This window comes from Paramacrobiotus metropolitanus, unplaced genomic scaffold (assembly GCF_019649055.1).
Source record: "Paramacrobiotus metropolitanus isolate TYO unplaced genomic scaffold, Prichtersi_v1.0 Parri_scaffold0000119, whole genome shotgun sequence".
NCBI classification, from domain to species: domain Eukaryota; kingdom Metazoa; phylum Tardigrada; class Eutardigrada; order Parachela; family Macrobiotidae; genus Paramacrobiotus; species Paramacrobiotus metropolitanus.
The window spans coordinates 250,636-354,891 of NW_026570339.1; the positions used below are offsets into that span (position 1 = coordinate 250,636).

General features: G+C 46.5%; 15 protein-coding genes and 1 long non-coding RNA gene across 27 annotated transcripts; 7 read left to right on the plus strand and 9 right to left on the minus strand.

The window, feature by feature from the left end:
• Nucleotides 1-1,032: 1,032 nt before the first annotated feature.
• LOC129598332 (uncharacterized) lies at nucleotides 1,033-2,887 on the minus strand. Its single transcript, XM_055496187.1, has 4 exons — nucleotides 2,872-2,887; nucleotides 2,111-2,169; nucleotides 1,724-1,952; nucleotides 1,033-1,538 (listed from the first exon to the last, which is right to left on the minus strand). Exons 1-4 carry the CDS (start codon nucleotides 2,883-2,885, stop codon nucleotides 1,187-1,189), a joined length of 654 nt encoding a protein of 217 aa, XP_055352162.1. The 5' UTR covers nucleotides 2,886-2,887; the 3' UTR covers nucleotides 1,033-1,186.
• A 17,083-nt stretch (nucleotides 2,888-19,970) lies between these two features.
• LOC129598290 (elongation factor-like GTPase 1) lies at nucleotides 19,971-24,651 on the plus strand. Of its 2 annotated transcripts, XM_055496115.1 has the most exons (9): nucleotides 19,971-20,090; nucleotides 20,234-20,378; nucleotides 20,444-20,665; nucleotides 20,957-21,268; nucleotides 21,324-21,794; nucleotides 21,853-22,443; nucleotides 22,939-23,070; nucleotides 23,172-23,999; nucleotides 24,120-24,651. In XM_055496115.1, exons 2-9 carry the CDS (start codon nucleotides 20,285-20,287, stop codon nucleotides 24,512-24,514), a joined length of 3,045 nt encoding a protein of 1,014 aa, XP_055352090.1. In that variant the 5' UTR covers nucleotides 19,971-20,090; nucleotides 20,234-20,284; the 3' UTR covers nucleotides 24,515-24,651. The 2 variants fall into 2 exon arrangements, with proteins under 2 accessions (XP_055352090.1, XP_055352088.1); XM_055496113.1 differs by having other exon boundaries at nucleotides 19,977-20,378.
• Nucleotides 24,652-24,715: 64 nt separating this feature from the next.
• Nucleotides 24,716-28,175, plus strand: LOC129598291 (uncharacterized). Its single transcript, XM_055496116.1, has 4 exons — nucleotides 24,716-25,622; nucleotides 25,957-27,119; nucleotides 27,173-27,425; nucleotides 27,537-28,175. Exons 1-4 carry the CDS (start codon nucleotides 25,571-25,573, stop codon nucleotides 27,881-27,883), a joined length of 1,815 nt encoding a protein of 604 aa, XP_055352091.1. The 5' UTR covers nucleotides 24,716-25,570; the 3' UTR covers nucleotides 27,884-28,175.
• LOC129598292 (protein spaetzle 4-like) lies at nucleotides 28,161-31,089 on the minus strand. The gene is made up of 6 exons (XM_055496117.1): nucleotides 30,952-31,089; nucleotides 30,045-30,580; nucleotides 29,709-29,924; nucleotides 29,509-29,534; nucleotides 28,809-29,080; nucleotides 28,161-28,618 (listed from the first exon to the last, which is right to left on the minus strand). Exons 1-6 carry the CDS (start codon nucleotides 30,991-30,993, stop codon nucleotides 28,538-28,540), a joined length of 1,173 nt encoding a protein of 390 aa, XP_055352092.1. The 5' UTR covers nucleotides 30,994-31,089; the 3' UTR covers nucleotides 28,161-28,537.
• Nucleotides 31,090-38,512: 7,423 nt separating this feature from the next.
• Nucleotides 38,513-45,382, plus strand: LOC129598295 (pituitary homeobox homolog Ptx1-like). Of its 2 annotated transcripts, XM_055496120.1 has the most exons (6): nucleotides 38,513-38,868; nucleotides 39,284-39,612; nucleotides 42,642-42,911; nucleotides 42,980-43,074; nucleotides 44,264-44,739; nucleotides 44,804-45,382. In XM_055496120.1, the coding sequence occupies exons 2-6, from the start codon at nucleotides 39,321-39,323 to the stop codon at nucleotides 44,994-44,996; spliced, it is 1,326 nt and encodes a 441-aa protein (XP_055352095.1). In that variant the 5' UTR covers nucleotides 38,513-38,868; nucleotides 39,284-39,320; the 3' UTR covers nucleotides 44,997-45,382. The 2 variants fall into 2 exon arrangements, with proteins under 2 accessions (XP_055352095.1, XP_055352096.1); XM_055496121.1 differs by lacking the exons at nucleotides 38,513-38,868; nucleotides 39,284-39,612 and adding an exon at nucleotides 42,160-42,247.
• Nucleotides 45,383-47,381: 1,999 nt separating this feature from the next.
• LOC129598313 (uncharacterized) lies at nucleotides 47,382-48,587 on the minus strand. The gene is made up of 2 exons (XM_055496153.1): nucleotides 48,365-48,587; nucleotides 47,382-48,144 (listed from the first exon to the last, which is right to left on the minus strand). Exons 1-2 carry the CDS (start codon nucleotides 48,390-48,392, stop codon nucleotides 47,873-47,875), a joined length of 300 nt encoding a protein of 99 aa, XP_055352128.1. The 5' UTR covers nucleotides 48,393-48,587; the 3' UTR covers nucleotides 47,382-47,872.
• A 493-nt stretch (nucleotides 48,588-49,080) lies between these two features.
• On the minus strand, nucleotides 49,081-52,910 carry LOC129598308 (homeobox protein MIXL1-like). The gene is made up of 5 exons (XM_055496146.1): nucleotides 52,629-52,910; nucleotides 51,218-52,417; nucleotides 49,834-50,121; nucleotides 49,609-49,775; nucleotides 49,081-49,548 (listed from the first exon to the last, which is right to left on the minus strand). Exons 3-5 carry the CDS (start codon nucleotides 50,054-50,056, stop codon nucleotides 49,081-49,083), a joined length of 858 nt encoding a protein of 285 aa, XP_055352121.1. The 5' UTR covers nucleotides 50,057-50,121; nucleotides 51,218-52,417; nucleotides 52,629-52,910.
• A 2,150-nt stretch (nucleotides 52,911-55,060) lies between these two features.
• Nucleotides 55,061-60,586, minus strand: LOC129598298 (ena/VASP-like protein). Its single transcript, XM_055496127.1, has 9 exons — nucleotides 60,171-60,586; nucleotides 59,192-59,371; nucleotides 58,280-58,457; nucleotides 58,010-58,214; nucleotides 57,583-57,832; nucleotides 56,986-57,465; nucleotides 56,657-56,920; nucleotides 56,439-56,590; nucleotides 55,061-55,545 (listed from the first exon to the last, which is right to left on the minus strand). Exons 2-9 carry the CDS (start codon nucleotides 59,194-59,196, stop codon nucleotides 55,469-55,471), a joined length of 1,611 nt encoding a protein of 536 aa, XP_055352102.1. The 5' UTR covers nucleotides 59,197-59,371; nucleotides 60,171-60,586; the 3' UTR covers nucleotides 55,061-55,468.
• A 108-nt stretch (nucleotides 60,587-60,694) lies between these two features.
• LOC129598299 (uncharacterized) lies at nucleotides 60,695-62,389 on the minus strand. The gene has a single exon (XM_055496128.1). The coding sequence runs from the start codon at nucleotides 62,105-62,107 to the stop codon at nucleotides 61,301-61,303; it is 807 nt and encodes a 268-aa protein (XP_055352103.1). The 5' UTR covers nucleotides 62,108-62,389; the 3' UTR covers nucleotides 60,695-61,300.
• Nucleotides 62,390-65,107: 2,718 nt separating this feature from the next.
• Nucleotides 65,108-66,758, plus strand: LOC129598321 (uncharacterized). The gene is made up of 2 exons (XM_055496162.1): nucleotides 65,108-65,536; nucleotides 65,640-66,758. Exons 1-2 carry the CDS (start codon nucleotides 65,425-65,427, stop codon nucleotides 66,593-66,595), a joined length of 1,068 nt encoding a protein of 355 aa, XP_055352137.1. The 5' UTR covers nucleotides 65,108-65,424; the 3' UTR covers nucleotides 66,596-66,758.
• Nucleotides 66,759-72,504: 5,746 nt separating this feature from the next.
• Nucleotides 72,505-74,411, plus strand: LOC129598330 (uncharacterized). The gene is made up of 3 exons (XR_008691684.1): nucleotides 72,505-73,023; nucleotides 74,217-74,272; nucleotides 74,401-74,411. It is a non-coding gene; the product is annotated as an uncharacterized LOC129598330 (long non-coding RNA).
• Nucleotide 74,412: 1 nt separating this feature from the next.
• LOC129598309 (four and a half LIM domains protein 2-like) lies at nucleotides 74,413-74,977 on the minus strand (the record flags this gene model as incomplete). The annotated part of the gene is made up of 3 exons (XM_055496147.1): nucleotides 74,960-74,977; nucleotides 74,682-74,756; nucleotides 74,413-74,613 (listed from the first exon to the last, which is right to left on the minus strand). Coding segments are annotated over exons 1-3 (294 nt in total), but the record flags the coding sequence as incomplete, so codon positions are not given.
• Nucleotides 74,978-76,868: 1,891 nt separating this feature from the next.
• Nucleotides 76,869-79,611, minus strand: LOC129598328 (uncharacterized). Of its 8 annotated transcripts, none has more exons than XM_055496184.1 (3): nucleotides 79,491-79,611; nucleotides 78,290-78,470; nucleotides 76,877-77,794 (listed from the first exon to the last, which is right to left on the minus strand). In XM_055496184.1, exons 2-3 carry the CDS (start codon nucleotides 78,444-78,446, stop codon nucleotides 77,016-77,018), a joined length of 936 nt encoding a protein of 311 aa, XP_055352159.1. In that variant the 5' UTR covers nucleotides 78,447-78,470; nucleotides 79,491-79,611; the 3' UTR covers nucleotides 76,877-77,015. The 8 variants fall into 8 exon arrangements, with proteins under 8 accessions (XP_055352153.1, XP_055352156.1, XP_055352157.1 ...); XM_055496177.1 differs by lacking the exon at nucleotides 79,491-79,611 and adding an exon at nucleotides 78,786-79,043 and having other exon boundaries at nucleotides 76,878-77,794; XM_055496178.1 differs by lacking the exons at nucleotides 78,290-78,470; nucleotides 79,491-79,611 and adding an exon at nucleotides 77,879-78,011 and having other exon boundaries at nucleotides 76,869-77,794.
• Nucleotides 79,612-79,667: 56 nt separating this feature from the next.
• On the minus strand, nucleotides 79,668-88,060 carry LOC129598324 (four and a half LIM domains protein 2-like). Of its 3 annotated transcripts, none has more exons than XM_055496166.1 (8): nucleotides 87,688-88,060; nucleotides 82,474-82,688; nucleotides 82,055-82,287; nucleotides 81,693-81,990; nucleotides 81,433-81,527; nucleotides 81,021-81,365; nucleotides 80,775-80,946; nucleotides 79,668-80,549 (listed from the first exon to the last, which is right to left on the minus strand). In XM_055496166.1, exons 2-8 carry the CDS (start codon nucleotides 82,610-82,612, stop codon nucleotides 80,200-80,202), a joined length of 1,632 nt encoding a protein of 543 aa, XP_055352141.1. In that variant the 5' UTR covers nucleotides 82,613-82,688; nucleotides 87,688-88,060; the 3' UTR covers nucleotides 79,668-80,199. The 3 variants fall into 3 exon arrangements, with proteins under 3 accessions (XP_055352141.1, XP_055352143.1, XP_055352142.1); XM_055496168.1 differs by lacking the exon at nucleotides 87,688-88,060 and adding an exon at nucleotides 83,074-83,258; XM_055496167.1 differs by lacking the exon at nucleotides 87,688-88,060 and adding an exon at nucleotides 83,038-83,258.
• Nucleotides 88,061-91,683: 3,623 nt separating this feature from the next.
• On the plus strand, nucleotides 91,684-94,086 carry LOC129598329 (mitochondrial basic amino acids transporter-like). The gene is made up of 3 exons (XM_055496185.1): nucleotides 91,684-92,660; nucleotides 92,914-93,235; nucleotides 93,301-94,086. The coding sequence occupies exons 1-3, from the start codon at nucleotides 92,592-92,594 to the stop codon at nucleotides 93,843-93,845; spliced, it is 936 nt and encodes a 311-aa protein (XP_055352160.1). The 5' UTR covers nucleotides 91,684-92,591; the 3' UTR covers nucleotides 93,846-94,086.
• A 469-nt stretch (nucleotides 94,087-94,555) lies between these two features.
• On the plus strand, nucleotides 94,556-102,462 carry LOC129598310 (uncharacterized). The gene is made up of 8 exons (XM_055496148.1): nucleotides 94,556-94,738; nucleotides 94,936-94,979; nucleotides 95,189-95,529; nucleotides 97,689-97,818; nucleotides 98,028-98,913; nucleotides 100,757-100,868; nucleotides 101,427-102,200; nucleotides 102,339-102,462. The coding sequence occupies exons 2-8, from the start codon at nucleotides 94,944-94,946 to the stop codon at nucleotides 102,460-102,462; spliced, it is 2,403 nt and encodes an 800-aa protein (XP_055352123.1). The 5' UTR covers nucleotides 94,556-94,738; nucleotides 94,936-94,943.
• The last annotated feature ends 1,794 nt before the right edge of the window (nucleotides 102,463-104,256 follow it).

Below are 104,256 nucleotides of genomic sequence, written 5' to 3' on the forward strand. Positions count from 1 at the left end.
ACGGCGGCGATTCACGGCTACGCGCAGGATGACCATTTACGCTACGCGTTATGGCGATCTGGCCACGCGCGGCGGCGATGCCCGCGCGGCGGCGATGCCATTTACGCGCGGCGGCGGATACCCATTGCCACGCGGCGGCGATCGGCTACTACGCGCGGCGGCGATACCCACGGCCACGGCGGCGGATTCACGCTACGCTGGCGATGATGCCACGCACGCGGCGGCGATGCCCATTGCCTACGCATATGCACCACGGCTTACGCGCATAAGTGATCTACTACGCGGCGATCATTGCCATGCTGGCGGCGATCATTGCCACGCTGATGAAGTGATTCACGGCCACGCGCGGCGGCGATTCACGGCTGGGCGCGGCGGCGGATACCCACGGCACGCCATGAGTGATGCATGGCTTACGCGCGGCGGCGGATGCCCATTACTACGCGTTATGCCAACCCATATTTACGCCATTATGGCGATTCACGGCCACGCGGCGATTCCACGGCTACGCGCGGCGGCGACGCCCACGTTGCGGCGTGATCGTCCACTACGCGGCGGATCACGGCTACGCGGCGGCGGATCACGGCCACGCGCTGGCGGCGGATAGCCCATTACTACGGCGGCGATTCCATGGCCATGGCGGCGGATACCCAATACGCGGCGACGGCTGGCCACGCATATGATATCGGCGGCTACGCGCGGCGACATCTACGCGCGGCGGCGGAAGACGTCCATTTACGCAGCGGCGATCACGGGCTACGCGCGGCGGCGGACGCTACGCGGCGGGTGATGTCGGCTTACGCGGCGGCGATGCGGCTGGCTGGGCGCGCAGGTGATACCATGGCGCGGCGGAGGCGCATGCGCATGCGCGCGGTGGCGGACGGCTACGGCGGTGGCGGATGCCCATTACGGCGCGCGGCGGCGGATGTCGCATGGCACGCAGGTGACGCCGGCGGCGCATGCGGCGGTGGTGGAGCGCCGGCGGCGGCGTGCGGTGGTGGAGCGCCGGCGGCGGCGTGCGGTGGTGGAGCGCCGGCGGCGGCGTGCGGTGGTGGAGCGCCGGCGGGTTGAGGATGAACACCGACAACCGGCGCGCCGACATCTTCCGCGTTCTGGGCGAGGACTGGGAATGCAACGCGAGGCCCCGGAAGCGGAGCGCGGAGGGCGAACACACCGCCGGGCTGTGGGCCTAGGATGGGACGGGGCAGTTGTGCCCGTGGCAGCGGAACACCGGGTAGTCGCCCTCTAAGCAACTGGAACGGGGCAGCACAGCACGTGGCTGAAGGGCTTGTGACTGCGATCCTTCCTGAATCCCATTGGCAAGCAGTCGAACCGCCGCTGGTGCTGCTGCTTGTAAACCGACAACAATCAGCGGGACCGCATGGGATTGGCCAGCGGCCTGGATACCGGCCCCTATTAAGTGGGCTGCGTGCGGCCCCACCGCCATTAAAGCGGCTGCCAATAACTGCCACTGTCTTTGCACTATGCGCCCATCGTTACGGAGACCGGATCTAGTGATTCCCGGGCGATTCCACTCGCCACTACAACGAAAACGCTTTATGCGTACGCAAATAAAGTGCAGTGACCCTTCGCGTGCAATCGACCCTGCCCCTACGGCTCCGGCAGGCGCAGTATTTTCCCCATCCGCTCGCATCCGAAACCCAGAAAACCCTGACGCCCCTGCCGGTCCTGATGGGTCGTGACAAAACTGCCGCCGGCTACTTACTTCTCCCGGAGCACATGGTTGATGGCGTCTCTTCCGGTTTCCCTAAATGGGACTTCGACACTGGCTCCAGTATCGGTGCGGTATATAGCGCAACGAAGTCCCGGAAGAACTAAATGTTCTTGTAAATGGGGTATCCCCAGACCCGTCAACGCGTCTACACTGGTTATGCCGGTTTGTTGGATGGCGTTGGTTAAAACTCCCGGAAAACGGACTTCGAGGTGTTCGGCATCTGCGCAAAACCGCAGTAACATGTATTATATTTATATACATTATGGAAATCAACACGATCATGACAGAACGGATTGACATTTTAATAATTATCATATAAGAGTGTTTTCACAGTTTTGCTTAATTACGTATCATTTTTGCTTAATACATAGTACAAACCTATGTTGAATTTTTCCAGGTAGGACATTTCGGGAATGTTTCTTGATACCGGCCGGTAACTGCAAATCAGTCCGGATTATTCAATAATAACTTTACACACTTTGCATGTACACAGACTACAGATACACACGCACACCATTCTCTTAATCTGTGCTGTGGTACACTGGTACGGGAAATCATTGCCTCGCTTACATTAATGGCACGTTTGCATTAACATAATTTTTTGTGCAGAATATAAACATGGCGGCCTTTTCATCAGTTTTATTCGTTCATTGTGATACAATTGTTGAAAATCAATAAAAAATAACAGAAAATGTCAGCGCCGCCATGTTAATATTCTGTATATAAAAATTATGTTAACGCAAAATGATATTTGTATTTCACTTAACATAAAATGAAATATTTTCAAAATATTCGACTAATTTTTGCGCTGCAATTTTCAAACAGTTTTCGCCCGGAGGGGGTTGCGCGCACCGAACCCTGCTTCTCTGAAAGAAACCTCAAAAACATCAATGAAAACATTCTGGAAATCTTAAATTAACTTTTTTAATTGAACAATATAAAGATGACATAAGCAATCAAGAAAAAAGCGAAGAATATACGTACATTTAAAACAAAATTGAGAAATGAAACACAGAAGCGAAGTACTTGTATTTGACAGTGAACACACCGAGCACACCACCACCACCGAGGCGTCATTCGTCAACGGGAGAAAACTTCCAAGCTCATCTTATGAAAATTATAAGTAAAATTTTATAAACCTTGAATTTAACATCAACCAGCACACACAATCAACACATGATAAACTGCGCCAGGAAAAAAAAAGCACAAATCGCAAAATAACCAAAAACTTAACAACAATATTTTTAACTAATTTATTCAAAACGAAACTACGCCAAAAATCAAGCGCTGCACTAGTTTTATATAAAATCTAGAACGCCGCAGAATATCATGCCTTAACTGCACACAAAAAATGAAAAGTTTTTGTAGGGTTTTATTGTAAAATCTTAGCTGGGAACCCAATCGTACTTACGTATGCTGTGTATGATTCGAAGGGAAAGTTCCCAATAGTGGTCGATGATTAAAATCGGCGCTGATAAATGGGTCAAATCAAACGGTATTCAGAAACTGATGTATCCAAAGAAGAAAAAGCAGATTCCGCAGCAAAGGAGAAATAACGGAAGCGAGATGGAGCGAAGAAGCACAACAAATGCTGCAAAAAAGCTTTAAAATACATTTCATGGAGGAAAGCAAAATCAGCTAAGCCAATCTATCCCAATTCCAACTGTACATGTGGACACTGGGCAACCGGACAGCAAACACAATTAAGTACATGCTCTGGCAAACTCCAATACCATCGCAAAGTGGAATGGAATGAATTTTCTTCGACGACGTCGAAGAGCAGTGCTTAAACGTCTATAATACTTAAAAATGTACAATTAACGCGGCACAGCTAATTTTGCGGGGACAAAGAAACGCATTAACCTAGATAATTAAAAAAAATTTTTCATAAACGATTATTGCCAGAGTATGTACTATCAGCGCGAAACATCTAATTCACGTAAATAAATGAAAAAGGCTTCACCAGTGTACAATTTGCATGATATATCTAATTTTGGATAAAAAATAGGACTTATGAACGGAATTCCAACAAGTGCGATGTGTTTAATTTATCACATATTGTTATTGTGGGAGCATGTATAACCAGCGCAAAAAATCTTATTTTACGGAAAAAAAATCCTTGATTAAGGTAAAATTGGCGCCATATATTTAAATATGCATAAATAATCAGAATTTTTGCTAAAGGAACAATAAGAGCGATTTGTATTATTTCCTGCAAATTGTTAACCCCACAGCACGTACATTTAGCGAGAAACAACTTAATTTACATAAACAAAAAACACTTCAACCGAATACAATTTGCGCGATATATCTAATTTTGAATAAAAAAAGGGCTTATGAACGGAGTTCCAACAAGTTCGATATGTTTAATTTTTCACATATTGTTATTGTCTGAGCATATATAATCAGTGCAAAAAATCTTATTTTACGAAAAAAAATCCTTCATTAAGGTAAAGTTAGCGCGATATCTTAATTTGCATAGATAATAAGAATTTTTGCCCTATGCACAACAAAGCGATTTGTGTTATTTCTCCCAAATCGGTAAGCCCAAAGCACGTAAAATTAGCAAGGGACAGCTAAATTTACGTAATCAAGAAAACACTTCAACCGAGTACAATTTGCGCGATATATCTAATTTTGAATAAAAAAAGGGCTTCTGAACGGAGTTCCAACAAGTGCGATATGTTTAAGTTTTCACATATTGTTATTGTCTGAGCATGTATAATCAGCGCAAAAATCTTATTTTATGAAAGACAATCCTTCATTAAGGTAATGTTAGCGCGATATCTAAATTTGCATAGATAATAAGAATTTTTGTCCTATGCACAACAAATGCGATTTGTGTTATTTCTCACAAATCGGTAAGCCCACAGCCCGTAAACTTAGCAAAAGACAGCTAAATTTACGTAATCAAGAAAACACTTCAACCGTGTACAATCTACGCGATATATATGATTTTGAATAAAAAATAAAACTTATGAGCGGAGTTTTAACAAGTGCAATATGTTTAATTTTCACATATTTTTATTCTAGGAGCATGTACAATGAGCGCAAAGAATCTTCTTTTACGAAAAAAATTCTTAATCAAAATAACATTAGCGCCATATGATTAAATTTGCATAGATAATCAGAATTTATGCTCTAAGAACAATAAAGGCGATTTGTGTTTTTTCTCACTATATGTTGACCCCATAGCAAGTAAAAGTATTGAAAAACAGCTAAATTTACGTAATCAAAAGCATTTCAACCGTGTGCAATCTGCGCGATATATCTAATTTCGAATAAAAAATACGACTTATGAACGGCGTTCCAACAAGTGCGATATTTTTAATTTTTCACATATTGTTATTGTGGGAGCATGTATAATCAGCGCAAAAAATCTTATTTACGAAAAAAAATCCTTGATTAAGGTAAAATTAGCGCCGTTTATTTAAATTTGCATAGATAATTAAAAATTTTGCCCTTAGAACAATAATCGCGATATATCTAATAAAAAAAATACAGCCTTTATTGCGATTCAGTCCCTACCCAGGCTCGCAGGTCCTGGAATTACTGCCAGAACACTATTATACTTATAGTTGCGTGAAAGAACAGGACAATAATAATTACTTATGTTCATTTATTTCGTTCTTATATGCTTTTTTTTCGCCTTACTGTCGCTTAGTCTCCCGGCATTAAAACCCAAAACCTCCAGCAGCATTAAATTTAATTTTAATTTCGTGAAATTTTCAACAAAATTTTCAAAACAAAATGGAGTACAAGGGAAAGCATGGAGAGACTAAACTGAAAATCTGGCCTGTTCTTTCTTACAACTGTCTTATTTTATTACAATCGCAATAAGGTAAAGTGTAACGGAACAGATTGCCACAACAACAATAATCGGAAAACATGAGATCGGACACTAATCTGAAACAGCATCATTGTAGACCGTGCTGAGGACGACCTGCGAGGAAGAACGACTAGCGTGCATGAACATTGAACAAATTACTTGGGCCTGGTACTGTCCAGTCCTTGTTAGATTTATTTAAAAAGATAACATATGAGCAAGACACAGCAATAGTCATTAAGTTTTTAAACAGCGACTTCGACTGCGGTAAGGCGGTAACCGGCCGGATGGTGCTGGCTATTTTGTCCATACTGATCATGGCGTCACGTGCGACCATTCCCCTTGAACCTATTGCGAGGTGGTAGTAGTCCGCCTGCCAGCCGGCGCCGGTTAGTTGTTGTACCAGCGGGGTGTAACGCGTGTGTTTCCGTGCCTCGGCATTGGCGAATCCATGTACGGTCTCAAAGGGAATGGTCAGCTCCGCTAAAATAAGACGCTTCTCCCGGCGGTTAGTACAACACAAGTCTGGAGAAAGGGAAGTAGGGAAGACATCAACAACTAATTTTGAATAAAAAATAGAACTTATGAATGGAGTTCCAACAAGTGCAACATTTTTAATTTTTCACATATTGTTATTGCCTGAGCATGTATAATCGGCGCAAAAAATCTTATTTTACACAAGAAAATCCTTTATCAAGGTGAAGTTAGCGCCATATCTAAATTTGCATAGACAATAAAAATTTTTGTCGTAAGCGCAATAAGGGCGATTTGTGTTATTTCTCACTAATCGTTAACCCCACAGCAATTAAACTAGCGAGAAACAGCTAAATTTACGTAATCAAGAAAACAATTAAACCGTGTACGATCTGCGCGATGTATCTAATTTTGAATAAAAAATAGAGCTTATGCACGGAGTTTCAACAACTGAGATATGTTTAATTTTTACACATTGTTATTAGGGGAGCATGTATAATCAGCGCAAAAAATCTTCTTTTACGAAAAAAATCCTTGATTAAGGTAAAATTAGCGCCATATATTTAAATCTGCATAGAAAATTAGAATTTTTGCCCTATAGACAATAAGGGCGATTTGTATTATTTCTCACTAATCGTTAACCCCACAGCAAGTAAACTAGCGAGAAACAGCTAAATTTACGTAATCAAGAAAACAATTCAACCGTGTACGATCTGCGCGATGTATCTAATTTTGAATAAAAAATAGAGCCTATGAACGGAGTTCTATCAAGTGCGATGTTTTTATTTTTTCACATATTGTTATTTTTTTGAGCAAGTATAATCAGCACAAAAAATCTTATTTTACGAAGAAAAGATCCTTCATTAAAGTATAATTAGCGCGATATCTAAATTTGCTAGATAATAGGAATTTTTGCCCTAAGCATAATTAAAACGTTTTGTGTTATTTCTTACAAATTGTTAACCGCAAAGCACGTACATTTAGCGAGAAACAGCTTAATTTACGTAAACAAAAAACATTTCAACCGTGTACAATTTGCGCAGTTTATCTAATTTTAGATAAAAAATGGGACTTATGAACGGAGTTCCAACAAGTGCGATATGTTTAAGTTTTCACATATTGTTATTGTCTGAGCATGTATAATCAGTGCAAAAAATCTTATTTTACGAAGAAAAGATCCTTCATTAAAGTATAATTAGCGCGATATCTAAATTTGCTAGATAATAGGAATTTTTGCCCTAAGCATAATTAAAACGTTTTGTGTTATTTCTTACAAATTGTTAACCGCAAAGCACGTACATTTAGCGAGAAACAGCTTAATTTACGTAAACAAAAAACATTTCAACCGTGTACAATTTGCGCAGTTTATCTAATTTTAGATAAAAAATGGGACTTATGAACGGAGTTCCAACAAGTTCGATATGTTTAATTTTTCACATATTGTTATTGTGGGAGCATGTATAATCAGCGCAAAAAAAGTCCTATTTTACGAAAACAAATCCTTGATTAAGGTAAAATTAGCGCTATTTAGTTGAACTTGCATAGATAATCAGAATTTTTGCATTAAGAACAATAATCGCGCTATATCTAATTTTGAATAAAAAATACAAATTATGAACGGAGTTCCAACAAGTGCGATATTTTTAATTTTTCACATATTGTTTTTGTGGGAGCATGTATAATCAGCGCAAAAAATCTTATTTTACAAATAAACATCCTTGATTAAGGTAAAATTAGCGCCATTTATTTAAATTTGCTTAGATAATCAGAATTTGTTCTCTAAGAACAATAATCGCAATATATCTAAGTTTTAATAAAAAACAGAATTTATAAACGGAGATCCAACAAGTGCAAAAGATTAATTTTTCACATATTTTTATTGTAGGAGCATGTACAATCAGCGCAAAAATATCTTATTATACGAAAAAAAATCCTCGATTAATGTAAAATTAGCGCCATATATTTAAATTTGCATAGATTATCAGAATTTTCGCCCTAAGAACAATAAGATCGTTTGTAATATTTGTCACTAATTGTTAACCCCACAGCAAGTAAAATTAGCGAGAAACAGCTAAATTTACGTAATCAGGAAAACATTTCAACCGCGTACAATCTGCGCGACATATCTAATTTTGAATAAAAAATAGAACCTGTGAACGGATTTTCAAAGTGCGATGTGTTTAATTTTTCACATTTTGTTATTGTCTGAGCATGTATAATCAGCGCAAAAAATCTTATTTCGAAAAAAAAATCCTTCGTTAAAGTAAGATTAGCGCGATATCTAAATTTGCTAGATAATAGGAATTTTTGCCTTAAGCACAATAAGAGCGATTTGTGTTATTTCTTACAAATTGTTAACCGCAGAGCCCGTACATCTAGCGAGAAACACTTAAGGCCGGATTCAGGCTTACTTCTATCTATCCATTTTCTATTGAAGCGCCGCCCAAAACGGCCAGTTTTTTAGCAGTTTGCGTGAACGCGGCGCGCTTTGCTAAACAGATACCTAAATAAGGAGCAGAAATGCGTTCACACAGGCACCTTTGGATAGGTGCAATAAAAGTTGTTGTTTAGGCGACTGCGATAGCCAGTCGGGTTTGCGTAAACGCCAGCCACCTATCTGTATTTATGCGAGTATAAAGTCATTCAATACTTAAACATAACGCGGAACTAAAACCGAGCAGAATCACAGAATGGTAATTATTTTCACACTCTTACTGTTTAAAAGGTCGATAATTAAGTGACTGCGTCACTGTAGGATAAATATGTGTAATAACATTAACGGTAACAGTTCCGTGTGCTTCACCATATATTATTTAATCGCAATTGCAGAGAATTAAAAACTGATTTCACGCTTGCGCTACCTCAGTATTTCAGTTCTTAGGGTGCCATTTATTTGTTGCAATAAATACAATAAATTACTGAATGCATTTTAAAGTCAGTGCTTCAAAAGCGGGCAAAGGTCGAAATCAATTTTCCAGGTTCAAAAAATAGAACGTCTCACAAAACACCAGATAATACAGTGTTCATAATTTCGTATTTACCCGACGTATTTACCCGACAGTTGGTTCGTTAATTATTCGGCTTGCCATAAGCCTAATATCGGCTCACCATAATGCACCGCTCAACCGCCTCGGGCCGCTGTTTGCTACCGTCACAGCGGGCGGATGCGTATAGCGCTGCATACAGTAACCGTGGGCGGTTGCCAGTTGCCGAAACAGTGGGCGGTTGCCTACTGTCTAGTGCCGAGGTGAAAAGTTTACTAACCGCAAAGTGCAACCACAGCTCTAATACAATTATTTGTAACAGTTTATCGAGAACAAATTATAAAAAAGCACGGACTGAGTGCACGTATGAGGATCGCTGTATAGAGCAGTGAAAGTCTATCACGTCAGAAGGCAATAAATAAATATGAAAGAGCTCTGTTCCTTTAAAGTATAAACGAACTATTTCCACGGTGTTAGCACAGTTGAAATTTCCATCTTCATCAAGCGGCTGGTTACATTAAGCTATATATTTATTAACTGCAGGTGCAGACTTACCAGTACCGATGGTCTTTCTCAAATCAAATTTAGCACCCAGTGAAAAGTTTATATTGTTTTTGATAGCGGTAGATCTCCAATTTCACAACACACATATAGAACAATATATTATCGCGCGCGTTTTAATTATACAAAGGGAACTATTTATTGATTGCAGATTTGCTTATCCAACAAACGCACGATACCATTTAAAATGGGCTAGCATTTATGATTTAGTAGATTGTAAACGTTAAAGTACGGCATTTGTCTATTACTCGTAAAAGACAGATTAGTCGTATCTACGGAACAAACGAAAAGGTACCCTTTAATAGGAAAGCACTGTTCAGGCTGCGCATTGCTATCTACCAATTAAGACCTAGGTAATTACCGTTAGCATAAGTGTGCTGCGTGAACGCAATTTTAGGACCTAATGCAATTAGGTGATTGTCCCCGTTGAACTCAAATAACAATAAGCAATTAAAATAGATAGGTGTATGCCTGAACGGGCCCAAATTTACGTAAACAAAAAAACATTTCAACCGTGTACAATTTGCGCAGTTTATCTAATTTTGAATAAAAAACACAACTTATGAACGGAGTTCCAACAAGTGCGAAAGATAAATTTTTTACATATTGTTATTGTAGGAGCATGTATAATCAGCCCAAAAAATCTTATTTTACGAAAAAAAATCCATGATTAAAGTAACATTAGTGCCATATATTTAAATTTGCATAGATAATCAGAATTTTTATCCTATGCACAACAAAGGCGATTTCTGTTATTTCTCACAAATCGGTAAGCCCACAGCCCTTACATTTAGGTAGAAACAACTTAATTTACGAAACAAAAAACACTTCAACCGTGTACAATCTGCGCGATAAATTTAATTTTAAATAAAAAATAAGACCTATGAACGGAATTCCAACAAGTCCGATGTGTTTAATTTTTCACATTTTGTTATTGTCGGAGCATGTATAATCAGCCCAAAAAATCTCATTTTACGAACAAAATCCTTGATTAAGGTAAGATTAGTGCCATATATTTAAATTTGCATAGATAATCAGAATTTTTGCCATTAGAACAATAATTGCGATATATCAAATTTTAAATAAAGAATACAACTTATGAACGGAGTTCCAACAAGTGCAATGTTTTTAATTTCTCACATATTGTTGTTGCCTGAGCATGTATAATCAGCGCAAAAAATCTTATTTTACGAAAAAAAATCCATGATTAAAGTAACATTAGTGCCATATATTTAAATTTGCATAGATAATCAGAATTTTTATCCTATGCACAACAAAGGCGATTTCTGTTATTTCTCACAAATCGGTAAGCCCACAGCCCTTACATTTAGGTAGAAACAACTTAATTTACGAAACAAAAAACACTTCAACCGTGTACAATCTGCACGATAAATTTTATTATAAATAAAAAATAGAACCTATGAACGGAATTCTAACAAGTCCGACGTGTTTAATTTAAGTTAAATTTTTTACATATTGTTATTGTCGGAGCATGTATAATCAGCCCAAAAAATCTTATTTTACGAACAAAATCCTTGATTAATGTAAGATTAGTGCCATATATTTAAATTTGCATAGATAATCAGAGTTTTTGCCATTAGAACAATAATTGCGATATATCAAATTTTAAATAAAGAATACAATTTATGAACGGAGTTCCAACAAGTGCAATGTTTTTAATTTCTCACATATTGTTGTTGCCTGAGCATGTATAATCAGCGCAAAAAATCTTATTTTACGAAACAAAATCCTTCATTAATGTAAAGTTAGCGCAATATCTAAATTTGGAAAGATAATAAGAATTTTTATCCTATGCACAACAAAGGCGATTTCTGTTTTTTCTGACAAATCGGTAAGCCCACAGCCCGTAAACTTATCAAGAGACAGCTAAATTTACGTAATCAAGCAAACACTTCAACCGTGTGCAATCTGCGCGATATATCTTATTTTGAATAAAAATTAGAACTTTTGAACGTTACAACAAGTGCGATATTTTTTATTTTTCACATATTGTTATTGTCTGAGCATGTATAATCAGCCCAAAAAATCTTATTTTACGAAACAAAATCCTTGATTAAGGTAACATTAGCGCCATATATTTAAATTTGGATAGATAATCAGAATTTTTGCCCTTAGAACAATGATTGCGGTATATCAAATTTTAAATAAAAAATACAGCTTATGAACCGAGTTCCAACAAGTGCAATGTTTTTAATTTTTCACATATTGTTATTGTGAGAGCATGTATAATCAGCGCAAGAAATCTTAGTTTACGAAAAACAAATCCTTGATTAAGGTAAAATTGGCGCCATATATATTTAAATACGCGTAGATAATCAGAATGTTTGCTAAAAGAACAATAAAGGCGATTTATATTATTTCCTGCAAATTGTTTACCCCACAGCATGTACATTTAGGTAGAAACAACTTAATTTACGAAACTAAAAACACTTCAACCGTGTACAATCTGCGCGATAAATTTAATTTTAACTAAAAAATAGAACCTATGAACGGAATTCCAACAAGTCCGATGTGTTTAATTTTTCACATATTGTTATTGTCGGAGCATGTATAATCAGCCCAAAAAAATCCTATTTTACGAAAAAAAATCCTTGATTAAGGTGACATTAGCGCCATATATTTAAATTTGCATAGTAAATCAAAATTTTTGCCCTTAGAACAATAAGGGCGATTTGTGATATTTCTCACTTATTGTTAACCCCACAGCAAGTAAAATTAGCGAGAAACAGCTAAATTTAAGTAATCAAGAAAACAATTCAAACGTGTACAATCTGCGCGATATATCTAATTTCGAATAAAAATAGAGCCTATGAACGGAGTTCTAACAAGTGCAATGTTTTTATTTTTTCACATACTGTAAAAATCCTTATTAAGGTAAAATTAGCGCCGTATATTAAAATTTGCATAGATCGTCAGAATTTTTGCCCTAAGAAAAATAATTGCGATATATCAAATTTTAAATAAAAAATACAGCTTATGAACGGAGTTCCAACAAGTGCAATGTTTTTAATTTTCACATAATGTTATTGCCCGAGCATGTATAATCAGCGCAAAAAATCTTTTTTACGAAACAAAATCCTTGATTGAGGTAAAATTAGCGCCATATATTTAAATTCGCATAGAAAATCAGAATTTTTGCCAATACAACAATAATTGCGATATATCTAATTTTGAATAAAAAATACAACTTATGAACGGGGTTCCAACAAGTGCAATGTTTTAAATCTTTCACATATTGTTATTGCCCGAGCATGTATAATCAGCGCAAAAAATCATTTTTCACGAAACAAAATCCTTCATTAAGGTAAAGTTAGCGCGATAAATTTGCATAAATAATAAAAATTTTTATCCTATGCACAACAAAGGCGATTTGTGTTATTTCCCACAAATTGGTAACCGCACAGCAAGAAAAATTGGCGAGAAACAGCTAAATTTACGTAATCAAGAAAAGACTTCAACTGTGTACAATCTGCGCAATATATCTAATTTTGGATAAGAAATAGAGCTCATAAACGGAGTTCCAACAAGTGCGATATCTTTAATTTTTCACATATTGTTCTTGTCTTGCATGTATAATCAGCGCAGAAAATTAAATTTTACGAAAAAAATCCTTCATCAAAGAAAAATTAGCGCAATATATTTAAATTTGCATAGATAATCAGAATTGTTGTTCTCAGCTCAATAAGGGCGATTTGTGTTATTTCCCACAAATTGGTAACCCCACAGCACGCAAAATTAGCAAAAGACAGCTAAATTTACGTAATCAAGAAAACACTTCAACCGTGTACAATCTGCGCGACATAGTTGATTTTGAATAAAAAATAAAACTTATTAGCGGAGTTCCAACAAGTGCTGTATTCTTAATTTTTCACATATTGTTATTGTCTGAGCATGTATAATCAGCGCAAAAAATCTTATTTTACGGAAAAAAAATCCTTGATTAAGGTAAAATTGGCGCCATATATTTAAATATGCATAGATAATCAGAATGTTTGCTAAAAGAACAATAAGGGCGATTTATATTGTTTCCTGCAAATTGTTAACCCCACAGCACGTACATTTAGGGAGAAAAAACTTAATTTACGAAACAAAAAACATTTCAACCGTGTACAATTTGCGCAGATTATCTAATTTTGAATAAAAAATATGACCTATGAACGGAGTTCCAACAAGTGCGAGGGATCAATTTCTCACATATTTTTATTCTAGGAGCATGTACAATCAGCGCAAAAAATCCTATTTTCTGAAAAAAAATCATTCATTAAGGTAAAGCTAGCGCGACATCTAAATTTGCATAGATATTAAAAAGTTTTTTATTCTAAGCACAATAAGGGCGATTTGTGTTATTTCTCACAAATTGTAAACTCACAGCACGTAAAGTTAACCAGAAACCGTACACAGGTTTTATTTTTTATTCAAAATTAGATATATCGTGCAGATTGTACACGGTTGAAGCGTTTTCTAGATTTTTTAAATTTAGCTGTTTATGTTTAGCTAAATTTACGTAATAGAGAAAACACTTCAACCGTGTACAATTTGCGCGATGTATCTAATTTCGGTTAAAAAACAGGACTTATGATCGGAGTTCCAACAAGTGCGATATTTTTAATTTTTCACATATTGTTATTGTCTGAGCATGTATAATCAGCGCACAAAATTTTATTTTACGAAAAAATCCTTCATTAAAGAAAAATTAGCGCAATATATTAGAATTTGCATAGATAATCAGAATTGTTGTCCTCAGCACAATAAGGCCGATTTGTGTTATTTCTCACAAATTGGTAACCCCACAGCACGCAAAACTAGCAAGAGACAGCTAAATTTACGTAATCAAGAAAACACTTCAACCGTGTACAATCTGCGCGACATATCTAATTTTGAATAAAAAATAAAACTTATTAGCGGAGTTCCAACAAGTGCTGTATTCTTAATTTTTCACATATTGTTCTTGTCTGAGCATGTATTATCAGCGCAAAAAATCTTATTTTACGAAAAAAAGTTCTTCATTAAGGTAAAGTTAGCGCGATATCTAAATTTGCATTGATAATAAGAATTTTTGTCCTAAGCACAATAAGAGCGATCTGCGTTATTTCTCACAAATCGGTAACCCCACAGCACGTAAAATTAGCGGGAGACAGCTAAATTTACGTTATCAAGAAAACGCTTCAGCCGTGTACACGCGCGATATATCTTATTTTGAATAAAAAACGGAACTTATGAACGGAGTTCCAACAAGTGCGATATTTTTAATTTTTCACATAATGTTTTCTTCTGAGCATGTATAATCAGCACAAAAAATCTTATTTTACGAAAAAAAGTTCTTCATTCAGGTAAAGTTAGCGCGATATCTAAATTTGCATTGATAATAAGATTTTTGTCCTAAGCACAATAAGGGCGATTTGTGTTTTTCTCACAAATTGGTAACCCCACAGCACGCAAAATTAGCGGGAGACTGCTAAATTTACGTTATCAAGAAAACACTTTAGCCGTGTACACAATCTGCGCGATATATCTTACTTTGAATAAAAAACGGAACTTATGAACGGGATTCCAAAAAGTGTGATATGTTTAATTTTTTAGAGCCTTTTAATGCCAATAAATGTTCATTTGGCGCGAAACAGTCAATGTTATATAAACGAAACGTCTTTAACAGCATGCAATAAACGCGATATACCTTATTTCGCATAAACCGTATGACTTGTGGCCTTAAATACAATAAGTGCGATACGTCATACTTTTCTGTTGGCTGCACACAGATGCAGACTTAACACTATGAAAAGAAGAAGACTAGTCTTCGCATAGGAATAGTGTTAACGGCTTGTTTTTGGTTCGTCTATGGAGATTCGTAACCAAAATGTTACACCCCTTTGATTCGCCCAATTTAGGGGAGTGGTTTAGTATTTTCCGGAGGGCAAAACCCTGCAGAGTGCAGTGAGTTATGCATACATAAAGATACTGGATACGTTATAATACAAAGACTGTAAGTATATACGGCTTGCTTTTCAACGGTTAAAACCTTATAAGAGGACAGTTTAGCATTGCAGGCAGTGTAACTGTGCAACCATCCACAGTTGTTGGTTTTTTTTACTTAAGTAAGCCGTTGACCACTTGTTGTGTTCCAGACTATATCAACTTGAACGCTAGCTTTGAGCGCCATCGACTCATTCAATTTTGTTGAATCTCCCAAGCATGGACTTTGTAAGGATATTAGCAATTACATTAAACGCAAAAGCCTTATATGCATGCACAAAGATACAGGATCAGAAATTCATCAAATTTTCTAGAAAAGGCCTTTTTATTTGAAACCTGCCAAGGCCAAATTCTAATTACCGGTTCCCGAGCACCAGAGAGACTTCAGGCGCCGGCTATGGAGCAAAACGTACAAATGTTGCATTCTTATCACTTACTCAAAGTGAACTTATAATGTTTCATAAGCGTGTTTCCGCATGTATTGATATTTCTTGACAGCGACAAAAGTTGTCACAGAAAACAGCTTGCTCTCGTAAATTTTTGAAGTTGGTTTGATTTAATCAATAACTGATCGAGAAGCAAGAGTTGGAGTTATCTGCAAGTCCAAAGAAAACAACCAGCCGTCAGAAACTGCATTAAACCGTCGCCTGTTTGCTTCTTTGCGGTTGTATCAGTTACAGTGCGGCTGTTAAAGGTTTTTTTTCAAAATATCAAATTTTTCAATTTGGTTCAATCCACGCACAATTAAGAGGATAATTTTAGGGAGGAAATGAGTTCTAGAATGAGCACATTCTCATTCCAGCAGCACGCTGCTGGAATGAAAATCTTCACAAATTCGTAACTTTGTTATTTCCGTGCTAAATTTTTTTGTATGCGCTTAAAAAATTAAAATAATGCATACTATTAGGCAGAATAGCTGATTTTCTGGTTTCGTTTCAAGGTTTGGCACTGAGAGCATACGTGCTTAGCATAGCCGCCTATTTGAAATCTCGAATGAGTCTTCCCTAGACAGGTATGTTAACATCAAAGGCTCATAGTGAATAACCCGAAAATAAAAACGAAAGATCAGTTGTTTTGCCTAAGGGTATGCGTTATTTTGTATTTTTTAAGCTTATACAAAAGAATTTAACACGAAAATTAACAAAGTTACGAATGTTTGAAGATTTTGATTCCAGCAGCGTGCTGCATGGGCCACCGCACGCGTACTTCAGTTACGTTACTGCTAGACAGTTGGCAAACTTCGCTAGCGGTATGGCAATCAAAATCGACAATCAGTTCAAGAAAAAATAATGGACGGCTCTGTAAATAATATGCTCTCGTCGTACATTGTATAGTATTTAACCATCATCCAAACTTATTGCAATCAGGTGCGTGCCGCAATTTAGTTAAAGACTCCCGTACACCGTTCAGGAACAAGCCGTATACAGACTATAGAAAGTCTCATGTATCCCGATATATACCACAGCCGACGGAACAATTTCCGCACGAAGTGTTTTTACATACATTTAGAGTTCCATACTTTTTACATACTTTTTACTTACATACTTTTTACATACATGTCAGAGCATTTTCAATCAGCGCAAAAAAGGTTATTTTATGAAAACAAAAAAAAAACGTTTGAACAGTGTTCAATAAGCGCAATATACGTGATTTTGCATAAACAATTAAATTTATGAACGCGGTTCCAACAAGTGCGATATGTTTAATTTTCCACAGCCTTTCAATGTAAGAGCATGTACATTTAGCGCGAAACAGTCAATTTTATGAAAACAAAAGTTCTCTCAACCGCATACAATTAGCGCGATATATCTAATTTTGCATTAACAGTAAGATTTGCGGTTCTAAAGACGATAAGAGCGATATGTATTATTTCTCACAAATTTTTAAAGTATGTACAATCAACGCGAAACAGCTAATTTCACGAAAACAAAAACCTGCTTCAACAGTGTACAATTAGAGGAATATTTGTAATTTTGCATAAAAAATAAAAGTTATGAACGCGGTTCCAACAAATGCGATATGTTTAATTTTTCACAACCGTTAAATGTCAGGGCATGTACATTTGGCACGACACAGTCAATTTTATGAAACCAAAGGACTCAACAGTGTACAATCAGCGCTGTATATTGTATCTAATTTTGCATAAACAATAAGAATTGTGGCCCTAAGTACAGTAAGGACGATATGTATTACTTTGCACAGATTTTTAATGTTAGAGCATGTAGAATTAGCGGAAGCCAGCTAAATTTACTTTTGAAAAAGGCCTCCAAAGAGTAAAATTTGCGCGATATATCTGGTTTTGTATAAACAATATGACTTATGGACGGAGTTACACCAAGTGCGCTATGTTTGATTTTTCACAACCTTTCAATGTCAGTGCATCTACAATCAGCGCAAAAAAACCTATTTTCTATTTTACGAAAGCAAAAAAATGCCTCAACACTCAACAGGGTAAAATTAGCGCGATATATATGATTTTGCATAAGCAATAAGAATTGTGACCCTAAGTACAACAAGGGCGATATGTATTATTTATCACATATTTTAATTGTCAGAGCATGTACAATTAGCGCAAAAAAGCTTATTTCACAAAAACAAAAAAATGCTTCAACAGTGTACATTTAGCGCGATATATCTAATTTTACATAAGCAACAAGACTTATGAACCTAAGCTTTACAAGGGCAAAATGTTTAACTATTACCAAACTTTCATTTTCAGAGCCTGTACATGCAACGCAAAACAGCTAATTTTTTGTGAAGAAAAAACACCTGTTTGTGGTTTATTAAGCATGTTTCAGTTTAAACTAAATGAAAAACTTAAGATACAGGTTAAAAGGAAAGGAAATATAGTCCTTTTTCGTCTCACTTGCTGCTCCTTGACAGGTATACACATAAAAATAAAATAATATAAGGAAACACATGTTTTTAAGGAAATGGCTATTCTCACCACCCTGCGACCTCCTTTGAATATTCTCACGACCTTTCACCGCCTTTTGGCTATTCGCATCACCTTTTTTAAAATATTTTTCACACCACCTTTTGACTATTGCCACCACCTTTTTGCACTTTGCGGCTTGGGTTTGCCTAAAGCCGAAGAAATCGCTACGCCGGCCCATCTCTCCTCGCTCTATTCTACCGACAAGCTAGTACGCACTATTGTGCCCGAAGATTGCCCCGACGATCGGTCTGACGTTGAGTCGTGCTGGGAAGAACGTACAGGAAAGACTGCACCTGCGATTGGAAGACCGGAGCAACCAACGCTTGTGGTCGGATATGCTGACTGCCGGGAAACTGGAAGCCTTAAAAGAGAGCGCCGACGTTATTGCCTCTGCTTGTCTGTTGGCTGTCTCTGCCAAGGATGCCAGTGCCTAGTTGCTTGCATTGCCGGTCGCCAGCCTTGGCACACTGCTGGACGATGCCGGTCTGCGGATCGCTGTTGCTTTGCGGATGGGGGCGCCTATTTGTAAGAAGAATAATTGTCGGTGTGGTGAAATGGTGGATACATGCGGCTTACATGGATTGTCGTGCGTCAAAAGCCAAGGAAGGTTCAGGAGGCATGCGAGTTTGAATAGCGTGATTCAGCGTAGCCTCGGATCAGCAAAGGTGCCGACAATCTTGGAGCCTTCCGGACTGAGCACACTGAACGGGAAGCGTCCAGACGGCTTATCACTCTTCCCATGGAGAAAGACCTCCCTCTGATATGGGATGTGACAGTTTGTGACACATTCGCTACTTCGTATATAGCTGGCTGTTCAGAAGCAGCGGGATCGGCTGCTGAAGACGCGGAAGTGAAACCTTTATTCCGAACTCATTGATCGGCATTTTTTCCAGCCAGTGGCTCTCGAAACTATGGGAAGTTGTGGCGAAAGTACTCGCCAGTTCATCAATGAAGTCGGCCGGCGCATCAAAGAACAAACAGGAGAAGCGCGCGCTGTTCAGTATTTATGGCAACGTATAAGTGTGGAAATTCAGCGCGGAAACGCGGCTTCTGTCCTGGGGACGGTCGGGTGTTCTCGAGAGTTAGAAGAGTTATTTTACTTGTTCTAATTATTGGGGTTTTTAAAGTTTGAATGTAAATGGCATTGGCTTGTACAAGTTGACAATAAATGAGGCATGTGTAACCTTTTTTTGACTTGCAGTGACTTGCACCTGAGATTATTAATGAAATAAAACACAGTTGTATCGAATATCTATATTCTATCAGATTCTGTAAAATGAAGTACGTGGGTACATTAGGCGGTTTGTCTTCCGCCGGAAGTTGAACCGCGTACGCCTAACGCTTAGAAACTAGTGTCGCAATGGGAATCGCGGCAATGGCCCAGAAAGAGGCAGTTACGTACAGGCTGACTACGGCTACACAATGTTCACATTTCTTCTCTCAGTCTCATTCTTCTCTAGGACAGTTGTGGCATAAGTATGTAGTTGTGCAAATTCTGCAGTTTGCGCGCTGTGCGAGTTTTTCGTTGTCATTTAGCTTTTCTTCATAAAAGTTCTCCATAGACATGAAAAGAATAATGTGCGGGTAATTGTAGAAATCACAGCTGAGCAGCAAATCGGTCGTGGGTTTTTTGAGAAGGCGAAGACCAAGTCGAAGCATCGTAAAGTCTAAGTGGAGTTGTGAGTGTGTTTAATTTGTAAAGAATCAGAAGAGCAACCTGTTAACAGGTGACAGACCGTGTATCCCATCGCCCTGGAAATTTATTTGGGCCGTCGAGCATGGCGTCCACGAAGAACCAGGAGGGTCTGGCGGCGCTGCAGCGCGATCCGCAGCGGATCCGCAATATCTGCATTCTGGCGCACGTGGACCACGGTGAGAGGCAGAAAGACAGCTGTCTGTGCTTTGACTCGTGACAGTGGACAGTGTGTGCTGTGCAGGGAAGACCTCGCTGGCCGACTCGCTGCTGGCCAGCAACGGGCTCATCTCGCAGCGCCTGGCCGGCCGTCTGCGCTACCTGGACGACCGGCCGGACGAGCAGCAGCGCGGCATCACCATGAAGGCCAGCGCCATCACGCTCAAGCACACACTCAGCGACGGAGGAAGCGAAGGAACGCCTGCACACTCAGGCACCTTCCTCGTCAACCTCATCGACTCCCCAGGTATTCTCCCTCACCCAAGATTTCTGGCTTTCTGTTTTCGTTCTTCCTATTCAGGTTTTCTAACAGGCTGTACAAGTATTCTACGTTTTCTTATTAAATTTGTAGTCAGCGACATTATTCTTATCTTTTTTAATGCATTTTATGCTTTATTATATTTATCTATTTTTTCATTTTCTTTTTTCTAGATGTAGCTATTAATTTAGGCATTTTATTCTGTATGTTGTGGCTGTCGGATTGGCGTAATTGTATTTAGTTTATTTGAGTGTTTGAATGGTTGTGGTGGTTGTGCAGGCCACGTGGATTTCTGCGGGGAGGTGTCGACGGCGGTGCGCGTGTGCGATGGCGCCCTGGTCGTGGTGGACGCGGTGGAGGGCTGCGCGGCGCAGACGGTGCAGGTGCTGCGCCAGGCCTGGCTGGAGAACATCCGTCCCTTGCTGGTCATCAACAAGGTCGATAGATTGATCAGCGAGCAGCAACTGTCGCCCGCCGAGGCCTACCAGCGCCTCCTCCACATCCTCGAGCAGATCAACGCCCTCATGGGCGCCCTCTTCGCCTCCCACACCCTGCGCCAGACCGAGCTCAAGCGCGAACGACAACGCGCAGGTACCGCGGACATGGTGGTGTTGTCTGGTGTGGTGATGAGCGTCTTGCGTTGCAGAGGAGGACGACGCCAAGGAGAACACGGCGGAGACGCTGTACGACGACTGGGACGCCGGGCTGGAGGCCGCCGACGACTCGGCGCTCTACTTCCAGCCGGAGAAGGGCAACGTCGTCTTCGCCAGCGCCCTGGACGGCTGGGGCTTCTCCATCGACCGCTTCGCCGAGTTGTACGCCAAGAAACTGGGCCTGAGTCGGCGCGTGCTCAACCTGACGTTGTGGGGCGACTTCTGGCTGGACGGGAAGGAGAAGCGCATCAAGAAGAACGCGCGCGCCCGCGGCAAGAAGCCGCTCTTCGTGCAGCTGGTGCTGGACAATCTCTGGCAGATGTACGACGCTGTCGGGGTGAAAAAGGACAAGGCGCTCGTGGAGAAGATGGCCGCCGCGCTCGGCTTGAAGATTCATCCGCGCGATCTCCGTCTCGACCCCAAAGGGCTCATCTTCGCCCTCTGCTCGCAGTGGCTGCCGCTCGGTATGTGCAGCCACTATTTTACCCTTCGTTATTGAATTTTTTGCTGCCATCGCATTAGGCAAGGCCGTCCTGGACGCGGTGTGTCGGCAGCTGCCCAGCCCGGTGGAAATCAGCGAGGAGCGCGTGGAATCCTTATTAGCCAGCCAGCAGCCCTTCGCCGCCCTCCCCGGCCCCACCCAGGCCCTGAAACCGGCCTTCCTGGCCTGCTCCGCCGCCCCCTCGGCCCCCCTCATCGCCTTCGTCTCCAAGATCTTCGCCGTCAGTTCCAAGCATTTATCGAACCACAGCAGCGCTGCACCGACCCGGGGACAGGCGCTGTCGCTAGAGGAGATTGCGGCGAGACGGGAAGCGGTCCGGCAGCGGCGGGAGATGGCCGAGGGCGATGGGGTCACGGTGGAGGAGCCGGTGGCGGTGAGCGGTGAGGAGAAGGGCGAGGAGTTGGTCTTCCTGGCCTTTGCGCGCGTCTTCAGTGGGACGCTGAAGGAGGGTGACGAGGTGTTCGCGTTGGGACCGAAGTATCAGGTGGACGCGGCGGAGGCGGAGGGCGGACTTCCGGCGCATGCCAGTCGCGTGGTGGTGGGCGCGGTGTACTGCATGATGGGGCGGGAGATGCAGCGGATGCCGGTGGCCTACGCCGGCAATGTGGTCGGTAAGCGCTGCAGAATTCACCATCGTTGGTTTAGAATTTAAATCGTTTAGTCTCCACTGTCCGGCTTGACTGCATAAACTGCAGACAATCGTAGTGTGTTGGCATTGATGACTGAACAGAAAATCAACATTCAGATTACTGCATTCCATAAACATACCGTACATCAGCTGGTATTATGCGTTTGAATTGAAAAACTTCAATTTTTTAATTGAAAAAAATGGCTGGAAATAGTACATGCTAACTGAGAAAGCACGAATTTTACTGGAAATTTTATCGAAAGGCAGTTGACCGAAACAGTAAAGCAATGTAAAATTGTACAATAAACACCTGTTTTTGACCAAACATTTTCCTTTGCATTGATTTACGACGACAATTTATTACAATTTAAATTGACTATTTAACCCAAGTATAATTAATTTAATTAATTGTAAGTTTCAGCTTCAGTTGGAATCATTTGTGCTTTGAACCCTTAGCGAGAGTATGTGTCGTTTGCAGGCATTGCCGGGTTGGAGGGCGTGTTGACCCGGTCGGGGACGCTGTCCAGCACGCTGGCCTGTCCGGCCTTCACCGACCTGTACACGACGTCCCTGCCCATCGTGCGGGTGGCCGTAGAACCGAAAAAAACTAGTAAGTTTCCGCTGCGTTAGTTCCCTTTTGTTTGTACATAGTTGGCAGTTCTAGTCAGTAAAATTTGCGATAAATATTGACGATTTTTTATCTTGTTGTAGCGGATTTGCCGCGTCTGGTGGAGGGTCTGAAGCTGTTGTACCAGGCGGATCCCTGCGTGGAGGTGCTGCTGCAGGAGAGCGGCGAGCACGTGCTGATCACGGCCGGCGAGGTGCACCTGCAGCGCTGCATCCGTGACCTCCAGGAGACCTACGCCAAAGTGGACATCAACGTCTCCCCACCCATCGTGCCTTTCCGGGAGACCGTCCTCACCACCGGCAACGGTGGCGACGCCAGCGTGGAGATGGAGACCCCCGACCGGATGTACCGACTGAAGATGCGCGCCGTCTCCCTCCCGGAAGCCACCACCCGCCTCCTGGAGGACAACGCGGGGGTGCTGAAGACCCTGCACGAGCGACGCAAGGGCAAGCGCCGCCCGGAAGTCGCCGCCGTCGACGAGAAGCTGGAGAAGTTGAAGGGGGAGCTGCGCGCCACGCTGGAAGGGAGCGGGATCACGCTGGAGAGTATATGCGCCTTCGGACCGCGGCACTGCGGACCGAACGTCCTGGTGAACGCCAGCGCGACGCCACTGCCCAGTGTGTGGACGGCCGCGGAACAGGGCAGCGGTTTGATGGAGAACGTGGCGGCCGGGTTCAACCTGGCGACGCTGGCCGGGCCGCTGTGTGAGGAGCCCATGATGGGTGTGGCCTTCGTCGTCGAGGACCTGCAGATGGCGCCGCGGGAGGACGAGGAAGCGGCGGGGTCGGTGGGGGGTGGCCAGGTCATCTCCAGCGTCAAGGAGGCCTGTCGCCGCGCTTTCCAGGCACAACCGCAGCGGCTGATGCTGGCCATGTACTACTGCGTCATCCAGGCCAGCAGCGACGTTCTCGGTGAGTCTTTTCAGTGGATTTATGGCGATTTGTATTTATTTCTAATTAATATCATTTTCTGGGATTTTATTACCGTATCTTGTGATTGTTTTGGTGTTGATTTGGGGGCGGTGGTTGCAGGGAAAGTGTACAGCGTGGTGAGTCGGCGGCACGGGCGCGTCGTGAAGGACGAGATGGTGGAAGGCTCGGAGGTGTTCAGCATCGCGACGCTACTGCCCGTGTGCGAGAGCTTCGGACTGGGCGAGGAGATGCGGAAGCGCAGCAGCGGACTGGCCTTGCCGCAGCTGACCTTCAGCCACTGGGAGGTGCTGGAGGTGGACCCCTTCTGGACGCCCGGGGCGGGGGGAAGGACGGCCAGCGAGGAGGACTACGAGCTGTACGGCGACAAGGCCGACGCCGAGAACCACGCGCTCAAGTACGTCGGCCAGGTCAGGAGGCGCAAGGGCCTCTTCAACGCCGGCGAACAGGTCGTCGTCTCCGCCGAGAAGCAGCGCACCGTCAAGCGCAACAAGTGATTACTTGTCAGCCACCGCCCCCACCCGGTGGGCGTGGTCGGTGTCCGTGGGGAAACGGTCAACTGATCGCAACGTGATTGCCGCACATTGTCAGAGTCTGTTTTTGCTCCGATGGCCTACTGCGCCGCTTTCCGCCGTTTCCGGTGTATCGGTGAGCGAGATTGCACTGAGTCAAGGTTTGGTTAGTTAATGGAAGTAAGGCGTTTCTGCCGCTACTTTTCCTGACAGAAAAACATGCCTGTTTAGTGTTTATCTATAGCAAGCGCTTTTTTTGTACACGTAAGCGAGTGATGGACTTTTTCGGCATTAAATGAAAATAAGAATCCTAAATACGGGATCTCTCTGTACTGAGACGCACGCGGCCGATCGTATTCACACGTCTTCTCGCATGCCGTTAAAAAGTCAACTTTCCACTGCCGTTCTTCCAGGCACTGTAGGACACATTTAGGAGGTATCAATACGGTGATCGGGCATGAATCTGAATTAGTATATTATTAAGCAATAATAATTCAATATGATGTAGAATTAATCTCGTCAACGTTAACGGCGTTATGCTGCGAAGTGAAAAGCCGGTCGGCACTGGTGCAAAGGTCGCTAGTTTTTGCCGCGCGCAAACAATACTGCGCAGCCCGCTCCAGTTCCACTAACATGCTTACACTGACCTCGTTACGTGCTGCATCAGTTTCAAGGCCGGCATGCGCGGCGGAAACTGGATTTTGTTGACAATTAGATAATACACGGGGCAATCTGCTGGGCCATCTTCCTTCATGCACGGCGTTGAATTCTACAAGATTGCCGGTAGTAATTACGGCTAGCTTCCCTGACTGTCCAGCATTATGCGCCGGGTTGCGCCAGCGTTAAGTTGATTATTTCTGTTAATTACTTTCGCGTGTTCCTTCGAATAATTATCTGCTTGGCTGGATTCAAGTACTGCTACTAGTTTTAGCGGAATATTTTTAAGGAGTATTTATCGCTGGCCATTTTCTTATCAGCATATTCTGGATACACCTGCATTTAGTTTCGCACAATTTTGCTTTTTATTGATCGTTTGCAAAAATGCCGCGCTACGGAATGCACTTGATATGGATTGTCCTCATATATTGGCAAGGTACATACTTTAATACTGGATCAATCTTTTGGGTCGTGTTATTTTAAGGGAATGTTAAGTAGAAAACAGCAGGACATCAGTACTTTCTTAAAACCACATTTTATTCTATTAGTGATTTTATACTGTTTGTTAATAGTTTCTTTGCCTAATCATATTAGTTACTTTGCTAATATATTTGTTATTATTTTAATATTTTATTTATTAATTTGTTAATCAGTCAGTTATTTTGTACATGATCGTGACCTAATAATTATGTCATCACATAATCCGTAAATGCATACTTAAGTTATTTTGCTAATAATAGCTTTGTACAGCATGTGTTTGTCGTGCGTAGTTGTGAACAGTTTGAGCGAGGATGACCACAGCGCGTACATGGAGCAGCCGTACCTGCCGGTGCAGGCGCCGGGTCCGGGCCCGGGCAAATCGGCCAACGTCAGCCTGTACAACAACAGCAGCAGCAGCGCCGTGGCCGACCAGCACTACGGCGACGCCGCCGCCGGCTACCAGCCGTCGTACCGCGCCGCCGCCCAGGGCCACATCCGCATCGACCCCGCCGTCAAGGACGCCGGCTACCTCTCCGCCTCCGCCAGCTACCCCGCCGCCGGCAACTACAGCAGCCCCGCCGTCAAAGAGCAACACTACGGCCAACCCGTGGCCCCCGCCAACTACCGACCCTACCGCAACGACGCCCACAACTACGCCCGCACCGTCAACGCCACCACCAAGCAGGCGCCCTACCTCGGCGCCGGATACGGGGGATACGCCGCCAACACCTCCGTCACCGACCAACACTACGGGCAACCCTACGCGGGCGACTACTCGCGTCCGTACCGCGCCGGTAACTACGTTCCCACGGTGGACACCGCTGTGAAGAACTCCACGTACGGACAGCAGTACGCCAGCGCCGCCCCGGCGGTGGCTGACCAGGACTACGGGCAACCTTACGCCGGTGAATACCGGCCTTACCGCGCGCAGAACTACCGGCCCAACTACGACCCGGCCGTCAAGGACGCCGCCTACGGGCTTCAGTACGGCGGCGCCACCCCGGCCCAACCCTACCCGGCCGCCGCCCCGGTGAAACAACAGTATTACGGGCAGACTTACGCCGGCGACTACCGTTCCTACCGCAGCGACGCGGCGAACTACGCGCGCACGGTGCAGCCGGTGAAGGACGCCGGCTACCTGCAGCCACAAGCGGCGTACACCCCGGCCAACGGCACGGTGCGGGAGCAGTTCTACGGGCAGCCGCACGCCGGCGGCGGTTACCGGCACTACCGCACCGACGGCCGCAACTACGCGCCCAAGATGCAGGGCGTCCAGGATGCGCCGTACCTGAGTCCGGCGGGAGACGGCGGGGAGTACCACGAGGAGCACTACGAGGACGAAGATTACGCGGCCGACGGGTTATGCGCGCCGGCGCAGACGCGCGTGGACCGCACGCTGTACTGCGGCATCCCCAACGTGCTGCGCGGCACCCAGGTCGTCCATCCCGAAAAGGTGGGTGCCGCTTTATGACGAAGTTGACCGGTGTTATAACGTGACCTTTGCAGTTGGGCGGGGAGTGGTTCCAGTACCGGCGCTCGCCCATCGGCCCGCTGCAGATCAACCCCGTGCTGCGCGTGCGGCCGCTGGGCCGCGCCGAAATCCCTTCGACGCACTATCCGGCGATGGCGGCCTGGTACGCGTCCTCCTGGTACCAGAGCTCGCAGGACTACTCCTGCAGCGACATCTTCTACGCCGGCTTCCTGGGGCTGCGCGGGACGCAGGTCATGGACACCTACTTCCCGGAGCGGGCGCCCATCGGTATGTCAGTCTCCTCTGCTATACCACGTTGAGAAAAAGCTTGAAAACTAAATAGGAACGCAAAATCATATATATAAGATAATCAAAATGACTGCGGATGACCTTTGGCAGAGTATACCATCTTCTACACGTTGCTGCTGGACGAGCGGCTCGGTCTGTGGATCAACTACGAGTGCCAGAAGTACAGCGCGGCGAGCGGCGTCTGCGCCCGGCCGCACATCTGCGTCAACGTGCGCGAGCGCCCGGACCTGCTGTCGCGCGACGAACAGGCGCGGCTGGACGCCGCCATCAACCAGGCCGTGGCCCCCTTCTGCCTGTCCATCACGCAGCTGCCCAAGCAGATCTACACCAACAGCAAGAGCCCCTGCCCCGAGCCCAAGGTGCCCGACTGGCTCAACATGAAGATCCAGGGCCTCGCGCGCTACCAGCGCAAACTCGATCTCTCCACCCACAATTAAAGTAGACTAACGACTTTACTCACTGTACCTGATCCTGCCGAATTCGGCATTTGCAGTGTTGGATTATTATTGTTTCTTGCATTACGGTTATGCATTCTTCTTGTTAATTATGTAGCGTACTTGTAGCGAACGTCTTAACTCTTACGAAAGTGATGTGGCCGGTGTTATTCTTGGACTGAGTGTGCTAGTGTATCAGCTTCGTATTCGCAGTCACGATCAATTGTTACAGTACTTGAGCGTTGTATGCATCCGCATGGGGCATCAGGTTTAATTTGGTTTATCGCTTAACGTCTCTAGATAAGCACAAGGAATCACTCCTTATCAACATCTACAGACAGTTATAAATATACCGAAACGAGGTAAAAGAGTAACACGAATCTACAGCCTATATCTATCTATATACACAGTATATACCGGACACTGACAGTACGTACAATATATTGCAACAATTATACTTATACTACATAGTAAACTGTTATCGTTAGATGTACAAGTACCGTATATCCGTACTAACACGAATTATAAGCAAATCTTGCTCGCCGGTGAAACGAATAGCAAAGGTCATCCATCCGTCTGGTCAGTATGGGAAAGGGCTGCTCCTTGTGTGGTTAAATGGCGCGCGGAGATACTCTGTGGATGATCGTACGTTCAGTTCTATCCGCTTGATGCGGGGTCGGCCAGCATGCACTTGCAGGCGCAGTGCGAGGGGAATTTGAACCAGTCCATGAAGATACCCTGGCCACATGTACAAATACACTGTCATATTTTTAGTCCTATTTAATACAATTAGAAGCCTTCGGCAGTCGTTAATATCTGTCCACTGTCTAGCATTATATGGCGAAGGGTGGTGCTTCGGCGGGATATACAGTATGTACTTTTATAATAGTACTTTTGTAGGTCTGCGGCACTGACGTAAGTGACGTACCTTGCAGTTGTCGTGGGGGTCGTAGGCGAGGAGGCGGAACCAGCTGTACTCCTGGCTGCACCAGCAGGGCCGGCTGGGGTGGCAGCGATTGTGCATTGTGCCGGCACTGCCGCCGGCGGTGCCCTGCTGCGCCGGCGTCAGCGGGAGGCCGCTGCTCGTCATGGAGCGGGCGCACTTGACGGTGTGGACGGCCTGCTCGAAGGGCGGACTGTTGACGATGGCCAGCTTCACGCCCGTCCCGTTCACCGCCCAGAACGGCGTCACCAGCTCCTCTGCAATGCAGTATACAGTCTGTACAGTGTGCACACGTCCGACACTAGTCGTATCCACCTTTACGCCGCCACTATGTATGCGTCTTCGCATCACTACATCGCTACATATCTACGAGGTATATACTAGTACATCCATGAATTCATATATACATATATCCATGAAAATTTGTACAAGTATGCAGAATAGTCTAATAAGTATAAATTAAAGTTATATATGTAACAAAGGCATGAGCGGATAAGCAACTAGTATAGTATATACTGTAAAAAGTTTTGACAATGAATGAGAAACGAGTAGAACGTGTCTATATAAGTTATAGTATCTATATATTGTATCGTTACAGGGTAAGTGCCTTAGTGTCTATATAATATTGCTTTGTATTAATTTTATGGATAAAGCGTACTGTACATCGCTAGCTGTACTAACTAACCTTCAACAGGGCAGAGATAGCTGGTGCTGTAACAAGAAACCGGCATTGAGCGTATATAGTGACTGCATCTGCGTGTAAGTGAGCGGTCAGCACAAGGACGCTGTAAGAACGTGCAGCAGCAGCCGGAAATGAAAGCAATACTATCAAGCCCAAATGAGAAATAGAAAACCAATATTATTATACAGTATCTGTCCGCTTACAGCGCCGGTTGCGGCCCGCCGGCACCGGTCCCGGCCCCCGCGGCGGCGCCGTTCTTGACCATGCGTTTGCGGCGCAGGTCGCTGTTGTCCAGCTGGCCGTTGGGTCCGTTGGGCTGGTCCTCCTCTTCCTTGCGGATGAGACTGCGTGACGACACTGAGCCAAACATGCGCCGCATCAGCGCCTTGTTCTCGTCAATAAACATAGAAATGTCGCTCCTACATGAACCGTTTAAATTGGTCAAATTATTATAATCAACCGAGCTGTATATACAGCATGCATATACATAAATAAAGGTCACTCAGTACGTGAACAGGCGAAGAAAGTATCGTGCACACCTTGGATAGAAGATGCCGGGCTTGGAGCAGTAGTCCTGGAAGACGCCGTCGCACGACAGCCGGTCGCTGAAGGGCACCTTGTGAAAGGCGCCGCCCATGCCGATGCCGACGCCGGGGAATAGGTCGGCGATGGGGGCGTTGGCGCTGACGCTGGCGGCGGCGTGATGGCTGTGACTGTGGCTGTGGCCGGAATCCGCCAGGGTCTGCGCTGAGGAGAAGAGCTGCGCCCCGGCCGCCGGGGCGCTGCCGGCACTGCTCGGGGCGGCGGCGGCGGCGGCCGCGACGGGTACGGCCGTCGGTGTCCCGTTACTTCCGGGCGACTGCTGACTCTGCGCCGCCGCAGCACTCAGACAACATATGATACAGGCGGAAACTACAGCGGGTAAAGCCGATATAGATAACGACCCGGCGACATATGTCCCCAATATCCCCATTGCCGCTCCGAACTTCCATCCAACCGCACAATTCCCGTACGCACCGCCGCCAAGATCGGAGAAGGCAGTGGAGGGATTATACCGGCAAATACAATCACCAACCTACACCGGAAACCATTACTCGTCCACTTGTCCACCACCTTGAATCGATGCTATTCGGCGAAAATGTAATTATGAGCGCTAACCAGCAGTCATTGTAATTGCCGCGGAAATTGGGAAGATTGCTGGCAAGTCGCATGCGCAGTTGATAATTATTAATCATGCAAATCGCGTCCGCTCACGTGCAGTGCAACGTGCAACGAATAGTTGTACAGAGCAGTGAGAATATAATTAACGTGTACAGGAGGAAGTGATGGTTGAAGTATATGTACAACGAAGAGATATTTAACTGATGACGGTCAGTATGAAGTGGATCGAGCAGGCAACTCAAGTACAAGTATTGTAATACTATGCGTGGACTTGTGACGGATTACCTTTGCACTGGTAACCCGATAATACAGATATACAGGTAACATCCGGGCAGCGGCAGATGCCGCTGATCATTTTCGCTCAAACGACACCTCCCCATTGCGCCTCCTGTCTTTTCTATGCGCTGAAGATAGGTATTTTCAATCATCGCTGCCTGCTCGTATTTTATATTATAGCGATACACAACTACATCTACAATGTATACCGATAATATAGATATGTCACTTCTATCATTGCCGTTGCTCTAGGAGTATAACGAGAGGAATGAATGAACATTCCATTCATTCATTCCTCTGTTACTCCTATAGCAGAGCAACGGCAGTGCCCCTAACTGTATAACTATTAACTACAGCTGCTTACATTAAATTTTGAAACGGGAGTAGGAAACTGCATCAAGTATCATACGAACGCAGTACCGTAGCCAGATCCACGATCAGTGGATCTGGATAGTGGAGCGTAAAAGCTGCACAAATATACACATTTTTACGCTCGCAGTGTTGTTGTAACTGCGTACGTACGATACTTATTAATTTCAGCAAAGTCTGTACTTGCTGCCGCCATCCGGCTGGTGTTTTATGTACGTTGTGGTCGAACACAATATTATTGTATGCACCGCGCAGTATTTCAATTTGCATGCTAAACTCACATCAGGTAAAGTACTGGTACACAGGTAATGTTTAGATACGTACTTGTACCTGTGTTCGGCACGCAAATTTAAATACTGCGCGGTATATATATACTGTAAGTACATAATTAATTGTAGTACAATATCTCTGTAGCTATGTGCATGGCTTTCCCGCTAAATCGTGGCATTCAGCTCGCCGCTGTGACAAATAAAAACATGACTATATCACTTGTCAGAAAATCTTCCGGCAGCATCAGATAATGAAATTTTGTTGTATTATACAGAGTACATGTACAGTACATAGCTAATAAACACTCTTTGCACAAAGTGTACTAAAATTAGGTTGTACACGTTTTTAAAACTAAATAAACAAGTATGGAAAACCAGTTTCCGTTCAGATTTGAGGTACAGCTGCATGCAGCTGCCCACAATTGCAAATGACCTGCATAACGACAGACGAATTAAAAACGTGTTTCCTGGGGGCAACAACTAGAGTAAGAAGTCCGGTCTTACTGCTGAGCTAGGTCACTGTCCGGTTGCTGCTGAGGTCAGCGCAGCCGGGTCCCGTGTAGCCTTCACGGCGATCCCAGAAGAAGAAAATGGCCGTCAGGATCAGCATGACAATCTGCATAATGCGTCCGACCACGTTGCCACATTAGTAAAACACAGATAGTGCGCAGAATTAATAATATAATCATTCTGTAGGGTTAATCGCTGAATTCGAGCATTTACCGGGAAAATCGTGGCGCGTAGAACGGTGACCATGCGGAAGGCCTTAAACTCTCCACGACAAAAGCGCTTGCCAGCCGCCAGCAGCGTCCGGATGATGGTGACCTTGCGCTTGCGCGACTTGCCGCTCGTCGAAGCAACGGCGCTGGCCGTACGTACTGTCATACTGACCTGCACATACGAGAGTACGTAACATACTGTAATTTATGCAATTTAGCTACAAGCCCGCCCAACAATTCTTTGACCGCTGTAAGCGGGAATTTAAAGAAACGTGGGCTTGAGCCATTTAATGTGCTTCGACACGTCACGCCACATGAGTCTGCGTATTCAACGTAAATAAGCAACAAATCTGCCAGAATCTTTACAAATTTATTCCAGTGCGACATGAGAAGGTCTTCCACGCAGGTGGCGCTCGAATTGAGTACTGATATTTCGTTCTTGAAATTGTCCGTATCCAGCATGACTTGGCCAATAGTGTGCACCAAGGAGAAATACGTAGCGGCGATGACACATAAGACCGGCACGCCCACGCTGCTCTCCATCTTGGCGTGCAGGTTGCACAGTTTATCCAAGTCATCAGCGTAACGGCGCGCCAACGGATAGAGCTCTTTTTCGGACATCCGGACGGGAGACGCTGTGACAGGTCGCTCAACTCGCTGCGCAGCCGCTGGACGGTTTCGTTGTACTGATGAAGCACGAGAGATACCATGGCGAAGCTGGCGTAGACGATCAGGCAGCTAAAGGTCAGCAACACGACCATCCAGGATTCGGCCAGCAATGTCGAGATGGTGAATGTCGCGTACTGCTCCGTGGCGGTGTTGCCGGTGTTGTCCAGAATGCGCTTGAGGGAGATTCCGCAGGTGGCGGTGAGGAAGACGGCGCTGGGGCCGAGGGCCACCGCCAGACCCCGTCCGATATATTTACGCGGCGCTGCTGGCTGTTAGGGGCGCAAGTGGATCCACCACCAGACTGGTTGTCGCGATCACAGCCGTATCCGGATCGCAGTTTGCGGCAAATCTGTCGCTGGCGCCGGTGAAAGTACACGGCCGCCAGCAGATTGAGCAGGGCCAAGGCCGAACTGACCTGCGAGAAGCCGGTGGCCACGAAGAACAGAACGGGATTGTACTTGTAGCGCGCACAGGCTTTACGGTAGTCCAGCGTGCCGTTCACCGAAAGGTCAACAAAGTCCACGACAACGATAAGGATGTATAGACTGACCAGCATGAAGCTCAGGATGAAACGGCGCACCACGGACGACGTTAACCCCAGGGAAGCCATGATTACCATGCACGAACGAAAGCAGTCTGAGAAATTTCGGCAGGTGTATTATTGTGTTACCGAGGCGGTTATGGGCGACAGGCAGTTGACGCAGAAGAAGAGGATCAGTCAATTGCATACTGCCGTTAACTGTATAATTCTTATATACATATTCTACGAGTACAGTACAGGTAGGTGTTTCGAGCACGTATAACAACATATACATGCACTGAGGGCATCAGCTCAGTCAGAAATTATGCGGTCGCCGCGCCGGACTCCTCGGTCGGCATCCGGAGGGAGGACCTTAGAATTCTGGGTGCGGGCTAGCTGTTTACTGCTGCCAACGTTACAGCCGGCTTTTTCCAGCAACATACCATAAATCCCGCTGTTAGCTCGCAGGGCTGTGTTGCCAGTGGACTGCACTATATACAGTGCGTACGTGCTTGCGATTTCAACAAGGAAAACCGAACCCGTGTGCAGGTATCTGATGGCTGCCAGACACCTCAAACTGGGACGGCATTCGGCGATTTATGAGGTCTTTGACGGGAACAGGTACAGTATACGGGGTACTAATAAACCCTGGGAATGGGATTTGGGAACTGGTATTGGGAATTGGTATTGGTAATGGTATCGGTAATGGGAATCAGGGTAATTGCTGGGAATGGTATTTTGTAATAGGAATGGGAATGGGAAATGATTGATAGAACAGAATACGCAGTTGTTTGAAACATAACGGCCACCTTCGAAAAATACTGTTTGAAAAATAAAAAATGTTCAAAAAATTCGTTAATTACGATATTACAGTATGACTTTGCTCGTGGTCATTATGTTTACCTGTTATATTCGAAGTAATGGTAGTATTTTATTTGTTATTAGGAAATGAAGCTATGGTCTAAGGCCAATCCTATCCACCCCGGTTTTTATAGTCAGTGAGTCACCCTTTTACGCATCCCGTTAATTACAGACACCCTTATTTTTTATTACTTAAGTAAACACACCCTGATGCCGGTTTTTATGGGCACCCGTTTTGATTTGTATTTTCACAAATGTTGAACCATTTCTCTGCACTTAAAATTTCCATGCCAGTAGGTTTCTCCCCACTTTTTAATAACGGTATGTAGCGCATCCCTGTTTTCGGTTCTTTCAGATGGCTCTTCGCGCAACTACAAAGTAATAGACCGATGGTTCAATAGCTGCCAGACTGGCAGTAGTTTCCGGCATTTACTTTTTGAGTGTTGGGCTTTCTCCCAGAAAGGTTTATGACCGGCTCTGAATGAAGTTTTGTAGCATTTCTGGCATAATCAGAAAGATCTTCGTGATTTTTCCAACAATCGTAATATCAACAAATAACTTAACCCACCAAAATCAAGTAAGTACTAGAACGAGTGCGCATATCGTTTTGAAAATTGGTGATTCTTAGGTACTGTTATACTGCTCTATTAATTTGTAGTCATTAACCTTTCAACATTTCCAGAATAATAGTTAGTTGAAGCCCAGATTTCTTATTAAGCAGCACGATTTCGGCGAGGAAAATAGAAATTAAATTGTGACTCCTGCTCCCTGTGCCTTAGCTTTTTGCGTAGAAACATGATTATAAGAGATGCCATACGCCAAAACTTTCACGCAGAAATTAGGAAAAATCTGGACTTTAGTGGCAGAAGTTGAGGAATTTTTTTGATGTTCCAACTTGGCTTGGCAGGGCTGTATGTACTGATATACAAAGAACATCTTCGGCTTCGCATGCGCAATTTTATCAATCATTTCCCATTCCCATTCCCGTCACGAAATACCATTCCCAGCAATTACCCTGCCCATTACCAATACCATTCCCAATACCAATTCCCAATACCAATTCCCAAATCTCATTCCCAGGGTTTATTAGTACCCCATTATACGCGGGTAGAGGTGGATGTGTATGGAATTTTTCAACGAGACTGTACCGAGCAGATGCGATGATATCATCCGGCAGTAGTGAGATTTTGGGGATTTGTAGTCGGCAATAAATTGTTAACTGTACGTTTTCCCCTAATGGCATGCGGCATAAATTTACACAGTGTTTTATTTGAGTTGACACTGTCCTTCGCAGTATTGTAGCGCTTGTACTGTACTATATTATAGCAAGAGTGTTATGAATTCGAATAATTATGTTTTATTTGATTGGTCAGCGATAAAGCCGATGATGTAATCGGTAGCCTGTGGGCGGTCTGTGTTCCGAATTTCTAGCTTCTGTGGAGATGAGAATGAGTTTACGGAAATCAGTCGGGCACGGTGCTGCTTCGCAGCCACCCGCATTTCTTCAATTGCTAATAAACTTCGATGTGAAAGCTTTCTTTCTTTCGTTCGTTCGATCGTTCGTTCGGAATGACCTTTCGTCTTCCTGATTCCTGTAATTCCCTAACTGTGTAACGTCTGCATCTTTGACCACCACTTTCGGTTATTGTGCGTCGTGGCGCGGCGTGTAGCCAACCCACTAGTAACGGAGGCCCATCATCAGCCTTCCGTTATAATATGTACAAAACGAGTGCAGCACTGTGTGAAGCAGTTTTTACGCTAATAAAACGCAGTCTAACGTCATTAGCGCTGACATCAGTGTACGCTATACGCTGCCCGACTGACACAAAAATAAAAACATTAAACATAGTAAATAACTTTAACACAAACTATATAATACGTAATACTGTACTCTCGGCTCAAGATGTCCCGGTTTTGTAAAGTATAGCCAGTCATGCACTGTACGCGGTTCAAAAAATTCGCTGAATCAGGTGAACATAAATCCACCAATGAGCGTGATTGGCTGTAATACTCGTCAAAGGAACGGCTAACGATCGGTTTTCGAGCGCGTTGAACAGTAACGGTTCAGTTTTTTTCCGTCAGATTCACAGCTTAAACTTTCAGTTTCTTAAATCCTTTCCACGACGACAATAATGAATCTTATTTCGCAATGTCGAACCGAGTTCAGAAAACTAATTTAAAATTTAAATCAAAACAAAAATCAAATTTGGGACTTTAAGTAAAAGAATAAGTCTGGCTTTCCAAAGAACCGTCTGATTTCAATTACTAGAGTACCCAAAGAAGGGTTCGAGTTGTTCAGACGGTTCATTAGGCCTAAAAGACCGTACTCATTGAATTACGTGACGCCAGTATAGTGTTGCATGGAAAGACCATACAAAACGGAGACATCGTGAGTCGAGAGTACAGTAACATATTGACTATGGACAACTGTTCCGTTGATTGATAGCGTTCGATCACTTACAAAGCATTTTCAATATGGAAAAAACAGGGGTCATGTTAGTTGCCAACTTGCTACTAAAGAAGGTGTACCAGTACTGTGTACACTACTGTACACTGTACAACCATGGCAAAATAAATCTGAGATAGCACTGCAGCGCTCTCTCTGCCCTCTTTAAACAACACTCACATGTACGCTCCAATCCTTAATGAAGTAGGTAAACATTGCTGCCGCACAGCCAAATTGCTGTGTGCAATATGGACGGCGGATGCGCGCTGGCCGCTGGGACGGCATCGCTCAAGGTGCCGCCCAGTGCGGGTGCCACTACAGCAGTGCTGGGCAGCGGACAGTCGCGCAGACGCGCAGAGTGCTCGTATCCGACCGCGCAGATGTGCAGTTCGGCTGGGCGACAGCTTTGTTTGCTTTCCTTATTAAAGCGTGCGGTCATCATTTGCGAGCGGTTGATTATACTGCGCTGCTATACGCTAGTAATGTTATGCCGTGGTACAAACAACTACGTACGCGTAAAAACAATACAAATGCACAACACAACTGCTGCTAGTCAGCTGCTGCTGTTTAAGTACATAAAAAATTGAAGCACATCAGTCTAGTGATGCCTGTAGTTCGCAGTTAAGGGAAGTGGCCAGGTACTCTGTACATGGCTACAGATTCGTGTGCATGCACTCCCAAACAATGCTTTTTTGTCTTGTTGAAAAAGTTACGTACATGTAAAGATTGCTTTAACACGGAACCAGCTTTCTACCATGTCTTTCAAATTTATAAAAGAACTTGAAACATTGTAAAACTGTAAAAATTCAAGAAGCTGCCAGAATTCTGATTCCGTGGCAATACGATCTGTATACAAATGTGCCAATATGTCAGCAAAATTTGAAAAAGTTCGGTTGTGTACCTTGTGGTACAACCGTACAACCGAATGCGTTTGAACTGTTGGGAATTTTATTTTACCCTCCTCAACCGGAAGCTGGGCACACAAACAGTTTTCCCGCCAATGCACACAAATCATTTGAGGTTGGACCACGAGCACTTGTAGCGGTTGGAGTATCTTCTACCAAATGCGTCATTGCGGGCTTTTGTTGTGCGCGGCCCGACTGCTTGCTTTTTCTGTGTCTGTATATTGGACTGTATTTGTAAACCCCCTGAATTTCATCCATGGTCCCGTCGCATTTTGATTGGAAATGGGAAATTAGGGGAATGGAGTCGTGTGCGGGATACGTGCGAGCCGGCCAGTGCAGCCGCTGCTGTCGGCTCGCAGCCAGAGAGAGCGAGAGAAAGAGGCACATGCATGGCAATTTCCTAAGAGCTCAAGATGCCGGCTCGGCCACTTACGCTTCATCCCTGCATCCAGCTGCAGTGCCTCTACCGCATTACGACGCAGTATCCCACCGGCTTAGTGTTAAGACCGCCAAGCAGTGAGCAGCTGGCCCACTACCGTCCAATCCAACTTCAATGGCCGGCCTCCGCCAATCGCCGTCTTAGCGCCAATTGGTCCAACTCCTTCCCGTGGCAGCTGCCTGTTGGATGACACGAGCCAGAGCCAGAGCCAGAGCCAGAGCCGGGCTTCCTGCATCGCAAACCAAGCTGGCCTTAACGCCTGTCGCCGTTAAACCTAATGCTATTTTTAAGCTGCAAACTGCCGTTTGGCCACGCGCCATATATATACCCCGTATTTACACTGTATTACACTGCATTACGCTGTATTATGCGGCATATCCGTGTTATTCTGCCGGCAGATTACTGCTGAGAAGGGCCAACGCCAATTGTCATTTATTAGAATCAACTTAACGGCTCTCCTCAAGACGCCCAAGGATCACGGCTAATTCCGCGGCTGAGTCTCTGCTCACTGTGTTTTATACACCGCCAACGTTCAACGTTGGCTTGTTTGTGTTGCTGCGCAGAAATGTGTGTACGTGTTGACGAATTTACGGGGACGTCGAGGGAGATTAAAGCGGCTTAACAGCAGTCCCGGCTAATTCGCCACGTTGACAGCCACTCATAATTATCCCATTACCGCTGCCATTGCCGACCATATCATATCTACGCAACACACCCGCCACTATTAAGGTACATTGAGTATTTTTTTACCTTGTCAAAGCTGCTGCGCGATGAAAGTGGGCGGAATCCGCGTCCGCTGCGGCGGATGTTGGAGTGACCTTTAGGCAAAACTTGTAAATAATACTATTAGCATCGATCTAATGAAAATATATGGAGGCGCAGAGGTAAGCGGTTGTTGGCACTGTGAATTGGTGTGTATAAATGCTAAGTATTTGGGGGATCAGCGCTGGCCCCTCCCCCACTGCGCGGACCAAAGCCCGCTTTATCCACTACACGCGCCATCGCTGGTTATACGATACACTCAGTACTGCCACGAAGGCCAGTGATTAATTCCATTCGGGGCATTCGCATGCGCGACGCCAGCGAGCCCGGCTTCCTTAGAGCGACGGAGAATGCTTTCTTAATGCTGCTGTCTTATTGTTAGGCGGGAGAATTAGCGGCGGTGCCGGGCGTAATCCGCGATGGATTCCTTGCTGGATCCCCTGCACACCCACACCCACTATAACAGCGCCTCGCCGACCGCCGACTTTGCCGCGTCGGCGTCGGCGCGTTCCACCGCGCAGTCGCAACGGCAGTTCACGGCCTTCGCTAGTTTTTCCGCGCCCGCCGCGGCCGCTGCCGCCTGCCAGCCGCTCACGGCCCCCACCAGCGCCGCGGGCGCCAAACAACACGCCAAATCCTACGGATACGACACGCATGCGCCGGACAGCCAGCCGCGCAGCCGGACCGCCTATTCCCAACACAAACATTCCGGTAAGGTCACCCGAAAATGCATACCTATATGGCTATGCAGCAATAAGAATGAGCTTGTAGAAAAAGCTTTATCTATTTTTGCGTATTAAAAAATGTATAGACATGGAAAGGTCACGGCCCATATATACACTTTATGATTGGCCAAGTTTTTTTCTGTTTACTACCGTCAGTTTTAGCAGCATTTTAAGAAAAATAACAGGAATAGAGATAGTGTCATTGGTGATTGTTTGGGGAAGTTTATGAGAAAGGCACTTGCTTTTCTCGTTGTATCAGAAGGAAATTATTGTGAGTGCGACTTGTGCGTGTAAACGTAATTAAGGAGATGTATTGTCATTTAAATGGCGCCGCGGCGACAGCATTGTCAGGCAGTGTTGTAAGTGCGCTAAAAGGAAGAAGGATGATTTCCCTGGACGTCAGCCGCGGCCGCCGCACCGACCAGCGTCGGCTGAATGCGTTAAGCGGATCGGAAGGAAAGGGCAATTTATTGGATGGGAATCGGAAAATGGATGCTTGTATATGTAAGAAGGGAGCACAGTGCACAATCTCATCCCGTGTAACAGGCTCGTATATGCGTATGTGCATTGCCGCGCATCCACTCTTCCCGTTCTGACTGCCACAGGAGTACAGGCACGCTTCATTAACGCCGGCGACGCGCCCACCCATCGAGTAACTGACACTTTGCGCCCCGAATTATCGCTCCCCAACGCAGTGCTGTGTGTATTACTATTAATGGCGCATTCCACCACAACCGTTTAATACTCGCCACGGGCGTTTTAATTGCACGGTCAGCCAACAAGCCATTCCCCCGCTTATTTACCGCAGTATCGCATTAAAAAACTGGAATTAAGCTTTCCATAGCGATAGAAGCAGCAGCAATCCATCCAAACAGTCTGCACTCGTGACCTTTGCGGCGTATGTGGCGCGCATTGTCACAAAATGCGATCTTCGCTGAGACATTCGTTATCCATGTTATCTCTGAATAGCAAAATTAAATATTTACGCAATAAATACTGGTTATGAAATGTCGCAGAATTTTCATACTAATCATCAGATTATATCATCCTAAAGCATCCGTACGAGGCCTTTCTGGGGAAGGGAAATTAATTTTGTTAGCGAAAAACAGATGACAATTACGGATAAGAAGACTTAGTGTGTGCGAACTGGAGTTGTGGTGTTATTAGTGAGTCATACGCGTATTTCAGCAACTGCGCCCATTCGTCAGACAGTGTCGCCTACCTTGCAATTGCGCGCAGCAGTCGAGAAACGGAGAGACAGAGGCGAGAGCGGAAAGCGGAAAGCGGATCCTGATAAAGCGGCGCACGTGGCTTTTTAATTTGTCACTAACTGCCAGACTCATGCTCAGCGCCGGCCGAAATTTGTAATCATCTTGCAGGCCATTTTAAAATGCAGGCTAATTTTATCTCGCGTATGTATCGCGTGGCAACTTGCAGTTGCAAACAGCGCGATTAGCTGGCCATCATTTGAAATTCAGAGAGGGTATCAGTTGTACAAACGAAATTGCTTGTTGCTATTTTGGAACAACAGTGACACTCGCTGCTGATTAGCAGGAATTATATGAAGCATCATCAGCAGATGCATGCGTGTATAGCATGTACTGTACTGTATATGCAGCCAGTTAATTACAGAGTGTTGTCTTTAATTCTGGCCGCTGGCTAATTGTTTGTGCGCACTGGGGCGCATCTGCCCCGACTGTGCGCATTTATCGCCGGGGTTAATTTCACAAGTGTGCTGCAGGAGTATCGTATAATTTGATTGAAAACTGCATTGTGCATAATACCATCAGAATGAGAAATGATAACGAAGTGGATGTTGACGTTTAGAGAACAACTGCCGCGCGATACGCGTATCATGTCCATAAATTGATATTGATAGCTGCGGAGAATCTGGCTGATTAAAAGCTGTAAGATGGTCACTTACGGTGACCTTTAATACGTCCACGTAGCGTGCGTCGTATCGGCCTAATTTACGCTGCAATAACTGTTATATGCGTTAAACTGTTAAAGAGCGGCACTCCGTTGTTTTATAAAGAAAACATTTGCGCTGACTTGATGTGATTGGAAAAGGACTGCATTGGTTAGTTTGGCAGTGCAGTGCAATTACTGCTTGATCAAGTGTGATGGTGTCAGTGTGGATGCTGATGGGAAGGAGGCGGTTGGGCCAATGGACATTGGCATTTGCATGGAGGAAATGATTGAGTCGGGGATGAAAAGAATTAATGGATTAATGAATGCCAAATGCGACAGATAGAAGTATCGGCCTGAGCCTGTCTGCACTTAGCAGCAGGCAGCAGCGGTAGAAAGAGCAGTCCCACTAACGTTAACGCCGATTTGATCCGCTTTGACCCATTCGCATTCAGCCCACTCCCGTCCGTCTTCCCTGATTCCATCCAACCGCACATTCCGCAATAATAATACAACATGCGTAACACAACTGCCAACACACACGTTCAATGAATAATCAACAACTCGTTTGCATATATACGGCAGACACGTTCTTTACTGGGGATGGCATTCGCACACGGGCAACACGCTCCATACTGTTGCCGCACACTGGATTTTCTCATACCAGGGACTGGTCGTCGAGGCGAAAACGGAATGTACATGTACTCGTACAGGTACTTGTATCTGTATATGGGCAGACGCGTGACCTTTAATTAAACTTAGGGCTCTGCAACGGCATCGCTCGCAATTCAGATTTTCTGGCCGATTCTCTCTGTACAGAAAGTCTTCAAAAAGTCGGCCGGAAGTTATTGGTAAAGTTCCAATACTGTTTTAATAATGCGTCAGGAAAGGAAGGTTACAACTTACAAGCATAATAATCAGGTTAGTTAGTTAATATGTGCAATAGTCTCGTCTCGTCCGACCAATTAGAAGGATGGATACGAACATACTGTAAATTAGCGGAAGTTGGATGAGATGTCGCATAAGCAGCGACAAGAAGAGCCTGTTAATGATAGGTGTCGCTGCATGTCAGATAATTGTTGACAGTGTACGTGCGTTGTGCTGCAGAGAGCGGCGACGCTGCCGGCGGCGGCAGTCGCAACGGCTCAGGTGCCGCATCCGCATCACCTGCCCACGCACATGCACATACACACTCCGCCAAGGACGACACACCGGCCGCCCGTGGCGCCAGCCACGTTAACGACAGCGCGGCCGCTGCTGCCGACAAGACGGCCACCGACACGCAGGCCAACGACAGCGACTCGGAAGACGACGCCAAGCGGAAACTCAAACGCCAGCGGCGTCAGCGCACCCACTTCACCAGTCAACAACTACAGGGTAATTACTGTAATTGCCTATTCACCTGCAACTAATAAAACTGTTTGCTAGTCCCGATTTGTTGGCAGACTTGGAAGCAGTATTCTCACGTAACCGCTACCCCGACATGCAGACCCGCGAGGAGATCGCCATGTGGACCACGCTGACCGAGCCCCGCGTGCGGGTAAACCGTCATTGAACGTATAATATTTGTGTGCATGCGCGGATATTTCTTTATACAACGAAAACGTCTTCTCCGTCGTGGAACATAAATGGATAGCAATGCAATTCGGGTGATAGGATCGCGAGTGACAGTTGTGAGTGATTGCGGGATGCGCGGTCGTGATGGATGGGAGAGCGTGATCGCTGCAGCGCTGACGGAGACAGGGATGCGTTCAGCGCGTTGTGACACTGCCATGTGCGTCCGCTTCGTCAGGCTGCTTTTTCGCGACGCGATAGACGCGTCTTCCCATCGCAATCCGCCAGCGCTAATTCGTACCGACAGCCCGCCAAATTGCACCAACAACACACAATATATAGATCGATTCAATACATATATGAGCAAGTGCGCAGCACGCCAACTTCGCATAATCGACAGCGGCGCAGAATTAATATCGTTATTGTTATGGCTGCATGTGCGGTTAAGTTAGATTGTTGCTGGTAAGCGGCCCAATCAGCGGGTAGAGCTCATTAGCCAGCTAGTGCCGAGCTCAGCCGGGATTTGGCCGGGATTACCGGCAATCCCGCCGCAAAGCTCTCAACTAAAGAGTGCAGCCGCATTCCGCACATAAACACCATCGGCATTCGGCATGCAGTATTCTCGTGCTAAACGCCGGCGCAATTAAGCCGGCAACGTGCGAAGCCGATAACCAACGCACGAGCGCCGATGACCTTTGCATACTTGGCCGCTTCCCTGTACATGCAGCGGTTTTGTCGTTTGTGTTGCGGGGAGATTAATCACAGCATCCTGCTGATAAATGGCCGACGTGGATGGACTGTCAAGACTGCAGCGGAGATACTCTGTACGCAGTGCACAGTCAGCGGGACTATTTATTCACAAGACATCATTAATTTTTCACTCTTTGACCCCAAATTACTCTGCCGCATGAGCTGTATCAGCATTCCGCGTTCAGCGTTCGGCGCAGTGAAGGTTAAACGGAGCGCGGCAAATCATGCAGAAGTGCGCGATAAATTACACTCCGCTTCAGCTGTCAACTCGCTCAATGCGGACGACACTGCTCCAGCCTAATCTCACGTCCATAACAATCCGCATTTACATTGCACGCCGCTGTTACTGTAAACACACTACTCGTATAAATATTTTGCCGATTACATATAAGCACCATTTTATGCAGTGTTTAATGGTTATACAGGTGTGGTTCAAGAACCGGCGCGCCAAGTGGCGCAAGCGCGAGCGCAACCTGGGCGAGGCGTACAAGGCGGGCGTGGGCGTGGGCGTGGCGGGGGGCGGGGCCTTCAACAGCGCGGGGCACGCCGTGGCGGCGGCGGCGCAGTTCAACTCCTTCATGCCCTCCTTCCCGGTGGCCAGCCAGTTCCCGGTGGCCGACGCCGTGGACCCCTTCTACTCCGTGGGTGCGGCCAACTACTCCAACGTCTACTGCGGTCCTAACTGGGCCTCCAAGATCCCCTGCCCCTCCAAGCCGGCCGCCGCCTTCGCCTGGAACTGCCATTCCGCGCCCGTCAACATGAACATGCCGGTGCAGACCTCCTTCGGCGCCTCCACGGGGGCCGGCACGCCCACCGACGGCTACACGCCCGGGGGCGGGGCCTACGTGTCCCAGGCGTACGGATCGGCGGCAGCGCATTCCTCCTACATGCAGCATTACCGGTAAGTTCGCTTTTACACTGAGTTTGGTAAGGGTGACCTTTCCACGGGTGGTTGGTGGCGACAGGAACGCGGCTGTGTTGGGCAGCGACGCGGGACGCCTGTCCAAGAGCAAGCACGGCGGCGGCGGCGGGATGGGCGGGGCCAATGGCGGCGGCATGTTCAGCGCCTACCCGGCGGCGGTGGGCGGTCACGTGGACCTAACGGACATGGTGCTGGCCGGCGTCAACGTCAACACGGCGGCGCTGCAGAACATATGACGCGCCAACAGTTGCGGTTGGGCCGGAGCAAGCAATTCGGTGACACTGGGGGAAAACAGGACTTACGTATTTCGAATTTAATCCGTTGCTGAATGATCTGTATAAATGAACGGTGTATCTCTGGTTAATTATGGGTGAAAGCAGACTTGTGCTGTTTATGAACAAGTATTGTTTCTTTTCCTTTTCTATCGCTCCTTAATTAAATAATATTTTATCGTATGTTGTTGTTGTACAAGCATTCATATCAATGTTAACACTAAAAAGATGTATACCAAATGCGTATTCGTAGTATATCTGTACAGTACTACTACTCTCATGTAAAAATATTTAATTATCAATCTGGCTTTGCATATTGCATATACCTACGGATCGGTTTATGTACGTGTACTCATCCATATTATGTTTTGGTGTATAAATTTTGGTACCGGTATATCTGACCACGGTGAGTAGTATGAAGATCCACGTTATTGGGCAGTTGCGCAACATTTTGACAAGTGCAGGCGAGTGCGAAGTGTACAAAAGGTTAATACTCGTACATTGCTAACGTAAGTCTTATGACCGGAAACCTACCCGATTTATCCTGGGCACATTGGCATGATACGTAATTGTGTACGTTCTCGTACTGTCCTCGCAGAGTTGCCGTTACAAAAGTAGTAGAGATACATCGTTATGTACTCTAGCGTTGCGGAACGGCGACACACGAGCTAGTTATTATTTTATTATTATTTCTTCGTGGAGCAGGTAGCCCATTTCCGGCTAGGGTGACATACTAGCATGGGATTTTAAACCTGGCCAAACAGTAACTGCACAGAGAAATTCCCAGCACGCTTAAACAAAATTTACACTGCGCAACGCATGCTTAAACGCACTAACAGATCGAACACTAAAAATATCAGAAAAATTAGAATCCACGAAAAATTTCCACATTTTATTAAGCTTCCAAGCCAAGGTTGTTTCGCCAACTTTTTTCTTTGCTTTCGCCTTGATTATGGTCCGGTTCCCTTTTCGAAGATTGTACGGTTTCACTTCCTCTTTAAATTCCACCATCTCGCTGATGTACTGCGGCACATGAAATTTTTCCGGATGCATGATTTTGTACAACCACGTCGCTTCGTTTTGTCTCCATCTTGTGAACAGAGAAAGGATCCCGTGCTTGGTCATAAACGATTCCGTGGATATTCCAGAGTAGTTTGCAGCCGCTCGCAGGCCGCTACGATGCATGGCGGCCAATTTGTCCCGCAAGCGCACAGATGCCCCGCTCCACACTGTAGAGCAGTAGTCCAGATGAGACTGGACAAAGGCATAGAAAAGCGCAATGCGTTGGGATGTTGGCAGGCCAACTTTCACACGATTTAACAGTGATATGCCGTACCGTATAAATACATAAGCGTATACGGCAGCCGCAAAATTAGCAATGTTAATTTTGCGGCTGCCGTACACAACAAATGTACATAACAACATAAGTGCCGTACATAACAAATATTTATTACTGTATTTGTGCCGGTAAAAAAGCTACTGTAGCCTGTAGGTACTGCACCGTACAGATACATTTACCGGATGGCGTCACCGGAAGTAGGGGTAGACCGGCAAATTAAATTACAGCGCAAAATGCCGCACATGTACTCGTAAGTCGTATCTACACGAATATACACACCCGTACGTATTATAATGTAATGATATTTTTATAATATTAAATTTTCTTTCATCAGATCACAGTGATAATCCGCAAATACTGGGAATTTGTCGCAAACTGACCCAGCCGCACTCGTGACTTTTGCGCGGCATATACATTAACGTAGCGGCTAGTTATTTTTAATTGTAATTATTGAAGATAATAATTATCCCGCGTACGTTCTGTGTACAAGCTTGTCCCGTAATTTCCATCGCATCAGAACAGCGAACATTACAAATTTACGTGTTGCGCGTAAATCCGTACTACGGCGCGCCACGCCACACTGTTTAAACACGTAACGTGCATTTGGCTGGCTGGTGCCTTGGTACACGCCATACAATTCAATGAGAATAACAGTAACTGCCTGGCGTAAGTGGCTAAGAAACGGTCGGTGTGGTAATGGACAAATCTAACTACGGAGCGGATTTAGGCAATCAGATAAGCGTAGTGACGTGGCCATCGTTTCAAGCGCAAATTTCACGCTAGCTGTACTTTTACGATGGAAATTACGGGACAAGCTTGTACGGTTGACATCCACGTTATGCATGCAGATGGTCCCGAGTGTGATTGTTTAGTATTTCGCCAACCGCCGGGCACGTACACGGGACTAGCATTGTTGACTCGGCGGCTCCCCGCCTGAGTCAGTGTCCGACTGGCAGGCCGGGGAACCAGCGGAAGTTAAGCCGGCAATGTTAACCATGCAGTGGGTCCAGGTATGCACGCGCTTGCGTAATTTAAATGTTACGAATCGTAGTGTACAATACACATACGTATACGTATAATACATACGTATAATTAAAAATGTCCGACGTGCGGCCATGCAATCGGGTAAATACTTTGGTAGCACGGGCTGCATTTTGCTGCAGATTCCTTTAAAACTCTGACAGCTGCCAACCCCAACATGTGCAGGCAACAGGAATCCAACTGTTAATAGCACTGCTGTCTGCTACCGCACAAGACAAGGAATTCAACTGCATACAAGTCGCTAATGTACTGTATAAACAACAAAGCCCGGAAAACAAAATTAAGTAGTGCGTCGACCCAGTCAAGGACATACAAATGCAACGGCAGCATGCTAGTTGCGGACCGCTGTGTAGGTATAAAGCATCCGCCTCGCTGCCAGGCCAAGGAATAAGGGATGGTTTTCCTTCGTATTCGTACGGTAGGGATCGTCGTAGAAATCGTTATATGAATTAATGGTTGGCTATCCGTTGACGTAGACGACGCGGTAGCCGCCGTTGCTGTATGCGTTAACGTTATTGTAGCCGTTGTTGTAGCGGTAGCGGCCGTAGCCGTTGTTGCCGTTGTTGATCCAGCGGTTGTAGGGCCAGTAGCTGTTGTAGCCGCTCCAGCCGTTGTTGCGGTAGCCGCGACCGTAGTTGAGCGTGCCGGTGGTGGGCGTGCCCACCACCACCGTGTAGTACTGCGCCGAGCACCTCTGAACCATGCAGCTAAAGGTCACCACCGCCACCAACACTGCAATGACACAACATGGCTTATTTACTCCCATCGTCCATTCCTAACGGACGGAAATTAAAACGGACACGGCGAACCGGCTCCTGGCACGGGAGCGACTGGGCCACGACGTGATTTCCATACCGGGCGCAACAAGTCAAGAGTTACGCAGTCGACGGGATTTTAAGCTAACTTCGCGGTGCCCCGTCGATTATTATAAGGAGCAAACTACTTTACTTACCGATCAAAACACACATGTTGCGCTCCATCGTGGTCTTGAGAAACAAATACGTTATAATTATGTGAGTTGCACCGGAATCGGAACTTTAAGGCAGATTTTCGATACAGTGATAAGCAAGTCTAGAATAAAACTAAGTGGCTTTGATTCGTGTTTATGGAAGATCCATGTGCGACAATGGACATTCGCTGGTAACCAGAACATTATATGGCTTAAGTAGGCAGCATATTTTACTATTCTCCAAAGAAGGCCAAGCCAGCCTTTTTGTCGGCATGAGAAAACACGCGGTACCCGGAACCGGCGCCTGGAAGGACAGGCACACCGCCTCGAACATTTATCAGCGCCATTGTTGGTGGGCAGCAAGGACGTTCCGCCTCAGCGCGCGGTCCTGTGAATCCCCGAAGAACAACACGACTCAGCACATCCCAACCGGTCCTCGCCGGGCAATTTCTCCGCGCTGCCGCAGTGCCGGTTGAACTGCGTTTTGTACTATGTACCGCTTTGTATATACGGTAATGTTGTTGCTACACATTGACACAATACGCCACATGATGCGGCAAATACACCCTTCAACACAGAGCAGTGTTTGGCTGCACACAGCGCTTGTTTATTTAAAGGAACGTGTGTATCAAATTCAATACTACTGTACTACACAGCGAAACTTTGGTATGAGAGAGAACAACGCTAGTGTCGACGGCATCACAGTTGCAGTCATGCAATTAACGGCCGCCGCAGGCGCTCTGCAGTTGCAGGGCCGCCTCGTGCTGGCGCGCCCGACTGCGCAGGTGCTGAATACTGTCCGGTAAGGTCACCGCCGCCTGGACAGCCGCGCCGGTCCACTCTTGCGCCGCCGGTGTCCGCTCGGCCTTCATTCCGCTGGGCAGGTCCGCGGAGGTGTAGTAGCCACCGCCGGTCAACCAGAAAGGGGCCGGGTAACCGCCCTGCGGGGCGGGGGCGCTTGCAGGCAGCGGCGCCGGCGGCAGGGCCGTCGCGTCGAGCCGCGGGGGCTTCAGGAGGGTGTTGGTGCTCTTAATGACCGAGACGCGGGCGTTCAGGGCAACCGGCACCGGGGAGGGGAGGCGGTGGGGTGGCCGCGGGGCTTCCAGGTCCGAGCCGTCGTCGTCCGGGGAGCAGGGGCGGTTCTTCAGGCGCTTCCGGTGTTTGGCGCGCCGGTTCTTAAACCACACCTGTAAACGGAAGGAACTGCGTATAGGCCGAAGTGGATTTGCCCCGGAAGTGGTGTGTACCTGGATGCGGGACTCGGGGAGGTTGGTGCAGAGGGCCAGCTGCTCACGCAGGCCGACGTCCGGGTAGTGGGTGCTGGCGAAGGTCTTTTCGAGGGTGCCCAGCTGGTGGTTGGTGAAGGCCGTGCGACTGCGGCGCTGCTTGCGGGCCACGGCGCTGGAGGTGCTGTCTGCAAGAGGGACAGTGTAATGAGTGACCTTTTTGACGGGGATGACAATCTGACCGACCTGCGCGGTAGGTGTGGCTGGGCAGGGGGGCGGGGTAGGGCGGGAAGAGGAGGCTGATGTTGGGGGCGGTGCCGCATCCGAGGGGCTGCAGGGCGGCCAGGTTGTAGACGGTGTCGCAGAGGCCCGGGAGTGGACCGTGGTTCAAGGGGCCGTGGGCGTGCAGGTGGGCCACCGGGACGTAGCTTAGCGCCGAGCCCACCGGGGCGCCGTAGTACGGCTGCATGCTGCCCGTGCTGCTGACGCGGTCGAAGGTAGGCTGTACTTCCGGCGGCTTGTTTCCTGCACTACCTGCAGCAGTTAACACAGCGGTTATAAGAAGCACAGACAACTGGCGTTCAACTGTAACTGTACGGACCAGGCCGGCCTAGCAAAAAGCGCTATATGGAACTTGGCCTTTATAACAGCAAGAAAGTCGATGTTGTCAGAAAATGTCGCTTGCATACTATTGGAACGAAGGGCCTGCTCGGCCCTGCTGACTGGCCGTTCAACGCCGGTACACTACACGTGCTCAGCTTGGGCTTCCCGTGAGCCGATTAACTGGTCGGTAATCCCGATTCTGCATTACATCTATGTCGTATTCTGCAGCCTGTCTGCCGCATGACCAACCGCCCCTCACCGTGAACATCTCTTGGATTTTGTATTTCCATATAAACACGTACTCACGATGATTAACGCTTAATTTAACAGGATAGGGGATGTAATGTCCGTAATTTTTCCGAATTTCAAAAGCAACACGTGGATCGTTAAAGTGGTAAACGAGTAGTTGATGTACGTATGTACTCGTATAATGCAATGTCATACTAATGGCGTGCGACTAGTGTACGTACATCATTATTATTTTTATGTGCTCGTGCTTGAGCAACTGCACAAACTTATACAAATGGCATGGCTGCACGCATGCAGCGGTATTCGGCATGGTGGACTAAAACAAAGGGTCAGCATATATTAGCTCCCTTTGTAGCGGAAGGGGTCTATCTGGCGACTGGCAAGGGCCAGCGGGATTGAGACAAGTGTTCGGCCGTTCGGTGCAGCAGCAGTGCGCCGCGGTCACCAACAGGCATTACGTTCTAATTTATAATTTATACATACACGAGGTACTATCGCAGTAATTAATAATTATGCATCTATGATGTCTTGCAACAATCATTGTTGGGGCGCTACGTTGCCAGTACGAGACTGCGTTGGCGATTGAGTAGCCCAAGCACTGGAGTGTACCCGTGTAAGTACAATAATCAATTCACATACATAATATATATTATAATACGGTATTATTGTTTATCATGTATGGGTAATAAAATAAAAGTACAGACTGCAATTAACGGTGGGCCGGTGGGCAATAAAAATTAGTGCGAATGTAATTTGGCGTATAAAGAGAGCCGTTTACCTAACTGAATAATGTGATGGCCGGCCAAGAAGCAGCAGTTAAATTCCGTATAAATCGTGCTGACGACGTAGGTTTCAGTTAGTCACTCATCCAGAAAACCGGACGTCCAGTAGACGTCACTGGCAGCACGCGGCCATGGCGATCCAGTAGCCTAACAATTCGCCGTGTCTCCTTCGGAGGGCAATGGTCGCAGTTGTGTCGGGATGTGAACAGCCCCACAACAGCACTGACTAGCAGCAGCGCACAAAGCGAAGTCAACGGCGTCGCCTTCTGAACTGCATACACAGGGTACATGTGCTGCACAGGTGAGTGGATGCGGATGCGTGTGACCAAGGAATGCCGGTGCCGGTGCGGATCCTTTCCTATCCGGCAGCGCTAACGCCGGGCCAGCGGGACGGGAGAAAGAGGACCGACCTATCTACCTATGCCGACCAAGTGGCCCTTAATCCGATTAGCCGATAGCCAGAATTGCAAGGATTCCCCAATTCCAAGACGACCAACGTCGTGTTTCCGCTGCACGACAGTGCACAGTACCCGGCCAATATGGAATTATACTGCTGCCGGCATTAACGGCGAATTGGCGATCAGAGATTCACGAGGCGGATAATGGCCCACTAATGCTGATGCTGATGCTAATGCCGCATCGGCCTACATCTTTTCATCCGATTCTCGTAAGCAGCAAGAGCAAGTAGTCGACTGTCCCGAGCTCTGCCCGCAGCGGCTGTCGTGGAAATCCCAGTCCCGAATCCCGGCGCTTCAGTTCGGGTAAAATAGCGGAATGAGCGGATGAGATGGAGATGGGCTCGGCTGGCTACAGCGTCTATCTGTACGCGTAGGTATTGGGTTGCTAACAATCCCGGCCTAAGTCCACACTAATCGCTAATGAATTCCCTTCTCTCCGCGATCTGCGATTAGAATCGCTTAGCCGATTAGCCGCATCCCGTCCGCGATTCCCTCCAATCCGGCCCAATCCAGCCCAATTCAATCCCGCAGCCAGCGGAACAGCGGATAATCCCGGCAACGAGAAGAAGCGGGACACGCTCAAGACAAGACAACAACCAGGGCTTCCCTTAATTCACCCAACATGTACAGTACAGCGATGCACTGCCGCACAATGCGCTTACTCGACAATGAGCCGCAAAGCCAGGAATCCGCTTTAGCTGGCTTAGAAGCCGGCCAATCCGCTTAGGCCACTTTGCGCTGTATAACAGACCGTAGCATAGTACAGCGGCACAACGGCTGCCGGTCGTAGCCAATGGGCGCCGCCGCCCGCCCCGCCCCTCGCTCGCCATTGGCCAGTCCGCCGGCCCGGCTAACTGACGCACAGAGCGGGCAGTCATTACATTACGCAGATTGGCTAGTGTAATCTGACTCGCTGGCGAATTAGCCGCGTGCAAACAGTTCAGCTTACCAATCTCCGTCCACTGATGCCCGTCGGCAGCGGAATCAATTGCGGCCTTGTGTACACAGCCACACAATACGCTACCAGCAATCAATTGCCAATTCACCAATTTACTAACTCACAGCGGCTCAAACAACAAATCCATACTGATTAGCCAGCCACTTTGTTGCCGCATTCTTCGCATGTTAGTCACTTTGAGAAGAATTGCGCAGAATCGTAAATGCCAACGTGTAGGACGAAGGGTGACCTTTCGGGGATAATCGCGCAGGCTTATTTCGCACCGCAAATGACGGTGCTGACTGATTCCGCCAAAGATGTAGAAGCTTGCCGGTTAGATTAATCAAATGTATAATCTGTAATCTAACTGGAAAAGATGGCAAAATTAAAGCCGGGAAGGTAGAAATGCCGATGTGCTGTTGGCGGGCTTTTCCGCTGCGTGAGCATGACACAGCGCACCTGTACAGCGCCGGGAACATTCGGCGCAGTGTATTCGTGTTGCAGGATTAGCGAGTGCATTAGGCTGATCCGATTCCGCGCGTAATCAGCTAATCCGACGGACCGGAAGATTGTCGGCCTAAGACTAATGCTAAGACTAATACTAATGCGCTTCCCGCTAATCTGGACATGTACACCTGCACACCGCGCTGCTGCCATTTCACGTACAGGTGAACTGTTCAGTGCCAACTGTAAAGGATGCTGTGCTCTCCTTTCTTGGCATTCGGGAGCGAACAAAGGCCGGCCGGGCTGAAAGGCGTCAAAGGGAATTACGGGCCAGTGTTGTCAACAAGTGCGTGTAGCGCGTATTTAGCATATATTCTCGGGCTGTATATGTAACTAAGCCGGCGCTGAGGCTAATAAGTATCGAGCGCCAACTTAACCCGAGCTCAAGTAGCCGGCCACAATGCCGGCCATTGTGGCCCTAATCCGCAACAGATCCCAGGCCGCGCCGGTACATACTGTAAGTGTACACTGGTTAGGCTTCTGTGCTGCCTGATTGTTGTTTGTCTGGCCGCACAAACGCGCCTCTGATCCCCGCTAATACTATTCATGCCCCAGCCACATTCCCCCACATGTACAGCCTCTATTCATCCCGCTGCCAACGACACAACAATGCCCGGTTTGTACTGGGAATTGAATTCTATGCCCGCTGCTCTGCTCTGCCAACAAATCTATCCGCTAAGGCGCTAACCAACCGTCCACCTAACAAAGACTTCGTTAACGTTAACTTAACTAAGGCCATCTACAATGTGTACACTATTATAATTTTATTTATATGTAAAATGTGGTACAGGTACACACATACGTATCTGTATGTTTCTTGATATTCTACATGCAGAATTTTTACATACGGATAAACAGAATATATTTTTTTGCTTGCGTACAGAGATTTTTCCTTTAACTAGTAGTATTGCCGTAAGTATGTATGCCAATCGTTTGTAATTCCGCAGGTAGAAAACGTGAAGAAAGGCAAAGGCCGGCCAAAGACTACCTCCAACTTACCGGCATGTTCATCTGGCTGATGCACATATAATAAATTATTTTTTAATTTGTACACGAGGTGCACATTTCCATTTGAACATAACATCAAGGATGATATGCCAGAACTTAATCATTATGCCAGCGCTTGGGAAAATATGTATATTCTCGTATATCTTGTAGCGCATCAATTAAGAGCTGCAGTAGGTGGAAAGTCAACAAACGTGTATTTGTAGGTACGAGCGGATTACACGGCATTAAGGAGGAAATCCACGCCGTTCCTGATTAATTGACACCGTTGTGATTGCTGCAGCGTGTAAAATGCCTTGTCGGCTGAGCCGTAAGCAGGCCGGCTTTATCCCTCTGCGTACCTGTACTGTTACTGTATAGTCAGCAGCTAGTATATGATATTTGTGTACAGCATTTCTGTGGCGGATAATGGCGCTACAATGACTGGTCAAGTGCGTATTTGCCGGTGTGTTTACCCAGGTGCTGGCAAGTGAGCAGCCACAATGGGCGCTTACCCTCGCTAATCCCGCGCAACAACTGCCTGCGCCTCTTCTCAACTCCTGCGCGAGTGCGGGCCCTCCAGCGGGAACAATTAGCAGCGGCTGCAATTAGCGAGCGCTTAACAAGGCCACTTTACTGTCAACACGTTCATGCTTATGACTGTGAACAGCGGCAAGCAGCGCGCTCTCTTCCCGGCCGCCTCCGTCTGTCCCTCTTCGCTTGTTAAGGCCAATGCCGGAGATTAAGGGACATGTGATCCCCACTTTTACCTCGAACGAGTGTAGGCTGCTGCATGATTACAAACTACACGATTTTGCAGGAATTCTCAGCGCTGTCGCAACAGCGACCGCCCCGTCAGCTGCAACTGTGTTTCTTGTTAAAAATCCCTCCAAAGCTAGGTAAATACACAAGCGGCGATAATAATAATAAATAAGCGCTTACGCGAAGATCCACAGCATGCACATAAAGCTTTCGTTAAAACCAAAAGTACCAAAAAAAGAAGGAGCAAGCTGCTTCCTGACTAAACTTACATTCTGCTGACCGCCACGCGGCGGCGGTCGCGCAGAGCAGGTATTGCAAGGCTGGCACGCATGCATGATGCAGTGAAACGCGGTCCAACTGGTCCCGGCAACTGTGGAAAAGGAAAGGCCGCCCGTAAAAAACAACTTAACCAACGCCCAACCAAGGAAACCAACGCAAATGTCCAGTAGAAAACACGGAACGCACGAGAATGAAAGAAAGCAAGTAACCAGACAAGCAGCCAAACGTTTACACACTGAGATCCTCCCACCGATCCGATCCGACGGCAGACTCCCTTCTTCCCGGTCAAGTGTCCCCGGAAGGGAAAGGGAGCACTGCGGGCTTCAGCGCCGCCCCATCAGCATCGCCGACGACGGCTGCTGCTGCTGCTGCTGCTGCGGGCCCATTTCTTGTCGGATAGCTGCAAGACAAACAGCACCATTAAGACGACAATCAAGGCACTAAAAACAAAATAGCCTTCCAGGTAGTTTTCTTACGACCGCAAATAACACTGCTTTGAAATTATTGTGAACCTTAATAGTAATTACAATTTTTTTAGCAAGATTAAAAAATCAGAGTAAGTACAGAAATTAACACTAAATAACAACTAAAACTAATCCACGATTTTCAATTGTAAATCTGTTTGACTGAACTCTCACGTAATCAGTGAACTCCGCCATTCCATAACTTCCATTTCAATTACATTTATGTTACATTTTAATTCCATTTCAAGCGCTTTTAAATGCACAAAGCTCAGTTTGACTTTGGGATAATTTGGTTAACTGAAATAGTGAAAAGTGGAACGTCTAACACTCGCACTACTTCAACAAGGAATTACATCGCAATTATATGCGTCGTGAAGGCGTGTCGATTGGTTGTGAATCAGTCTCCTCAGCAAACTACGCAATTACAACTTAGAAGAGTTTCTGGTAATCATTTATTTTTTAATGAAAGTAGCTGAGAGAAAACCATTTCTGTTACGCGCATCGAAAAGGCAAAAAATGGGATCGTCGAAAATTTTCAAGATTAAAAGGCATGACGCTGCCACACCGAGAGGTGGCTGTTGCGTCAAGCACCGGAAGTCCCTGCATTTCCCTCCTCTGAGATTTCTGGCTTATAGGTTTCCAAAAAAATTAATGCTGTTAGACGTAAAAGCGATTTTAACAGGAAACCAGGCTACTCGGAAGGAAATGCCCCAAGTGCGTTAGGAGCTAGGACCTTTATTATTGTCTCGCAGACAGTCAAAAATAGTGTTGTTAAAAACCATACTGTATGACCAGAGTGCGCCTCGAGCCTTTGACCCTCCCAACTGACCTTTAATGAGATCCACCTTGAACTCGTTCAGCTCGCGTCGCACCTCCGCGAGGAGGTCCTGCTTGAAGCGCTCCAGCTCGCTGGCCAGACTGCGGGCGTCCAGACGGTCCAGCTGGCCGCTGGAGCGGTACGCCTCCTCCTGCATCGACTCCCTGCGCACACACAGACACCGCGCTGATCATAACCACAATCAGGCAACGCCCGCAACAGCCACCTACTTGCGGGGGAACTTGGGCGACTCCAGCCCGTTGACCAGCCCGTTGTTGTGGGCCGCCGCGGTGGTGACCGCCGGCGGGACCGTCGCGGCGTTCTTGGCGGCCTGCCCGCTCGGCCCCGACAGCGACATGGACCGCTGCCCGACCCCGTCCGGCCGCTCCCACGTCTTCTTGTCCGTTATCGACGCGGCCTTCAGCGCCGCACCGCCGCCGCTGGCGCCATCGCCCGTCCCGTTCTCCTCCGCGCTGCGGTCCTGTTTGGCTCTTCTGTACACCACAAAATGGGCATTCCTCATTATCGGTTGACTGTCTAGCCTGAATCTATCCTTTACCTTCGAGCCAGCGTCGCCTGCATCTCGCTGATTAGCCCCGACCCGGTTTTGACCGGCGCGGCCGCTGCCGGAGCCGCCGCGGTGCTGCCGGCCGCCCGTTTCAACGTGGCGTTCTGCAGGGCCGCGGCGAGGCCTCCCGCTGCCGCCGGCGCCCCGCTGGTCATGGGCGGCGGTGGGGGCGGCGCCGGGGGAGCCGAGGAAGCGGTAACGACGGCCGGTGGAGGTGGCGGACGCGGTGGCTGCTGCTGCGTCTCCGTCGTCGGTTGGTGCAGAACGGGCGCCGAGGAGACGGTGTGCACCGTGGACTGGTTGGCTGACGACGCACTGCTCACGTTCTGGATGGAGGTGGCGTGGCCGGGAGGGACGCCCCGCGGCTGCGGCTGCGACAGCGTGATGTTGGCGCTGGAGGTGGTGTGGTACATCGCCGGCTGCGAGGTCCATTCGGGCCGACTGCCGTAGTGGTCCTCGCGCTGCTGGCCACTGCGATCATCAAGTCCCAATTAATAATAAAACTTATTTTTTAGTTTAATTTTGTTTTTAACAGTTCACTGAAGCTAAGATAAATAGCGTCATTTAATTAACAGAGCGTAGGCTTACTAGTTGGACTGGCTGTAGATGTCGTGGTCGTCGTTGCCGTTGGTGTTGCCGTTGGTCAGCAGCTGCTGCGCGCGGCCTTGGCCTCCGCCCGACCCGGCACTGACGCTCTGGCCGTACAGCGAGCCTCCGTTTCCGTAGGGATTGGATTGCGACTGCTGCTGCTGTTGCGGCTCGTACAGGCCGCCCATCTGCTGCTGCTGCTGAATGAAGGCGGCACTCAGCGAGGCCGAAGTGCTTCCGTACCGGTTACCTGTCAACACCACCAGTCACTAACCATCACAAACCAGTTATTACGCAAGCGCCCCTGTGTGAGCACGCTGGGAAGCAGTGGGATCGGAAAGCGGGCACACTGCTGTTTATTGTGCTCTATTAGAAAGCGCAGCCCAAACCAAATGTACGCAGATATACAGTGAGCAGCGTCACATACCCGGGGGATTACTGTTGAGGCTCGGAGCCTGGTTGGTGGCGTTGAGGGCCTCGACGGCCTGGCCCATGGCCGCCGCGAAGCCCTCGGCGTCCTCCTTGCTGGCGAAGTTGAGCCCGTACACCTGGCGACTGTCGCGCCACTGGTGGAAGGTGGGCGTGGCCTGGTTGTACTTGAGGCCCTTGAGGATGGCGCAGTTGATCACCACCTGCGCAAACACATCCCCCACTGAAGCACCCTGACAGAGACGAGGGAAACAGTGATCTCCCGTACCTCGTGGTCCTGCATGCGCCGGCCGACGACGCGGAATGTGTTGTTGAGGGTGTGCTGGTAGATCTGCACCTTGGAGGTGCCGTTGACGCCGGAACTGCCCGCCGGCAGCCAGCGCTTGTTCACGTCATCGTACACCATAACGGATGCGTGCGCCGTCGTCACGGCCTGCTCCATTCCGCTGCAATTAATTAACATTCTCCCATTAGCACACAAACTGCCACGCTATACAGCACGGTGCGTAAGCAAATTAAAATATCGCTCCCAAGCCCATATCTAAATTTAAAGACAGAATACAGTCGGCTTCCTAGATGATACTCTCCACAAAAACAAACGATACTGCCAGTCGGTCCAGTCACAGGTTTATCGCGGCAACGCGAGACGAGAAGGCGACGACACGCTGTAATCTGTCTATATCTATCTGCATGAGTGATCAGAACAAACCCAGAACGAAGGCTCAGTGGCGGCCAGTTCGGCTGTGACTATTCATGCCCACACCCATGTTTATGCTGTTCAGCTGTCGGCAAGTGCACAACACTACAACAGCACCAAGTTGTACATAATGCAATATTAACAACAACACGTCTACTGCGCTCCTGCATGCCACTGCCAGCCAATTTGGCACTTGCCACCGTCCCAACAGAATGAATAATAATCATTCGGCGGTGTCGACACACCGACTACACGAAGACGCCAGCGCTTCCTTTCCTCCCCGCATCGCTGTCAGTGTCGCCACAGAGCACCCCGAACCGAATGCCGGCCTTATGTAATGCATTATAGAAAAGGCCCGTTTCGTCCCAGTTGAGGAGCGCAGCTCGCAGTGCAGCTGTCTTGTGAGGAATGCCCAGTCCCAACCCCAGCGAGACAATCTGCGGAGACAGATCCCACGGAGTCCCAGCCCTTACCGTTACGTACCTCATGTCTGCCTTGACGCGACGTCCGACTGCGATGCCACTGCGCGCGCCTGTCGCCAGCTGCCACCATCAGCAATTCAGCATCCGCTGCCGCTCTGCAGTGTCTGCACTGCGAGACCGACGACTTCCCTTCCGTCGCGTGACGCGTCGATCCTTAATCGAAATCCCACTAGCGTCTAACCTACGAAATGCGCATCCAATAAGTCACCATTTATTAACACCAAAACATCCAACCTACAGAGAAAAATAATCTGCCAAGCATAAAATAATTATTTTGATTGGGACGTTTGCACTTTGCATCCCAATTAAGCCAACTGATCAACAGCGTGTTTCACAAACGCCTAATTAACGCACTCGTCCGAATTTGCCATTCCCTGCAGATGGATCTACTGGCCAGGGTAGTAAGTACAGAGTAGCAATAAAACTGCGAAGCTGACAATTACGCAAACACAGAGAAACACACGGACACCATAATACTAATCAAATAGTGAATTAATATCGTTATGGCGGTTATCCGATCGGCGACGCTGCCTGCGCAGCGCAAGCACGTGCCCAGCCTGAGTTCTGCTGTACTTTGTGTTACACCATCGAAGAATTTCATTCTGCAGCACTCCGCTCCGCAGTGCCAGCATTGTTTTGCCCTGTCTTGCCAGGTGTCTGGCACTGCGCCGTCAGCATTTCAATCACAATCAGCCGCTTCGCAACGCCAACGCCAGTTCAGGTCTACTTCTACCCGTATCATCCACATCAATGCAACACTTTCGCAGCACGTCCACAACGGAGCACAATCGCTAAGCAGCGCGCTCCCTGCACAGTATTAGACGCCTTCCCATGCAACCATTAACTCACCGTAATCGGGAACTAAATAACCATTTTTAACCAGAGACAACACTGGGTATAGCAACCCACTACAGCGCTGGCCAAATCTTATTCTTGGGCTGCCACTGACACTGCACACGCCATCCTCGCACGCCTCTTACCTTTTTCACCAGCACAGCGGCCTTCAAGGGCTGCCTGTTGACGCCATAACAAGATAGCAAAACACAATTAATGATCAGCACTGCACTTGGATCTTGGCCAATGTGGATCGCTCTTCAATCATGCAGAAGGGACCTCGTTGGCCAGCCCCGCGTCACAATCACGTTGCATCCCCCAAAACACGTCCAAGGTCCACGAAACGACAAATAAAGTCAGAAAAGTGAGTGGCGAGAATAAAACCATCCATCAGCAGCCATAAACAAGAGATTTTACAGTAATAAACAGGAGTGAATGCCATTCACTGAATGGCATGTAACGAAGCAGCGTGGCATCATAATAATAAACTGAGCAGATTCTAAAAATTCGAATGCCACACTGACACAGCTTATCTCCGCTGGCACTGCCAGAATTCAAATCACAGAAATGTTGCCAATCAGCGTATGAAATATGAATGATAACGCTGCGATTACAGCCAAACGCAATGGACGCTAAATGCGATGAACAAGCGCGACGGCGGCATGATTCACCTGCACGTGGCACGCCGACAGGAGCGCAAGCCGCCACGGCAAGCGCCGCCACCCGGTGGGCGGCGGCGCTTACGACTGGCCTACGGCTGCTGCTTCCACTTCCGGTTCCGCCGTGCAACTGCAACATCATGCTCACGAATTTTGTCTTTTGGATCTGTTCCTGTTCTTGCAGCTGCTTGTATACACTGCACAGACGTACAATATTTGTTATACTTAACTACATCATATTCTCAACACGGAATGAGGTTCTTTAATCAGCCAAATGATCACATCACACGAAAACGGAAAATATTGAAGAAGTGCAGAGACATTAAAGAGATCAATCATATTCGTTGCTAATTTGCACCGAGCGCGAAGCGCGAGGTGCTGCAATAAGTCTTCGTCAAGAGCATAAAATTTGTCTGACGCCACGAAGAGCGTACGTCACGCTTTTCCAATTCCACAACCCCAATACCATTTCCCAGTGGTATTGGCGCTCGCGCTTGTGCAATAATGTGGTTCACGACCACCGCTAGTAAGTACACTTCTTTAAAAGCTGGCAAATGCCAGCTTCACAACAACGGCAGTACAGCACAGGGTAACGAGGCCAGAAACTAGATTGCGGTTTATGCAAGTCGGGAATCTACGTCTTCTTCCGCTCCAGCTCCAGTAGGATTCCCACTGGACAGAGATTCCACACAGCGCAGCAGATCCAACAATTCGGATGAGGAGGACAACGTTGCAGGGACAGCTGCGAACCTGCGCACAGACGCTGCGCTGCTGCTGCTGTTCACAATGACACTCACTTCCAACGCTTCGGAAATTCGGATCTGGCGGTCGATAAATAAATACCCCGGAGTGCGCGACACTTTGTACAAGATTACGCAGGCATCAGTACAATCCTGTTTCCATCCACGCGTTGATAAGATGCGCGATACGTGGTCAGACGCCAGCACTCGTTGCAGATCGTGCAAGTTCTCCACACGAGACTCGTCGCTTTCCATCTCCGCTTCTGTAAATTCTCGCTCCTGTGCGCCGTGGCAGTGATTCGCCGTGGCAGTGGCAGGGGGTGCCTTCGTGGTTTTCCTCCGCAAATGTTTCTGGACGGAGACAGGGTTGCCAGTTTCGCTGAGCACTGCAGCGTTTCGAGGGAATATGGTGGGTATGGCGTCCTTCGTCAGTTTGGGCCGCTCGCGTTTGTACTCCAGAGTCGTTCCGTCCGGTTTCCTCAGGATGTCCGTACGAATGATATAGCGCGCCTCGAAATGCTGCTCGCATAAACACGACGCATAAGAAGGAGAGAAATTCCGTCGGGATACAGCACGTGTCCACGCAGCTCTTCGCTCAGCGTCTTTGGGGAACAGAAATCGCGAAAGGCTTTTCGAGCATCCAGCCCGCCCCGAATCACACCCAGGCGCTACACAGTCGGGCATCTTCTTAACAAAATAATTCAGCACATAAAAATAAGATTTAGATGGTTTTGAGCGATGTAATAAGCCAATAATTATAACATAAAGGAAAACAAGGGCGAAACAGAAACTGGTGCTGTTGCGTGAAGTCTGATAAATGCAAATGCTGACTGGCAGTGACTGCTGACAAGTGAGTATGGACGGATCTTCTCAACTGATCGTAATAGGTACCTGTGTACTTAATTACGAGTATCAATAACGAATAATTATTATTATTCTTATTACTTTTGATTTCGTTTGTATTTAATTTTGTATTGTGTACAGTATTTCAGCTAATGTTAAGCTAAAAAATGTACGAGTAAATGTTTTAATTCCGCTGTTGATCATGTAATTTATTACTGTATCTACTCTGATGTACTGACTACTGACACTCTGTCTGACAGTATTGTACATGAACAACGCGTACAATTACCAGAAACTGGTAATACATATACTATAATATTATGTTGTTTTTTACCTACAGCTTGATTAGCTTCTTCGTCCAAAATTCCAAATCCTTTGAAGAGTTTTTGCGCAAATTTTCTGGTCGCATTATGACGAGGTAAGTACAAAGTACTTTGCTACTTAAGGAGCATCATTTTATTGCGTATTTTGTAGTCCTAATTACTCGCTATGTGTCGGATTCATTTGCAGACTTCCGGTGCATCGTGCGGTGTCAACGTCATTGTTAAGCTGCTGGTTGCCTGTATCAAGAAGGTGTACGACTGACGATAGAATTAACGACGGGGCACAATTAACGAACGTTTAAACGGCAGCATCCGTCGTTATTGACGAAACGAAGGGGGTATCGTTCCGTTAATAGCGAGTAGTAACGAGGACATTTTGTTAATATTTCGTAAGTAACTTCAAAATAAATCCGAAATAATTTCGCTCGCAATAACGGTCAACGCGGATGGCGGAATCAACTACCCGTAGAGTGTACATGATTTATATGACGCGGCAGCGCGGCCAGTGTACTGCCGAGCGTCTGCACCGTCGCATGATCGCAGGAGTTGGGTTAGAGATCTAAGTAAGGATATCGCTCGATCCTTCCGGCGGAGCGCACAATGGGACTGGCCTAGAACTCGGCCTTGGTGCAGTCGGGGCAGATGATGTTCTCCTTGTCGGTGATAAAGCCCTTGCCCACCAGCGACTGCTGACCGGCACAGCGAGTGCGTGGCGGAGAGCTGGGCGTAGCAGGTGGTGTACTAAGCTATTAAAGGGTTGTCCTCCTTCACCGGAACTGCTGGTCGGCAGCGTGGTGGTGTTGGTTAATGGATGTTTAGCGGTTTCTTATGCGAGAAACAGAGCCATCGTGCAGAATACACTCAGTGCAGTGTGCCTTGCAGAGAGCGTACGATCCAAGAGCATGTACGTACTCGTATTTATAGAATGTGAATTGTCAAGAATTTGAAACGCGTTTAATAAGCAGTTATTGCTGGCATCCTGCAGCAGGATATTTAGCACACCAAAACATGCTGTTCAGTGTAGTAGCTGGCCGCTGGGTTCACGTTGTGGTGGTTCTAGTTACCACAACTTAAAAAAACACGAGTATTAATTTTGGCCAGGCAACGTTTTCTCTGATCTCAGTCTTTCAGTCTGAGGTTTCTCCGTTTTTTATCTCGCTTTCTCCACTTCGCTTCCCTTCACTTTACTTCAGTTCACTTGCTCAGAATTCTGCGCAGAATTCTGAGGAAGTGAACTGAAGTAACGTGAAGGTCAAGGTCAAGGTCTTGCATGCAAGATCCGAAAATGCGAAAAGCAACAATTTCTTGACCTTTATTAGAACGGTTTTTGTTGATCTGGTATATGCTCGCGATCGCTCACGACGTGAACAGGGCGAGCATAGTATAAATACCAAATTAGCGCCTCCCGATCTCGAGATCGCGAATAACGCCATGGATTCCGCAGTTGGTACTTGGTAGCTTCGTGGGATTCCTTCATCCTCGATCCGCGCACTGCTAACCGTGCAACAAAAGCAGCAGCACGATAGCGAAGTCGCTACAACTTCACTGTCGATATGTTGTTTTTGCTGCCCATCTATGAGCATCAAGCATCACCGCCCTGATTCTGGGATATGTGTGGAGAGTCCTCGTTTTTTGACGATTTGCGGATACATTAACAAGTGCAGTGGGCAGTACTGTAGTTATTATGGCATATGACGCCACATGCTTCTTTAAAACATAATTACTGATTGTTATTTTTCTTAATTCTTCTTACTTATTTTATTTATTTAACTGTCGGCTGTCATGGATATTATTAAGGATGACCATTTCCTCAGCGGTATGCATGTCCCACGGGACCCGCACCTTGCGGCTTGCATGGCTTGGATGGACGGACATGGCAGATGAAGCTGAACCTGGGACGAGTTAACAGTGTGTATAGACAGTATATATCGTAAGATTTCACTGAACATACAAGTATGTGCAGCATCAATTAAGGAACACTCAGGGAACAAGATCTTAGATCCTGTTCCTTGATTGTACAGATCCTGACTGACCGCTCGTGACTGCGCTATAGCTAGTAAGAACCGGTCTTTCTGCAAACGACGCTAGATTGCTAGGCAACTAGCTTCCGTAAACTGCATAAACACGGAAAGTTAATATTCAGGTTAGTAAGTAACTTAGTACATAATATCATACACCGGAAACAACGCGAATTCCTTATCGTTGTTCGGCTGGTAACCATCCATCCATTACTGCAGTACGGATATTCCTGAAACACTTGGCTTTATGGGCCTTATCATCCTTAACAGAAAATGGGTGTTGCCGCTGCGTTCTAAAAGTTTTGGAGTTTTTCAGTAGAATTCAGTGATGTTTTTAATAAGCGTCTAATCGGTACTGTCAATGCTTGTTGCCTTGACGATTCAAATTTGACAGCATTAATAAAATACATTCATTACATTGTATATTTATGCAACAACAACAACATATAAACATGCAACTAACGTCAATATTTTTATTGCATATTGAACAAATATTTTTATTGCATATTGAACAATAATTTTTTTATTGCATTTATTTTGTTTATTGATGATTACAAAGTGTTCGATACTTCGATCAAATTGCTAAACTTACAGTAACTTGCTTCAGCACGATATGAATACCCCATAGTACTTGTATCATTATTATCGTTAATAAGGTGGAGAAGCGTTCTTGATTAAATTGTGCAGTTGGATTTCGTCTTAACCGTGTCCGTGCAGTAGTTGTCCGTGCGCACGGATATTTCAGCAAGCGGCATTTTATATGTACTAACAGGAATCTGTCGGAAAACGGATTAAATGTCGACTGCGTTGGGCGTCGATGGCACTATCCTGTCTCCTTGTCCTGTGGGTATATATTTTGCCGCCTTCTTCCGTCGGGATCGCGATGGCTTGCTCGATCCCGACGCACATGGCACGCAACCATGCCAGATGTAAGTGCATGAGCGAATGCGTCGTCATTGTTGGGTTAATGCAATTGCAGCACGAGCACGAGTATTATCTGCTGCATATTGAGGTTATTGTTTCAACATGCAGTGCGCGACAATTTCGACTACGCCGTGCGCCACCGCCACGGCGACGTGATCAACTTGGTATCGGTGGAAGCAGCGTTCTCCGCCCAACGGCCCCAACGGCCCCAACCCAACCAGCCCGTCGTCACCCGCGTGCGGCCAGTTTTCGGCAGCTCCTTCACCTTGGCCTGCCCGGTGGCGCACCCCGACTGGATCGACCCGGACGACCCGGCGACCTTTCCCCTGTGGCAGCACCAGACCCTGGGCGCGCTCCAACACAACCGCCCGACCTTCAACCCCTGCCCCGAGCCCTGCTTCGTCTGCCGCTGCGGCCACGACACTTCCACGCCGCCGGTGTCCAGCTTCCACCAGCAGATCGTCAGCGTGGCCGGCCGCTCGTCCATGTATTACGAGCTGCGAATAAGCAACACGTTGTCGCGCTTTGCCGGCCGCTACACCTGCACGGAGCGGCCGCCGCGAGGCAGCGATCACATAAATGACACGGCCGCAACGGTGGAGCACTTCCTGGTCAGTCCCCTTTACCGCGCCAGCGACATCTTCGTCCCGGCCATGCGCGACGCCAGTGCTCCGCCCGGCGGAAGCGCCGAGTTCTACTGCAACACGCGCCTGGAGGAGCTGCAGGAGTCGCCGGAGGGCTACAAGCGGCGCTTCATCTGGTACCACGAACGCGGCGTGCTGCGGGCGCCGGACAATCACCCGGCCAAAGCCTATGAGATCGGCGCCGGCGCCGACGGTCTGGGCAGTGCTTTCCGCATCCACACCCAGCGAATAAATAATTATAATTACACCGACGGCGTCGGCTGCTGCCCCTCGCGGCTGCAGATCGTGACGGTCAGCGCGGCGACGCTGGCCGCTACGAGTGCTGGTTCAAGGCCGATCCCGACCTCCACGAATGGCTGGTGCAGGCCGCCTATCTGTCATTCACCAATTGATCACGTCCCCATTACCAGGCTGTGTTAGCCCGTCCGTCCGTCCGTTAGTCATACAAATGTACTTCCATTCAGTAACAAAATTAAGCGCACAATTAAGGCGGCGCTCCGGCAGTTCTTAACTTATTTTGATTTGTGCACCGGATGCCAGATGACTTCCGGTTGCAACATTACAGTAATCTTCATGAAATTAAAAATTGTTGTCCACTTGCTGCGTGACCGGTCAGATTCTTCAACCTATCCGCGTTTTGGTTACTGTATCTTGTTACGGCGTCGTGGATCTTGTGCATAGGGATGCTGGAGGTAGAAAACTCGTTGAAGACCGATCCGTATTCAGTGCGCGCTAATTGTGGATCTGCGTCTCCTTCTTCTCCATCTTCTTCCCGCCGAAAATCAGTCAGATCATAAAGTACGGATCTGTACGGCATCAACACGCATCATGTGTAACAATAGCCAATATGCCGGCATGGGCTTACAACACAAAACGGCTACCGGCACAGGCTTTCCACATGTACGTTGCGATATTACGGTACTGCACGGTTACGGAGACCTCGGTGATTACATACTTATCTTGAATTACAGTATGTGCTTGTACTTTCTTAAGCGGCATATACGGTATTATCGCTTTTCCTGCAATAGATAGTCTTCGTCGCTCGTCGAACCCAACAAATTATTCGAAGAGTCTGTTAGGCTTTAACAGCGATTTCTCTGACTTACAGTATTCGCCATACAGCAGTAACATAAACTTTAACCATCAAATTAGTATCGTTCATTGTAATAACGCATAAATGCACGCTGATTACTGGATGCAGATTCATGATCAGCCTACAGAATACATAATGTGCCTTCGCAAATAAGTAGGTAGATATGTAGTAGAAAGCTTCTGTAATACGTAGAAAGCAGTACATAAGGCAGAGAAAACAGTGAATTCAGATAAGCTAAACAAGTACTGTACACCGGATCCAAAATAGAGGTAGAGATGCAAAATAGAGGTTAATACACAAGTTATTCAAATATGTATTTGTGGCACAATGAAGTTTGAAGAGGTTCGGTATAAATATTGTATATGTATCCAGGGCCGTCGTTAGACCCCTATCCAATTTTCAAAACACTACTCCTCCTACGGTTTCCATCCGATAATTTTTCTGAATACACCATTGAACTCAGCGTAAAATTCTGAACAAGATGATTGAGGCCGATTTTGAAATTCAATTTCCCTGGATCGACTACCACGGGCGGTTGCCCTGTGCGACAGACATGTTTTTGGGGCTTTCCCCTGGCCCCCTAAACATATTTTGGCACTAAAAACACGTCTTTAGCTTGTTTTTACTCGTTTTCATCAAATTTAAATGGTTTTGAGCGATTTTATTTTTGCTGTGCCAAACAGGGCCAACTTTCTAACCAGTTTCACCAAGTATGCAATCGCTCCGGGCTACCAAAACGAAGCTCTACTTGTTTTTTGTGCCGTCTTTTTGCTTGATCACCAGCTCGTGTAGCCGTTTCTCTTTGTAGAATAATATTTTACAAAGCGCCAATGTTAGGTAAAGAAATGAAGGTGTTGAAATATTTTGTTTTTCTAGCAAGCGTCAGCTCAGTATGCGCACCTCGACATAAAAAAAAACATGAAAGTCGTTACAACTTTAAAAAGTTAAGAACGTCGACCGAAGACAAATTCTGTTTTACCGACTTTATTCGTGATGATCTTTCGCGGTCTTTTAACGACATGTCGATCTGCTCGGAGAAGGAAGGGGGTATTTTACCAAAAATAAATGTTTACGATCACATTAAAACGGACTGGAAATTGCACAATATTACGGTATTGTAAATCTTTTAACGATGTGCCGGAAAACGATCGATTGGAGCAAGAATCGGATAACGACTGGCCTTTTAATACTTTCCTTCCAGCGAATGATGATGATATTTACGATGTAGAATCATGAAAAAATTTAAATCACTCAATATTAGTTAAAGTTCATGAAAAACGAGTTAAAACAAGCTAAAAACGTGTTTTTTAGTGTCAAAATATGTTTAGGGGGGCCAGGGGGGAAAGCCCCAAAAACATGTCTGTCGCACAGGGCAACCGCCCGTTGTAGTCGATCCAGGGGAAATTCGAATTTCAAAAATCGGCCTCAATCATCTTGTTCAGAATTTTACGCTGAGTTCAATGGTGTATTCAGAAAAATTATCGGATGGAAACTGTAGGAGGAGTAGCGTTTTGAAAATTGGATAGGGGTCTAACGACGGCCCTGTATGTATCCATCGAGTGCATAATTATTTATATCCAGCGGGGGCAGGCGAATGCGCCACAAGATGACGCGTTAAAGGCCTTTAGTTACGGCCATCGGAATTCGGATGACGGGACGCCGGGACCAGAGTGTGAGTAATGCTGCAGCGGCGGCCAGTGTTCTGTCGGTAGTATATATATGGCGTTTGCACGGCAGCAGGAGCTGAATTAAAGATATAATAATGACATCCGTGCGTCGCTATCACCTCTGCAGTTATTCAACAATTACGGAAATACAAGCACTGTTAATATGATTCTGTAAATATACGTCCCGGTCGATGGTGACCATTGACCACGATTATGTATATCATATATGTGCCGGCGGTGATCTTTGGCCAAGCACGGAGTTGTTGAATAACTGAGCATTAATCGTATCTGTACAGCCACCGATAACTTTCCCAGCGGAGGGCAAGTGGTAAACTGTCTGACTCGGAGACAGGATTGGGAGCAGGCGGATCCGGTGTACTGGGTGTGAAAATAGCACCCGCTGTTTCTAGAAACAGCGAAACTGTCAATCGATAGCTGAGCGACAGAACATGGCTCATCCAGCAGAACATTTTTTAGATTAAGTCAGATCGAACCGCCGCAATCCCCATGGAATCTGTTGCTATAATTGTCCCTTCTGAACGAATGAACCAATTCCGCTAAACGGAAAAGAACGCATTTCTTGTTGCACGATCTATAAATATACATATATACATGTGAACAAAATGTCTAAAGATCATGATAACCGGAAGCCAGATTTAAGCGTAACCAATCAACTAGTGACAGACTTCCCAGTGCTAATCTGAAACCCGAACAGGGGTTGTTTGGGCCTGTCAAACTACCCTGTTCGGGACCAGAAACCAAGTCCGAGGTGCCATTGTGCGGGCCAGAGAGCTCAGGCCTACCGGCATACGGGCGGAAGGCCTATTTGTAGACCCACTCTGAGCAAGTTCTGGTTCCGCCTGGGCCTATCTAAACACGATATGTAACAGCATTCAGGCCCAGTCCATACATTAACTGACTTTGGTTTGCAGTAGCTTTTTTATTTTATATTTACTTAAACCAACGCCTTAACACGACTTAGCTTTATTATTCAGTGATATACAATTAGTATGCTTTATTAACATTTATATAACATAATGATCATGTAGCGCATCACATGCACTGATCACAGGGCTGCGTTAAGCACGTCATAAACATGTAAAAAACAAGATGCACAGCGTATATATGTGTACAATCATTTCTCAGTATTTCGGCTCAATAATTTCGTAATTAACATTCGCATCAGCTCTCTTCGAAGGCGCCTCCGACCCGATGGCATACAGTTTTTCTCGCAACTTCTTGTTGGAAATATTCGGCAGCTTCAATGGGTTCATGCGCGTGCTGGCTGTGGGCAGGCGTTCTTGAATAATGTTCATCGGGAAATGGGGAATTTCTGAGAAAAATCCTGCAATTATTATACTTATTAATCCACTCATTAGTCAATAAAATAATCATTTTAACACTTAAAATCAATAATTTATTGCAGTTTGAAAATAACAAAAATGGACTACAAACAAATAGGACTTTTTCCACAAATTGCAATTCTCACACACGCGAAAAAAATTATCCACAATAAGCTGCGACAATAATTAATTAAAAAATAAAACAACAGCAGTACGTAGTTAAGTACGCGTTGTAGTTACGTGTCCCATCAGTATAAATTTAGTATAAATAGTTCCCATCAGTATTTAGTATAAATAGTTTCCCAGTGCAAATAAACTATGCGCGTATTTCTGCTGTTTGCATATACTGATAATATTACCGTATTCACTATTCAAAGTACTTTTAACGCTACGCACGCACCTGCACGGGATCATCCTGTTCTAATTTGTATTAATTTCCACATCTTTCGGAACATTTCTGCTTGATCCTAAGCCGTAGAAGGTTTCGACAAGGCGGTTTCTCAGTGGAAAAGAGGTTTTTGACGATCAGAGAACCGACGCAAGTCGAGAGCTGGCAAACTACACGAACCGTTGGAACAGTAAAGGCTGAACTGCACGAAATTACAGCGTCAAGACAGCGCTCTTAACAAATTCCCAGAAGCAGTCGTTACAAGTTTGAAATGCACAAAAATGCCTTCGTGATTACAACAATTAAGTAGAACATGAACAAAATAAAATCAAAGTAGAAGAAGAGCTGTTTATTGTTTAAAAGTTTGCAATAGCCAGAAGCCAACAATGTCAGTACTTATAAGTCTTTGACAGTGATGTACTTACTTTTATTTTTCCTCACCAAAGCATTTACAGTAACTTAGAAGGCAATCACTCTTATTAAGCATCAATCGAGAGGGGCGGCCTAATTACAGAGAAAATTTGATCTAAATTTGCTCCCAATGGCGCTGTCCCCATGATCGATGCCGCATTTCCTCGTTGAATTTCAATGCTGATCCGTTGGCGAAGGTATTCCGTGGCACGTTTTTCGCCAGTTTCTTGTTGTATGAGCTGTCCAAATTCCGTTATCGTGCGGGCAGCTTCCGGTCCGGGCGGCCCGAGCGTTTCAAAACCCAGAGGACGGAACCAGTACTCTTGGCCGATATCGCGATATTTCTCGATCTTGCCCTGTTCGGCCTGTGCTGCTGCTGCTCCCGCTCGTGCGGATGTCGCAATAATATGCGATATGGCCATTGTGTTGACGCAAGTAGCATCCCATGCCAGCATTCGTCCTCTATCCCATGGTGTCAAGGTAACTCCGTCTGGTCGCTTACTGTCTGTTGGAAAGATACCTTGCGGTTCCAGCACAGTGATGTGCAATAAGTACAGTATGGTGCATCTAGAGCAACGGCAGTACCGCCTCCAAGCGCGGGAAAAGCGAACTACCCCGGCTGGCAGTTTCCAAATGGTCCAGCAAATTGTTTCAGTAAATTGTATTACAATTTACAATAATATTTCTTTAATTACCTGCATGATTAATTTTGTTGATGTAGTAGTAGTTTTCAACTTTGGATTTATAGAACAATGCTCATAAATTCCTTTCAAATAATATAATATAGATATTATTATATGCAGTGACTGCAGCGCGTTGTGTCAGTTTAAAGCAGTTATGAATTATTATTATATTTTATTATAATGTAATAATAATTCATAATAGAGCTCCGCAATAATAAGTAATAATATTATTATTACTTATTATTACTAGGCTCTATTCGGACCGGATATACGACATTTTACGTACGTAATACAATATGTACATTGCATACATGTACATACTGCCGGTCAGTTATCATGGCTTCTGAATCAACAGGAATTTTGTAGCTGACATCGCTAGATTTTGTTCGCTACCTGAATTAAAAATATCCAGATAAAGAAAACTTTATTTGTGGGCCAGAACTATGATTTTTTTGGGCCAGAATATTTCAGCACCACTCTGGGCAAGTTCTTCCCACGAAACTGAACCAGATCTGGCCCACAATAGGTTGGCCCGGAAATGCCATTGTCCTGGAACAGAAAATGTTCCGGATAGGCCAGCATGTTTCGTGCCCCGAACGGGCTTGATTTCGTTTCTAGAAATTGCACTGGGAATTGATACGGATTGTGGTGGTTTCGAGCAACCACAAGCTAAAAAAACTTGCTGGATGAGCGATGTTAATTCTGTCGCTCAGTTGTCGCTTCGCAGTTATAATAGCTTGGAACTGTGAAGTTTCACTGTTCATGCAGTGGAACTTCCTTCTTACAGTTAGTCACCGCGCGCAAAAATGCAATTTTTTCTGTTTTTCTTCCGTCTCTTTGTAAATCTTTTCACCGGAGCGCATGCTCGACCTATGAGCACGGCCGCTAACGCGACCGACCCAGTTCATCTTGGCGCTTATTATTCTTCTGCATGCAGTCTCCTGATTATGGACATGCTTGCCGGTGTGACAAGAACCAGGAACCAGGAATTCCTGGTTCTTTGTCAAATTGGCAAGCATGTCCATCACATTGGCTGTCATGTTCGAACATGACAACCACTTACTCCTCACTCTGACCCGTAAGCAGGAAAAGGACGGCGAAGTGGACCGGGGACTTATAACAGTAAATCCAAAGTCGACCTCACTGTACTTTTCCTGCTTACACCGCCGCTGTTTCAATTAGCCTTATTGCGGGTGTTTTGAGCACCGTGGCTCTATCGAAATGTGTTCAACGATGGAGAAATCGTGACTGATGCTTGATCAGGTACAGCAATAAATTCTCATACGTTAAGATTAAGTGATATAATAGCCAGGTGTATGCATGGAAAACACGGGTACGAGCGACCTTTCGTGGTCCGAACAGCATCACAGGCTTTCAGGGACTTGCATACGGTCATAAGCGAAAGCGGATCTTTCTTTTAATACGGTATATACTGTATTTGTACGCACTTTGCATGTTACAATTTGTATGCCCACAGAGTAAAATGCAACGTTTGAATATACAACGGTTAAATTGTTGTCACACGTCCTGACAAAAACGCTCCCACCAATCACGAACATACGCATCATCCGGTTTGCCATCCTTTTGCGCAGGTTAACAGCGAGAACAGTTTCTGACAAAACCGTTAAAATCATCCAAAGACGTAAGTAAAATTCGGTTCACGCTCAGCGATACCAGTTTATAGCAGTTTACCATTTAATCATCCAGTTTATTCGCTGAATGTTTTATTTATTATTGAAATGTGTTTCCAGTAACGCGATAACAGTATTATATTAAGGGTCAGTTACTTTTAAACAAAACAATATTTTCCACGGTACCAACAGAAGCGGCATTTCCTCTTCGTTGAACTGTAAAATAATTTAACGGTGATCAAAAGCAGTTATTTCTCGAACAGGCCGGTAATGCTGAATAATACTGTTCGCCGGCAGTCATTACGTAGAATATAAGGTCACGGAAAGGGACATTTTCGACTTTGCTACACTATATACATATCTGATATTATTGGTATATTTTACCGCTTTCTTTTTGCCTTCGTTAATGTGAGCTCATACGGAACGATCTACCGCGCGCGGCTTGTAAAGTGCTGACGAATACGCATATAAAATTTACATATATAATAATTATGATAACTGCAGATGTCAGTCACGTACACGTGACGTATAATATCCGTCTGATACACATGTATATGCTACGTAGCATATACATGTGTATCAGACGGATACTAAATAGTTTTCTTGTGCAGTTGGCGGTTAGCCATCCTATTTCAGTGGCAAATCTGTGATCAAAAGCGACGAAATGATAACTCTGCATCCTTCGTAATCAACGATCGATCTAGCTCGATACCAGTTCTAATTCAGATATATAATAGAATTGTTCTGCTGTGGCATGTATCTAAACGCAATGACTATGCGATACATAAATGATAAAACAATAAAGATAAATGTTTCGCTTTATAGTGTTTCTGGCAAGCTGTCGTTCGTGTGGATTAGGATGTTGTATACTCCTTAAATCGGTAGGTACTCTTTGCTAGACAGTAAATAAATAATGCAACACTTTGCAGACCGACTGACCGATTTTCCCGTTCTTTACATTTATTAGTATATATTTCGATGGCATATTTTTGTATTAATTTTATGACAGCTTCACCCTTACAAACCCGGCCCGCTTGTTGGATGGCTGCATCATGCATTTTGAGCAGCGGAGCGCAAACTTCTCCTCGTAGCAGCGGCCGCAGTAGATCTCATTGTCCTTGGGCACGAAGGAGCCCGTGCCGATGGCGTGCTTGCAGGAGACGCAGACGAAGCACTTCTCGTGCCACTGACGCCCCTTGTACTCCAGCTTCTTCGTGCCGGCCTGCATAGACAGTTAAAACGTGCAACAATATAGCCGCACTTTTTGCAAAGGTCACCCATTAAATACACCTGGAATATCTCGCCGCAGCCGTCGCACTTCTGGCCGAAGGAGGTCTCGTAGCAGTTGCCGCAGTGACTGCTTCTCTACGCCGGCACGCGTTCATTCGCAGTCACTATTGCCTATTGGTGATTCTCTACAGAGATACGGTTAGTTCGTTCGCCAATAAATTCTTTAATTGTGTTACTATTAATAATTTCTACTCCTTCATATATATCTGGATGCTTTTCCAGCAGCTCACAATATTAATGTCAGCATACAGCGTAAATTAAAACTATTTTGGCAGCACGCAGTGATGCATGTGCATGTGATAGATGATACCGGTAAGTTGCTATGAATTATGATTACTGTAGTTAAATATATTGTATGACGTCAGTGAGCAGCACTACTCTAGTTACAGATAGCTGTGCCTTAGAAATGGAAAATTAGTACCGACCTTGAAGTAGACCTCGTGGCCCATGCGCGGGCACTTGCAGTTGGCGCAGAACTCTTCCACTCAGTAAAACATGTCAAAAATTAGAAAGTTCCAGACAGATTGTGGTGGTCCAAAAAAACAACCAATGAGCGACGTTTTGTCGCTTAGTCATGCAACATCGCTCAGTCTGGCTCCGTTAAAAGGAGCTCTCACTCGTGCACTTCCTCGCAGTCATTTAATTTCATTTTTCTCATTGATTAGCTGTTCATTTTTAAGATGCAAAAATTTTTGACCACTCTTTTGGCTTTTACGCTATTAAATTTTATGTTTCCCTTAGCAATGGGTCCTCCAGTTTTGACGGCCTGACAACAATGTCCGTGCCGATTAACAGTGGTCCGCTGCCGCCGTATCTGCAGTACTGTACACCAACAGAGCACGATGCGCTCGTCATCTGTTTCCTGCAAAGTGTCTTAAAAAACCAGGAGGAGAACCGACAAAAGCAGGAGGACTGGAGGACAGCTACAAAATATCATTCGGCTTTAATGTAGCTTCACAATGGAGCTACATTAAAGCCGAATGATAGTTTGTAGCTGTGCGCTTCAATGGAGCGCTCCAATGGAGCGGTGTTTGGCTTGTCTGGATTTGGGTTTGGCATCTTGGGTACCTTGGCGTATTACCGCCACGGTTTCCACTACGCCAAACCCAAATCCGGCATCATCGAAAGGTGCAGAAGCCGCCGGCAACAGACGGTAAAGAAAACGGTTTTGTACATTACTTGTTTGTTTTCGACATGTACTAATTTTTCCTCTTTCCACAGGCTACCAGACTACTAATCATCACTGGATTCCCCCAGGACCCGCACTTCGGTTTGGACGGATGAAAGACTGGATGCGAAATTCTAGATGCAAACAGCCAGTCTTACAAATCATGACGATTTATCTTTATATGACTTTGCTTTACCGCATTTAATTAAAATAGATTACGCCTCTGAAAATCAAAAGTTTTTACAAGGCCGGGAAAATGCGGAAGGTGGAAACATTTACTGTAACACACTGCAAATCCGACATGTTCACATTTTGATTTAAATTTTGAAAACGAATTTTGCAGTTATTCTAGCCAACATCTTCTCCTAGACCTTTCGCCATTTCTCCTTATCCCATGGCTTAAAAAATCGGTAAATTCATGTAGTTCGGTTCAAAGATTTGCCCTTTTCGTTAGTAATTTCATAGCATATACACTTATACAGTCCGTAAATTTTTCCGTAGAATACGGAATAGTAATACGGTATCTACATTCGAGATCTCTATTATTACAAAAAAAGGGATACACGAACCCAGCTTTCCCGTACAGAATCAGCAAAAACCGTTTCCATTATCTGAGCACAGTCCAGAGCACACAGTCCGCTAGGTGAACGAGTGACCGAACTACCGTTACTGTCCAGAGCACACAGCCCGCTTGGTGATGGAATGACCGAACTACCATCAGCATCTATTGCAAGCGTTCTTTACGTTGAAATTTTCTACTTCGTAGACTCAGAGTCGGGATGGAAAATTTAACAAAGATTCCCTTCTGAGTCGAAGTGAATGCATATGAGTGCACAAAAGCCGTAAATTCACTTATTATCCTATATACGTTTTAGAGCTACTTTCGGACCGTTTTGTTTTGCTGAAGGAAGTAAGATGTTAACTAAACAGCTGATCGAAATCATTTGAATAAACCGGCCGTAGACTGGGGACCACAAGAAACGCGGAGGCGAAGCCGAGGCTGTTTCTTGTATATACATATACATATATATATATATATATATATATATATATATATATATATATATACTGTATGCAGAATAGTGGACATGATAAACTGATAAGGCGTGTACCATACTAAGACAGTTACTGTTACGAATGCCGGTACAATATTATACACGTAAAACTTAAACGAAAGAAAGTGTGGCATCTTGGGAGAACCAGTCCTGGCTGGTGGGGTCAGCCCTCGCCCAGCACTCCACGCGACCGCCTGCATGCTGTGCGCCCCGGTGGACCGTCAGAGTGAGATCAGACTGGCAGTAGCGGCTACCGGTGCCGGCTGGCTGGACGTTGATGGCACTGCTGTTAGCCGCAAGCGTGCGCTCTTCATTCATTTGGCAGCCGGTGATACTGCGCAGATAATGGTCCTGCGGCATCGCTTCACTCATCAGTGTACCGGCATACATCCAAGTAAAATGCTGCTGTGGCTCGGCACTACAGGCAAACTGCAGGGAGCATGTAAAGGTCACGGGCGTGAAGCGGGGCACGGTAAGGGACGGCAGGGGCTGCCGGAAGACCTCGCCGACCGCTCGGGGCTGCGGTAGCAAGAGGTACTCTTTCTGCAAGCACCACGCATCGCCACAGCGCTGCAGACACTCGATCCGGCCCGTAGCTGCGTAGGAGATATTGCGAAGGAGGAGGAATACGAGGTCACTGCTGCGGGCGTGAGAGTAGTGCAGTGGACCGATGGAGGTCGCGCTCTGCTTGGGATCCACCAAGTGGTCGTTGTGTTTCCACACGTAGTCGGTATCCGCGGACATGCCCAGCACACAGGGCAGGCTGCTGGTATCGCCGATAAATGGCCGCTGGACAGAAGCATGGGGGTCGGCCGCTACCGGAGTTAACTGCGGTAGTTTGATCCTGTGACGCGTACGGTTTCTTACGGCAGACACGAATGCGCGCAGCACTGAAATCAACAACATTAATAAAAAGCAATTCCGTAAATAACCAAACAAACAACAATTAAAGTCACATAATTACTTTCACCTACACACCATCTCTGGTTATTATATATATGAATACTAACAATCGACAATTTATCTGTGCCAGGATTTCGGCCCCTTTCCTTCCCGGCAAATGATCTCAGCTTCTACTCGTCCAAATTAATTAATTTAAAATGCAACAGAAGCCTCTCAATTTTTATATAATTATGCCAGTAACATTTACCTCTTGACCTTTAGCTAATTTTATTTTTTTGAGATCCAGTGGTCAGTCATCAGCTTATTACCATGGACGCCATAAGAAAACAGAATAGAACAGCGATAGAATAAACAAGGATCTAACTGCGCAACAAAATATCCCAGCTCCGCACTTTTCGCACGACCTACTGGATTCTTTATGTTAACATTTTAAATGCGAGTCTGGTGTCAACTGCAGTCTGCCACTACGTAGTGCTACCAACCAGTAACGTTTCCGCATTTTTCCAGCTCTTTAAGGAGAATTTCTGCTTGTGCTACAATGTTCATACGCCCAGTACTCGGTTTGGAAGGGCAAGTTTCGTTAAGAATAATATGATCACAAGACAGAAGCAGCAGTAGTGCTATGCGTCTCGCGTCCATACTGGCTTTTTTTTCGATGGAAAACTGCAAAACACAGATGTGCAACAACATGTCCACCCTGTACAGATACGTGTGACGCATAAACGCAACAATTTTAAGGTCATTACGAAAGACCTCATGATGCGACGAAGTGTGATCTTAACAAGAAGAACAATTCCACAAAGTATAACATTTATATAGCAACACAAATAACATAGTTCCAAAGAGAATATCAGAATTACGAGTACATCATGTAATGCGACCAGTTATTATCGTCTTCGGTGTCGGTGACGAAACGCTAAAACTACTGATACCGCGGGCGTCAGGCACCGTAGTCATGCGGGTAATTTTTTAACCTACCTTGAGCAGGAATCAAAGATAGATCAAGGGGAGTTGCTTCAACGATATGGATGTTTTTAAGTCAGCTGATTTATTTTTAGCAAGTATATAATAATTATAATATCTGGCAAGCTTCATAGAACTGCTTTCACGTTACTAAGGTGACTGCGCATTAAATAATATGGTAATTATTAAATCTTCTAAAAACGAGACGTTTTTATGGGTTACACAAATAAACAGTGGTTAAATGCTAAATCACGCAGTACATTATTATTTTCAGCACATCTACACTTCATTCAGCCTCCTCCCGAAGCAAAAGGTTTAAAAAGTGGTTATATAACAACATCGTATACGCGACGAGCAAAACTGCGTACTAAAATTATATTAAGTACTAATATATATTATACAATAGTACTACTCAGTACTCACGTACCCAGCACCGTACTAGTATCGCATACGTTCCATATCGATTACTAATTAGCACCGGCTGTTAAAACCGACAAAATGTAGTAAGTACTGTGGTGTTAACATAATGTTTCAGACAGCAAATGGGGTTACTGCGGCTTTTAATTTGCGGGTGAAGCTCTGAAGTTCATCCAGATATGGTTCGCTACATTTCTGATTTAGGGATGTATCCACATCAATAAGCCGATAAAGTCTTGATATCATCAGCAGGTGATTGTGGGAAATGCGCTAGTTTAAAATGGGTAAGAACAACATACTTACATATCTAGGATCATCGGAGCATATTGAACACAGTTTTTTTTTTGTGAACGTGCAGCCACTTGATGGAAAAAAAGCAGTGTGCTTTCCAAATGTGAGCCACTTTGACAACTTCGTAAGGCAAAGGCTTCTATAATCATGACGATAATAACTTTAAGGCAAATAAGTCTGCCAAGGAGCTTTTCTCTGTTTGGTTCGGTACGTTTCCTTTATTCTAATGCACAATTGCAAGTAAGTAAATGCACGCTGATTACTGGATGCAGATTCAATCTACACAATATTAAGGCGCCTGTGTAAATCTGTAGCTAGGCAAGCAAGTATCATAATAATATCTATTTAACAGAGACCGCGCTCAAGGCGGACATAATAAAAAACGCAGATAGGCTAATTAAATATTGATGCAGAACAGGTTAGTACGAATAGTTTTGGCACATTGTAGTTTGAAGAGGTTCAGATTAGGATATTGTCTATATATGTATCCATCGAGTGCATAAGTATATCCAGCGGGAGCAGGCGCATGCGCCCCAAGGTGACGCGTTGATTGCCTTTACGGATGGCGGGACTAGAGTGTGATTAATGCTGCAGCGGCGGCCAGTGTGTTGCCGGTAGTATGACGATTGCACGGCCGCAGGAGTCGGGTTAAAGATATAATAATGACATCATTCCTTCCGGTGCCGGTTACATTCCGGTGGAGCGATGGACGCGGACCGGCCTAGAACTTGGTCTTGGCGCAGTCGGGGCAGATGATGTTCTCCTCGTCGGTGATGAAGCCCTTGCCGACCAGCGACTGCTGGCACAGCGAGCAGAGGAAGCACTCGTTGTGCCAGTGCCGGTTCTCGAAGGAGATGAACTTGGTGCTGCCGCCGGCCTGCCCGATGATGGGCTGCTGGCAGGCCGTGCAGCGCTTGGCGAAGAGCTGCGCGTAGCAGGTCGCGCAGTACGGCTTGTCCTCCTTCACCGTGAACTTCTGGCCGGCCAGCGTCGTGTTGCAGTTGCTGCACAGGAAGCACTCCTTGTGGTACGGCGCGTTCTTGTACGTGATGCCGTTCGTCGCTATCACCTCTGCAATCAATTACACGGACACGATTACTGTATGTCTCTGTAAATGTACGCCCCGGCCGATGATGACCTTTGACCAAACTTAAACCGTTTATTACATTACTGTATATGCATACTATTATACATACGGCGGTGACCTTTATAATTAATTAAACCGCGGCAGTATGTTCATATATAAACGGTGACCTTTTAACCAAATACACCGCTGAACGCTGAGTAAGTACTTGCCTGAGCATTTTGAGCAGCGGAGCGCAAACTTCTCCTCGTAACAGCGGCCGCAGTAGATCTCATTGTCCTTGGGCACGAAGGAGCCCGTCCCGATGGCGTGCTTGCAGGAGACGCAGACGAAGCACTTCTCGTGCCACTGACGCCCCTTGTACTCCAGCTTCTTCGTGCCGGCCTGTGGGAACAGTTAAGCGTGCTTCAATACAGTCGCACTTTTGGCAAAGGTCACCAATTAAAAGTTGAGCGTACCCGGAATATCTCGCCGCAGCCGTCGCACTTCTGGCCGAAGGAGGTGTCGTAGCAGTTGCCGCAGTAGATCTTCTCGTCCTTCGTGCCGAAGGCCTTGTCCACCAGACTCATCTTGCACAGCGCGCACAGAAAGCAGGCCTCGTGCCAGTGGCGCTCCTTGTAGGCCAGGTCGCGGCCCTCGATGCCGATGGGCTTGTGGCAGTCGGAGCAGGTGTTGGCGAAGTTGTCTTCGTAGCACTTGAGGCACACCGGGTTGCCGTCGCGCAGCACGTAGCGCTTGCCGGTCAGCGGCTGCACGCAGCTGCTGCAGGTGAAGTGGTTGGCGTGCCAGTCGCGGTTCATCGCCTGTGCATCCATATATGTATTAGCATTTTATCAGCACTGTCACTACAGATAGGAAAGGTCACCTTACCCGTGTGTATTCCCCGGCAAAGATCAGCTCCTCGCAGGCGGCGCACCGCGGCTTGGCCTGCTCGGCGAAATGCCGCTCACAGAAGATTTTGGCAGCTGCGTAGAAAACGACAGGCATTGGATGCAGCAAAGGTCACTTTTTATATGTGTACATATATTGGCCTTTCGTACGCATCGTTGTTTATACACAGTACCGTATTCGTATATACAGGTGCGATACATGTTTATATATAAATACATATTGCGTAATTGTGGATGTACCGTTGTTCTCGTCGGTGGGCGGGCCGACGCAGTAGACCAGCTCGACGAGGAGCTCGTTGCAGGTGGAGCAGACGAAGCAGCCGGGATGGTAGTAGGCCGTCTCGCCGCACTTGGGCGCCACCACCACCACCGAGCCCTTGTGGATGACGCCCTTGCAGTGCCGGCACGTGCTGGTGTCCGGCAGGATGTCGCGCACGTAGCCGCGGTCCAGGCAGTGCTCGTTGCGCGTCTGCACGAACTCCTCGTAGGACTTTTTGTGGCTCTCGTCGATGAAGTGGCACTCCTCCAGGCTAAAGTCCTGTTGGACGCAGTTAAGTGTATCGTCAGTCTACGTTGTTAAAGGGCAATCAACAACTGCCCACCTGGGGCGGGAACTGCTGGATGAGCTGCTGGTGCCAGTAGACCTCGCCCGGACTGTTCTTCATGGGCTTCTTCTCGTCGGGGATGGACTTGAAGAACTCCTCGATCTTCTCGCGCGGCAGGCCCACCGGCGCCCAGATGTACTTGGCCGGCACGTAGTTGGACTTGGCCGTCGACACCATGCGCATCGCGTCCGGCAGCTTGATCGGCACGCGCTCGTTCACCGCCAACGAGCCTGTATAACAATATACCCGTAACCCGGTATATTCGAGCATATATGTATGTATAGTAAGCATAACATTTTGCAAGAATATTCCAAGCAGAAGCGTGACTGGCATATGACGTCAGCAAGCAGCGGAAGTTGCAACCTCGAAAGCACAGTAAGCAGAGTTGTGTATATGTAGCGCATAAAGAAGCTGACCTTGGATGTAGACCTCGTGGCCCATGCGCGGGCACTTGCAGTTGGCGCAGAACTTCTTCCACTCCTGCGGCTGGTAGCCCGGGCACTTGTCGCCGCAGGCGATGCACGGCTGTCCCACGTCCACCACGTCCGCCGTCATTCTCGCCCGGATTCAGGTGCAATCAACAAAATGTATATATTATCCACGATAATCCACTCCCCTCGCTAAATGCAACCTAAACGAAAACAGCCAGGGTTGATCATGGCATGTACATGTACAGCGTCGCCCCTAAATAAATAATTAATATAAAGCGGAACCGAGCCTGCTGGCTGTAAATAGCAGATTAGTAATCAGTGATAATTCGTAAGTGTGGTAAAACAAGTCCGGCAGCAGAAAATTCTTATCCAGCACGCTAAAAATGGGAGCAGCCCTGGCCTTCCCGGAAACGATTTGGAGAATGTGCAGTTACGTAAAGGAGCCAACGGTCAACGCACTGGGCGTGGCACCAGGCTCGTGATCAACGTAACGCACTACTACTGTTTTAGCAGACGCCTTGATGGAGACGACTAAGAAGTGCAGCTTACTCTCGTGAACGTTAATTAAATCTCCACTGCAATTACCGGTGAGAATCGCGACGGGAAGAACAGTAAGACAGCAACGCGCAAGTCTGCACACAGCCAACAAGGATGGAAAAAAGAAAACTCTACTGTCTGGCTATATAAGCTAGCAGAAGGTTGAACGTTTAGCGCAGCGCTGGGAATGCGACATCTGCCGCCAACGTATATCCCGGACCTTCTCTTCCGATCGCATCCGCCCACAGCTGATCAATGGGCCGACTTTCTCATTTCCGGCTGTCTACATCGGCTAGTGCTGCAGCCAGAGCAGCGCTGCCACGAAAGCAGCCACTTTTATTGCAGCACTTTACGCGAAGGTACCAGTGCTGTAGTTGTCTATATGCCGTATGTTATTAAGTATACACTGCATATACAGCATAGTTAAACTATGGCATAAGCAGCGCATTGATAAATTAAATAAACGGAAGCCAGCTCAGCGGAACCGGCGTCGCCCACGCCGCATCCGCATCGAGATATCTGCGTATGTATATAGCTTCATAGTGCAATATGCGCAAAACACGAAGGCCCGTGATTTATTCGGCAAATGTGCATGGCGTGCCGCGAAGTGCGTCAAGAATTTAATGATCGCAGCGTCTTAGCCGTTAAGACGGCCGTTGCATGCGGACTGCCACTGCCCAGCTAGGCGCTTGCCAGTAAATCATCATGTAGGCAAATTGTTATTCTCTCCTCCGATGTGTGTATTATGCTGTAACACAGCGCACCCTGCCTGCCTCGGCATCTTGGCGTGCAGCGCCTTCTGCTGCGTTGGCACAGCTGCCACCGGAAGTGCATGTGTACATTAGGCGTCCTCTTAGATCACACGCAAAGGCCGGCCATGCGCATCGCACTCGATCAGCGCATATACAGACACACTGCCCGTTCAGCAGGAACCGCGAAAGGTCACGGCCAGCGTGCTCCCTCCGGGACTTCCGCTGGCGGCCACTTGTGCGCCCATGTACAGGCAATAAAAAGCAAAATCAAGCCGATGAATTATTCATCGTGCACTCTACATTAATGCGCCTTCCTCGGCACTATTGATCCGACTGTATATTATATGTACACAAATGCTTTCAAGGTCGGGCCTATATCTGCTCCCGTGGCCGGGGCAGGTCACCAGGGACGCGCCGGCAGCGGCCCGACGGGACCCGGGCGCACGGCTCAGTAATGCAGCGTTTGACCCGGCTAATGCGGCATCGCTGCGCCCAACGCCAGCGCCGAACGCGGGCCGGCATATGCATCCGTTCGGACGCTGCGCGGATGTCTTTTTAATTGGCCTGTCTTCCGTTTGTTCCTTTTTTTTCTCTTCCCGGCATCTGCTCTGCTGGAAGACGCAGGCAGGGAAGCGGAAAGCAAGGGTCGACAATCAACCGGCGACATATGTAGGCGCAGGCTGGGAATTGTCGTCAGTCGTCTCGGCAGTTGCTCCCTTCGGTCGTGTACATTGCACTGCGCCACGATCCGGCACGTCGCATCTCTCTGTCTACCCATCATTATCAGGAGGGCGCAGCCGTACACTTGAACAATTAATTCGCCCATTATCCTATCACTGATGGCGATCGGGATCCTCTCCCGTCGGTCGCCCTAATGAGCCGGCACAACAACGACAGCGCCGCTGCAATCAGCCGCGATTCAGCTGTATATACGACATATATATGCACATCGCCGCCGGTTATTAGACATCCCAGCTCCCCATCCCGAATGCTCCTCGAGCACGTACTCGCCGTAAACGGCACAATTGCTTTTTAATCGACTGGCCAGCCTCATCAAGTCGCGCCACTCAAAAAACACACAGCTCCAATTCTCTAAACGGCAGTTAGCGCGATTGTTATGCGTCGACGCAGTTTGCAATTTGACGGCGCAGCTAGACGTCAACCGGTAGCGTTGCGCTCTGTATGCTCAAAACACTGCCTAATGCTGATGTTGATGTTGCCGGCGATTTCTGCTGAACAAAAGCAGCGTCGTTGCTACCGGAACAAAAGCGGGGAGCGACTGTTTGACCTTGTAACACACTGCTGCCGAGTAACGGCGACCCAGCGGAAATCGCGCCGGCATCAGCTGATTTTCTGCATTCGGCTGTTGTCAGCAGTTCGCAACGCTACAAGTCAACGCCAGTATAAGGAACAAATTAATTTTCGGTAACTTTGGCTTTTCTTTAATTCACAATCACAACTGCGCTCACGGGGAGGTAGAAGAGCGGCCGTAGGATAATAAGGCGCACGGTTATTCCCACGCTTTGCCACAGTGGGAATGCAGCGCGCTTTCGCTACTCACGTCAATAATTATTATGAAATTATTAATCATCTGCCGGTTGTCTGAACGATGTGGATAGTAGCAATAAGTGTGCTTTGAAAATTTTGGATGCTTTCCAATTTTTGCCATAAACAGCGCTGAGCGCATTTTGGTTTACAAACACAGCGTTTTCAGCTGATAAGAGCGCTGAAGTGGACGATAAACTATTACGTGCACGGATTGCCGGTAGCCGTTCGAATAAGCAAACTGAACTTAGTGAGCAGAAAACATTTTAAGAATTCAATGTAAAGAAGCAGTATTATATTGCTGATAATAAAATAAAACATTTTTAATACAGAACTCCTTTGCTTGTTGCGCAAAATCGGCGTGTGTTTAATTTTTCTGTCTGTATTGCTTTTTATCCGAATAATTTCGTAGAAAACGACACATCGTGAAAGTAATATCCAATAAATGGATGAAAACAAATAGGCCACCAGTTAAACGGTGCTGCTGCCACATTTAAACATTAATAAAGTCTTTGCGGTCATCAAGCCCTGCCGCGCTGTCCTCCATAAATGCATTAATGCTGCCTCGCGGCGGGCGCAAATGCGTTTTAATAAAGTAACGATTATAACCCGATTGATACGTGTGACCACTCAGCAATGTAATCAACGGGAGGCTGCACCTTCCGGCATTCCACTAACACAACGACTTATGCCACTAAAAATTCCAAATAAACACATATTTACCGATTGAATTGTTTGCGGCAGTGGAATACACGAGTCCTGCTGAATCAGCCTCGGTCTGTTGTTGATCGTTCCCAGCCGGAACGACGTCATTAGTTACTGTCGTACTTAACCCCGAATTGTTCCTCGTTTATTGACCAAATTAAAGCATTCCGGAAATTAAATTACAATGTAATTGGGATAACCTGGGAATTTAAATTACAGTGGAATAACGCTTCTGTTATTAATGCACTGTAATTTATATCCTCGGAATTTCGCTGTAATTAATTGTCGGTGCCTGTAGCATTATTTGAAGAAACAATGACGAAATGTTCGTGGAGAAGTGATTGCAGTCGTGAGTCAGAGCAGCTGACAAGATGTCAACAAATAGGTTTGTTTGAATTAAAAGCACCCGGCCAACATTCGGCAATAAACGTTGCGCGTCTAAACACGCCTATCGTCGTATATTTCTGCGGGTTGCTGCTGCCACTGTATGTATATCTGAGAATTCCTCTTCCTCGATCGGAAGATCGACAGCTACTCGGACTGCCGCAGCAAATAATGCTCTCCCACAGTGGATTATATATAATATACAGCGGACTGTCTTCCCTGCATATTATACTTCTATGCAAAGTATACACAGTTCAATTATGTACACATATCGAATTATCGCCAAACATGCAGCACGTCAGGCCGGCTGTACAGTGTATACTATATCTATATTTAGCGGCATATCACTGGTTATGCATTTATGTCTCGCGATGACGTCGCCCTCAGCAGCAGAACGGCAGAAAGCAGCCACGGCTAGGAATGGTCAAAAAAGGAACAGCTGCTTTGCTTCTGCATTAAACCTCCTCTAACCGTTAGCAGCGGAAGTTGTGTCAACGCTCGGCGGCCGAGCCGAGCCGGTCCCGGCGGAAGTGCACTGCATACTGCACAGGCATCATAACATTAGCGCATATATAATGCCAGCCAGCTGCAGCCAGCGGACGGCGCTTCTGCTTTACTGGCTGATCATCATCAGCAGCAGCATTTCTTAATTCTTACTCATAAGTCAGAAATGCGGCGCAGTGTTTGCTGAATATACTCGTAATATTCCATCTATCGGCCGGCGTTTACTGAGTTTACTCATGCTGCCATTTGGGCTGCAAGCTGCTAATATCACGCCGACTCATAGAAGTCGAACAAAAATACACCAGCCCAAAACAGAAGGCTGGCTCGAGCAGTGCAATACCCGAATGATGATTATTCCGCTGGCATCTGACGAGCCTTTCTTTGCACTGGACTATCCGATCCCGCGGGGAGCTTCGGGAATTCCACAACATACACTACATACATGTCCGCAACACGCGTCGATTGTGACTCGCATTTATTAGCTGCTCTCGATAATTACGCGCTATTTTGTCAGTCAGGCAGTTGGCCACAAGACTGTTTACAAAGGAACAATTAGAAGCGATCACGCGAGGTGCGTAACGGCGTCGAAGCAGCACTTCCGGTGTACAGGTGACTGTCGTCTGCGGCCGCGTATATATAAATTATATCATAGCCGTATATATATGTACAGATACCGTGAATGATAGGGCTATTAGCAGCAGCATTTACGGTTAGCTTAACATATAAGGTGCGAGACAAACAAACACAACACGCCAACGTTGGCTTGACTTACTTGTTTGGCGGTGGCGTCCGGCCGAACTGCAAGTGAAGGCAGTTAACGCTGATGCGAAGCGGACCTGATGTATAACAGTAATATTACAGAAGCGGCAGCGAGGGTTAGGCGAGCGAACAGAGCGGCGAAGAGATAGCGATTATCCGATCCGGCAGGTCGAATATTAGACACTTGATTGTTGCTGTGCCGGTTAACGCTAAGTTGCTAACGCTAAAATATTACTGTTAATGCAGTGATTGCACCAGTGTATCTGTACAATACGCGTTCGGCTGTTCTAGATCGCGGCGACGCGTTCTTCGGGCTGACTGAACTGGCAAGTCAACTTGTAGGCGTGCTACAGGCCGCGCCGGTAGGCCCATCTCCATCTGCAGCGAATTCTTCATTCTTTGGCCGGAAATCTAACTGTAAGCAGCGCCAGCGCACCGGAAAAGAAAGAACGAATTCCGTACGGCGCAGCGCGCACAAGTATCAGTGTGCAAGTACTTATCGTTAGTACGTGACAGGCTCGGCCCGTCAAGTGCTGTGTACCGATACGTACATGACCGAAATTGCCTTACATCTCCGCGCAGGGTTTTGTACGGGTCTCGTACAGACGAACGAACACGAGCACGAATCTGTACTGTACTGTACGTCGCTGTTGTAGTTCAAGAAACCGTAAAAACTATTATTAATTTTTTAAATACAACTCATGGCGCAGTCAGAATAAAAATACGAACATCTGCCTGTATACTGCAGCAGTACGCTCCACGTATCTGTAGCCGGGAGCTTACTGGAAGAGTCTTGTTAATACAGTAATTAAAATCGTACTGGGTGCTACTTTATTCTGTTTTGTACAGCTGAGAACGCATGGTTGTAATTGTCGGCAAGGCGCGGTTGTATAACATGCAGTACTGTACAAAGTCAATACCGGAAATGCGGATAAATATTTTACAATTACCGACAAGGAATTAGATTGATTTTGCCACATTTCGTACAAGCTGAATCTGTATATATCCGATCCGGGCCGGCTGGAGCGGCCGGCATGGCCTATTTGTAGCTCGTATCTTTCTTGATGCAAAAGAAACCTAGAGACCGCGTGAGAACGCAGGGCAGCGCGCAAGTATTTTACAGGAAGCTGCACCGGCTGCTAGTAATGCGAAGGTGTTGGTCATGAGCTGGAGGTGCTGTTGCGGTCACGGCGGTGCCAGCTAGCGTCGCCCCGCCGAACGGACGAGGGGCCGAGGATCGAGCCAGGCGGCAGCGAGTTCCGCGGCCAGACCGTAGTCTAGCTGAATCGAGGCACTTGCAAAGGCCTTCGGTGAATGGACGGAAGGATATGCGCCAAAAGTTGGACTCGTGCTGCCAGTTGTACACGCCGGTCCGTTCGTTAAGTTCGGCCGGCGAGAAATCCAAAGGGCTGTACATGTACATGTAACGGTCCCGAATCTAGACGCCTATGTACAGCTGGCTACTCTGGCACCTGCGCAGCCGCAAGTTGTTCCGCTGCCCCGCGCCAGCCCGAGCGGTGGTGATGGCTGCGAATTATACAGCAGACTGGACAAGCAGAGCACTCGATGCATACAATGTCATATGCTGCTGATATGCATATTGCATGCGTATTCATTGTACGAGGGATCGAGTACATATATATATGTACAGATAGAGGGACCGCGCAGCGACGGCTCAGTTTCCTAGGAGAGCGGACCTAGCCTCGGAGACCACAGCTGCAGTCGCACATCTCTCCATCGAACTGCGCCCTGAGTACCACCGGAAGCAGCTCGCAACATTGTTTCTCTAGCCGCAGCCAATCTGTTGTCATGGTTGCTTAGATGCTTTTCCGCAGTGAACACTTAATGCACGCGCAGTGCATGGAGCACCCGATCGCGAGGGCCGACCCTACTTGCACATATATGCTGACTTCGTTTCACTATTACGACCGTTCTATAAAAAACTTCAGGGACAGCCGGAATATACAGATAGTGCTATATGGAGCTGCTCGCTGGCTACGTTCTTCAGCTGGCGGACAATTCGTTCTTCGCTCTTACCTTGACGTCCGCGCGAAGACTCACAAGTCCAAGGCGCACCGGAAGTCTAAGGTCTGGCTTTGGTATATAGTAATCTCTACCATATACGACAGATAATACTAATAATGTGCAAGAGCCTTTTGGGCAGCGGTCGACCGGTGTTTCTCAGCAACACCAGCCAACAGATTGGTCCATACGTCCAAACGTTGCAGTGAGGGCGATATTAGCATTCCGAGATTTCCAGGCTAATATTTCGTCGACTGCGTATACACAGGCACTTGAGGCTCTGCACGGTTAACTGGGAAAGGCACATCGACAATAAATGCCAAATAAGGAAAGCGTGCGCGCATTATTACGATGAAAATAATGTACCATCATAATGGAATTGATTAAGGCTGTCGGGATGTGAAGACGAAGAGCGACAGGATTAGGAAGCACAGTAATTACTGCTGCTAATCTTAATGGGTGTTCAGGCAGACAAAACGAAGGAAGACACGACCAGCCCATACCCATGCAATTCAGTAATTAATACGGATATACACGCAGCAACGACTGGCACGCGTTTTGCAGCTGCAGACTCCTATCCCGATCCCTATTGACTAGCACCTCCCGGATGTACACGTAACCGGGCGAAATATAAGGCGGCGTGCTGTGCGATTAGCCAACGCTGAGCTGTGCATGTATAGTATCCAGGACTATCCACGTTAAGACTAAGCGGTGTATTGAACCGTTATGTAAGCCCATAACAAATTATACGGGTGGGATCTTGTACTTATACTTATGCAGTATGTAACTATGTATACCGCGGATATACAAGTACTTATACTGTCGACAGGAGTATGCAATACAATAATATCACTTGTTATAATTAAATAATTATTACAGTAATGTGTCTTATACAAACGAAGTGTATGGTATAAACCGGCCTGCACGCATGCCAAGCTGTCACAATGTATCTGTGACTGTAGTTGCATTTTCGCGGCAGTACATACAGTACAGATGCAGCACGTGCACATGTTCCCGTGAAATCAATACACGGCATTGTGCTCTTCCCGGTGCATCCCACGTGCCAGTGCTTGTGTGTATGTGCAGTACAATACTACACAGTTCACAGACAGCGAAGCATCGCGGGATACCACTCATCGTCCTGCAGACAGCGCCGCTATAAATGCTTAATGGGAATAGCCCGAATGGGCATACCGTGTGCGGACGTATGCGACCGTTGTTTGTTCTTATACAATGCATAATAATTATAACTCTAGACACACCCGTAGGCTGCACACGTATCTAAAAATGTCGACATGACTTATGAATAATAGGTATATGCTTTATTCTTGTATATATTCAGCGGTGCACATCTAACTTGTAACTTGTAAGTGGACTTAATTCCTACGTAATTGGGAATTCTGAGTGTGTCGTGTGCGGTCAAATAAATAAACAGACCGGAAGCGATCGCCACCGGTGTCCGTGTATTGTACTTCCACTAATATTCCATGCAGTACGGCCAAAATTAAACATCATATACGCAGAATTTTATTATTGTAAGTTACCGAGCAGCAAAATTAGGAATGATATTAAATTTTCCATCACGAAATGCAGTGCAGGAAATATATAATATTACGACGATCGCTATATTCTACAGCGGATGCGGGCTGGAAAATTTGACAATCGGAAACTGTACATACAACACCGCTCCCGCATTATCCGGCACGTTGACAAATAAACGAGTGTCTATCACTACTAGGCGGTTTATACTGTACTGTAAAATACTGTATAGAAAGTATCACTAAAGGCGATTGGGCCGGGGTCGTCCGCACCGAATATGTACGCGACGTTGAACGTCGATCACTGAATGCAATCCGATGCGATCGCGTCGTGGTGACCTTTGCTCGCTGAACGGGAGATTCCTGTGGATGATAAGGAGCGATCTGCGCCTTGTCAGTTGTCGCTACCACGTCTGTACAGTGCACAGTATATGCCCCGTACTATTGTAGCTAGCGCAAACGCTACTCGGTAGTCATGGGCAGAAGATCCAACAGTGCCACTGCCTGCTGGTCCCTCTTACTACACCAACGCAACATTCATATTTCACACGCTGCAGCACTGCAGGTGCACGTTTTGTCGCTATAATATAAGTACGAAGACACTCTAGTCGTCGCTTCCTAGTTCCTGCCGCTGTCTGTGGATATCTAGTTAAATTCTGTGGGAGGATAATATTCTTAGCTATCCGAAAATCGTCTTTACCTTTTGCGAACTAACAGCAAACGCTAAACTATACACCTGGCTCGACTGCTTTGACGTTGAACAATCATCTGCTTGCACACGATCGTCGCGGTTGCGCAATCCCGACCGCAAGTAAATTCAGTCCTACTGCACCCGGATTCCGCTGCACACGCGCGGTTTTTCGTCAAAGGAGGCCAGGATCAAGGATCTATCGCACGATTGTACCTGCTGCAGTCTGCAGACAGGAACTACAAGTACTACACGCTGTACAGTACGCTAGCCTCCGGCCTCCGTGAACGCTATTGATCCCTGTGATTAATTTTGTGCGTGACCTTATCAGTACACCGCATCGTCACCGCCGCTTACTCATGCTCCTTGGTGCAGAAAACACGCCGATCAAAACTAAACACATTTCTCGGTGAAGCTCACCCGGCTTGTGATGCTTACGTATAAACATATTATTTTACCGTGGACCAATTATCAACGATGCCGGTAAAAAGCGCCTGCTTTATCTGTCTTACGGATAATCAAAATTTTTGTCTAAATTATTTTGCTACCACGCCACGGGAAACTTTATTGGGAATCAGCTGATGTTCACGGACGAATTAAGGAGAACGCTGGCACACTACATTTTGGATAGCAAAACACACAGGCGCGTTCCTACGCCAGCCGGGCTGAATGGATCCCGTTCTGGCTGATTTTGTGGCGGGTACTCTGGGCGGTTGCGCTGGAGTCATCGTCGGATACGTAGGTTTATAATACTATGCATTTTCATTGCTTAATACGCTTTAATTTTGTTACGCTGTTGGACACTATGTACCAGAAACGGAAAACATGCTATACTTGTATATCATATTAAAGGAACCATAATGTTATTAAAACTAATTAATAAAAGGCCGCTATATGTTGTCGTGACCGACTCAGTGCGAAATGAATCTTACGGCTTGAAGTTAACATAATAACTCTAGCAAATATATTTATTGAATACATATCTGTACAGCCGCTGGACACGGTGAAGGTGCGGCTGCAGACGCAGAGCGCGGCGGCGCCCCTGTACAAGGGCACCTACCACTGCCTCTCGACCATCGTGCGCAACGAGTCGGCCTGGGGTCTGTACAAGGGCATGAGCAGTCCGTTGTGCGGCGTCGCCGTCATCAACGCCATCGTCTTCGGCGTCTACGGCAACGCCATGCGCTACCTGAACAACAACGCTTCGCTGACCAACCACTTCCTGGCCGGCATGCTGGCCGGCGGCGTGCAGTCCCTCATCTCCTGCCCCATGGAGCTGGCCAAGACCAAGATCCAGATCCAGGGCATCCTCGGTCAGGACCCTTAATCAACCGGCAACATTCAGTTAAGCTTAGGATAACCATGTACTTATATACAGGCCCCGACCCCATGGAGGCCATCAAGAGCGGCTTCGCGGCGCACCAGAAGCCGCCGCTTTATAAGTCGCCCTCCGACTGCCTGTGGCAGCTGTACCGCCAGCGCGGCCTGCGCGCCGTCTACCGCGGCTTCAACGCCACGCTCAGCCGCGAGCTGCCCGGCTTCGGCACCTACTTCTTCGCCTACGAGTACCTGGTGCGCCTGATGACCCCGCCCTCCGAGGAGCCCGGCGGCCCACCCGGCGAGATCGGCATCGGCCGGCTGCTGCTGGCCGGCGGCCTGAGCGGCATCATCTCCTGGCTGGTCAGCTTCCCGCAGGACGTCGTCAAGTCCCGCTTCCAGGCCGACGACCAGTACCGCAGCGCCACGCACTGCGCCCTCCTCAGCTACCGCGAGGAGGGCCTCCGCGTCTTCGGCCGCGGCCTGTGGTCCACGGTGCTGCGCGCCTTCCCCACCAACGCCGCCACCTTGACCGTCGTCACGCTCTTCCTGCGCTACGTCAGCCAGCTCAACGACGATAAACACCTGCAGGAGATATTCCTCTGACGAAGTACTGAATTCACGCTGGTGACCTTTGCTGTCGCACTGATGCATTGTGATACTGGTGATAAATAAAATACGCTGAGTAACATATGACAGTTGCACTTTTGGTAATGTATCGACAACTGTTCAATGAAATCTTTAGCGCTCAACAGCTTTTAATTCTTGTACCGTTTACAATTGTGACTTGGAGCAGTTTTGGATGCTGTAAATACATAACTGTTACGCAAATTAAAATTGTAGAATGACCATGTCTGCGATAATAGAAATTGTGTACTTCGACGGGGAAAGTAAGTATGCATGTACAGAGTCAGACAGTACAGTAATCGCTTGATTTCGATCGATAGGAATCCGTGCATACTTCACATTATTTTGTATACGTTCCGGTTGCGTGCTTGGGACTGAAGCGCATTTAATCATCGATTCATCACATCAGATTTTCGTGGAACGTCATAATGGCAGTTAATTTCTTGTTACCTAGTATAAATCCCTTCATAAATTCATTTGCTTTTAATTTCATCCAACATTTGGTGGAAACAAGCAAAGTGAAACTTTTAAAACGATGATTTCGCACCGTTTCCGGTTGGTAAAGAAATGGCACCCTCCTGGTGTGGCAGCGTTATTTGACTTGACTAGGAAATTTCTGGCAGGTCGTTTCCTTACTGCTAGTGCATTAATGCACTGGCATGCACGCACGATCCTACCACATTCGTGTTATTTACAATTTTATATACAGTACTGCAATTTTTTGTCTACAATGGATAGCACGTAGTCCGTAGATGATAAAATATGTTATTATGTTATGTTATATGTTACGATAAAGTATGCTCTGTTATTTTTGACAAAGGCATTGTTACGCCTCTGAAATACTCGTATATATATCCCGGGTTCTTCACAATGTGTGTGACTTTTTACTACTTTATTCAGGCAATAGCCAATTAATATAACAAAAAGCCAGCGCTGATGTACACTAATTAAAGATTTCGAATGTGTGTAATTTGATTACTGAGCAATTACGGAGTTTTAGAACAACACTTGACATTTGAAGGAAATACTACAACCGATTATCAGACATCGATGCTGTTCTTTTTCCCAGTTTCTATCATGGACGAAAGTACGGAGTACAAAATCGTGGGCAGGGTGAGTTTCTCGTTTAGCAATGGAACGAGAGGCAAGGTTTTTCTATGAGAAAATTAAGTTAAAAGTATCTCTAATTATATTAAAGCGCCTGAAAGTCTGTCTGGCAGATTATATGTACACTAATTACTATAGTAGGCCTACAATTAAAAACCGTTACTGGCCTTACAGTATCATTCGCAATGAATTCTCTATTTTGCTGATTTCCTTAGGCCCCTGTGGATGCGGTGGGCGCGATGCCGCCGTATGAGGCGCTGTTGGCCGAGGCCAGTCAAATCAGCTATCACAACACTGTCGTTGTCCGCAGCCGCGACGACACTTGGTGGTTGGGATACATTCAGGATATTGACGGTGAGCAAGCCTTTATTCATTTCAACTGCACACTAGTCGCGGCTCACTGGGTGCACATGAGCGCCGTCTGGCCTCTGCCGTACTACTGGGACACCGAGCTGGCCAGTAAAGGTCACCACAACATTCCGGTGTTCGCGGCACTGCGTGATGACGATGACGGACCGTTCCGTTTCCGGCCAGCCGTTCTGCTGGACGTATTGTGGTTTGTAGATGTTGTTCCTGGATCTCATTATTTAGTATCGGTGTGTGTTTGTCGTACCGCTGTGATGGTTGTGTTTTGCACTACATGTTTTGCTTTCTCTGCGGGTGAATAACAAAACGGCACAAGTTTATTTCATTTTTCCATTAATCTTCATTAATCCTAACATTCCTCGATATTCTTTTAAAGAAGGAGGATCGACTCCAAATAAATTCCCGTTTGACTTATAGAGAGGTGTGACAGTTTGTTAAATTGCAGCTACCAGAAAAATTTGCCCACTGGCTGCATCAGCACTTTAAATTCTTCGAGAAATCGACAAAGCAAAATACTGCACAATTTGTTAAATCCCATTCTACGTATCCTTCACCTGCTCATATCTTCGTTGAACTGCTCTTGATCCTCCGGAATGGCGCCATGCGTCTTCGAAACGGTGCCTCAATGTATTCGTTTGATGGATAAGCAGGATCTCCGTATAAAATAAACTTTTCCCAATTTCCACCATTTTCTCCGGAGTTTATCCATTAGGCCACTATCGGCGAGAATTCCTGCATCATGTCTTCTTCCTGGCCACGGACCGTCTAAATTCACGATCATGCCATTTGGAGCAACGACAGACTGGAAAATCATGCTGTGCATGCGATAGTGTGCATTCCAGACTACGCTGCCCTCAGAAGGCCTACCTCGGTCGCACAGTGCCATCGATATAGCCCCAAACGTTATCCAGGGGCCTTGGCAAGGGCTGCATCAGCAAAGCCCTGCAAATCATCTCGTGTAAAAGCCTTCACGTCAGGGTATTCAAGAGATGAATGAAGTGGCAATAGATATGCTCAATAACCCAGTGAAAGGCCATACAAAGTTCCGTTATGGATCTGTGGAAGATTATTGTCAGATCTGTATGCGACACGGATATGCTAGTCGCAGAGAAAATGCAGAGCTTCAGTTCCTTCGTAAATCGACCCGGATTCAGTACGCACCACATCCGGGATGAGCAGCTCCTTGCGCAATAATTCGATATCCTCGCGTTGGAATCTGAACCAGTCGACACACTGCTGATCAGGGATGTCTTGAAGAGCGAATTTCTTTCTGGCAGCCTTTTGCTCCTAAGATTTTCTTGGTTGTGGAACGCCAGAAAAAGCGCGATCTCTTCAGGTTCGAACATCCACGGCGATGATAGTTTGTAAAATTTTATTGAACGAATGGGCCATTATTATAACAAATTTATTGTGGAATATCAGGACTGTTGGGTAACTGCAGGTAATACTGGCAGGTTATAATTTTAAAAAATTTTGTGGCATAGAAGGAGTAATTATGATTTTCGTCTGGTGGTATTTATACCAATTTATGATGATTTACCGTGCATATTCGTGAGAATCAGTGACACAATATTTTTGAATTTTTCTGGCTGATATTTCAGTGTTATTGTACGTCACTGCAGCTGTAAGGCATCTGAAGTGTTTCCGGTCCGCCGACGTGCGGCCTATGTTACGGCGTACGGTCTACTGAACGAAAGTGAAAAACACGTGCAATCTGAAATAGGCTATTATTTTGTATACGTTCCGGTTGCGTGCTTGGGACTGAAGCGCATTTAATCATCGATTCATCACATCGATTTTCGTGGAACGTCATAATGGCAGTTAATTTCTTGTTACCTAGTATAAATCCTTCATAAATTCATTTGCTTTTAATTTCATCCAACATTTGGTGAAACAAGCAAAGTGAAACTTTAAAACGATGATTTCGCACCGTTTCCGGTTGGTAAAAATGGCACCCTCCTGGTGTGTTATTTGACTTGACTAGAGATTTCTGGCAGGTCGTTTCCTTACTGCTAGTGCATTAATGCACTGGCATGCACACCTGATCCTACCACATTCGTGTTATTTACAATTTTATATACAGTACTGCAATTTTTTTGTCACAATGGATAGCACGTAGTCCGTAGATGATAAAATATGTTATTATGTTATGTTATATGTTACGATAAAGTATGCTCTGTTATTTTTTGACAAAGGCATTGTTACGCCTCTGAAATACTCGTATATATCCGGGTTCTTCACAATGTGTGTGACTTTTTACTACTTTATTCAGGCAATAGCCAATTAATATAACAAAAGCCAGCGCTGATGTACACTAATTAAAGATTTCGAATGTGGTAATTTGCTGAGCAATTACGGAGTTTTAGAACAACACTTGACATTTGAAGGAAATACTACAACCGATTATCAGACATCGATGCTGTTCTTTTTCCCAGTTTCTATCATGGACGAAAGTACGGAGTACAAAATCGTGGGCAGGGTGAGTTTCTCGTTTAGCAATGGAACGAGAGGCAAGGTTTTTCTATGAGAAAATTAAGTTAAAAGTATCTCTAATTATATTAAAGCGCCTGAAAGTCTGTCTGGCAGATTATATGTACACTAATTACTATAGTAGGCCTACAATTAAAAACCGTTACTGGCCTTACAGTATCATTCGCAATGAATTCTCTATTTTGCTGATTTCCTTAGGCCCCTGTGGATGCGGTGGGCGCGATGCCGCCGTATGAGGCGCTGTTGGCCGAGGCCAGTCAAATCAGCTATCACAACACTGTCGTTGTCCGCAGCCGCGACGACACGTGGTGGTTGGGATACATTCAGGATATTGACGGTGAGCAAGCCTTTATTCATTTCAACTGCACACTAGTCGCGGCTCACTGGGTGCACATGAGCGCCGTCTGGCCTCTGCCGTACTACTGGGACACCGAGCTGGCCAGTAAAGGTCACCACAACATTCCGGTGTTCGCGGCACTGCGTGATGACGATGACGGACCGTTCCGTTTCCGGCCAGCCGTTCTGCTGGACGTATTGTTTGGCTGTCAGTGGGGCTGTCAAATGTTTTGCATCACAACGCGTACGGGGACTGGCGTTGCCCACAGCAACGTTCCTCCACGCACAGCCGGTTTGGAGGTGGTCCACGTGCGCCAAGTGGCCAGTGAGCTGCCGCCATCTGGTCCACCGCTGCTGGAACGCCGCAGCGGTGTGTTCTACACCAAGCACTTTGTCCCATTCGGCCGTGCCCAAAGCCTTCTGTGCGAGCCTTCCGATAAACACCGCATCGTTAGACATATATACGAGGCTATCCGAGCCAAGCTGGGCTTAACCGCCAATATGTACGCACCGGACTGTTGCCGGTTTCATCTGCGCATCGAAGAGGACGGTTGCATGTTTGTCTTCGTCAGTCTCGCAACGGATGTCGATCCGGACGCGCAGCCGACGCAGACGCAGACGCACTGGCTGGCCGGCAGCCTGGCGACAATCCTGGAAACACATCTGGCCAGCCGCGCTCATCTACCGCCTATCCACAAGGACCACAACCAAGCGGCAACTGCAAATCGTCAAGTCTTCTGTGAAATCGGTTAGCATCTTTACCGCCTTCCGGAATGTGAAAGGCAGGAGGTCATGCAGCAATAGCGGTAACAATTTAATGATAACAGGACACGTAAGCGAAGACGATGAATCCGGGTCAGGAAAAACTTTAGGTAGGAACCAGACAGGAGTAACTCTCCAGGAACATAATGCAAGTCAGATGGTACTGGCTTACCGGCTTTTCGGTGAAACAGGTCTCGCGGCGATGTCTCCGGCAAGGTTTGCGCACAAGTGTGTGCGGTAAAATGCGGGGCAGCGGGCGAAACCTCCTGACGACTTTGAAAAATACGTTGTGGGTGTTTGAAGGTTTGACGGGATTCCGCCAAGTGGGCATAAGCCATAAAACCGCGTCCACAAGGCTGAGCGAGTGATGCAAAACAGGTAGAATACTGGCAATAACTACGGTGGCTGGATCCAAAAGGAAGTCCGCATTCATCTTCGTGTTACAGGCAGTTGTTCTTTCCATATAATAAATGGTGCATTTGACGTGTTGCCGATTGATGCGATCAACTTCTTCTTACTAGCTGGTCCAACAAAATCACCAGATACATACCCGACACTTGCATAAACCGATGCAGACATGATGAATTATTATAGTTATACCTCAAAACAACTGCAAGCTGATAGCAAAAAGACGCTAGAATCATGATGGCGCGTAAATGCGAAAGGTCACGACAGAACTACACAAAAAATACCGGTATGCATTCAGTATACAAAATACCGGTAAAAAAATTTTACGAAGCAAGTGACACATGTTAGCGCTTAGCATTTCCCAATTTATACCAATTCACACACACATAACTGTAACAGAGACCACTAGAAAGGGGGCGTGTCGTGTGTCGCAATACCCGGATTCCTGCGTCCCTCTGAATCCAATCCATATCGCTTATGCTAATACTACAGATTACAGAGTAGTACTAATATTAAATAATATTAATCCATCCGACACTACTGTAAAAATTAGGAACTGAACAGGATAGCTGCCCTAGGTCTAGGTCTGGACCTGTAATGCTTCGTTTTCGTCGCTCGCTGAGTCTGTTTCGGTCCCTTCGTAATAAGTATACGAGTAATCCAGTTAAATTATACAGTCAAACTAAAGTAAAACTTGTCGCCAGATCTGTTAACACCTGCAAGCTATCGTGGCGCATAACAACAGATTATGTCAAAACACTGCGTCGCAACGGCCAACGGGGTGGGGTGTCTACAGATAACGTCCGCGAAAAAACCGGGTGCACGAAATAATAAACAAAAAGGAGTGCGTACAGTAAAACGAGATGCAGAAAGGGATGCCTGTAGCATCACCCTATTTACTTTTTACTTGGTGTAGCAAATTTGGCATATTAAACTTATTACTGGCATACTTTAAGTAATTTACTCATCTTAGTGTATATCTGTAAGCCGCATCAAAAACGACTGTTTTTCTAACCGACTGAAATCTGAACGTTTGTCGAGAGCCGTTAATGAGTTAATTACGGTCTTCTAAAGTGAAATATTTGTTAGTTTTATATAGAAGTACTACTGCTTCTGTGCGTGACTGTGTCCGAAAGTCTGAAACTATCAAGCGAAGAAACCTTGCAGCAAAACTATAGCGGCCGGTTACTACTTAGTAGTTACTAGCCTCGCAGTGCTCCTGTATTTTTTCAGTAATAAAGTGTTGTCGTTCCGAGTTTTGCGCGCAGCAAAAGCGTACAGACAATTTTCTAACGTACATGTTTTAATGTCCGTTCCCGGCAAGTTTACAGAAGCGCTTCGGTACAGTTAGTCTAGGCTATTTAGTATGTTCAGTTTGCTGGTTGTCGCAGCAGTGTGAATGTCGGTCTTCCTTAATTCAGGTGTACCAGAGGATGCAGTGACGTGGCCGGCCCGCATCCGGGATTTGACGCCTTCCCTGCTGAGCGACATCTTGTCGCATTTGGACTTGCATTCACGCATGAAAGCCAAACGGTAGGTACGATGGATCTCTGCCCGCACTAATTGTTTTTCGAAAAACAGAAGCAATAATGTGTCCAAGGGTCGGTAGCGGTCTTGCGAAGTGGAATTGTACAGTCCAAGGCCAGTCTGTAGCAGTTGGGATGTCTATCCACAGTCGTTGCGAGGGGAACGTACTGGTACTGGCGCCCCACGGTCCCATGACTCCCACCCTTCGCGGAGGCAGAAAACGGGAAAACGGCGCGCCCGGAGGTGTTGCACTAACGCAGGCGCAGAAAAGAGCGAAAATGCGAAAATGGGCCGGGCGCAAGAGGGCACCGAAAATAAAATGTGGTGAAAACGCGTAGCGAAGTGGCTTTGTTGAGCCCGTTTACTACGTCTTTCTCCAAGGCCGGTTTTAGGCCGTTTTCCAACTGGCGCAGCGGGCGCACGGACGCGCAGCCGTGCACCCTTCCCCTCCCTCCAAGTCCGCGGCCGCGACGGCCCTGGATGCATGCCATAACGTACAGTGGTACACTAAAGGTCATCGTCAGACAACCGCAAACTGTGTTGCATTGGTTTCTTCGATCGTAGGGTGTGTGCCCTCTGGCAGTTGCTGTTGAGCAGCTGTGGAATGACGGAACACGTCAGCATCTCTTTCGAAAGCTGCTGGCACCTCCAAGCCGACGGCGATTACTGCCTGCTCCAGACGGACAACGACAACTGCTTCCGCGCGGCCTCACTGCTCAGCCGCTCCATCAGCACAACGACCATCAGCCTCACTCTCCTGACACTTTTCCCCCCGCATGACTCTGCATTTTTGAGGCCGCTGTTGCGTGCCATGGAAATTAGGCTGCCTTTACTGGTGCTCAAGGACCACGTTATAATTAACGGTGAAGCAAGGGGATTTCAACGACACAAACGGTCGCGTTTAAAGCACGCCGAGTCAAATATTATAACGCTGTACAAGCACAATGCCAACTTTGTTTGCCTGCACAACTGGAAAGTGTCGCAGCTTTTCGGTCAGCAAATGCACGAAGTCTTTGTGGGCAATATTTACTACAAACCTCAAGCCGGCGTGACCACTTGTTCCCTGCCGGCGCATGAACGGGAGTGGATGGTGCCCCTCGCATGCCAGTCGCAGGCACCGCAGCTGGCCGTCGACCAACTGCAGATCACCATTCCCAAGCTGCTCCTGCCCTGCAGCCGCAAGATGCGCATGACCAGTCGCTTCATGTGCGCCTTAAACGACAACTTCCCGCCGGTCACGCCGGACATGCTGGCAAAGGTCACGGCCGTTCATGCGCGCTGGCTGCGCACTCTGACCTATCCTGAGGATTGGCAGCGTATTCGCGACTACCTCTTACTGTAAGTTATACGTATCCCGGTATATACGCGTCATAATACCAATACAAGTACAGTCAGCCTTGGAGAGCATTAACGGCTAGGCTACTCTTCCACTTCCAACGCTTTGATTTCCAATTTGATTTTTTCCCTGTTCTGCAGGTACAGCGGATTTCGTTCGGACGGAAGCCCAACAGTGTGGGACGGCATCGATCTGCGGCGTATGGATGTTTCCACATGGAGCAAAATGGCCATATACGGAATTAACGAGGTGTTTCGAGTGTGATCTGTGAAGCCATGCCAGTGCATCGATATCGATGCTGATCTCGTGAAACATAACAGACCGACCATCCGGAATTCCTGATTATTATTGGTTGCTGCCGCTGGACAGGGGACACAATCGATCAAGAGATTGCAGATAACGGGAGACGGCAAGCATTACAACAACTAGACGGGGCTTATCGCTGTCGACGGTCTAACTTTAATTTCCTAAGGACAAAAGCGGCTTTGCATTTCCTGGGAATTATCGTCATTCAGTTTATCTGTTAGTTTTCCTTCCTTGCATTGCTGCGCTGGATCTGGAGTTTGACGTGTTGTAGCCAAACTCCATTAACGGAGATCTCTTACCTGATTATTGGAACATTTTGTGGGATCTGTTCAGTAAATTTTATTATCCTTTCTGTAATCGGTTGTACTAACGAGTTATGATAAACTCAGTGTACTGTACGAGTATTGTGTACTTTGGCTACAATAATAAACTACTCGTACTGTACTAGTTTATGCGCTAATACTTCCTGGGCCAGTCATTTTGCAGATAACATGAATCGACGGAAGCGTAGCGAGGGTCTTCTATGTTCAGCGCTAATGAAAAATGTGGTGTCTGACTGGCTGTACATGTACGTATACGTCGGTCGCTGCCACCAAATGCACATACAGTATACACGGTGACGTTTGTTACCGGAGGCACACATGTACATGCACGGTGGCCGTGTATACTCACGCAGCGAGTCCCGCTACATGACATTATACGAGTAGCTATGCACAGTGAGGAAACCACTTCATGTCACTAATACGAGTGTGGTCAAAAGGTTATCGTTTTTGGTCAAGTTGGCAGCTGCAGGGCACGGACGTTTTTGCTTTTTGCCAATCCCAATCGCGAGCGATGGTTTTCATTACCATTATCAGAGTGACCTTTGCTGCCACACTGATGCATTGTGATACTGGTGATATAATTATACGTCAGTTGCACTTTTGATGTAGCTCGGTAATGTATCGACAACAGTAATGTCTAATGAAAGCTTTAACGCTCAACAGCTGTTACTTCCTGTACTATTTACAGTTGGGACTTGGAGCCGTTTTCGGATGCTGTAAATACAAAATTATTACACAAATTAAAATTAAATTGTGTAATGACCAAGTCTACGATATTAGAAAATGCCAATGGCGTAATCAGTTGCTGTAATGATTAAATCGGTAGGTATCTGTACATACAAAGTACATAAGTACACTACGTCACATTCGCATACGCATTCTGTGCTTGACGGTGGCGCATTTAATCATCCACAAACTCATGAAACGTCATAATGGCAGTTGAGTTCTTCCTACCTAGTAAAAGCTCCTTCAAAAATTTGTTTGCTTTTTATTTCATCAAACATTTGGTAGAAACAAACAAAGTGAAACTTTTAAAACGATGATTTCGCACCGTTTCCGGTTGGTAAAGAAATGGCACCCTCCTGGTGTGGCAGCGTTATTTGACTTGACTAGGAAAATTTCTGGCAGGTTTCCATAAATCGTTTTCCTTACTGCTGCATTAATGCACTGGCATGCACGCACGATCCTACAACATTTGTGATATTTACAATTTTACATACTGCAATTTTTTGTCTGCATTGATAGCACGTAGATTTCGGACGGAAGCCCAACAGTGTGGGACGGCATCGATCTGCGGCGTATGGATGTTTCCACATGGAGCAAAATGGCCATATACGGAATTAACGAGGTGTTTCGAGTGTGATCTGTGAACCATGCCAGTGCATCGATATCGATGCTGATCTCGTGAAACATAACAGACCGACCATCC

Bases quoted from the DNA above. Each gene is read 5' to 3' on its own strand.
- LOC129598298 (XM_055496127.1), bottom strand. The intron at 58,215-58,279 runs GTACGGGAGATC...GTGTTTGCGCAG, and splicing joins GGCGCATGCAGGACCACGAG to GTGGTGATCAACTGCGCCAT. The intron at 57,833-58,009 runs GTATGTGACGCT...TGGTGTTGACAG, and splicing joins CCTCAACAGTAATCCCCCGG to GTAACCGGTACGGAAGCACT.
- LOC129598299 (XM_055496128.1), bottom strand. From the start codon at position 62,107: ATGCCCGACTGTGTAGCGCCTGGGTGTGATTCGGGGCGGGCTGGATGC.
- LOC129598328 (XM_055496176.1), bottom strand. From the start codon at position 78,527: ATGCGTCACACGTATCTGTACAGGGTGGACATGTTGTTGCACATCTGT. The intron at 77,795-78,289 runs GTTGGTAGCACT...TGTTGATTTCAG, and splicing joins AAAATGCGGAAACGTTACTG to TGCTGCGCGCATTCGTGTCT.
- LOC129598291 (XM_055496116.1), top strand. From the start codon at position 25,571: ATGCCGCGCTACGGAATGCACTTGATATGGATTGTCCTCATATATTGG. The intron at 25,623-25,956 runs GTACATACTTTA...TGTCGTGCGTAG, and splicing joins TGTCCTCATATATTGGCAAG to TTGTGAACAGTTTGAGCGAG. The intron at 27,426-27,536 runs GTATGTCAGTCT...GACCTTTGGCAG, and splicing joins CCCGGAGCGGGCGCCCATCG to AGTATACCATCTTCTACACG.
- LOC129598310 (XM_055496148.1), top strand. From the start codon at position 94,944: ATGGACGAAAGTACGGAGTACAAAATCGTGGGCAGG. The intron at 97,819-98,027 runs GTGAGTTTCTCG...TGATTTCCTTAG, and splicing joins AGTACAAAATCGTGGGCAGG to GCCCCTGTGGATGCGGTGGG. The intron at 98,914-100,756 runs GTTAGCATCTTT...TCCTTAATTCAG, and splicing joins TCAAGTCTTCTGTGAAATCG to GTGTACCAGAGGATGCAGTG.
- LOC129598324 (XM_055496166.1), bottom strand. From the start codon at position 82,612: ATGACGGCGGACGTGGTGGACGTGGGACAGCCGTGCATCGCCTGCGGC. The intron at 82,288-82,473 runs GTCAGCTTCTTT...ATTGTTATACAG, and splicing joins CCACGAGGTCTACATCCAAG to GCTCGTTGGCGGTGAACGAG. The intron at 81,528-81,692 runs GTACATCCACAA...TTTTCTACGCAG, and splicing joins GCCCACCGACGAGAACAACG to CTGCCAAAATCTTCTGTGAG.
- LOC129598295 (XM_055496120.1), top strand. From the start codon at position 39,321: ATGGATTCCTTGCTGGATCCCCTGCACACCCACACCCACTATAACAGC. The intron at 39,613-42,641 runs GTAAGGTCACCC...GTTGTGCTGCAG, and splicing joins TTCCCAACACAAACATTCCG to AGAGCGGCGACGCTGCCGGC. The intron at 43,075-44,263 runs GTAAACCGTCAT...ATGGTTATACAG, and splicing joins TGACCGAGCCCCGCGTGCGG to GTGTGGTTCAAGAACCGGCG.
- LOC129598290 (XM_055496115.1), top strand. From the start codon at position 20,285: ATGGCGTCCACGAAGAACCAGGAGGGTCTGGCGGCGCTGCAGCGCGAT. The intron at 21,269-21,323 runs GTACCGCGGACA...CTTGCGTTGCAG, and splicing joins GCGCGAACGACAACGCGCAG to AGGAGGACGACGCCAAGGAG. The intron at 23,071-23,171 runs GTAAGTTTCCGC...ATCTTGTTGTAG, and splicing joins CGTAGAACCGAAAAAAACTA to CGGATTTGCCGCGTCTGGTG.
- LOC129598313 (XM_055496153.1), bottom strand. From the start codon at position 48,392: ATGGAGCGCAACATGTGTGTTTTGATCG. The intron at 48,145-48,364 runs GTAAGTAAAGTA...GTGTCATTGCAG, and splicing joins CAACATGTGTGTTTTGATCG to TGTTGGTGGCGGTGGTGACC.
- LOC129598321 (XM_055496162.1), top strand. From the start codon at position 65,425: ATGGCACTATCCTGTCTCCTTGTCCTGTGGGTATATATTTTGCCGCCT. The intron at 65,537-65,639 runs GTAAGTGCATGA...TTCAACATGCAG, and splicing joins GGCACGCAACCATGCCAGAT to TGCGCGACAATTTCGACTAC.
- LOC129598292 (XM_055496117.1), bottom strand. From the start codon at position 30,993: ATGTTACCTGTATATCTGTATTATCGGGTTACCAGTGCAAAG. The intron at 29,925-30,044 runs GTGTGCACGATA...CGGTTCATGTAG, and splicing joins CCCGGCATCTTCTATCCAAG to GAGCGACATTTCTATGTTTA. The intron at 29,081-29,508 runs GTTAGTTAGTAC...ACTGCATTGCAG, and splicing joins CTATCTCTGCCCTGTTGAAG to AGGAGCTGGTGACGCCGTTC.
- LOC129598329 (XM_055496185.1), top strand. From the start codon at position 92,592: ATGGATCCCGTTCTGGCTGATTTTGTGGCGGGTACTCTGGGCGGTTGC. The intron at 92,661-92,913 runs GTAGGTTTATAA...ATATCTGTACAG, and splicing joins CTGGAGTCATCGTCGGATAC to CCGCTGGACACGGTGAAGGT. The intron at 93,236-93,300 runs GTCAGGACCCTT...ACTTATATACAG, and splicing joins CCAGATCCAGGGCATCCTCG to GCCCCGACCCCATGGAGGCC.
- LOC129598308 (XM_055496146.1), bottom strand. From the start codon at position 50,056: ATGCAGCCGTACTACGGCGCCCCGGTGGGCTCGGCGCTAAGCTACGTC. The intron at 49,776-49,833 runs GTCGGTCAGATT...TCCCTCTTGCAG, and splicing joins CAGCCACACCTACCGCGCAG to ACAGCACCTCCAGCGCCGTG. The intron at 49,549-49,608 runs GTACACACCACT...TTCCGTTTACAG, and splicing joins TCCCCGAGTCCCGCATCCAG to GTGTGGTTTAAGAACCGGCG.
- LOC129598332 (XM_055496187.1), bottom strand. The intron at 1,953-2,110 runs GTTTGTACTATG...GGTTTTGCGCAG, and splicing joins CCTGGAAAAATTCAACATAG to ATGCCGAACACCTCGAAGTC. The intron at 1,539-1,723 runs GTAAGTAGCCGG...TTTTCGTTGTAG, and splicing joins AACCATGTGCTCCGGGAGAA to TGGCGAGTGGAATCGCCCGG.